Below are 118,336 nucleotides of genomic sequence, written 5' to 3'. Positions count from 1 at the left end.
TTGACTTGCGTGAATGCAGGTGGACCACACAAAGCCCCATGTAAAAGTGTTTGCTTGGAATACACATATTTCCAAGCCTCTTTGAAATATAAAGCTGATCACACACACAAAGGGTGGCATATGCTATTTCAAGGTAAAACAGATGTCCCAGATTCATACAGCACAGTGATTATTTTCAAGTCATGTCATCCATCAGAGTTCCCAGATGAACTGGACCAGCTTGTATTTGTGTAATTCCTGATAAAGCACCAACCCAGTGCCCACAAAGCTTTTCTGCTAAGATATAAACTACCCATGAACTCAAAAGGGATGGAATGAACAAATCACGTCATTGTCATGACTTATTTGTGTGGAGATGAAAGTTATACATGGCTGGGACAAGTTTTTGAAGTCTGTAAAAGTTGTATTACTTTGACCATGTAGGCCTATTATTGTTTAAACATACATGAATATGCTTCTGAATATTCTAACTCTTTCCCTATCTATGAGGAAGAAAAGACACTGCACCATAGTGTTTCCCTTTGCAGTTATAGAGTAAACAATGTAACTATGCAACAAATATGTAATTTATATAGTTGTATGAAGTTGATGTTACAATTTGTAGATGGTGTTGATACTGTAAGAGGCCTGTAGAGGAAATTGCATAGCACCCATTTCTCCATTCATCACCTTGATTGTGAATAAACATTTTTTTTAAATTATTGTTGAAAATGGTGTGTCTTATTAAATCCTTCTAACTCTCACTCAATTGTTGATCTGAAATCCACAGGGATCATGTCATCTTCAATTAACATAACTTTGAAATTGTGTCCATACATGATTGCACACTCTCAACTTGACAGTCCTTGCATTACTTTGACCTCTGGATCTCTACATGACCTTGGATGTTTTATAGTATAGTATGTGTCAGTAGGCTATTTCATAATATGTATACTATTTTGAATTATTTTGAGTGAATGGTTTATTCAAATTCTGGACCAACACCCATAGTTCAGGCTAACTTAATAGCATGATCTACACCTCAGCGCCATCCTAAAGGAGATTGCGAAACATTGTGTCGAGGCATTTGAGTCTGAGACTAAAATAGTCCCGAACTCCTATGCAAGTAATGAGTTGAATGCTGAGCTGAAATTCAATGTAGGCAACAGTAGCATATATGGCAGACAACTCCTAAAGAACAGAACAATTGTGGCTGTCGTGCAACCTGAGGTGCCCATATGAGTTGATTAATCGATACTGGAGGTTTGTATTCCATTATCGGGTCATTTAAATTACTACTTTTATGATATGAAACTTTATGCTTGGCTATATATTTTCTTCATAATTCAAATTCACAAGCATTTCAAGTAGAACACTAAATAAGTGAAGATATGTTAATTATAGGCATTTGAGCATGTTCTCAAACAATTAGTGATGGGTACTGCAGGATGTGCGTGCTTGTTCTGCATGAAACACCAATAATATCTTAACTCAATGAATTATTTTCTCACGAACAAATTGTGGAGAGGTTCCAGTATCCTTAATGCCTCTACCGGTTGTGTCCTTTATGTATTTTAGTAATGAGTGAGTGGGAGGGTCAGTCGTTGCGACTAATAAGGACTGGGATCCAGCAAGGGTGATCCCATTCTCACTTTTATTTCTAAGTGTACTTTGGAGTCGCCGATGATTTAAACATGCGTTTTTAACCGTTAATGGATTGTGCTTTTGAGCTTTAGAGGAAACTTTCTCAGCAAATTGTAAGTAGCCTACCCCTGATTGATTCAATGGCTATTCATATTTTGAAATCACCATAGCATAATAATGATGGCTGCTTGAAATTTCTATCTGCAATATAATTTATTAATACGAATTTAAAAGTGAGGACCTCGTTGTGTCCTTTTGTTGTAGCCTAGTTTGGCACATGAGTGGCTTTTGCGCACCGCGTAAAAGTCATGTTCCCTAAGTTGTCTGTCTTTACGGGACGAATATGTTTTAGGTGCAGCATTCCACATGATTTATGAACATTCAGTTACGAGGGGAAAACATGATCGTGTACTGTAACAGTTGTGCAGCGGATATTTCTCGGGTATATCACCCAACATATATATATGTATATGTGTATATACATATATATATATATATATTGCTGCAGCAAACTGAACTGAAGCATAATGACGCGTAAATTGTTTATTTGTCCGTAGATGGGAGCTGTAGTGAACATGGCTGTGTGAAAATGTCTTCCTCTCTCGCCTGATAGTTTCCACTAATTTGAGTTATAGGATGCAATAGCCCATGTGCTATTCAATGTCAAGCACTATTGGCTCAAATTGGGCGATAGGCACGTTTGTAGAATTTGGGCAGCTCTCCAGTGAAGTTGCATTTTGTTGGCGTTGTCCGCGTGATCTCACTATTTGTTTATTTGTTATTTGTTATTTGTTATTTGTTTTTTAACATGATCTATGTCACACTGATCCGGGACAGTAGGCTACGGATTATTTATCATTTATTTTTTTATTTGAAATACAAAATATATGATATTGTTTAAGATAAATAATTGTCCCATTTGATTATTATTTAGCCTAATAGCCTGCAAAGCAAGCAAGTGTGACTTCGGCTATACTGTAGCTAGTAGTTTAACTTTGGTGGTGAATTAAGTGCCATGTAAGACTTTACAGCAACTCTATTCGTATAGGCTTTATACTGTAGTATTGTTGCACCAGGCTCTTTGCAATTCATGGAGTTATGACTCAGTGGATGTAGCCCCACTGTAATGACTGTGACTGCAAAGCCAATGTTATGTACTTCATGCAGAGTCATGTTATGTGTAGGGCCTGCAACATGTATGCTATTCCTTGGATTCCATGCAGTGAAAGTAACTCTATGCTACATTACAGAAAATAGAAGTGAATGTGATATACATTTTATTTATAGCTCAAGCACTTTATATCAACATGTTTGATTGACTTTGATTCTGTACAGATCCTTATATATTATATATACTGTATATAATACTTGTATCTACTTCTAGGTTTTCAAGAGGTATCTATTTTCTCAAGTGCCAGAGAAGACATGAAATACTTGCTAAGATGGACTGTTTTCCTCTGGATTGTAAATGCCATTCCTTGCACATTTGGAATGGCACTGAGTGAAAGAATAGGTATGTATGCTTGCTCTCACCAAGAACCTGGCTTTCATTTCAAGGGACACTTTCCGTAGTTTACACTGGAAAGACATTTTGGAATTCGTAGATGAATACTAAGCTGGACTACGTTAATGTGTCCAATAAGTAGATACTCTGTCAAAGCAATTTCTGAAATAACCATACATCTTGACAAATACTAGGGTTTACACCTTTCAGCTGCGGACAGCATTTCAGCTTAACAAAAATGTAAGCTTCATATGGGTTTATACATGAGATTGATCGATCAATCAATCAATCAATCAATCAATCAATCAATCAATCACATTGTGCTTAGCAGTGACCGAGCTTACCTAGTGCCAAAGGCACTGTGGCAAGGATAAACTCCCCTAGTTGGAAGAAACCTTGACAGGAAGCTCTGAGGGAGCCAGTCTCTGAGGGTAAGCCCATCCTCCTCTGGGTAGAAGTACATGGTATAGTCTATCAAGGTCAGACAATCATCCAATACAGTAAAATCAGATTTGAGTCAATTAACCCCCCTGAATGGACAGTCAGAGGTCGTACTGGCACGCTAGGGTACAGAACATGACCATTAAGACCAAATTGTTTTTCATATGATGTAGGTTTTGTTTTGGATAACTTGTGCAAAATCATCCCTTTTTGGATGACAAAAATGGTTTGATGTGACAGCAATATGCTGGTAAAGTGATTGCATCATAAGAAGAATACCATGACTATGAAGTTGTCTGGGGACAACAGCAAGTTTGTATTAAGCTCCATAGGAGACAAGTTTTAATTATTATTTGATATTCGTTGTGTACTGGTACAAGTAATGTGGCTAACGTGACCAGTTGTTAATATAGCTGAAACCAGATTTTATGTAAATATGTTTGATTTTATGTGTTATGTTTTTCACACTGTCTCCGTTTCTGGGATGATGGGGAAAGTGAAATAATGAACACTAGTAAATGTTATTACGGTGGGATCAAGTTTGACAGCCAAATATCTGAATTATCATGTCAGTGTTACAGTGTTTGGGTGTCTCCAGTGATGTTTGACTTTTCCAGTGTATACAGTATGGCTGGCCATTTGCTGTAATAGCTACATGGTCTGGGACCAGTTGCTGGTTAAGCCACAATATGCTTCAAAAAGAGGTTAAAGTTGACCCCATTGCTGTGATAGTGTTTTCAAACGCTAACTGCTGTATTTTCATCACTTCTCATTAACAATGTTTCTACATTCTTGTCTGGACTATATTCATGTTAATGAATGGATCGTGATGACATGCTCCCTTAAAGATGCAATGTGTAACCTCTAAACTTTTTAAAAGCTTTCTAATAGTTGTAATGGCTATGTTTAATCAGCAATCAGGGGATGACATCGCTTGAAATAAATATTTAATTTACAAATGCTGTTTTGGTTCCGAAAAGCACTTTCTAAAATGGAGTGCACAATGAAATGCATGCAAACATGTTGTTACTCACCGATTTTATACTTTCTGTCTCTGGTGCTTCCCTCTTTCAATCATGTATGCATGCGGAAAACAACACAGTAAATACCCGACACTGCAAGTCCATTTCAGGGGCTTATATTATTATTAGGAAGGATGTTGTTGTTTGGAACTTCTAACTGAATTTCGCCACGGTGACCAGAGGTGGCAGATTTCACCTTGCTTCTTTAAGGATGAGTGATTTGCTTCCACTCTTGGAAAGCCATTCATTCCCACCTGTAAACAAGATGACTTGACCTGAAAGACACATGCAGTCAGTTTGGTGAAGTAGATTCACCATGCATTTATATGCAACATATAATGCATGAATATAAATGAAATAATGTAACAAGGGGTTAGAAGAACAAACTCACAACTGTTCATTTGCCTGCTTCATGCTCCTTATTTGAAAGTTTCTATATTAGACAATCATAGATGTTTCATGAGATAAACCGTATGAGACACTAGTAGGGTTCCCATGTTCATAGACATTTTTGTCTATCTGATGATAAGGTTTGAGGGTCCTTTGTACTTGTTTGCTTTCTTATCTGTATCGTCACTTTTACTTTACTAAGCCACTGAATATGAGTATTGCCTGTTGATGTTTTACTTTTTTTTCTAGATAACTCATGTCCCCAGTTGAAATTAGAAGTCGGGAGTTTTTCCTACAGTTTCAATGGTCCTCAAGAATTCACTGGTACGTAATTTTAAGGTTTATTCCTATTCGTAGATGCCTATGAAATGTTTGCTGATGTTTGCTGTTATGATCCAGAATTAGAGGGTGATAGGTTCATGACTCAGATATCTGTCACTTCTATTTGACCAATGACATTTGACCAATGTCTTGCCCTTTACAGATGATTCAGCCTTGTATAAAAAGCACTATTATTTTCATTTTCAGAGTATGGTATAATGCCCCATATGCATGTTGTAACAGTAGCCTACTGTAAAGTTGAAAACCCACCATTGACTTATTGTCCTCTTTGTTGCAGGATTTGATCTGACAGAGAAGTTTCTTCTCCGAAAGGGAACAGTCACAGAGGACAGGCCATCATTCCGTTTGGGAAGCAGCCCACTCATTAAGCCAACAGAGTGAGTTTGGGGTAAACTTGGGTGTGACAGGAGATAGTCTGGTCAGGTATATTTGTACCCTTTCATGAGTCGGTGTGTGTTCATGTTGCTTTGTTTTGGAATTGTCTGCAGTGCATGAGGAGGTCATGGAAATTAGTTTGAACATTTTCAATGATGCGGTGACTTCAGGACTTTGCCTTTGCTCCATGGTCACACTAATGATCAAATCATATACCTATTTGAAATAAGATTAAAAATAATAATAATAAAATAAAACAAGTACTGTACGTGTATGTGCTTTTATTACACAAGACCCTGTATACAGTTATAGTGTATTCTAGTATTTGTATGGATCTCAGTGGACTGAACAAGAGACATAGTGAATAGCGTCCAGAGTTGTTTAGAGAGTGCATCCAGTTATTAAATGACCAAACGCGCGCGCATAAAATCGGTCCCCACATGGGCCGTCTGAGATTTGAAAACATGCCAGATAATATTAGGTTTCTGTTTTGCAAACCAATATTTTCTCAGGGTGTAGGTTTGCCTCCAGTTCAACTGATATCCGGAAGAAAAAACAGTAAGCCCATAACTTGGTTTCCTGTCAGGTTGACAAGAGGTGACCCAGATATCACCTGCTCACAGAGATAATTCCATTTGCTTTGGCTAATAAAGCCAAACTGTGAGGTGAGCTGTGAGACTATTATGTAGAATAATTTAATCTGGTCAGCAAGAGGAATCACTGAGGCAGGTGATTTGTGATCTGTTTCCCCTCTGAGTCCCTAAGCCAGTTCCAACTGTATATCCTCTCCCCATCCCCCCACATTGGCTCACCCTGGCCAAGTCCTTGGTGCCAGAACCTGTAGCTTTTCAGCACTGTCGCCTGTTAAGAGATCATAGTGGAGAGAGAGAGAGTGTCCCTCCTCCTCTCCAATTATCTGAGCACTTTGACAGGTGATGTCGCATGTCAGCTGGGGGAAGCAGGGGTAGGCTAGTGCATGCATGGGTTACTGGGCCCCCCTCGCCCCTCCTGCAACCTCCAAACATCTCTCACTTTACTCTCAGGAAATGCAGGGGGGCTCAACTTTCTGGATCTGGCTAATGTTCCGTCAGCTCCGAGGCCCAATTGATACTGTTACACACTCTGTCTCCACTCCCAGAACATGAGTTTGAGATGACAGATTACTTAATGTAAGATCCTCGATTCAAAAATTTAAAACAATAACAACAATGTTCTTCCACAATGTACCAAGCCTAAATTTACAATGCTGTCTGTCTGTGTGCAAACACACTCCTCCCTAATCGGAGCTATTTCCGAGTTACGAGTGGTGGTGTGAGGTGCGGCTGTTTTTGTGTTTGGATGTGTACCATAGCTGCCTTAGTGTGTTAGTCTTGCTGACGTACTGGAAGCAGAATATCTCTCTTATGATACTCCCACTGAGCACATCGGTTCAATGTGTGCTCATTTCGGAACAGGGGTTCTAAGTTTGAAAGTGCTTGCATTCACACTTTCTGTCTTTGATTGTTTGCATGTTCTATGAATATGCATTAAAGGAGCAAAAATATGCTTCCTTGCTTGTATTGTTAGACTTTTTACTTTTTCTTGCACAGAAAGCTGACAATACAATGTTAGGTATTATGACACCCATAATGAATATTCTGTCAGCAACTTTCTTCTCAAATTGTCCAAGAATGGAGTAAAAGGGCAATTGAAAAGAATTTCAGTAAACAGCAATTGGGGGGGGGGGGTTCCCAAAAGCTTTGTACTGTTGCACTTTCCTCCAAGATCTTAGTGCTACAAAGCTTTTTTGGGAAACTCACCTCAGATAATTTTCTCCTCAACAAGATCAGGTTAGAATGAGGACCCTGGTATTAAGCTATTATAGAGAAGACAACCGCACTGCATCTTCTAAAGAAAAGGGTTATTACAATGTAAAATGTTAAATATCAATCTGGTAAGAGCATGTGTTAGTTCACAGATGGCAGTCACAACGAGGTCAAGGACCTCTGACCCTCAAAGATCAAGTGTGCCACTGTAGACGTAAACTCTGTTTTGAAATCAAAGCAGAACCAAGAACTCTTTGAACCTTGTTGTGAACTTACAGGCCCCCAAGAGAGTTCACTTTGGTATGTTGACCATTATGTGCCCTTAGTGTCTGCAAATTACCTCAATTGGCTCATTGTTATAAATTAATAAGATAGACTGTATTTTGAAATGGTCTCAGCCCCTTAAAAAACTAAAGGTTAAAAATGTAACCCAGGTTCTCTGAAGGAGATGAGGGAGACCCCTCACTGTGACACACACTCTTGTGTACCTTTTGCTGAGGACCCCTATTAAATCATGCCTGGCACAGGCCGGTGAAGCTTGCAAGCAATAGCCCCGCCTATCACCCATTACAATTAGAGCCTGACAGATATATTGGAGCACTGATATTATCGGACGATACTGGCCTTTTACAGGAATACCTCTATCTGCACATATTCCTCCAATAATCCACCGACACAACACCAAAGATGTGCATCAGTCTCACATTCCTAATTTACAGAAAATCAGTGTACTTGGGCTTTTCCAGAGCAATATTTATATATATATATATATATATATATATATATATATATATATATATATATATATGGATTTTTATGAATTAATAAACTTGTGTATTGGCATTTGCTGTTACTTGAGTGCCTAATAAAGTGTCTAAATTTAGCTAAGTAATGTTAGCTATTTGGATTGCAGTCAATTAGCACAGTTTCGAACTAAATGGATGTTGACTGAACAAGAGAGGTATTTGGCACAAGGAGTCACACAAAGATATTATTTACCAATCATTTGTTTTACCAGTCAACATGGGTAGCTTGTATTCATGAATTTGAGTTAGACGTTCTAGCTAACTTTTGTCACAAGCATGGTCTGCATGAAGCAGGTTTGCTTACTCTTGTGAAGAGACTGGAATTTACCACTCTGATAAAGTTTGTTTTGGAGAGGGGGACGGCTGAAATAAACCATTCCCGGGAATTACAGTGGTTGACACCCTGAAAGTGCAGCGAGTATACTAACAGTACGTTTTACGAATGCTTTTCACAGTGCATTTTTGTTTGTTGAATTTTTGTTTTGTTTAATGTGTTTTTAAGTTTAACAATAGTAATTCAGTGGATGATCAAACTGTGTCACAACAATTTATATTGGTTGCCTAATCAGCATTAACAGCATCTTTTCGGCCCTTGTTTTCTTATGAAAAGTATGCTAAAAAGGAATTCTTTAAAATATATATATATTTCTGGAGATGCTATCGGTATCGGTCATCTGTGAATTTTCCCCACTCAGTATCAGTATTGGACACAAAAATCTTGTCTTGGTCAGTCCTAGTCCCAATAAAGGGATACAGAAAGCACGCCATTTCATCCAGTGAACCACTCTTCACGAGAGGGGCAATGTGATTAGGGGTCTTCCTTTGACCCCTCACTATGGGACCCTGCAGACACGCCAATTGCTTGGTCCGAACAGGAGACCTTTACGGATACAAGAAGTTACCCCTTCTACATCACACAGTCTTTAAACCAGTGCTAAGAATGTTATGCACCACAGAGGGCAAAGTCACGTCCAGTCTGTAAAACCATTGAAAGCATTGAATGATGAGAAGCCCAGCTGGCAACAGCACACATCAGAGACACCTTAGAACAGGGCCCAGGACACTGCCAACCCAAGGGTGGCCCCCACAATCCAATGGTAGAGGTGCTGTGTAGACAGCCTTAACCCTGGCAAGGTTCACAAAGCAGAACAACTGATCACAAACCCTAAACAACACTGTCCTGTCCATGTAAATGAGCAACGCCTACACTGGACAGATGGTATTCATATGCTCCTGTTCCAGGGAAGAAAATGGCGGGGAATGGAAAGGGAGAAGTACTGCAGTGCTGCTGTGGTATGGCATGGAGATGACCTTGGGAATGAATGCTGCATTAGGCTGTAACGTAATCTTAGTGTTACAGTGCATATACAGTGGGCGACAATCTCTTGGCTTGGGACAATAAGTCCCTGTGCAATGGGAGTTGCCAAGAGGGTGCATAGAGTAGCTGTCTATCTGTGAAGTCCAAGGTTTTCTGGGCCAATGTGTGGCTATCAGGAGAAGGGATGAACCATTCTCCTCTCACTCTGTCGAGTGTAGGAGGGATTCATGCAGGAGCACATGTGGACACTGATGGACAAGAGATTCTGTGTCTAGCAGAACGTGTTTACCTGTGATCACGAAGAATAACAAACATTTGTGGAAATATGCATCTTTGATATCGACAGTCCAATCACCCAGCGAGTAGCTTCCAACAGGGCCCTGTGTGTAAACATGCCAAACCGATGGTCCACAGGTGGCTGTTGAGGTGCCGTATGTTCAGTATGGGGAGTGCACCCCTCCCCTTTCTTTGGAACCACAACATACCAACTGTAGAACCCCAGTTGGGATTCTGCCTCGGGAACCACTCAGATCACGCCCTAGGCCAACAGAGAGGATATTAGGTCACATCCCCGTATGTAACAACCCCTGTGAAGGCAGGGGGCAGTCTGTAGCGATGTGACACAGTGCGAGAACCCAGGTGGTTACTGAGCACGTGCGCCAGATCCTCGAGAGCCACGCGAACAACCCACCCGGGTCGATGGGGCCATTGAGGATATCACACCGTTCACAGCCTGTCATCTTGGACTTGTCCAGCCAGGGCTCTCTGGCCCTCCAAATGGAGCGGCCCATCACCTTCCCCACAGAGTGGGCCATGGCCTAGGTGCTGGTCACATGATGGGCCAGATCCATCAGTATGTCCACATCGATGCCTGCCTCTGTGTCCTTGGACAAGGCGATATTGTGTGCCAACTCCGCAAAGTAGACTGACAGGAGCACATTCGCGTTTACCCTGCCTGCACCTCAGAGCAGTAGATGTGATTGTAGGTGTGAAACCCAAACCGACCCACACCCCTGGGAGCAGTGCAGGAACTCCTTCGGGTTGAGATACTCAGCTAGTGAGGCTTCTATCGGAGGCAGGTTGGGACACCCAGCCTTCTCCTCTTCATGGGCTTCGCTCAGTGCCACTTGGCCGGTGGCAGGGCCCCGGGAAGCTCAATTTTGAGACCGGCGGAGGTTCTGTGGGCTGCATCCATGAAGGACATGTCCGGCTACCCGCTGTAGCAGGTTGGACAGAAGGGAGGGAGTCCAGTTCAGCACCATCATCTTCATCCCTGCTTGAGAACTCCGTTTTGGAGGTGCAGCCAGATAGTTTGGTAGTCTCACTGTTGTTGTCCTCCTCATTCAATTCCATGCGCAATCATCATCAAGCTCGGGCTCAAGGCGGATCCAGCGATGGAGGAAGAGTCGGCCAGCGGCGCCTCGCCCTTGACAAGGCGATCCACAGCAACATTGCCCACCACGTACCTGACCCTCCATTGGAGTACCTCAGTATCCAGCAGAGGGCACCCAAGCACGGTGAGCAGACCGTGGGGAGAAAACAGAGACACAGTGGTTATTAAGGGAATTGGCACATGCACTCTACAGCTGTAGTGGGGCCAACAACCGAAGGAGTAAAATCTCACTAGAGAGAAAAAGCTCGGCCACACACCAGTAGTACAGCAATGAAGCTACACTAAAATGATGGTTAACTAGCATGCCAATTATCTGAGACCAACGGGTAGCATTGCTATTTCGTGCTAGCTCTGTTCGTACAATGCGTAGGAGCTAGCAAATGTCAGATTGGCAGAGTGCTCAAGTCGTAATGACAACGAATGCACTAGCTAGCCAACCGTCCCAGTGGTTAGCCGAAACTCACACTAGGGACCTATGTTTGTTACATAAAGTAACTAGCTAGGAATTATGTTGAACCGGTTAATGCTCAGTAGTCCTGGGACTACAAACACGAGCTAGCCAACCTTCCTGTGAACAGGGCACTAATATTTCTCACACAAGGTGAGAAAAAATGTACTTGTCAAAGCTAACCAAGGGCTCAGCAGCTAAGAGTGACTTAGAGTCACTTTGTTAGCTGACTGTCCATGTGCTATCCGTACAAAGTTCACTCTGCTAGCTCAGAGAGTTAACAGGTGCTCACAAAGTGAAAACCATCAAACTTGGCTTACCAAATTCTTTGATAATCTTCTTTGAATGTCGAGCTCAGAGAGAATCTAATGCCCCAGGAGAATAATAGTCATGATCATCGTTAGAACAGTTAAGTTAAGTTGTAGCAAGCTACAAGAATGCAACTACAGTATGCTTTGGACAGTCACAGAGTGAAGAGTGGAAAGGATGACATTTATTGGGATGTGTAATAGGCTATTGCTTGCAAGCATCACTAGCCTGTACCAGGCGTGATTGTCTTTAGCGAAAGGTACACAAGAGTGCGTTTCCCGTAGTGAGGGGTCGAAATTAGTTGACTGAAAGAAAACCTCAAGGTAGCATTTTTCAGATTTTCCTATTGTACTGTACATATCTATGTGCTGTTTTATGTAGAGTAGTAGGAACCCTAATTAACATTTTTTTAAAGAATGTTTGGAACAAATCTTGTGTTTTGTAAATGACCTTGCCACGCTTCCTATTGAATTCCAATGGAAATTTTCTTTTAGCCCTTAGGCGATTATTCACCCCAGAGTCCGTTGCTTCCCCACAAAAGCATTTGATCTTCCTGTGGCTTTAACTCAATGCATATATCATTTTAATCATGTGCCGTTTCCAGAGGTCTCAGAGAATTCAAGGGACACACAGTGCAGGAGCGTATGGCTCTCAGAGAAAAGGAGATGATCAATGGGGGAGAAAACTCATTTCCGGCCTGTCTGATCTTTCTGCTCTCTCTCTCTCTCTCTCTCTCTCTCTCTCTCTCTCTCTCTCTCTCTCTCTCTCTCTCTCTCTCTCTCTCTCTCTCTCTCTCTCTCTCTCTCTCTCTCTCTCTCTCTCTCTCTCTCTCTCTCTCTCTCTCTCTCTCTCTCTCTCTCTCTCTCTCTCTCTCTCTCTCTCTCTCTCTCTCTCTCTCTCTCTCTCTCTCTCTCTCTCTCTCTCTCTCTCTCTCTCTCTCTCTCTCTCTCTCTCTCTCTCTCTCAGCAGTGTTTGAATGACCTTATCATTGTATCATTGTTATTTTTGCTGATTATGATTTATTGTGTTTTTGGTCCCTCACTTTTAGCTGTTAATGCATTTATGTAATCTCATCTGAATTTGAGTTCCAGCTAATTAAACACATTTTGAAAGGTAAAAAGTGCTTATTCAAAAAGGACAGAAATAGGAGGGGAGGAGTATCATAGAGTAGAGGGGTAATATTAATTTTACAGACTTAACAACTCTGCTATACCATTATGCTAATGACTAAATTAATTGGTTAAAAACCCAAATTAATGCGTTAAAACCCAATATACATTACAAGCTTGTATCCTGCCCTCTGATGCAGTGCATATGTGAAGTAAGATCAGTGATTATTAATTATCTTTTAGTCGACTCGGTTCGACCCCTCACTATGGGACACACACTCTTGTGTACCTTTTGCTGAAGACCCCGATTCAATCACTCCTGGTACAGGCCAGTGATGCTTGCAAGCAATAGCCCTGCTTATCACATGTCCTAATAAAGGGATGCAGCAAACATGCCATTTCATCCTTTCCACTCTTCACTCGCTAACTGTCCGAAGCGTACTGTAATTGGATTCTTGTAGCTAGCTACAACTTAACTTAAGTGTTCTAAAGAGAATCCTGTTAACTCTTTGAGCAAGCTAAAAATAAAAGGTTGACAGCTAGCTTGTGTGCTTGCAATTCTTTGGAATTGTTGAACCCCTGCTAGCTCGACGATAATTCCTCAGGTTGTTGTTATAACTTGCTTGGTCCGGCACGTAGGCTAGCACTTGGATGGTTGGCTAACTCAATGACTCATTGCCTCTGGACAGCTGATCCATTGGATATCTCTTTTGAAAAACATTTGCACCCTGTTTGCAGGACGGTTGGCTAGCTCATGTTTGCAGTCCTATGACTACTGAGCACTTTCTAGTCTGGCATTATACCTAGCTAGTTACCTCGTGTAACGAACCTAGGTCCCAAGTGTAAGCTAGCTAGCATGTTCGTCATCATTATGACTGGAGCATGCGGCTAATCTCACAGTTGCTAGCTCCTACGCTTTGTGCGAACAGAGCTAGCACATAATAGCAATGTTACCAGTTGGTCTCAGACAATTGCTAGCTATCTTCCACCATTATGTAACTTCATTGCTGTACTGCTTTTGTGTGTGTGAGTTTTTTCTCTCTAGGGAGAATTTACTCTTTCGTTTATTGGCCCTGCTACATCTGTAGTGCATGTGGCAACCTCTTTAATAACCACTGTGTCTCTGTTTTCTCCCGCAGGAAACATGGCTTTGGTTTCGACTAGATCCAGGAGACCTTGACCAAGAAGGCGAGCCCTATGGCCTGCCCAATTGAGGCGGTCATGCCTTGTGGAAGCAAGACTCTCACATGGTCTGCCCACTGTGCCTGGATTTAATCCACCCACGTACCACCGTCCTCGACACCTCATTCTCTAAGCTAAATGCTCAGCTGGATACTGAGGTATTCAAATGGGGTGTCAAGTCCGTGGAGGGGGTTGTTGCTGTGGAGCACCTTGACAAGCCCCATTGTCGGCGACGATGCGTATGAAATTGAATGAGGAAGACAACTGCAGCAAGGCAGCCTTCAAATTGAGCTCCCCTGGGACCTTCCACCACCTAAGATGACCAGGCTAGATGGCATAACCCTAAAGGGAGATCTCCCATCCATGTAACAGTGTGTGCCTATCAGTGCCGAATGCCTCAAAGCCGTCAAGCCATTGTGGAAGCAGGCCTTCAGCCAAGGCACCAACCTGCCAACCATGGCCCAACCTGCCTCTAAAGGATTCCTCACTGCTGCTCCCAGTGGTGCGGATCATTTTGTTTTTCACACCAACGACTATATGTACCACTCTGCAGCGCAGGCAGCACACGAGGTGAACGCAATCACACTTCTGTCAGTTTACCTGGTGGAGTTGGCATGAGACATCGCTTGTCCAAGGAAACAGAGGCAGGTGTCGATGTGAAAAAGGTGGGGAAGGTGATGGGCCTCTCTGTGGTCAGCTCTTGAGGACCTGAAGGCGAGAGTCCAGTCAAGACTCGAGGACAAGGAGGTGTACACCATCTTCCTCCCCCTCAAGAACCAATCAAGGTCGGAGAAGAAACCTTTCCCCACCCACGTCATGACCATGAGACCTCCTCTGCACTTTGAAATCCCAATGTCACCCTCAGCAGCCCAGTCGCCCCAGGCTAAGGACCGGTCCGGCCCAGACCAGTGATCTCAGCAGAGATACCCTCCACTGCCTTCCCCCTCCTCCGGCCCCTTTGGACAGGCCCCTCCTGGGACTGGGAAGCGTAGCCGGAAGCACCATACCTAGTGCCAACAGGTGCGGGGACCTGCAGGACTCGCCAAAGGCACGTTAACCTTATCAGACGGCACTGCCCAGGACCCCTTATACCAAATAAGTCCCTGCTGGGACAGGCTTGCAACCAAACCTGCACTTAATTTCCTCAGCTCCACCTCAAGGGGACGCGACCATACTGGCCACATCAGTTACATACATCGGTTTCACATGCTTAGACAGAACTTCCTTCACCACCAGCCAGATACACGGCATTGAACGGGTGTCTGCAGGTGTTCCGCCCAGCTACGTCAGTTTCATACCACACGTGTCTGAGGCTCTTGGGTCTAATGGCTTAGATTGTGGTGATTCAGCTTGCCCTCCTCCACATGCAGGACTTCCAACAGTGGGTGTCCTCACTCCACCTGGATCTGTCTTGCCATCAGCAATGACGAGTGCTCATCTCCACACGGTGTCTGGCAGCACTGGTGTGGTGGTGAGACCAGTCCTCCCAACTCCGGAGCTCACCCATGGGGTGATGGCACTTGGTTAGGGCCCTTTGGTCGATCGTATTCTAGTAGCCCACATAACGTCTACAATGTTTCTAGCCCTCAAACACTTTTTCCCATTCCTGCAGGGACATCCTTATGCTGGTTATCCTGGTCAGAAAGATCAATGGCGTAATGGCGTAAGCCACTTCCCACAAAGGAGGAACATGCTCTCTCCAACTCCTGTCAGTGGGACAGAGCAGCAAACAATTGTTGTCCCTTAGGACCACTCGTGCCAGGAAATCTGGACACAGGAGCGACACACTGTCGCAGGGAGGATCCCTTCCAGCGGAATGGCGACTACACCCACAGGTTGTCCAAGAGGTTTGGAGATGCTATGGCACAGCAACCACAGATCTGTTTGTATCATTAGAAAATGTACCGTTACCGTCATTCTTTGCGATCACAGATCACCACGCTCCGCTAGGAACAGATGCTCTTGCCCAGCAGCGGCTACGCGTGCTCCGGTATGCCCCTGGCGACATTAAGGTTAAGTTATGCCCTAACCCAGCGTCCGTTCCTGCGCCCTTTCCATTTCCCAGCCTTTCCTTCAGGACAGGAGTGTATGAACACCCTCTGTCCAGTGCATGCGCTGCGCGTTACATGGACAGGTTGGCATCGTTCAGGGTTTGTGATCAGTTGTTTGCCAGCACTGCGAACCCTGCCAAGGTAGGGCGCTGTTTACCCAGGGCCTCTCCCATTGGGTTATGGGGGTCATTGTTGAGGCTTACAATTCTAGGTGATTGCATGAAATGGCGTACGTGCAGCATCCCTTTATTGGAACGGGTGAGAGGTGGGATTATCACTTGCAAGCATCACCGGCCAGTATCAGGCATGATTGAATAGGGGTCTTCAGCAAAAGGTACACAAGAGTGCGAGTCTCATAGTCCTTTAGAGAGCCTGGGTTACATTTGTAACCTTTTTTTTACTTAAGCTAGATGAATCATGTTTGGTATTAAATCAAAGCTTTTTATGTGAGCTGCTATTGTACAGCAGGGAGAGCAAGGAAAATTATTTTTGAAGTTATCAAAATTTATTGGACTACTTACCGTTCAGTGATACGGCTTTTAAGACATTCAACGTAGAAATAACACTGAAAGTTGTGAACTGCTTTTATTATCAGGTCCATAGTTTTCAGGTTTTACTGTATGACACTGCAGTTTGCTGATGTCCAGCTTCTTAAGCCACTGAATATTTTTTTTCTTCTTCAGATTGGTATTTCCCAATGGGTTGTCAGGTGAATACTCTCTTGTTGCCACCTTTCGGCTGAGGAAAACTACCAAGAAAGACCGCTGGTATCTTTGGCAGATATTCGACCAATCTGGAGAAACCCAGGTAGGTAGAGAGACCTCAAGATACTGTTGTCTGGAAAGGAGAACACTGTGCTAGATTTCATACTGGTTTGGGTGTTGGATTTCACACTGTGACTAATGCGGCATGTGTGTTGTCAGTGGATGATTCCTGGTCTTGAAAATAATATATACAATATAATGATAATGTGTGACACAGAGCCAGTAAGTGATGAACAGTAATTTACCTCAGTATCCTCTCCATTTGCAGGTGTCCATTGTGGTTGACGGTGCCAAGAGAGTGGTGGAGTTCTCAGCCCAAGGCCTGCTGAAGAACACCCTTCACTACACGTTTAAGAGTCGTGACCTGCATGCCCTGTTTGACCGCCAGTGGCACAAACTGAGTGTTGCTGTTCAGACCAGCATTGTGTCCATCTACATGGACTGTAAGCTGATTGAGAGGAGGCTGACTGATGAGAAGGACGCCATTGACCCCAGTGGGCGCACAGTAATCACCACACGGGTGGAGGACGGTCGGCCAGTAGATGTACGTTTAAGGGTTGCTTTGTATCAGTGAAAATAACAATTTTGTTTTGTAAAACAATATATATTGCCACAGTGGCCCCAGGGAATACTAATGCAGTATGATGCACTGTAGTGCAGTATTTGTTGTTTGAGTCCTAATGGTTTTGACCCTGGGAACACTGTTTGCATTAGCTTCTTTGAAATGTAATCTGCATCTTTGCTGAGTCATGATAATGTATCTAACAAAAGCTTTTCTCTGCAGATCGAACTGCAACAAATTCTAATCTACTGTGACCCTTATTTGGCTGAAATGGAAAGTTGCTGTGAGTTACCAGGCTCTACGGTAAGATAAACTTCTGTTTTACATCATGGGAATACCAACCATGGTGAACAGAATTAGATTATGTTTTTTAATAATGAATAGGTTTTCGGTTGTAAGTAGGGACGGTTTGTTGTTTTTTAAAGACTTTCCTTCTGTATCCCATTTTTTCCATGAGGGCATCCATCTTAAGATATACACAGACTTAGAGAGGGATGCTCTATCGGCTCACATTCCATCTGATCAATGGAGGGGTAGTGTACAGTATATAAGTAGAGAGGTCACCTTTGACCCCTGACAGTTATATGCGTTCATATCCATATCATCTCAGTGTTGATGTACTATGATTGTGTGGAAATTGTAGAAGATGATGTATCGGAATTCACAACCTTGAGTAGGAATTGTCCTCTTCTGTCCCTCTCCTGGGACACTCTCCAAGTTGCATTCTAATTTGGGTCAAACATGAACTGATTATGATTACAATAATGGCACACTTAGGACCGTTATTACATTTCACATTATTCCAGAATTACATTCTGTATCAACTTTTGTCATTCAGTGTATAAGAGAGGAGTGTGTCTAAATTATGAAATGTGTGTATTGATCCAGTGTGAGCCCAAGGAGGGCTCTGATGTGACTCCCCCTCCCCTGGTCACAGGCCAGCTCCCCTGGATGCTCTCCCAGCCAGCCCAGCAGCCCAGTGACAGATGTCAGTGTTCAGCCGAGAAGGTACAATCAGTCCACAGCAATTAGGCTCTAATGGGATGGAGTGCACTGTGCGTTTTAATGAAACCAGTAGTGTTCTACTCTGAATCCATCACCAACCAATGCTGCACAGCAGATAAATAGCAAATTAAAGCACATTTATGCCAATGAGTTTCCTTGGACACCAACCAAAGGCAGGAATAAAAGCTTATTAGCCGTAATTTGGCACACTTAAGTGGGTGCTTGGTTTGAGACATGCACTTCAATAATTTCTATTGAAGCAGGGATGCCTTGCTGAATTTCATCTTTTGGAAAGTTATGTGTGGATTATAACATGAATCAATTTGATCATAAGCTAAATTATATATGTTTTGTTTGTTTTTAAATATTGTTTCTCTATGTAGGGGGATCCAGGTCTACCAGGTTTGGCAGGACTTCCAGGACAAAAGGGGGATACAGGAGACAAGGTACAGACGTTGGGGATTTTCCCATCAAATATCTGACTTTATCGGTAACATATATTGGTGCTCACTGATATTGTGCTTATTTGTGCTGTTACATTGTCTTGGTGCAGAACATACTATAGACAGAATTGGTGTGTTACAGCTGAATATTTCTTGGGTTGCCTCATTGAGGGAGAACAGCCACTGGTTTGGGAATGAGTGGAATTCATTAGGATGAACAGGTGGTGATACGCCCATTAAGACCAGATGGCCTTTGAGGTCAATGGCCTAATTACCATGGTGAGGTCTTGAAATGAAAACATTTCTCAGAGCTACTGTTGGATTTTTGTTTTGTTTTCGGGAAAACCACTCAGGAATTCAGTGAAGCTGAAACAGCTACATAGGCATTAAATCATTATACCTGTAGGACCAACCAATAGGAATGGGAATTGGTTTATTTCTGTAACTGTCCACATACTTAGTATGTTGCTGGTGTATAGGTGGCAGTGAGCTTGTTGTTATAGTCACAAGAGCTAAAGAAAACACCTTAATTTATTAATCCATTCTGAACCATAACACAGCAATCCATTAATCCTATAAAAAGCGCAAAGGGAGAAATTGGCCCTTTGCACTTATGAAACTGAGGCTCGACTTTATCATCATAATCTTCATCATCATAACCATAACCATCATCATCATCATCCCACCTGTATACTGCCTTGTGTTTAGAGTATGAGAATGCTTGTTCAGGGAAATGACAAACCCTTCTAATCATCAGTTTAATCTAGAATAGTTTGGCTAATTTCCCCTGCCAGAGCAGACACAGTGAGGAAGCAGGAAAACAGACTTCCTCAACTTCAATATTCAAGCCAGTGATTGGAGAGTTGAATGTGTCACAAAAAATATTTTTTGAAGACCTGAAATTAGATTAGAGGTTTAAAGTATAAGGTTGGATATGACATGTTGGAGCCATGCAAATTGCATATAATTCCTGCTAAATGCAATGGTGTCCTTTTTAAGGTTGTTACAGTATACAAAAGCATTATGTTCAGTTTAAATCATGATTGTAATTGTATTGGTAAGCAGACAACCTACAGTGTACTGCCATGTAACTACAATATGGTGTAGGCATAGTAACCAATCTATCTATGTACTATATGCACTATGAATATGGTTTATTGAGATTAATTGTAGTTTGCATTGAGGACATTATTCTGTGGCCCACTAGCAATGTTTGTGAACTGACAATAGGAATGTTTGACATCCCCTTTAGAACAAGTCGAGGCTCCCCAGGGGCACTGTCGGGTTTAAGTTCAGGGCTCAGCAGAGAATTAAATCACAATTTGCACAAGGTTTACAGGGCAAAAGGTTGTCATGGTACTTGTAATGTACACCGACCCCCCCCTTAGTGAACTGTAACATTGTCCAGTGCATTCTTACCATCTGACTGCTGTCATGTCAAGAAGGAGTAGCTCATTAATCAACAGTCCCCCACCCCCACTCCCTGTGACAACATGAGAGTTAAGTCCATTAGAGATAATTTTAAAGACCAATTATAACACACTTCACAGCCTAATTAATATAATCTGGCCATCCGCATGCATAATTGTGCACATCTTTTAACAATATTTACCGTCTGAAAGAGTATTGACAGTGGTTACAGAGGTGTTCAAGATCTAGTCATGTAGAAACAACCAAACAGTAGGCTACAGCCTTGTGATTCAGAGGTCATGGTTGCCACTGGGGCAGTTTTGATAACAGAAAGAATCCATGTTACAGTCACTAGGGGATAATAATCTGATAACACAGTACAATGTGTGTTCATTATTTGCACTTCTTTGCATGTCTTTGTTGTCTCTTAACTTTTATAAAAGTTTGATGCTCATTCTTAGCATCTGAAAGAGGATGCTGACCTATATTTCCTAGAAGCAGGAAAAAATGGATAAAGACATTTCTCTTTGCCAATAAAATCACATTAACAATGAGCTGACTACATTTTGCATGCCTTGTGGGATTTGGAGGATGTCCTGCTACGTTTATGTGCTGTCATTACTTCTCGCAAGAAAAGCATTAGAATAACAGGGAATATAAACCAACGGTATATCAAATACATGTCATGCTCTCCTTCAAAGATGTATTTCCTTTTCCCCCCATCTTGATATGATTTTACAAGAATGTGGCACTAAATGATGGCAGCTCCACACTTCAATAAATGCATATTTAATTCACTCTCATGTTTAAATCCCTTTGGGACTTCATTTGGTAAGAATGGCTATTAAACTACAATAGGCTCTATCAGGTGTATCACATTGCTTTAAGGGTATAAATGTGTGGCATGAAAGTGAATACAGAATACAGCACTATTTTCAGTCTGCAGCTATTATGCAAAATACTTAGATGTGTGTTACTTATACTGTATAAATCAGTGGAAAAAGAGAGAAGGCAAAAATGCCCTCACCTTTGATTTATAATAAGGTAATTACAGTATTGACAATTTGGCCTACCTTTATGGAGATTAACATAATTGGTTCTATGCCGATTAGAGCATTTATACTCACCCATAACGAGTACTCTAGGTTAATTGTTATGACCTACATGGGAAGCTTTTGGGGAAAAGTGGGGGATTACTATGGCTGTGTTACTTCTAGAGAAAGTATTATCCAACACTGCAGTCAGAGTTGCACAGAGGATCCTAATTCAGAACGCAGGGATTAAACAGATGTGATTAATCCGGGGGTCCTTCAGGAAATTAAACAGATAAGTAGTGGGTTATAAGAATGCAGCTTACTTGAAAGGAAATCCATTTTCTACAGCCTTGCACATAAACCCCAGTATTAGCTGATTTATAGCTCCTGGATGTAGTGGAATCTAGGAGGTCATAAATAAAAAAATAAACATATTTTCTTTCACAATACCCATAATTAGTTTTGTGCCATGTTACAGATTTTTTTCTGCCCTGCCTACTTCCATTTTCTGTCTCTAATTCAATTTATTCCCAATGTACCTCCAAAGTGGATAATTTCAACAATCTCATTCAGGACAGTTTACTGTTAAAGTGTCACTTTTGATGACACTTGCCAAAATATAGCTCTTTTTACAGATTACTAATTTGAGAATTTAATTGGAGCCAAAAGTGAATAGAAGTCAGTGCTAGAGTTTATACATTTTCTCATAGATTCAGGGAGGGTTTGTCCTACTTCATGAATATCACCAAAAACGGTAGAATCATGGCTGTAGATCAATGGAGTGACACATCAATGGCAGCACATCTTATCTAATGTTCATTCACAACTCTCTGTCATTGAAATGGTAATAATAATAATATAAGGAAATGAGTGTGATCAGGAATAAATAAGCTGTATTAGTTAATCAATATATTATCTTGCAGCAAGTCCTGTAATTAGCTTAACTGCTGTCAGAGGTGTGATATGCTATGTAAGTTTGTTTGTTTTTGTCTGATGTTTTTGTCGAAGGTCTGATGACATTACTTTCCCTGTTGTCGAGGAAGTTTCATTTTAATTCAGTTTGATGCCATTTTGGTCATGTTCTTAAATCAGAAATGGAATCAGAGCATGCCCATACTCACACTCTAAGTAGCAGCAGCAGCAGCAATGTTGTTTCCCCTCGCTGAACAAGGCCCTAATACTGACAAGCTCGTCAAACTAGGTTACTGTGTGTCTTGGACATGTAGCCTTCCAATTATCGGGTAATATTATCCACCACTGCAGCTGTTGGGCCACTGTGTTAAAAAGTAGCCAAGAACAGCTGTAAGAGCAGGATGGGTGGGTGCTCAGTGACCAGGCCATCCCAAAGCCACTGACTAATGTGTCAATAACAGACCATTCACTAACAGACTAATGTGTCAATAATAGACCATTCACTAACAGACTAATGTGTCAATAACAGACCATTTTGCCGTAGATTGAAGACCCATCTCTTCAGGCTACATCTTAATGGTCCCTCCTAAAGACCTCTTCACCCCCACTACCCCCCTGTACTAACCCTAACCCTAGAGACCTCTTCACCCCCACTACCCGCTGTACAAGTATCCCTCCTGTTAATAATAATTAAAAAAATAAAAAAATCTTCTTCTACCATTGTGACTGCCAATGGCCCCTGGTCAGAGCATTGATTACTTTGTCTTATGATGACTGATGGATTGATGATTCACTTACTTAAACAAATGTATTTGTTGTAAGTCACTTTGGATAAAGGCAACTGCTAAATGCCATGAATGTAAATGTAAACCATTCACTAACAGACTAATATGTCAATAACAGACCATTCACTAACAGACTAATGTGTCAATAACAGACCATTCACTTACAGACCAATGTGTCTTTTCAGGGTGAGACTGGTGAGGACGGGAGCCCAGGAAACTCGGGCCAGAAGGTACGATTGCTGTGGAAGTATATTACATTTTATCTCTTCTATCTGTTTGACCATGGCAATCTCATTGAACAAGTGCCCTGTCAGCTAGCACTTTGAAGCATCAGTGCCCCTAAGCCCACTTCGAGGGTCCTCACTCCTTACAGGACTAGAGAAAGTTCAGAACACTGAGTGACAGCAGAATCTTCTCCCTGGAAATAGACTTTCATCACATTAACTGTAGTAGACGCACAGACAAATGAAAGAATTTTAGTTCATTTGAATTCACACCCTGTGCAAAATGTCTAAATTTATGAAGCATGAGTGAATGTGAGTGTATCCTGCTAAAGACAAGAGCAAAATTGGATGATTGCATTGTTGCCAGGTGCAAAAATCGATGAGCTTAGAAGATAGCATCCATTAGGTTAACCTCTGAGGAGAAGAGAAAAGTCCACATGCTAAATCAGACACAATATTTCCACTCCTGTCCAGGGGATTTTCTCAGTAACAGATGAAAGATTGTTTGCAAGTCACACTTCACCAATAAATATATTCATTACTGCATGTGGAGGAAGTGTTAATCCTGGACATATTTCCATAGAGGATGTTAAGCTCGCTGTGCAGGGACATATTAGTCCATGAAACTCGATACAGTTTAATGACATAACACTTAAATGGCGCAGCCCACCCCACATTTGCTCTCCTTGATGAGGTTCAGCATTCGGCTAAAGCTGTACAGCATTCCACAACACTACACATGCAAAGTCTATATTGGTTGCCATAACATTAATATTGAGATTGATGGTGGTGTGCCCATTGTAGTGTTTCCATCTTAACTGAATTACCCCACCGGTGCTGTATTCCTATTTTAGAGGTGTCTTTAGGCCATATTTGTAACTGCAGGGCTGTGTGTGTGTGTGTGTGTGTGTGTGTGTGTGCGTGTGTGCGTGTGTGCGTGTGTGCGTGGATGCGTGTGTGCGTGCATGCATGCCTGCCTGCCTGCCAGTATTCTTTTGAGTGGATTATTCCAGTTATTCTATTTTTCCCCAGGGGGACCAGGGTATCTCAGGCTTCCCTGGACTGGATGGTACTCCTGGACAGAAGGTGACTCCAGGAAGTTCTGTCTAATCTAATATTCTATATAAATTATATTGTGGAGATCATACAAATCTTATAAATTCTGTTTGTTGTATGTATGTTCTGTGCATGCAACTTCAAAAGCTCATTTCCAAATATATTATCCACACTCTTAAGTATATTTGGATTGTCTCACTTGATGAATTGCCTAAGCTAACTTTCATCACATGCACTGTTATGGAGCAACCTGAAAAGTATAACCATAGCTACCACCACACCCCTTAATAATATTTTAAAGACTCGTAAAAAGGCTGTTCCTGCATCCCTAAATAGAACTTGATGCTTGGGCCTTATCAGCCTGTTGAGTTCAGGAGACTGTAGAGGCCATACTACTGTAACACTCTTAACCAACTGGGCCAACAATAAGTTCTAAGATTGCACAGAAGTTTCTGGTGTTTGGATGGATGTGGCTTGTCTGTGAGCTATCAGTGAAACACATGGTGTGGAATGGAGCCACAAAGCTGACGTTATAATTTTTTGATAGGTTTACTCGCGGAGTGATTGGGTTAAACCAGGTGCCATAAAATGGTGCCCTCCAATAGTTTTTGCGGATGAGCCCCATGTGGCCAGTGATAAGTAGGTGGGTGTGGGTGGGGGGATAACTTGGCCCCTAACATGTGTCTGTTGTGTCACTGTGGAAGTGTAGTGCAAGTGTATTGTTCATTGCAAAGCTCAATCCAGATGAGCTCTGTGTGAGCTACAGAGGCAGGAAGTACTGCACCGTAACTCCTGAGCACCAAGATAAGGAGTTCTATATCCTCTCTTCATACAACCTCTCGGCTGTATAATGCATGGCTAGGAAGGAAAGTTTATTGCTAGGAAGGATTAACAAAGGATCCAGTCTCCCATTCTTTTTCAAATGGGGCAAGTGAATATCAAGAACACACCCACATATAGAATTGCTTGAGTTTGTTGATTTCTTAAAGAAGAAAGTCTGGAACGTTTAAGTCTGTGGCAACACTCCACCCCTAATGGTGTATGAAAAATTGTTCAGATTCTGTATTTAAGTGATTTAGAATTAGGTTTGGGGTTACAAACTAAAAGTTCAATCCGTTAGCGGTGTCTGAAAGCTAAGGCACAGTCAGATCTGTGCTGAACAAATTCATTTGGTACAGACCACAGTCCAACTGAGAGGCTATTCTCCTCATGAGAGAGTGAACCTTCATGGCCTTTTCATAGCATTTCAGTTTTCAACCTTGTAATTGCAGGGGGAACCTGGATCAGAAGGCCCGAAGGGGATCGATGCAGAGAGGGTAAGTACTGTACTAGCTAGGATCTGCAGCTATACATACAAACATCTTCTATTCATATTACATCATGGGAATCTGGTATTGCAAGGGAATCAATGGTTAGGGGTTCTTATTTTTTTCAAAGTTCATCATAGGCATATGTGATGCCCTTAGGGTAAATGTGAGTGAGATAGCTGCATCCAGTGGTTGTCATTTCAATCCAGGGGTATTCGAGCATGCAAAATCCCTTTGCAGTGGATCAAATTAATTAATTATGTAGCATATGTCTTGTGTTCCTGAAAGACCTCAATCATTTCATACCCTGAGGGCTGTTCTCTGTCATCTCAAGCCAAACACAATAGCACTATATACGCATTGTGTAGTATGATTATTTGCTGAAAAGGCAATCTTGAAAGTGGATTGATCTCTCTCAGATTGAAACTGAATTAAAATAGTGTTGTGTGAAGGCCTTGTTGTGATTGCATATCATAAAGCCTCTCTCTAGCCTTTGAACCTACAGTACTATAAGGCAACATACTGTCATGGAAGGTTCACTGTAAAACGCTCCGAAGGCTGTATTATGCTGCGTATTTGTTTGTTCATAATGGCGTAGTTCCAAAAACTAGCGCCTGAGCAGATGGACAGTTTAAAATGGCTTAATGAAAGGGCCCCTTTTCATCACCATTTCCTCTCTGGTTAGGCCAATGACTGCCAGGGAAATCTGTCTCTCTGTCACAGCCCATGGAGATGCACTGCTCTCTGATGCTGCTGCTGCTGCTGCTGCTGCTGCTGGATGTCCACAGAAAACAGAGTAGAAACCACTCAATATCCATTGTTGAGGTGGTTGATGACTTTATTGAGATTGCATACATCTGTATATACAGAGTGACTTATGGTACAGCAGAGCTGGTATTGAATATCACGTGAGGGAGAGCACTATGGATGTCAAGTAACTTACTGTATAATGGATCTTAAAAACTACACCACTGACAATAACTTTTCTTTGCTACAGCATGAGAACAGTCAAGAATAATGGATACAGTACTCCCAGGTCTCATCGTTATTGATATGGATTATAGGATAGGATTTGGGGATAGGGGTGTGTCTAGATATGATTACATTGGAACCAGTCATTTGTCATAGTGATGCTCATGACCAATGTCTCCAGTGTAAGACCTTGGCAGGTGACTGTATCACTGATGGCATATACCAGTGACAGACACTTTTATGAGATCATTGGTGGTATCTGGAACATGTCTTGAGGGAATCAGACCACTGTCATTCAATGTCCTCAACCAGAGAAGAAGAGTAACATTTTAGATAACGTTGACTGTCATCTTTTATTGATTGGCCTTGAGTCCGTTGTCGCCCCTGGTTCTGCAAGGCTATTTCTGGGAGAAAATGACTAAATCCACTTTGTGTAGTCTAATGGTGGATCGTGCTCTGTGTGCTGGCAATGTGATTGCAGGGATTTGCATGGTGTCTTGGCATATCATAGTGTCTTGCCAGCATGGGGTTCCCATCACAGTCACAGTCTGTTCCATTTCAACTTTAATCAATTCAGGACATTAGTTCAATTAATGAATTAAATATCATTCTGGATTTTCTTTGATTCACTAACTGAATTTCAAATCATTTTCTGAACTTGATGAGATGCAGGCTGGGATGGATTTGGCAGCAGCTCTGGTTCATATAAGGCAATTGTAGCATTGCAGTAAGGACGTTATTCTACACTGTAGTAAGCAATTTTGTACATTTTCTAGTGTTTTTCCTCAAGACTTTCCTTTGTATTACTCTCATCTCAGGGTGAAAAGGGAGCAACTGGAGAGCCTGGTCCTGAAGGAAAACCTGGAATAAATGTAAGGTGCTACCTTTGATCCTTCACTGTTTATTTAAATGTGTTGTTGATTTCATACACATAACCAGGCTGTGAATTACCTATCAATATGTATGTTAATTTAGGTTGGCCTATTTAGTTTTAAGAACATTCTTCACCTGCCCCCTCCATGTCCTGTCTAATATTAGGCCATCGTTTTTATTTAAAGCAAGTATGTTATATTTAAGGCTGAACTAGACACCTGAGAACACAGAATTCTATGTATGAGCATGTGAGCTAGTATCACTTTTCTGATACAAGACTTATGGGACTGTGGGAGTCTCCAGCCTGTTATCCTGAAGGTAATACAAGTTACACATATGGCGACACGTTGTACAGTCGTAGAGTATGGTGTCATGAAAAAGAGTCTGGGTTCTATGAAAAAACGATGACAGCCCCCCTATACAATGTGATCTTTTTTATGTGTGGGAGTTTTGAAATTAGCCCCTCCATTCAGGTACACTGTATAACTGATAATTACAGTTGCAGACAGTGATCAGGTGTCAATTCAAATGTTTTCCTAGACTTTGTCACTGTGATCATCCTTGCCTCTCACAACATGCATGGCAGTGAATCGCTGAGCAAATGGAAAGTCACAAAAAGCATTTCCTGCTGTAACCTCCCTGGCATTTGTAGGCCGGCACTCAAGATATCTCTGTTACTCCACGGGATCTTGTTCCAAGGAGCTTTGAAGGCCTGCCATTCAGCATATCAACAGTTCCCACCACATAAATACAAACCCTTACTATAACTCTATAGTATGAGTCATAGCAAAATTGGCTTTGCCATATATAAACAATATGTCTTTAACTTCCTCTCTGCGTTCATTTAATTTAGTCAGACAAGGGGCTGTGACCGGCAGCTCCTCCAGTTAGAGAAAGGCATAAGTAAACATAATTAGGCTGCATTTACACGTCCCTACTTCTCTCGCTCTGTTTATTTGCTTGCTGTAGTGTTGTACTGGGGAGACGCCAGATTGTGTTGTGGTCTCGTCGCTGTAGGAGTGAGGAGGCACAGCGGCGTGTGTAATTAGCAGGCAAGAGTACACAGCTCCCCACAGTGTTCTGACCCTGTTCTGCAGGAGAGTCAGCCTCAGAAACCCCCCAACCTCCTCACATTCCTGCTGCAATGCCCAGAGCTCTGAGCAGAGGCTAACGATGTACCAAGATGACCCCCCCTCCTCCCACCCTCTCCATCCATGTCAGTGTGTATGGCTGGGCCTGTGGGCAGGAGCTCGGTCCCTGAGCAAGAGGCAGAGGTGCAGCATCTTAACTTGGCTGCTCTCAGGGAGGTGGGACAGTGAAGAAAAGGTCCACTCACTCCCTAAAGGGGTCATTAGAAGCTGCCAACAGCAGAGAGGGGACCTTTTTCTGAAGATCAACAACATACATCATTTAGAAGAAGTGACCCCCACCGTAACCTCAGCATTGTGTCTCCTTATCACACCATCAGGCTGTAAGCTGGGTCAGGCTCTCTACTGTAGCTGAATTACACAGAGTTTTAAACATCGAAGACACCACTTAATCAGCATTGGAACCTAGAGTTTTAGATTGAATGTTCTGTTTCTGAACCTTTCCTGTTTACTGTAGGATTATGTTAGCTTGAAATCAAATTCACTAGAAATGTCCTGAATCTGGGGAGACATTCTAGATCTCTCGTGGTCAGTTCTGAGATGAGTAAAATCCCTTGATTTACTATGTTGGATGTTTAAATTCTAATTTACTTGTGGTCTGGGTCATTTGAATGACTTATATGGTCAACACATGTTCAAGTGTTCCCATCTTCTCTAGCATAACTATAAGCCTAGTCAGCCATATCAGTTTATCATGAATATGAACTGCATTGTAAATATTGACCCACAGCTAGGGAATGTTCCTCTACCAGGAACATTAACAAATTAAGCAGTCAACCATGAAAAAATGCACTCTTGTGTTTATATCGACCAAACATCCTACTTCTTATTCATGCAAGCAGTCAATGTTCATTGTAAGAATATATATATATATATATCCAGTGTCCTGCTTAAGTAACGGGACAGAGAAGCTTTTTTTTTTTTTTTCAGCACTGCACTCCAAAACATTGGATTGAAATCAAACAATTAATCTTATCATCAGGAAATTAAATGCATGTTAAATTGGATTTAAATCTGAGGACTGACTTGGCCAGAAAAACTCCCTATGCAGTGCTGGCTATGCTATGGCAGTATGTTTTGGGTCATTGCTTTACTATATGATGTAGGGCCATCCAATGCATTTGGCGGCATTTGCTTGCACTTGAACAGATTATGTTTCTGTACAACAGAATATATTCTGCTGCTGCTGTCAGCAGTTACAATCATCAATTAAGACAAGCTAGTTAGCTAGTTACCTTTTTCCAGCTTTTTAGGTACTTTTTAGCAAACTGTAACCTGACCATCCTTTTTTAGGATAACTAGTTGTTTTTTTTACACCTTGCAGTGAAGAGTCTGTAGTTTGGCTAGTGATGTATTCTGCGGATGGTAGTCTCTCACACATTCACGCCTACCTCCTGGAGAGTGTTCCTGATCTGTGGGACAGTTGTTTTGGGGGTTTTCTTAATTATTGTGAGCAATCTTCAGTCATCCACTGTGGAAGTCTTCCTTGGCCTTTTCAGATTTTTCAGACTAATAATGGCTTCCTTGACTTTCATTGACACCTCTTTGGTCCTCATCTTTACAGACACCAATAGCAAACTCCAATGGCAAATCCAAAGCCTAGAATCAATAGTAGACATTGACAGCTCTCTTATGCCTGTACAAATGATGTGACTGAACACACCTGACTTACCCGAAATACCTGTCAAGCCAATTGTCCCATTACTTTTGGATACCCTAAATGTCTAATATCTGCAATAACAAGAGGCATATCTGGGAACTAAAATTGCCTGTGGGAGAATATCATATTGATGATGGCAAAGTAATTTCTATAGCATTTTCTCACATTATAATGCAGTAATAGAAAATCAGAAATTCCACAGCCTTTTTTATTGTACCATTTTGTTATGTATGATTAAACTTGATTAAACTGTCAAGTAGGGTCACACATTTCTGGGATAATCAATAATTGTATTATATCACAAAGCAGCTTGGGTTCTAATGTCTAGGAAAGATGCAATAGTACAGTACCACAGACATGACATTTTCCATATGAATAAAGAATTCAGTCTAACTTAAAGTTTGCATCCTTACCTATGCCAAGTAAGGTAGATTCATGAATCAATGTTCTCCTTTATAACACTGCCACGCGGTATCATTGCACAATGTCCTTATACTACGTCTAGACAATTGTGGTAAAGTTATTTTCATAATGGATATTCATCAAACATTTGGCTATTCAAAGCTCTTTAACTGTGATTGTGCAAATTATTTATTCATTGATTTATTTTTACTTCAATGGCACCTAAGCCATACAGTACAGAGATCTAAAACCAACTTCATTCAAATCAGAAACACAGTAGCAGTAGTAGTAGTAATAGTACTAGTAGTAGTAGTAGTAGTAGTAGTAGAAGAAGTAGTAGTAGTAGTATATTTCAAGAAAATCGGTTCCACAAATTAGATTTTGTATTTTCTTTCAAATTCAATAGCATTTAAACAGCATGATAGAAATATCTTACACCAACTTCATTCAATCCAGAGACACACTGGCAAGGTTACACTGCCTTTATATATAAAAAAGACTTTTATGAATTCATATGAATTTCCCTTTCTTTCAAATTCAATAGCATTCACATGGCATGATAGAATGATAATTACGTCTTATAATGTGATGAATAGGATTCTTCCTTTTGTATTAATAGCTATGACAATTACGTCTTATAAATAATAGGAATAGGAAAAGTGCTTGAATGTCAATATTTGCATGTGCAGGATATGATACAGGGCTGAATGTAACAAACACCTGGTCACAGAGCCATCACTGTAGCTTAGCACCAGTACACAAATTGATGAAATCAAGTCCATTCACTGTGGGTTGGACCAACTTTGTCCTTATCTGACTACAATGGATCTATCTAGAGAAATAGGACTTCCTGATTAGTCACCCTCTATTATGGCCAGTACAGTGTGTTTTAAGAATAGTGATGTTTCAGAGCAAGGCCAGCGGTGGCTATGGGCAAGGGTGCGTCTTGCCCAGCCAATCAAAAGTTAAGAAAAAATTTGTTTTCTCTGAATTGTTGATATTCCAGGGGCGTGTTTGAATGTTTAATCTCATATTTGTATTTACTGTAGGTCCATATACTATGTCTATCTATTTAGCGCTGCCCATAGCCACACGCCCCCCCCCCATCCAATCAATGGTCCTTCCAAGGTGTTGGTTCTGGCACCGGGCCTGTTTCAGAGGAGCTGTTTTTCCATAGGAGTGAATTAGTCACCTCTCTGGGACAGTCCTGATGTGATAAAGAGGAGGTAATCATCTTCAGCCGATATAATTAAGCATTATTATCTTTTCCACTCTCACACTTAACTAAGACAAATGGACATATTTTGAGTAATTTCACCGACTGTGCCACCCACTCTTCTCCTCTATACCCACCCCTACGTTATTTCTAAGAGTTGGTGCTGCTGTCCCAAATGTGTCACACCTAAGAAGGCTTGCTGTAAATTTAGCCTGTCGATATGTGTCAGAGCTCATTCATCAGCCATCAGCAGTGTGGCCATTTATTCACAGGCTTTTATCTCAGCTGTCCCTCCTCTTTCACATTTCACCACCCAGAGGCCTGACTTTGCTCCAAGCTTTCTTCGTCCAATCACATCACTGAACCACCATCCCTCATGCAAAAGGCGATGACAACTAGGATCCAGGTCACCACCATGTGTGTGTGTGGGGGTTGGGGGGTTGGCAGGAGGAGGCAGATTAATCTGCTAATTGTATGTCTGTCACAAAAAGAATATTGTTGCATGATTTAGAGGGCCTATCTAATGACACCATCTCCTGTCCAGGCCAAAATGGCCACCTACAGTGGTAGTGAAAGGTATCTGATGCATGTGATGCTGCTCTAAATGTATCCAAGCCAGATATACAGTGTCAACACCTATATATTTGCACAATTCAGATTTTGCCATGTATAATAATCTGAATTGAAGAGAAACTCTGCTTGATGAAATGTCTGTCTATGTGTTTCAAGGGTTTGAAAGGTGACCCAGGGACCCCAGGCCCAACTGGCTCCAAAGGTGATCAGGTGAGTGGCAATGCATGATCTGTGTGGTCTTAAATGTAAAATTGTACATGGAGAGAGAACATTGGGCTGTATGCTTGATGCTCAGATGTTACAACTCTACTTTTACAACAAATCAGTTTGAGTCACTTCTCTGCTTGTTCCACCAAACAGGGCTAACTAAAGTAGGCCGTAACTGCTATCATAGCTCCCTAGCTATAGACCTTATCTGCTGTCCAGTGGACCTCCCTGTGCTGTCCAATTTATTTTCAATCAAATGCCATTTGTTGACCTGCTATTTGCAGATGATTAATATGTTTATGAAGATAGGTGATATTTGTAAGACACACCCCACAAAAACTTCATGCCGTGCTGGATGCCTGTCCAAATGTTCTCTTATATTAGACCCTGGAATGAGAACGTGTTCCGCATAAACAAGAATGTGTCTTGTGGATTTGATGAAAGGTTTTCCCATATAACACCATGGAAAAGATTCTTACAGTGAGAAAAAAATAAACTAAAAGAGAAACGTCTGCATGGACTCATAGATTAGGTCCTGTGATGTAAAAACATATATTAAGGATTTAGATCTTTAAAGAGTTGAAATAAGCTGTATGTACTAGACTGCTTCAATTAGCCTGGGATTTAAAACATCCAGAAAAACTCTGAAGATTTTGCTGTACTTCAGAGGAGTTTGAAAACTTGTTCCATCAACACCCTTTTTATAGCCTGTTCATAAAAATGAATTTCAATTAGATTCATTCCTGTTGTAATTGAAATACAAGGAAAATGTTTTTTTGAGGGGGATTTCTTTTCCTCTTTCATAGCACAGTGGGATTATGTGCCATGTAAGAGATGAACATGTTTGCCTCTAATTAGTCGCCGTATCAGCTTTCTTTATTGGGCTTTTCTGTTGTTGTCTCTTGGTGGAGCTCTGTGATTGTGCATCATTGTAGGTGTCTCTCAGCCTTGGAGTTATAATGAGGTCTGTGTGTGTCTCTGAACAGAGAATTACAGGCTATTTCATCCCATTTTCAGGGGCAGGGAGTGACTGAAGTGAGCTTTTGTTTGTATTGAAACAGACAGAGGGAGGTAGATTGGTTTTAGGAGACAGAAAGTAATGAGCCCCAGAAGATCCCACAGCAGACATATTTTAGCTGTGACACCCCTACGGACAAAAAGACCATGAATTACATAAATCATCTATTTTAGCTTTCATCCATATTAAATAATTGGGTTATATCAGCAAAAAGTCCTAAGGTTCATAAATCTCTCAAGTCAACATGGTTTACTCTATGATGATGTCTCTCGTCTTCTTGACTTCAGATACTAACATTAAACTAAAAGGAAGGTCAGCTTGAGAAGGCAACACTGTGTAAAGGATTGCATAATGCTTTGTTCTACATTTAAACAGTATAGGTAATTCAGTACCTTTGTGAACCTACAGTACTGTACAGAAACACATTTGATACTGTACATACTGAACTGTTTTTTTTTCTTCAGAATCTGGGTGTTATTGTTGCTATAATTACATCTGCATAATTTACTTAATTTACTGTAAATTAGGTCAGACTTCAGAGACAATGTTACAAAAGTTGCTTTAGCTAACGAATGTATTGCTTTTAATTAGGGAAAATACACAAACTATGCTTATGCTTGCTCTATAAGTATAGACAATAAAAAGAAGAGAAGCTAGAGCATGAGAACCTTTGTTAACATTGACTGTGCAAGCGCTGTAGGACAACTACTCTCTTCCCTATACAGTACCAAGCTTTACCATTAACTAGCATGTCACATTAACCAAACACTGTTATCATGCATGTCCTTTATCATGCATGTTTGACATGTCCTTTGTTCACTGTCTAGCGTATACATTATGTTGTAGGCCTATGCTTATTAAGGCCTGTCAGATGTTATAACATCAGCCCACTTGCCTCTCGTCTGACAAGAGGGAGTCATCAGATAGGCTTCATTTTGTGACACAAATATTGACATTTTACTGGGGCTGAGCTTAACGAGGGGGATGGACAGTAATGCTAGGTGATTTTTATTTTTAGTGACCTTTAAATTTCAGCATGCACAAGCCCCCATTCCTCTTCGCTAGATATCAAGGTTAGAAGCCTGAATATCTGTATACTATTTGCTTTGTATAGCAATAGGTTTGTGGGTTTGTGTGTATGTAAGAGTGTGATCGAAGTCTCTCTATTCTTTATGCTAAACTTTGCATTGTGAAGGTCACCTACCTGTGTCCTGCAAAAATCCATATTTTCAATCAATAAATGGATGAATTAATAATGAATTGAACATTAAAAGTGTTAATTTCTCTTACACAGGGAGATCTCCAAGGTCCTCCAGGTCTCTCTGTAAGTATACAGAATTTCATATCTGTCTGCATGAATGTATAAATACGGACACATTTCATATGCTGTACGTTCCAGCTGAAAATTAACCTTAGATATGTTGATGTGTGTGGGTAAACTAAAATAGGTTAAAGAAGCGCTTTCTTAAATATAACTTAAACCAAATGGCACAGGAGGTAGCTGTACATTTATGGGTGCCTTAGGTTTGGATCCAGCCTCTTAGGCAGTTAAACCATGCCCAGGCTATGTGAAACATCTGTCTCACACAGGAGGGGGCGAGGCGCTCAGATGAACAATCTCAGTGTCACATTACCATCACCTCTGGGCTGTCTGGGAGGCCGAGCAAGGAGAGGCAAGACAGCGGTAGATGTGCAGCCCAACTCCTCTGCTCCTCTTGGAACAGGAGGGATAGTAAAAAGCAGACAGGCAGAGCAGAGTAGCTAGGTCTGTGGGGTTTGGGGGGGGGGGGGGTGATGGGTGACAGGTAGCAGCCGGATGGGCCTACATGTGTGAGACACAGAGCTGCAGGGGTGCTCTCATGAGACGGCCTGGTTTGATTTCCATCCTTCCATCCCTCCCTCGCTCCTGCTCGCCTCTTCCTCTTCTCCTCCTCCAATCTCAGACTGGCAGATCCAGACGACTCTCCCAGAAGACCTTTAGCGTTTACTGAAACCCTGGTGGAACTACTACACCATGCTTAATTCATACTGCTCTTTTAATTGGGCTGGCTACACTAGCCTGTAGTCTGTAGTCCTGTTAACATATGCCCAGGGGAGAAGGAGCATAGCCTAGAAACTCCCATAAATTGCATTTGTACACATGCACACGCACACACACACACACACACACACACACACACGCACACACGCACACACACACACACACACGCACACACGCACACACACGCACACACACATACATACATACATACACACACACACACACATACACATACACATACACATACACATACACACATACACACACATACACACACACACACACACACACACACACACATACACACACACACTCATTGTATCGAGGGAGTTGTTGGGTGGTGGAGATTAAAAGTATACTGCGGGTGGTAAGCTAATTAGCTGCACATCATGAGGGAATTAGCCTGTCAGTTCTCATCAGCACTGGAGCAATGGAGAGATGGATGCTATACTGTGTCACACTGCTACTAGCCTTCCCCTTTTATGTCACCAAAATACTCACTAAACCTGATCAGTTTCACCACTGAAGAGCTATTTACTCCAGCTAATTTTACATTCATATGGACAAACAAAATACCAGACATCCAATTCTGACTGTTGCCAACATGATCTGTGTGTTACCAGGTTTTCATAGAGCTATAGACATTTCAGTGATAGAAGGCATAGAATATTGTTAGGCATTGTTAGTATTGGTTGCACTACTGCAGTAGTGGATAAGGTGAAGGTTAAAGCTTTCCTTTTATAAGCACATGACATACATCACACATTAATTTTGTCACTAAAACACTACTTTGGAGATTGAGACATGTTTTATAGTGGGAGTCACAGGTCATAGCTGTCACTCTTGTTTACAACCACTGCCACAAATACCAATGGGTTGTCAGCCCCCTTGTTAAATATTAGATTTTTGTATAACGTTTTAGGCATGGGGCCTGTGACTCACATTCTGAACGCAAGTTATGAATGGCTATTTCTGCAGCTGTTTCCAAGAAAAGTTTGCAGTATGTCAGTTGAAAGGGGACACCACTGATTTGGTGTGCAACTGAAAGCTGATGTGGCCCTGTGTCCTTTGTGTGGCCCTACGGACAGACAACTCTGTCTGCTGCTCTCCACTGGTGAACTCCAGAAAGTCTGGGAACAGCGTAGGCTGTAGCCTCATACAGGTCTTTCACAGGGCAATGGCAATCCTTTTTAGAATCTGAAGCCCTGTTGCTTCCACTATATCGCAGAGGTGAACCATCTCTGCTGGATGTGGCTAAATACCCCACACTGTACACACATAAAAAACATTTGGATTGAATATAAATGGCAGATACTGTATATCAAATTTAATTTATTTCATTGAATTGATTTCATTATGATTGTCTGCAATTAGATTGAAACTGTAATTGTTTGTGCTCTCTCAAGGGAGATGAGGTATATGTATATTAACTAATTATTAATTAATTAATTATCTTTGTAGTGGTAGCATACTTTACTGGACTGTATATGTTGTTTAAATCTCATATTGTATTCCACCCACCAACACATACTGACCTGACAATGTGTTACATAAGTCATAAATGAATAAAAACAACCTTCTCCTAATCCAAATTAATTTGATTAAGTGTACTTTCGTCATCTGTTACATAAAGAATAACAATATGCTTTACAATGGCCCAGACATTATATTTTGTAAAAGACAACTTAAAAGTATTTATGTTCTGTAATGATTAAAAATTCTAACATTTTCACTTGTTACCCACAGGGTCCGCCTGGCCTCGCTGGGGAGAAGGTATGAGCAATTAAACTCCACTTTAATGAAATCAGATCATTTCTATCCCTGTTCATGCTGCAAGTAAGCCCACTGGTCAGCCACTGATCAAAACATGTGGCATCAACATTTGTTTCCAATTTACAAGCAGAAAGTAGTAAATTCATATGACTTTTCCAATCATCTGCTGTAAGAATCCAGCCCCTCTCTCACTGTGATCCTCCCCACAGGGATCGGCTGGGTTGCCAGGTCAGCCAGGGGCATTAGGCAAAGAGGGCAAAAGGGTGAGTAAACGGGAGCAGGCCTCTCTTTGTGTGGCCCGGGCCTGGGTGTGTGTGTGGTTGTACCCCCTCCCCTCCTGAGAGGGTCACGTCTGGGGGACAGACAGACAACAGCTGAGGGAGGGGGGCGTGGAGGACCGGGGGGCATGGGGGCCTGGGTGGGCCTGGGGGCAGAGCTGGGGGAATGCTAATAGAATGACAATTAATAAATGGGCCTGGTGTCCAAGGGGTCACACTCAGGGAGCGTGACTGGCAGTACACGTGTCGAATCCCACTGGGCAGCAGTTGCAGTCAGTGTTTAGTTTCATGAAAACTAAACTAGATCGGCAAAAAAGCAGTGTCCATGTCAGTATAATCTGGAAATTTACACCTTCATACTGTAGATTACCCTGTCACCAGTTAAAGGTAGTGCAAGTGTCAGGATTTCACCCCAATTGAGCCTTTATTGAAAGTAAACATGCCTGTCACTGTATGTTCCCAATATAGAATTGCCCCAAGACAAGGCCAGATACCAATAAAACCATGACCTTTCCAACCTGTTTTTAGAAACACTGTATCTATTGTACATAATACTAACAATTTTGTAAGATTATGTTATGTTGGTTTATAAACATAAGGGTAATGACTGCAAGGACAGATGATAGGAAATCTGACTGAGAGATGATGTGTTGGAGGAATGTTATTGTTTCTCACTCTTGAGTCATCAAAATGAGCTCATTAAGGACAGGTGGAGAACATGTCCTTTCATCTGCATGTGTGGTATATGTGCCTGGGAGGCCTGCACTTCCCCTGTGTCTGTCATAACTGTACAGCTCTGACGCAAGACATTATTCAAAACAAATGCTTCCCTGATGGCAATAAATCATTAATTACTTTTTAGAGAGGATGTTGCAAATGTATGTGAAGTTGGATGTATTGTGAACTATGTTGTTGTGTATACATAATTCTATAGTTCTAATACTACAGTATGGACAATTCATGACCAATGATAATTCATTAACAGTGAAGTGTTGTTTCTGACTTTCTCAATGGAACAACTCACACATAGCATAAACAAACAGTGAATTCTCATTACAAGTATTCACGGATGGGAATAGTCAACTGGGAAGGTAGAGCATATACTGTAGTCATTCAGTGCAGCTGTCTTCCTACAATATTTCCTTTCCAGAACTATAGTGTTGCCTTCTATCTGACATGTGAGGAAGCAGAGCAGCTTGGTGTTAAAGGTTACAATTATAGTGTGCCCCTTTCTATGGGAACATGAACATTATGTCAAATCCTTCCCTGATCATACCTCCTTAATTGGTTTGGGGGGCCACCCCAAGTCTGTGCTGGGAGTCTAATCAGTGTGTTTGAATGGTTTCCTGGTTTGGCACATACAGTAGTTGTTCATTAAAGCCACTGGGCCCATTTGAGAATAGAGTAACACTTACTGTAATTAAATGGTTCAGAAAAATAGGTAGACTTGATCTAGTGTGTAAGAGGGGTTTAGTGAATGTGTGTGTGGGGTGGTGGCTGTTTTGAATTGGTGTCAAAAATGTTGTTTTGTTGAAGACACAACCCTTCTCTATTAATATGCTGTCTTTGATGGCTGGATGGCTTCCTGGGGACTGTGAATGTGCTAAGGTTTCTGGTATTTTTAGCCCCTGCAGTCACATGGGGCCCTGGAAGTTGTTGACCAACCTGTGTTCCTGCAGTCCCAGGGCCTATTTCAGGAAAGAGGACGTGTATCATTATCAGGAGCTCTCTCACCCAAAGGCCAGCTGATACTGGCATCAGCCTCTCACCCAATTAGCAGCTCTTGCCCAAGATTACACCTTGTGGGTTTCAGTCAAAGCCTAAGCTGCCATCGATGTGACACAGAATATTGTGACTTAACTGTCTTTGACTGTTCTACAACCATTACAGAATAGCCAGAAGTACAGAGCTATCACAAGGCTTCAGATTCCATCCAAACCAACTCTCACACTGTCTGTTTCAATTCACTGTCGAAAGGAAAACAACCTATCCAAGCCTTCAAGGATTTTAGCAGGTAGAGGGCAGAAGAAGTAGATGGGGAGATGATAGTATTAGGCATTAACCCTACTCAAAGACATACAGAACAGTATGTGATATGGCAACTAAGTCTGGTTTATCCTCAACTCATCCTTCCTGTGACACCATGCTTGATAATACCTGTATCTCCATTTTATCACTCTACCTTAATGGATGACCATTACGGTATATCAGGATGGCAGTAAGGCCAGTCCACTGTCATGTCCTGGAATCATGTAGAAAGCTTTAATGTTGGTCCTGTACTAATTAAGGTGAGATGGAGGGGGTGTAGGAGAGGTGGGGGTTTTTAAATAGTAATGTATTGCCTCTACATTACACATTGAAGGGGGCATTAATAGTAATGTGAATTGCTTGCTTTCATCCATTATGGATAGCATTGACATAGAATGGCAGGCAAAGTGTAGGACTTTGGGACTAAGTGACACTGCAAGAGATCAAAAGGGAAGACGAGAGGCGCTAGTAAAAAGGATTTCTCCCCTTGCCGAAGGCAGCGTAGTGAAATATTCATCAGCGCCTGTAATGATGTGCTAAGCTCCATGTTGTCATTGTAGGTTTGCTGTGTCCTACACAGAACATGGAAGAACAGAGCACACATGTGAAGGCAGCAGTGTGAGGATTTAAGATTTTAAGTGTAAAGCCAGTCGGCAGCTCCTATACATCAGGTTTGTAATAAGGCCACATACTCTAGCAGGGGATCTGCTATTTGTAGTTTTAACATCAAGAAAGATATATGCTGCATTTAATCAGAAAAGGCAACTTGGCATAGTAACATAAAGCCTTGCAAATGGGTAGTTTGATTTATTGTGTGTGTGCGTGTGTGTGTGTGTGTGTGTGTGTGTGTGTGTGTGTGTGTGTTTGTGTGCATGGAAGCACACTATCACCGTGTCATTAGGAGTGAAAACCAACACTTGGACGATGCACTCGGCTCGCTTAAAGCCAAAACAGACAGGCGCACCACTGCAAGCATGGTTTATTCATGTTCTGCCAAGTCTTCCCAGCATACACTGCTCTGGTAGCTGGCACAGGGTAGTGAGTGGGTTCAGTTCAGACATGTGTTCCCCGCTGGGCAAGTCAGTAGGTTGCTGTGGATTAATAGATATCAGACTAACAAATACTCATATTTGCTGGGTAGGCCCCCGAGCTCTGAGCCAGACTTAACAGTAGACTTAAAGCCTTATTAGCTGCATGAGTGTACCTTTGTTTAAAATATCCTCTGCATGGCCTGGGGTGGTCCAGTGGTCTAGCACCGCAGCCTACAGTGCACACACATGCCCATGTCACCATGGGCTCAAATCCAGCCCATGCCCTGCTGACATGCCCTTTCCTCCTTACTTCCCTGTCTCTCTCCACTGTCTGTCCAATAAAACATATAATAATATAAGAGTGGGACTTGCCCACTCAAAAAATAACCTTTAACAAAATAATAATATATATATCCTCCCTTGTGTTCCCTTGTGATATGTACAGTATATCATAAATGCCTGAAAGTAGCCCATTTCTAATTTCAATGTTTTGCAGTTCAGGTTTTTGGACCATGACATATTAGCTTAATAAACACATAATGTTTATCACAGGAAGTGAATTGTGTTTCGGCAAAGCGTTTGAAATGCACTCTAATCAACTCAGGGCATATACAGTATATACTGTAGCCTACCGTAGAGACAAGAAAGAGGTCCTTCCTTTGTCTTCCATAGTTTTGGAAAATACATGGCTCAGATGAATTTACTGTGCTATGTTTGTTCTTCTGAGACACAGCCTGGTAGTACAAGAGGATAAGTGATGAAACTCCAGCAAACCCTAGAGGACCCTGTACAGTACAACCGATCTGGCTGCGGATGTGTACTGAGGAAATTAATAATGCAGTACGAGTTCTGGTACAGAGATGTTTTATTTTGGTCATAAGACTGAACTGGTTTCCTGTTGTGAGTTGTGAATATAAGAATGACAATGCAGTGCTTGTTCTATTACTGTAGGTGTCTTTGACTCAGCCAGAGAGGCACAGGAAATTACACTAAGCTTGTGCCATAAAGAATGTGTCATGGGATAAGAGTTGACATTTTGACCCTTGATTTATGTGTACCCACCAGCATCCTCCTCCTCCTCCAAAATGGCCACCTATTTGGCAAACATCTGTCCTCCTTGTGCCCTAGCAGGGGAAGCAGGTGGTTGACACAACCCCACATGAGAAGCATGCAGCTGCGTTTGTGGGTCAAATAGTAGAGGACAGAAAAAAACTATGAAAAACAACAAGAAGGATAGATACTCCTGTCAGTCAGATACTCCTGTCAGTCAGCACTAGTGTGATGGGAGAGAAACAAAACTAAGGAGGGGATCTTAACATGAGAACCATGTTCTACTCCATCTCCTCTACATTACCTCATATACTGTTCTCACACTACTGGAAAGGGATGAATCCATCAAAACTATTGATGGATATTGACAAAGAAGCCATTACAGAGCTATTGACAGAAGGCTGAGGCAAGGGAGGTCTTACATTACTCTGACAAGTCATTGTTCCTGTATTGACTCTGTTTCTATTCTGTCTCCATGTTCATTAGCCCCACGGTGGGTAATTACATACACGTGCAGTACTTCTAATTTTAAACACGTGCAGTACACCTTAATTAATTGGGAGCAGTTATACTATGATACTGTCTCTGTTGTTGATTATAGTAATAACAATTGATTCAATCATTTTATTTAAAAGCTTTTCACAAAAACATATTTTTGTTGGTGTGTCTGCAAATTATCAATTCGCTTTGCAATATTGTGGTTTTGTAAGTGGTGTAATGGTGCTCGCCTCTTGGACAAACCAGTTGAAACTGTGGACGATCATGTGGCCAAGGTACTTGGGGTCACTTTGGGTTAGGACCTCATCTGAAGGATAGCAATACAGTATGTGCAGGGCAGTGTCCCCTATAATGCCCCCTACTGACCCCCTAAAGAAAGTCACTGAAACCAGAGCATAAATTCTATATAAACATGCGCTCCAGTTGTTGGGTCATAAGTAATTTTCTACGGATAGAGAATCTCCCCCAGCTGTTTGGGAGAGATGGTCGGTAGTAATAAAATATGGCCCTGTAACTCAAGAGGCTCCAACAGCCGTTATATAAATTTATATCCAATAGTTATCAGCACTAGCAATACATACAATAGTACACAGTAACAGTTCAAGAGCATTCTTGGAGATCTTAAGGTAGTGGCTGTGGTTTGCACTCCAATTGACTTTTGATCTTTTCACTTGTTTGGGAATGTAGCACAATATGAGGGTTGCTAACAGGGCTACTGCAGTGACCTAGCTGTGATGTAAATCATTCCCTGCAGTAAAAGCAGAAAGGAACATCTCTTAACTGGCCAGTGACTGAATACTGAATTGGTCCAGAGTGCTAAAGAGGAGAGTGGTAACTGTATCTCAGGAAGGTGGTAGTGGTGTTTACGGCTGTCCTGGCGTACGGTGTACAGAATATCCGGACCACTCCCCTGCAGCTGTGTCTTTAAGCCCCTGACCAATGGCACAGCCATGTGTCTCTCCTCCTTCTCCCCTGACACATGTCTCAAAGGTTGTCCCATAGATCCTAAACACTTACACACTCGCTTGGGAGGTGGTAGAGATCACTTGGCTCATATTTCAGCTCTGCCCAGGGAGCAGCTATCAGATTGTTCTCTCAAGGTGACAAAAATGATGATGATAATAATACCCTTTTTTATTTCCCTCCCCCGGCTGGTCATTTCCTCTTGATGTGTGTGTGCGTGTGTGTGTGTGTGTGTGTGTGTGAGTGTGTGAGTGAGTGTGTGTGTGTGTGTGTGAGTGTGTGTGTGTGTGTGTGTCGACAAGGTCAGCATGGAGTGGGGGTCCTCTCACACTGTGCATAAATGTACTCCAATGCCCTCTAAAGTCTGTCGTTGTACATGCAAAGACATGTCAAGCAATCACTATCTTAATGGAAGGAATCATATTCACTACTTTTAGTCAAATCTGTGTACTCTCAGCAAACTGTACTTCTTGCTGTATAACCTTCATTTTGATGGAAAAATCTGGCTTGGTTGGAAAGCCAAATTCATTGTTATTTCTCACTGTTTCTACTGTACAGCACAAGACAATTGTTTATGTTTGGAGATTATGTTCCCCACACAGTATATTTAATGTTTCTATTATGTTTAATAGAGTTGGCTGTGGTTCATTTTGAGCAGGCAGAGAGGTGTGAGCAGAGAGGCTGAGGCAGACAGTGAGTTATGAGATGCTTAGCGTGGAGTGTGATTGTTGGCTGTGGTTGCTGTGCTCCTCAGGTGGAAGCGAACTGGGCCAGAGATACGGCTGCGCACATGCTGTTGACCTCTACTACGGCACCTGTAGGGATAGGTTATTAGCCAACGGGCCTCCAGTGGCTATGCCAGACTTACTGTAAACAGTTATCCTTGGGTGGGGGTCACCTGTGTGTGACATACATTTGTTAGGGTTATCACAGTTGCTCATCGAGGCTGAGCTCAAGCAATGTTTTGTTGTTCAACATACCCCACATCATCAAAGATGATTGGCAATATTACTTTGGGAATGGATTCGTAACATACATACTGTAGCTACAGGTAAACTGTGCACTTCAGTATTGTGTTTTGGCACATGTTGACCAGTTAATAATAGGATCATGAAGAATTCAAGATGTGTTCATTTATCATATTGCCATGGCAAGTGACATTGCAACTGTATATGAAGTATTGAGAGGTGCTCCTTTCAATAACGGTCATGTCCTTAAAAATATTTGTTTAAATATACAGTATATTGCTATATCGGTTATTGAATTAGTTCAACCCTTTTTCAAAAGGTGTACATTTCTATGAAATACTTTCATTATTATTGATTTCTTGATTATAAAACTGCTCCGGCTTCTCTAGCCCAGTCAGTACAGTGCCGGTTCACAGTCATATTGATGGGGGCATACAGTATGACTTTAGTGTATAAATACAGTAGCAGGGTGCAGATATGTATGTACAGTATTGCTAGGACCCAACCAATGGAGCTCAATGAGTAACACTGAGTAACAAAACACAAAGAGAAGAATTTACAGGTCAGCAGGGCTCACAGCTGAGATTTTATGACAAGATTTACGCCTCGCACCGTTTTACAAGCCAGGGAAGATTTGTTATCCCTTTGTATAGCATGATGGCTAACCTTACTCCTATTTCCCTGTCCAGTGCCATGGTGAGAGAGTCAATAGAAGATTATTTTGACACCTGTATTATGCCAGGAAGCAATAAGTTTACTCAGCTTGCCAGGCAATTACTAACCTTTGTCAGCTCTATTGGGATGGTAGCTGAAACAAAAGAGATATGAAAAGATCTCAAATTTGGACTTGGTTTGGGAAGAGGAGGGGAAGCGTTTGGCACGTGAGGACAGATGCACAGAGCTGTGATTTATCTGTCTGTCTCTCTTCACTCCCAGAGAGCTTCAGTGCGGCTGAATCCATGGGCGTCTGGAATAATCACACATTAATCGGACAATTAATTACAGAGCAGTGTACACTAGCTGGATGGATACCTACTGTGTGTGTGTGTGTGTGTGTGTGTGTGTGTGTGTGTGTGTGTGTGTGTGTGTGTGAAATGTATTCTGTGACTCACTCTGTGATGTTGGACGGGGGCTAATGTAGGTCAACACATCCACTGAGCACAAGGTATACTCACTTTAGTTGGCCAGAACATGGTTCTCATTCACACATCCCCAACATCACCACTGACTCTGGGGATATGGCTCCACAAGCCAGAGGGGTCACAGCAAGCAATATGTAAGCCCTTGTAGCCCCAGTGTCAAACCTCATCAGGGCCAGACGGCCTCAGGCCAGGCCTAATGCCCTTCCAACGTTTCTGAAACATTGTATCGATGTCTGCCAGGTCATGGCAACACTAATAGAATGTCATGTGTCAGACGGGGTCAGTGAAACACCTCAGAGAAGGTGACTGGACATGTGGCTGGAGGGCCACTGTTTTAGGTGACGGCAGACCAGACCACGGCTTCAGTCCTCCCAAGAATTTGAATGTGTTTAGTTACACAGAGTCAGAAATAATCCAGCGCCATATTTCAGTCTTTTTTTCTTTTTTTGGGGGGGGGGGGTACATACAGTACTGCATACACATAGACATAGTAATAGTAGTATAAATCTGCAGCAGATACAGTACACCAGCGTCCATGTTCTCATGCTCCACAAACTCCGCCCACACCCTGTTTAGAGACATTCATCTGTGTCGATTGTAATGGCATGCCAGATATTATACAGATGGTAGTGGGATCCAAGTGTAATCTGCTATGCATGATGAGTGATATGAAGCATAAGACTCAGACATGGCTGCCCTGTGACTAAGTGCCCTGTAGGTCTTTGTATGTCCTCTCTGACCTCAAAATATATATATTTTTATAATTTTGGAAAGAACATTCAGTTAATGAAACACTGTGTAGTGGTACAGGTTGTATATAATCTGCACTGAATCAACTGAGAATCCAGTCAGTCCAGAACAGAGCGTGAAATCTGTGAGAGCCATGACCAATTACAGCATCCATTAAGAGATGAGAACATTCTAGAGGCAGAGAGAACTCAGTGGGAGGGACAATACTGTAGTCACCCATATCAGTTTGAAATACTACCCCTCCAGCTGATCAGTGGAAATTGAACTCAGAGTTTAATGTAGATTCATTATCTTCTCCTCATGAAAATGCAAATTCATATAATGTCATCAGCACACTCTCCTCTCCTTAGGAGTTGTTAAAGTCAATGAGCTCTTCAAATCCATCACTGGAGAAGTAGTAGCGTAGTTGCTGTGGTGAAGAGCTGTTCTAAGCATCCCATGGGGGGTTACATCAGCCTCATCTTAGTTTCTAGAGCGTTCTGTGTGGGTTTTCCCTGCAAGTGTTGAAGCTTTAGTGTTTGCAGACTGTTGAGAGGAGTTGCAGATTGTAACTGAGTGATTTTGTATCACGTCAGAAGGCATAACAGTAGAACAGAAGTATGAGGCTATATGAAAGTTGAGAGTTCTCCTCTCACCTGCTCTTTCATTTTCTCTCTCTCTCTCCTTTTTTCCCTTGCACTTACGTACACATACAAATACACACACACACACACACACACACACACACACACACACACACACACACACACACACACACACACACACACACACACACACACACACACACACACACACACACACACACACACACACACACACACACACACACACACACACACACACACACACACACACACACACACACACACACACACACACACACAACCACTTTACTCAAGAATCTCCTTTACAGGATTCAATACATAATTGCAAAACTGCCTAATTAACGATGTTAGCCAACACACACATCATACATTCATGCTTTGAGGATATCCACCCCCCTCTCAGAGAGCTGACAGCTTACAGTTTCCTCAAGTTGGCTACACTACACTGGTCGGCCCCCTGCCAACCACTACGTGATCTTGGGTGAAGCTAGTTTGCCATCTAGTGGTAAATTCGGGAACAATATCCATTTAGTCATAAAAGGCTTTTAGTCACAGAAATAAAATAAAAAACGGAAAGCTCCAGCAAAAGGAGACTATAGCTGCAATCTTGGCCAGCTGAGCTGTCTTAAGTCACCCACGGTGTCAGCCATCTCTTTATACGTGTCTGAATATTTAGATGGCTGGGAGTTAAAGAGCACATTGTGTGCCAGTCAGAACAGTGAAAAATGCTAAGCTGCATTTGAGCCCCTGCCAGGCAGCTGTCGGCTTTGCCGTTCTCTCCCTGCCCCGGCCACTCCTCTTAACCCTCAGTAAACAACTGGAACAAATCCTATTTTATTGAGGCTTTTCTAAGTGCAAGGGATCTCTGCAAGCTCCAGTGCCCTGGCATATTCTGAACCAGTGCAGTTCCTCAAGATGGCATCCAACGAGGGCAGACAGAAGCAAGGAGCCTGCAGTGTCTACTGGGTAGTCTGCCTTTAATTGGTTCCTTAATCAGTTGTAGGATGTGGGTTGTAGATGAGTTCTGAGTTGTGACGACTCAGGAGAGCAGAATAACCTCAAGAGCATATTTTTGATAGCAAGTTTGCCATGGTTGAAGGATTTTGATGTGAGTGGTGGCCACAGAAGATCAGGCTGCATTGTTTACAGTACATACTGTACAGTATGATGTATTCATAAACATTAGTCCTAATCCCATGTTGTTAATGTTAGTTTTAGATTTGATTTGTTGCCTCTTACTTTTTTTTAGAACACCATATTTTTAAAACACATTATTTTGAGAACAGTACACCTCTAAATGAATATGCTCAACTCTTATACATATGTATCCAATTATAAGACATGATTCAACCTAGTTGAGCAAAATATGATCAAAACTTTAATTTGTTTTGTTGATCGAATAAGCACTTTATGATGTTGGGATGTTTTTCCCCAGTTTTCTTGAAACTTTTGGTCTGTAGGGCAAAGTTTTGAGTAAGAAATGAGAAAACATCTGCATGGGGAAAGGACATTTCAGAATTAATCTTAATTAGAGAATTAATTAGCAGTGTTTGCTGGCTGCTGGTAGACAGTTGGGGTAATTGTGGTTGTCTGGAAATAATGAGCACTGCGATAGGAAAGGTTAACTTCTTGTCTCCGGATTTGACCGACAGCTTGGCGGATCAAAGGCATGTGTTTGTGATATCTCACTCCAGCTCGCTTGTCCTTTTTTTTTTTTATGTCTAAAGAACCATAGATGGTTATATTTTAAAGTTTAAGGAACCTTATATTGTTCTATTTTGTAGATATTTTATGTTTAACTAATAGAAGTAGTAGCCTAGCTTCAGGAAGAGTCCAGGCAATTTCACATTGGCAGACCACAACATCTCAAATATGAATGGCCACAATAATTAATAAAGAGATGCTATGGGATCTTGACAACCGTGTCTGTAATTTTTAAACCTCTCTTTTGGGCCTGGATGGTCAATGTATAGTTTGTATAAAATAATCTATGAACTGAATCACTGTTTTACCTCATTCAGCCAGAGAATCTGTAGTTTATCAGTGCCAGTATTTTGATGCAACAATACTTTGAGTTTCACTTAAGCAACAACATATAAGGGGGGGGTGCTATATCATGGATATCAGAACGGGTGTGATGCAGTTATAGGCACGGGGCGCAGCTGATGGTGTCGACCATCACAGCCGTTCCGATATCATAGATATGTTGAGTGTTATTGCTTTTATACCTAACCCTAACACTAACCCTAACCCTAACCGGTTTACAACGGCAGTAACAATTGACAACAACCATGTATTTTTTGTATCATATATTGTATTGGTTTATGCCCTCTGCCTATAAAAGTAGTTCATACAACTTTTACCGTAGTTAGCGACACAGGTTCGTTGATAGTTCTGGAACGCATTAAATATCACCATAGTTAGGGACGCAGGCTGGATGATAGTTGCAAGTGAAAGTGATGAAGTAGTTGTGCTAATATTGTGGATATCAGAATGGCTAGAATGCTTCTCAGCCAATCACAATGCATGATTTGATCAACCCCTTGTATAATTTAACTTTTGGCTCACAACCTCGTGGCTTGGACTCAGTGGAATCCATGAGCACGCCAATGGGTGCCGGACCAGCCACACCAACAAAAGACATGCATGAACATGACCACAGATGTAGTACAGTTAGAATTAAACAAGAACCAACATCACTGGTACATTGGTTAGTGAGATAATGCAACACAAAGAATGACAATTACTCACAATTACCTAGCAACAGGAGCGGGCAATTTAGCAAGTTTTCTAGGGAATTGTGGGTATTGTGAATTTTGGTTATGTACCTGTGATGTTGGTTCTTGGTTGATTCATTGTATTATATCTGTGCTCATGTTTATGTGACATCCCAACTTCAAACAAGGGCATTGTGTGGAATAAGATATGCAAAAAGTTTCCAAATAGCGAGAGTGTACAAAAGAATACCACCCAATTTTTATTTGTTTCTACCTGTGAGCACAGCTGTATCTGTCATAACTTTAAGTACGGCAGATTCAGTTCCAGCTAAATTTGATCAGGCAGCTCTGGAAAAGGCTCAGGTGGCATGAGCACATGTCCCCCTGGGAAGTGAAGCATCAGCTCATGCAGAAAGAGAGAGAGTGTCATGTGAGTGGTCCAGTCAGGAAAAGGTCATCTCTCATTGGAGCTACGTAACGTCCATGCTGACTGACTTAGACTGGTAATGTCACACTTCCCCTTCAGGCCATTATACTTTATCAGGCTCACAAAAAAATTAGCAGAGATACTAGCCAGAGAACTCTAGAGGCAGTCGCTGTCTCCTGTATGATACGTCAGTTTATGTGCGTGCGTGCATTTATCTTTACCTGAGGGGCAGGATCAATGGACTTTGGTACACAAGCTGTTCGTGTGTGTGTGTGTGTGTGTGTATGTATGTGTGCGTGTGCATGTGCGTGTGTGTGTGTGTGTGCGCGTGTACATATGCGTGCATGTGCGTGAATGTGTGCATGTGGGTAAATGTGAGTGTGTGTATTTGGGTGTAGGTGTGTGTAGGGGATCAGATGGATCCTAATGGCATTCTTTTCAGGGAACTTTTCTGTCTTATCATCTGACCCCTCTTGGCAGAGGTGTCTGCGTCTGCTGGATTATGAGGGCTTTTGAAATGATCTATCTGCTCTAATGTCAGTAACACAACCAACACCACCCACTCCACCCCACTTCATACCGTCTTTTCCCGGTGTGGGCAATCGGACACCCAAAGCCTGAGAGAAACTGTTGACATTTAGGATCAGGATTACAGAGACATCTTAAAGGTGTCCCTCTACTGTGTCACACTGTATTTATTTACTTATTTATTTACTGGTCTCAGAGTGGGGTCGGGGCTGCAGGACCGGCCAGGCATGATGTCATCTGCTTTCCCCTCTGTCTATCTTAGTTTACCCTGACCAGGGTGGGAGCCAGAACATGCTGTGATTCTCCATGTGGATTAAGTCTCAGGTTTGAAATAGACACTCCAAGTCTACTGAGTCCACTTCCTTCCCCAACGTCTCATGTTTACCCACATTACCACATAGTTAAATGTGGTGAATGCATTTTCCTTTTCTCATGTGCTTGCAAAGTCTGCAAATTACAGAGACAAATGCAATCACATACATATGTCCTCGTCAGCCCATCTTTCACTCAGTGTAAAAGCCTCCACCAGCAGTGTCCTCCCGTCCCTCCCTCCCTCCATCTCTCCCTCTCTCTAATATGCCGCAATGACCTGAAGGAGGGCTTCACACTGCAGCGCTCAAATAATAATCAAGCGCTCGGATGTTGTCAAATTTATAGTACACCCAGCGTTGCATAGCAACAGAGATTGCCACAGTGATCCAAAAGGCTCAGGGAGGGCTGAGTTCTAGATGCTGCAGCACTGGTGAAGGCTTTCAGTGTCTAGACTCTACTTATATATTTTTACAATACCATTCAAAGAGCTTTCACATCACTTTGACCATTTGCAAGCGTGTTGCGACCTAATGATAGGTTCTTGACATAGGCAGCTGCAGCTAGCAGTTAAATGAAGTTACTGTATAGAGAGTCAGCCTTTTAGAGCTCTTGACATAGTCCAGCAGAACACTGCTCCATTGATGATGATTCAGACTTAATGTATCAGGGAGAATATTACAGGACTAGGTAATGTCTCTCTTTGTCTTTGATTGATGTGTTTGTGTCCATCTTTGTTGGCTAGCGAGCGTACCAGGTCCCCTCTGACAGGTGTCTCAACTCTGTTTGTAAGATGGCATACTCTCGTCCTTCAGAAGATTTGATATTCATGATTTTGTTTTGTTTCGCTGTTTTGTTACATAATAGTGGACTGAATAGATTAATGCAATAAAATCAATAGACCAGGAACAAATAAATAAGGACACAACAATTAGTGTTTTTCGATGGGAAAGAGTAGCATTCCTTAGTTACTATGAATATGGGTTCAACTTTATCAAATCCCTCACATGTTGGACATTCAGCAACTATTTATGTTTACTTTAATAATGATGTATGCAGTTCAGAGTTTGAAGAGTGCTAAGGGCAAATCTGGAGAGATTATGTGAAAAATTGCATAATTCATTACCTGTTTGGAATAATAACAAATGAAATATTCATTCGCTAAATTACATATCTCTCTGTTATCTATTGTATTGTTTCAAGGACATGGGCGCAAGGGCAGGAACAGGGGCTAAGGCTAGAACAAACACTCTCATCCTGGCAGTCAAAGCACTGATTCTGTGTTAGCATGTTATTGTCAAAGAAAGAAACAAATTTGACACACAATGAAACCTGCTCCCTGTGGTTTGTAAGAGGCCTCTGTTTACACTTGAACTACTGGTTTTTAGTCAAATCAAACCAAACTTTATTTACAGTATATAGCACATTTTATACACGGTTTGTCATGATTCATCACTCAATTGTAGGATGTGTTTACTGATTCAACCACGACAAAAGGTAATGCCAGAAAGTCATATTGTTTCTATGGCTCAAAGATACTTTTAGATACCATCCAGAACAGTGACATTCTGTTCTCCACCAAGACTTCCAGCCCTGCTCAGATGCAAGCACAGTCAGAACGTTTAGAAACCTTAGATCTTTATTAACACATACGATCAAAAGAAGCAGACGAAAGCTGTTTGTGGAACATCAATCAGCATGCAACTGAACAGAAAGTCCCTCAGATGGGACATACACAGGTTCTATTGTTCTCATCATTAAGGTTAATGTTTACTGTACCTTGGCTCACCCACAATTGATAATATTGCAATCCCCACTGGGGCCTACACACACACACACACACACACACACACACACACACACACACACACACACACACACACACACACACACACACACACACACACACACACACACACACACACACACACACACACACACACACACACACACACACACACACACACACACACACTATTGGATGATTAAAAGCAGGCTGTTTCTGTTCCAGGCAAATGTACGCTGAATCAAACTTTGGCTAAACCCATGAAGATAGAGTGTCAGAGGGAAGGGGAAGGGTCACATTTTGTGATTCCCTGCTATTCTTTCATCAAGCTCTGATCCAATCCTTTCCAAAGACCCTCCAAACTCCAGGGAGGAAAGAAGCCTCATTGTGTCCCTCATACTGACACACATAAACATAATTATTAGATGGCTCAAAATAGCAATTGGCCCCAATTTATTTCCGCTAAAGAGCACTGCGCAATACTAAAACCATGTGCAAAGACCGTTTTGGTAATTTGGTGTCACCACAAAGTACATCTGCCCTGAACAACACAAACTTTGCACCAATATAAGCGGGGCAGTAAATGGGAGTTATCGGAGGAGGTGCCATGGGGAGTTGGCATATTCAAATACCTATGACGTTCCACATTCAATAATTACCAATAGGTGAAAAACAAAACATTATTTGATTATAACGGCAGCAGTCAAGGATAATCCCTCATACCACCACTACATTCCCTATAAATATGTGCAAGTAGGCACAGGCAGCAGAACACACAGCACTACTGCTGTCGCATCTGCTCAACCTAGGTTTTCTAGCTAAAGCTTGCTCATTCCCAGCCAAATGTTGGCCTTTTAGGTCAGACCATGGGAGTCCACAGGTGTTTTGCCCGGCTGCCTTGGGTTTTCAAACTACACATGCCTGCGACTCTAGGGTTAATGGCATCATCAATTGTGGTTGGGGTTTTTGAAAAAAGCTGGTTGGTTGGATGGATGGATGGATGGAATAGGATAGGGTAGGATGAGCCAGGGGTACTCAAGTGGAATGGGTAGAGAGTTTGTTTTTGGAGTGGTGAGTTGATTGGTTAACCGGATGAGAGTTTTTGGAGTTACAAAAAACGTAATAGTTTAAAAAGTTGAATGGGTATCAGAAAGGTTTTCTGGGTAGTTGAAAGAAAGTGAGATAGGTTGGTTAGGTTGGTTGATTGGATGGATGAATGGATAGATAAAAGGGAGGACAGTTAGATGAGAGAGGGGAGGTATAGAGATATCAAAAACAATTAAGAGGTTAATCAGTATGGGTTATACTGAGTAAAGCAGTAGTGACTAGTGAAAGGAAGAAAGGATGATGCTAGATAGTTGATAGCTTAGATAGATATACGGTTGGTTGGAAAGTTTGAAAAATCTAATTGTAAGTAGCTCAAGTTAGACCTCTCTGCACATTTTAAAGTTTGATTGGTGTGAATAGCTTAAAAGCTGTAGGAGGAGTAGCATACCGAAAAATCTGAAGTATTTGAATAATAAGAAGAAGTATGAGCAATAACAATAGTTGGACTTGCTGAAGCAAGCCCACTAATTAGGAATGTTCATGCAAAACAGGAGTAAGAATTTTGGGTTTCAGTGGGATTGAGACTGGATAGAAAAGTAGCCTATAGTAGGCTATATAGGACAGCAGAAGATGGTTGTGGCATCAGCCGTTCCTCACCTTACGTTCGCTCAACTTCCCCCACTCTGTTAGGTGCTGGTAGGGTGGACCCAAGTGCGGAGGGATAACTCAAGACGAAAGATATAGCAAAAATAAAGTTTCTCTTTAATGAGAGGATTACGCAGGGAACAAAGGCATATACTTGAAAAAAAATGATAAAAAAATATAAGTGGAGAAAATCAGTCTCCATAAACTAAGGTACACACTTCACAATTGGAGTAAACAGCGAACTAAGAAATAATAATAAACAGGCAACGGGGTAAACATCTAGATAATACGGACGACAGACTGGCAGGCAGGATACACTTACGATCGGACAGGGAGAATCTCTGACAAAGACACAGGGGAACAAAAGGGCATATATATACAACACAAGGCAGGATAACACAGGTGATCGGAATGAGTAGTGATGAGGCAGCACTGGCACCGGACCGCCAGAGGAGGGCACCAGAGTCACCAGAACAGCAACCTCAGGCGTCACACCACTCCAGCCCTATATTGTAATTTGCTTCCCATCACAGACCCATTAAACACTCTCTTTGAAAAGAGAGATCATTTTGTCTGTATAAATTATTGACTGCCCCCCTCATCCAGCATTGAGCCCGCTAAATGTTTTTATTTGCTCCATAACAGACAGTATCTTGTTCTTATAAGTAATAAGTTCTTATAACCCGTGAAAAATTATATCTATTTCATTTGTACAATGACAGCGACATTTCAGCTAAACCTGTGGCATAATCACCTGTGCTAAAAGTTATAATCATAATGAGTAGAGTCTGGGAGTTCAATACCGGACTCTGACGGCAATGACTTTGGATTGTTTTCCATGTCACAAGAACTGTCAAATGATTTCAGGGTGGCTGTAGTCTCTTTGACAGTCTTGCCGTATCTCATCATCCTGATATCCTCTCTTATCGCAACAGAGGTCTTCGTCATGGTTCTGTGATCTGTCTAATGAGGCTAGAGATCAGGCTGTGAACTTGCTAATATAGCCTCACTAAGCTATGTTACCTATGTTTCCATGTTACACTAAAGTTGTCATAGAGAACATGAGTTTACCTCTATCTCTATCTAGCTCTATCTATCTCTATCTAGCTCTATCTATCTCTATCTATCTCTATCTATCTCTATCTAGCTCTATCTATCTCTATCTAGCCCTATCTATCTCTATCTATCTCTATCTATCTCTATCTATCTCTATCTATCTCTATCTAGCCCTATCTATCTCTATCTAGCCCTATCTATCTCTATCTATCTCTATCTAGCTCTATCTATCTCTATCTATCTCTATCTATCTCTATCTAGCTCTATCTATCTCTATCTAGCCCTATCTATCTCTATCTATCTCTATCTATCTCTATCTATCTCTATCTAGCCCTATCTAGCCCTATCTAGCCCTATCTATCTCTATCTATCTCTATCTAGCCCTATCTATCTCTATCTAGCCCTATCTATCTCTATCTAGCCCTATCTATCTCTATCTATCTCTATCTAGCTCTATCTATCTCTATCTATCTCTATCTATCTCTATCTATCTCTATCTAGCCCTATCTAGCCCTATCTAGCCCTATCTATCTCTATCTATCTCTATCTATCTCTATCTATCTCTATCTAGCCCTATCTAGCCCTATCTATCTCTATCTATCTCTATCTAGCCCTATCTATCTCTATCTAGCCCTATCTATCTCTATCTATCTCTATCTAGCCCTATCTAGCCCTATCTATCTCTATCTATCTCTAGCTCACTCCTTAATATACAGTTGGCAGAAGTTTAGAGCCGAGCCGCCGGTGTGACAATGTTGCAACGGCACTGGTGACGTTTTTCTTCAGGTCATCCACCTCGTCAAAACAAGCACCAAGAGGCAACGTTGAGCATGATGGATATGAACACCTCACATTTGGAAAAGGACTGTTGATTAGTTATTTGAGTTTTAACTCATAGTGAAATAATAGTGCAATGACAAGAATAAAACAATTTATATTTTCAGTTTTTTACTTTTTTACTTTTTTTATTTTACAAATAAAACTGTTTATACAGTTTTATTTGAACACCTCACATTCCCACAGCGGCTGCAACCCCAGGCAGCGGGTGTGTTATTTACTTATTTATTTTGTAATTAATTAATGTGTGTGACAATAGGTATGAGTATGTGGAAGAATATGTGCATCATCTAGGCTACTGGTTAATATGTGCTGCTGGGTTCTACACCTTTCACTCACACTAACCACTATGTTATTTTCCCATCAAAAGTCACTAGAATAGCTTGTTTAACAGGGTGATAGACAACGTTTTCTCCGGATAGAAAGGGGGGGCAGCAGCCCCTCACGAAATATACTTCCTATGTCCCTGGATAGGCTACATTTTCGCTGGGTACATAAAGGGGGATGACGGGGAGGACGACATCTTCTGTCATTGTTGGAATCGGGACAAATAGCCAAAATGCAAGGTGGTCACCTTACTCTCGCATTACATTGTTCTCTATTACTATACAGTATGTGATATGCATCACCCTCCTCACAACATTTTAGACACCTCCCTCCACTCATAGCAACGTGGTTACAACAAACTCAAATAGTTTCCCATTAACAAACAAAAGCGTGATCATTTATCTAGCCACTGAAGAAATACAATTCGAATGATCCCACTCCTCCCCCAAAACAGTAAAATTCTTCATTTAACGAATTTTGTTAGTTCATAGAAGATTGACATGCACTAGCTGGGCGCATATGAACATTAGACATTAAATGGTGAACTCTATGTGATAACCTGGTCACGATGCTGAACCTTTATATAGCGCACAACATCACATTAATGCACATAGGAAGAATGAGAATAGAGTATCAACAAATTGACCAATTTAACAGTTTCGAAGTAACATATAAAATAAACCAACTGATGGAAGTTTAACCATAAGTCTAACACTATGCGTGTCAAGGACACACAGGACAATGGTGCCCATCACAGGCCTAACCCAAAACTCAAAGAAAATCTGTCTGTCCTTGTCCTTAAATACCATCCCAACAATGGGACATCAAAGACATCGATGGGAGAGGCCTGCTGGGCTATACTATATACATTACAATAGCAAAGGAATTGACAACAGGCATAATATCCTTGTCCACCAGGCATGCTCATTCAACTGTAAATAGGTATTCCGGGCTGAGAGGGGGGGGGCATTGATCACCATTCACAACGGAAGATCAGATGATCACTGTCTTTGTCTCAGCCACATTTAAATACATTTAAATCACATGGCTGGCACCACCAAATCCACCTACAATGGTGCTCTCGCTGGAGCTGGAACTGCAGAAAAATGTGTAGCCTATGGATCATGAATGTCACACATATCAAGAACTGTCCAAAGCTACAGCAATGACTATGATACATGATATACAGGGGTGAAAAATAACGTTAAAAATACAGACAGATAGGCAACTACAAATGACTTGTTAGATACGGGCAGTAGCCTAAAACAGTGAAAATATAATTTGTTTACAGATTAACATTTGTGAGTTTTATTTATTATAGCCTACATGGCAGCTTACTTTCATTGATCACAGTAGACCTATACTAGCCACACAACTACCAGGGATTGTCACCCAGCATCATTATAATGGCAGGCCATACACACAATGGACGTGATACTGTTGATAGCCTACCTCATCCCCCATCTCTGATGATCAGTGGAGTGGACAGATCTCACACCATGTAGCCTATTACTAATATATGCCATTTAGCTGACGCTTTTATCCAAAGCAACTTACATTGCAGTGAGTGCATACATTTTTCAGTATATATGGTCCCAGCAGGGGACCATTTAAGTTATGGTCATATTTTTACAGGCCAAAAAGTTATTACAACCGCAGTCACACACAGTCCATAAAAATTACAGACACTGATAATTCACACTGAATCTCGTCTGAATAGGGCTTAGATTGCTTTCATATAATACTGTCCTTGGGCTGCTTTCAAATTATAAGCTATAGTATTGGAAAATAAGCACTACTAATTGTGTAAGCCTAGACGCAACAGCCTAAACACAGGTTGGACAGTACAGGAGGAAAATACGTTTTTATTTAATCTATTGAATAGGCTTGATTGGCATTTTCCCTGACGAATTAATGAATGAAACAAAATTAATAAATAAAAATGCTGGTCAGATCCAAAAGAGCTTGGTTAAAACTTCCCTTCAACAAGTCTGAAAGTGAGCCTCAAGTCAACTACGACTCGAGCGCCATCTATAAATCTCAAATAATACTGTCCTTGGTCTGCTAATGTATCAAATAAACATGGCAATGTAATTGTAAAAATGGCTAAGCCTAAAGATAGATTGGTATTAAGTCAAAGGAATCAGATCCAACAATTTTTGACTGTCATGGGTAAGTGGCACGCCCATGGGTACAGTAGCTGCTCTCACTGTCCTGTTAATCCCAAACTAACCCCTTAAATACTAAGACTGCTTACAAATAATACTGTACATAAAACAACAAAGAATGAAAGGCTATAGTCACTTTGTAACAACGCTATTTAAAAAACATGAATTACAATAATTAAAATTACATTCAAATATAACATTAATATCAGCTCACAAATGGGGCAAGTGGAGAAATACCTAAAATAAAAAGTGTGAAAAAGTCAACTTGACTCGCTACTGCTGTGGAGGTACCGCCAAGCTACCGTCATTCAACCATCAACCTTTTAAACTCTGACTTACTCTACCTGGCTACCTACCTCCGACGTGTTACATAGGATTCAGTAGAACGTCTGAGCGTGACGTCTTCATCCGGTGGAACTCGTCTTGGCTCTTGAGGCGCTCACTAGTGACCACTTTGAGCCTCTTCAGACTGTTGATGTAAATTTGCTGTTTTATGACACCTCATTGTTACTCTCCCTGGCCACGGCCAAGGGACTTGCGTGCACTCAGTCTGCCCCTAGTGACACAGGTTACGTTACGCCCTAACCTAAGCTGTCTTTACAGCGCGTCTCCCACATGATTGTGGGAGATTGGGGGCTATTGTGAGTCTTGCATTCTGAGAGATTACAGACCCCTGTGGGAATCCAGGCATAATCCACCTGTGGGTTAGTCCTAACCGAACTAACTTGTGGATTAGTAGGTTAGTTAGTTAGTATCGTCCTGGGTCCTGTTCAAAGATCTGTGCTGCTGCGAGCTGGGCTTCACCTCATACATTTAGCTTTTAGAGCCTGGACAGAGCTGTTTTAGAGACTGCGTGAGGTAGAAGGGGTACATTCTTGTATCCATACAGGTTTCCAGTTCAGACCAGGCAATCTTGGTGTAACGAGGTCCTTGAACACAGAGGTGGACTCAGTGGTGGTGATAAGCGAGACCCCGTTTATTTAGACTGTTCCTTCTTCTCATCCGTACTCAGGTCCTGGTCGACTTTCCAGTCTCAGCTTTTCAGCCTCCTCCTCCCCAAAGCAGAGGCACACACATCTTAAATCATTTCGTTAACGAGGCTTCATTCGCAACAGGTGCGCAACGAAGCCTCGCTTCCGTAACCCTTGCCACGGTCCTGTAGCTCCCTCTACAGGCCGAACGCTGCATGTCCCCCCACATACCCCCACCGCCCGACACAGGCCGGGGACAGCCTACTCCCCCCCCCCCTGCACGGGAGAGGAAGTCTGCCATGACCATCTGCGCCCCCGGTCTGTGCACGACCGAAAAGTTGAAGGGCTGCAACGCGAGATACCACCGGGTGATCCTCGCGTTCACATCCTTCATGCAGTGGAGCCACTGGAGGGGAGCATGGTCGGAATAGAGGGTGAAAGCGCGACCCAGCAGGTAGTAGCGGAGGGCGCCGACTGCCCACTTGATGGCGAGGCACTCCTTCTCCACCGTGCTGTACCGGCACTCCCTCTCCGACAGTTTGCGGCTCAGGTACAGCACCAGCCCCTCCACCCACTGGGTCAGCACTGCTCCCAGGCCTCTATCCGACGCGTCCGTCTGTAGGGAGAAAGGGAGGTTAAAATCAGGCGCATACAGGACCGCTTCTCCACAAAGAGCGCCCTTAAGGGCCTCGAACGACCCCTGGCACTGGCCCGACCATTGGACCGGATCTGGGGCACCCTTCTGGGTGAGGTCCGTCAAGGGACTGGCCAGCTCTGAGAAGCCCGGCACGAACTGCCGGTAATAGCCAGCCAGCCCCAGGAACGCCCTCACCTCCTTCTTAGTCTTGGGCCATGGAGAGGCGGCGATGGCCGCAGTCTTTTCAACCTGCGGCCGCACCTCCTCTCGACTCAAGTGGTACCCCAGATACCGGATCTCCCTCCGCCCGATCACGCACTTTTTCGGATTGGCCGTCAGCCCCGCCTGCCTCAGGGACCGCAGAACAGCAGCCACACGCTGCATATGCTGCACCCAGGTGTCACTGTAAATGACAATGTCATCCAGATAGGCAGCAGCATAGGCAGAGTGCAGCCGCAGAATGCGGTCCATGAGGCGCTGGAAAGTGGCTGGGGCCCCGAACAACCCGAAAGGGAGCACCGTGAACTGATACAACTGGAGAATGCAGTCTTCTCCCGGGATACCGGCGAGAGGGGAATCTGCCAGTATTCCTTCGTGCAATCCAATGTCGTAAAAAACCTGGCCGTGCCAAGCCGGTCCAAGAGCTCGTCAACCCGGGGCATCGGGTAGGCATCGAATTTGGAGACCGCATTAACCCTTCTATAATCCACACAGAACCATATAGACCCATCCGACTTGTTGACAAGCACAATGGGGCTACATCAGTCACTGCGGGACTCCTCGACCACACCCAGCTCAAGCATGGCTTCCAATTCCTTGCACACAATGTCTAGTTTTTTGTACCGGCAGCCTATAGGGACGCGTGCACACCGTTAAACCCGGCTGCGTTTCTATATGGTGGTCGATAAGCGTAGTCCGACCAGGCAGGGGAGAGAACACGTCAGCGAACCTAGCTTGCAAATCTGCAACGTCCGTGGCCTGGCTAGCAGAGAGGTGGTTATCAATACCGACCGCAGTGCTAATTTTTGATTTTGGGACTTCCGGTCCGAACTCATCTTTCTCTGGAATTATTGTAGCCAGAGCAACAGTGACTATGTCGTTCCATTTTTTAAGGAGATTTACGTGATACACCTGCAAACTACCTCATAATCCATGCCCCCCATGCAACGTGTGACCACAAACGGCCCTTGCCACTTCGCGAGTAATTTCGTGCTGGAGGTGGGTAACAGTACAAGCACCTTGTCTCCCGGTGAAAATTCTCGCAGGTTAGTTCCCCTGTCGTAGAGGCACTTTTGACGCTCTTGGGCTTGCTGCAAATGCTCGTGTGAGATTTGTGCGCAAGTCCAGGATGTACTGAATCTCATTTTTACTGTCGCTAGACCCTTCCTCCCAATTTTCTTTAAGAACGTCTAGGACACCCCGGGGCTTACGCACGTAGAGGAATTCAAATGGGGAAAACCCGGTGGAAGCTAGGGGAACTTCCCGTACCGCAAACAGCAGGGGATCTAGCCATTTATGCCAATTCTGACTATCCTCGTGCACAAACTTCCGGATCATCGATTTCAAGGTCTGATTGAACCGCTCACAAAGGCCATCCGTGGCCAGGTGGTAAACACTGGTTTGAATCGCCTTGATGTTCAACAACCCGTACAGTTCCTTGAGGGTGCGTGACATAAAATTGGTGCCCTGGTCGGTGAGAATCTCTTTCGGGATTCCCACCTGGGAGATCACTTGAAACAATGCCTGCGCTACACTCCTGGCAGAAATATTGCGCAGCGGTATTGCCTCGGGGCCGGTTGTACTGGACCCAGGCGGCGGTCCGGGCCGGGAGCCCCGTGAGGAACTGCTCCAACACTACCCGGTCCCCGACCTCCTCCACGAGCTGTTCCCTGGGTCCAGCCACCGCCATGCGCTGTCCCGCAGCCGCTGGGCGTAGGCAAAGGGCCGGCTCCCCTGCTCCATCATCAGAGCCCGGAACCGGCTCCTCCGGGGTGAGGCCCAGGCGGTCTCGAATCGCCCGGGCTAGGGAGGGATAATCCCGCTGGGCAGCCATTGGCAGGCTGTGGGCAGCGAGCTGCGCCTCACCTGACAGGAGGGGCAGCAGATGGTACGCCAACTCGCCGTCCAGCCACCCCGAGATCCTCGCCGTCCCCTCGAACACCGCCAGGAACGCCTCCGGGTCGTCCAGGTCCCCCATCTTCTGGAGGTGGACCTTGGGGGGACCTTGTGCCAACCCGGGCGCCGGTCCCACTTTGATGGCCCCGACGAACTCCCGGAGGAGGGCACGGTCCTCAGCCCTCGCTGTCGCCATCTCTCCCATCGCGGACTGCTGCTCCTGCTGTAGGTGGGCCTGCTGCTCCAGGATGAGGGCCATCCTTGCGATGGCTGCGCTTAACGCCTCCATTTTTATTTTTTATTTTTTTACCCACCTTCACTCTGCCCCTCGTTGGGCACCACTGTAATGAGGTCCTTGAACACAGAGGCGGACTCAGTGGTGGTGATAAGGGAGACCCCGTTTATTTAGACTGTTCCTTCTTCTCATCCGTACTCAGGTCCTGGTTGACTTTCCAGTCTCAGCTTTTCAGCCTCCTCCCCAACAACCAAAGTACTTTGCTAGTTTCAAGGTCATGTAAATTCAGTCAAATTAATTGAAAATAATTGACAGATGTATTGTTTCAGTTACGAGTAGTCTACACATTGTAACCAAGGTAACGATATGACAGCACATTTTAGCTGGGGTACTTTTGATCAATCCCCATGACCGTGACGTGAGACAATGAAGCAGCAGGTTGAATTTGGCGCGCCATTGTAGTCTTGTTGAGTGCTTAGATTATGATATCATAGACATTTCAGCTAGTGGTTACATTTGTTGTAAAAAAGTATTATCCATTCCAACATTTGCAGTGAAATCCTGATTGGTGAGGACAATCTTCATATCATATTCAATTATCCCCATTCATTCATTGCCAGAGCTGCCCACCACCTCCATGCTAACTGAAACTTTGCTGAAGGAAATTAATTTAGCAACCATGCCCACTAAAATGTAGTGTTGTGTAGCGCTCTTTAGCAGAAGCTAATTGGGCCCCATTTTGTTGGAAATCTACACTAGAAAAGAGCTATTCTTGCGTTGTTCTCTGTTGCTCTCTTGTTGTTGTTTTTTTACTTTGTGTTGTGCAGTAAGTTGGTATTGGCCTGGCTATTGACTTCTCCTAATTGAGCTAATCTTTCATCTGATTTGTCATATTGTGAATATGAAGGAATCCTAACTCTAGCCACTTAGTGGTGACTGATGTTATGCCACCCTATCTGAACATGTCCACTGAGCTTTATCCCATTTACTTAATACTACACATATCCTTGTAGTATTAAGTACTGTAGCATTTAATATCTCATTAGGATGTCAGTCTTTCAGAGCACAGTCTCAGACATTTCAGTTATTCTAGATTGTTCACAAATCACAATATTGATCCCAATGATTGGTCCATTTTGACCTCACCCTGACACATACGAATCCATGCTTTGGCCTGGTTTGTTTGTGGTTGTTCTTTGCTCCCGTTCTGATTGATGTGGCTGGGGACACACACACAGCTGGGTAGGAGGCCATAAACTGGAGGGGGTAACAAAGAGTAGCACACCACACGGTGCAGCAATTAAGCTGTTTTCTTGCTGTTAATTAAAAGCAAATTAGCCACTGCGACAGGGCTGTCTAACCGTAATTGTTGGCAGCGTGTATGCCCAGCCATGCACTTGTGTGAAGCTGTTGCTCCTCTCCATGTCATTCACTTCTTCTCACTCTTTCTTTCTTTCTCTCCCCCTCCCCGCTCTCTCTTTCTCTGTGTCTCAGGGTCGCAGAGGAAAAGCAGGAGAGCCTGGACCCAGAGGCCAACCTGTAAGTATCATGCTGTACCTCAGTGGTTTCCAGTGGTTCATATTTTCATTTGCCATTATCACTGACTATTGGGTAATGTTTGAATACACAATCTTCTCTTTCTCTCTCTCTCTCTCTCTCTCACAAACACACACACACACAAACACACACACACACACACACACACACACAAACACACACACACACACACACACACACACACACAAACACACACACACACACACACACACACACACACACACACATTTCCATCCTTGTCCTTTCGTCTATGGACTCTTTTTACCTGCATTTAAAACTTATTCATTACACAGAGAGATCCACAACAGTCCTCATTGAGACTTATCTCAAAACTTGGATAATCAATACTACTGACGTTGCACTGTCTCCAGCCCAAAATTATTACTGAATGGTGTGCAAATGGGACTCAACAATCAGCAACGAAACAAAGCAGAGACAGAACTCATATAACTGCATACAGTTACCAGTTACCAGTTACCACAGTTACCACAGTTACCAGTTACCACACATGTATGCAAACGATGACCAATAAGGTCATAGTTGTATCATATCGATTTTTGAGAAACATCCATCACACACTGGCGCTACAAGGTTAAATCATTATGGCAAAAACACCACAGGGGGTATATTAAGAGTGCATTCATGCATAGATAGTATTGATAAGGAAGTCTGCTTATAAGGCCTGGTTGACTGTTTTGAGTTGTAGTCTCCTCTGCAGGCCTTGTAAATCAATCCCAGAGACTGTGTGTAGTCAACCACACACACAGCAGTAATTATCAGAAGTTACCAGTAACAAGACAATGGCAAGTTGGACCGTTGTTTCCATGTAATCATTTTGTTCTAGACTGGTTGCTCAGTCAGTGGTAATGCGTAGTATGGGTATGCATGCATTCACTGAAAGTAACACAGTAATAAGCTACCCAATGGGTTTGATACATAATTTTTCATGGATGATTTCCATGCAGTTAATGTAAAAGTACTCTGCCATTCATTAGAAGGTCGCTTTCTGTCAGGGGCTCATGTGCAATTGTTTCTTTAATAGAAGAAAAGCCAACTCACTGAACAACCGTGATATAAAACAGTTTTACAGTATGCTATTACTATTATGCTATGTTAATGAATTAATATTTGTAACATCTTCAAATGGTTGTGAATGAAATATTGTGGTGAATATCACTGGAAATATTATTCAGTAATAGATGACCAAACTCCATCAAACTCCAACAACAAGTGTGATATGAGGGTTTTGAAGACGTTGCCTCCATTCATTCTCCATCCACAAATGATTACATTACAGAGCAACATTACAGCTTATTATTACTAATGTCGAAGTCTCAGTGTGTCTCAATGTGTTAATAAGGGAAGATTACATTTACATTAACTGTAGGTCTATGCATTAGACCCATTGGGTAGCTTGTATAACTGTGTTAATGCAGTGGATGCATTCATACTATGACTGTATTACCAATGACTGAGGGTCTAACCATGGTAAACATGGTCTTACTTGTCAGGTTAAGATAGGATATTAGGGTAGAACAAAATGGAAACAGGTAATGTAGCATTTTCCCACTCTGATACCACTTAATTTCATATTAACTACCTTTTCTGTTTCTGTAACAAACCATGATCTTAATTGTGAGGAATACAAGGCAAGAACAAAATAGAAATATGTAATTGTCTTTCTTCTTACTGGTAACTATCCGTAATTACTGGTAATTACCATAGTTATTACCATGTTATTACCCACTTATTCCGAGCTGTAATGTACAGTTAGGTTATATGAATCATCAAACTAGGCAGGATCCTGCTAAGCTCCTGTCATCGCTATGCTCAATAGGTTCAATTATCTTTAGCACACTTCATCTACTAATCGTTAAGCTTCTCCCACATGACTCAATGTACTCTCTGCCACCTTAATAACTCATAAAGTTGTGGGACACAAAGTCGTAGGAGAAAAGGAGGAGGAGCAGGAGGTGTGACATTTTTGTGGCGGTGTCCTGATAATACCCATAGCATGTGCCAGCTTCAACTCTGTCCCCAGAATTGGCATTTATGAGTCACCTGTTTTGCAGAGGTAGATCTCAGGGGCTCAAACACCCACTGACACACACACATGCGCACACACGCACGCACACACGCACACACACACACACACACACACACACACACACACACACACACACACACACACACACACACACACACACACACACACACACACACTGGGCCCCACTTTTTTCTTCCCATGAGGCCACAGGGCAGTATTTACAGTTGAGGCACTGGAGCAGTAATAACCTTTCTCAAGGACAAGAGCAGCATGCTACCAAGGTCTTAGATGTATTCAGAGTCCATCTAAGAGGCGCACAACAAACAGAAACCCAAGGGGACTCACATGATATGTGTGAAGCTTGTATTTTGGGCACCCACTCTGACTGACATCAGTATTCACTCATACTGTGTTCCTCGTCCATGTAATCACAGCTCACATGTCATCTCACCCTTAAATCATAGTATCAATCAAAATTGTTTCCTTCTATGTCATGTTTTTAAAAATCTCATGCTGTCTGTCTTTCATATCTTCTAATTGCAGCGTCCCTCAGGATTGCTTGAAGGGACAAGCATGAAAGTAACAGACATGGTTTTATCACAGTCACAAGACATTTAAAGCAGATTGCTCTGGCCTGTGTTCTATGTTTCATCACAGAGCCCACTATGACTTCCCTCAGGGTTGGTTGAGTGGTCAATATGGTTGAACATTGTAGTGACCCTGAAAATAGGGTAGGACTTTTATCGTCCTATATTACAACATTGTGTATATGAAACTACAGCATGCATAACTAGTAGTCCCAAGTGGTCTGAACCACTCCTGAATATCAGTCAGCTGAAACTAGCAAGACACCCCCAGGATCAGCTCCCCAACCTGCACTGCCCTTGAGAGATGGTACACACCCTCTTCTGGAGGGCTGGCACCTCTCAGTCAATGGGGGTCTATCTGCTGTACATATTAAGCAGCCTCCCCCCCCCCGCCTGCCTCCCTCCTGCACCTCCTGCGGCCTGGCACAGTATGACTCACCGTGCACACTCATAACAGACAGATGGTCATTACGTACAGTGCTTTTGCAAAAGGTCTGCAATCATTTTCATGAAGCCCTTGGGTGTTGTAGCTCACCAAAGGCATGTGATGAAAAAAAGGAGAGAGAGACGGGTCACAACAAAGCCCCCCCACCCCCCACTCTGCCATCCCCCAGTGGTCTACTGGTGATCATGATGATCACATCCTTATTTGATGTATCAACCTGTGAGTCTGTGTTGATGGCAGCCCTGGCCAGAGTATTTCTCTCATTCTCACTGAGGGGGCTTCTTACCATCCTTGAAAACTGGCAGACCTGTGTAGATACACTGACCATACCTGAAAACTAAGGAGGTGGCAGCGCATGTGGAAACTTCACAATGATAGGAAAGAGAGAGAGTGTGTAAGAGGGAGAGTGAGAGCTTACCTTAGCTGACTTTTTAACTTAGCAGTCTGGAAGTGGGGGAGATTGTTGAAGTTGTGCTTCTATAATTGTCTAATTAAGTGAAATCGTTGTTACCCATTTTCTCCCTAAATGACAGTAATTGTATTCTAAATATACTGTCTAAGGGGGAGAGGAATTGCAGCTGTAATTGACTTGAGTGCTGACAAATGCACCTGACATTTGAATAGCAAAGTCAAGGTTTTTATTGCAGCTTGGGAACAAAAGATCCCAATTGAGATGTAATTAAAAGAGTGAGACCCTAATGGTTTAATAACTGTGTGTTGAGTTCCCTGGTATTTTGTGCCCTTGTTAATTTATGAGTATCTTTATTGAAGACTGGATGAAAAAGTTTTGACAGATGCTGGCATGAAAGAGGGTGGGGTGGGGTGGGGTGGGGGGAGGATTTAAGAGACATTGTTTTCTTGCTTTAATGCTCTTGTTAAATGGAGTGCATGATCAAGTGCCAGACTTGGCCCCTATCATAAATCAAACATGCCACTGCATTAAGGATAGATCTCCGCCTGATCATAATAAATTCAAGTCTATCCTCTGTGACAGGGACAAATACTCACACATATCCAAGGTATCACTTTCCTTTTTAATCTGCTGAAATTAATATAATAACCACACATTTGAAGGCATTTATAGAACCCCACATGGTGGCTGACTGTTGTAAGAGAAATTCAATCACACCATTAATGACGAGTAACATCACTAATATCCATTAATAAGTTCCATTGTGAACCCTCCACACCACTCACTCCTGCATACATGAGTTCAGACAAAAATACTTGAGCTCCAGCGCTCTAAATTGCAGCTTGTAACATCTTGTGAGTGTGAGCTGAGTCCCCTCTCACTCAGTCAGTGGAGTGTGAATGTCTTAAAGTAAAAAATGGTCTGTAGCGTGCACAGTGTGAGGGAAAGACTGGGAGCCCATGAATCACATCTACATAACTGCATCTCCCACTGACAGCTCCAAACGGGCTCTGGCAGAGCACTGCAGATGTTGGGGGGAGAGAGAGATGTTGAAGGAGGAGATGGAGGGGGGAGAGAGAGATGTTGAAGGAGGAGATGGAGGGGGGAGAGAGAGATGCTTAATTGCAGTTTGATGATTAGAGGTGTCTCAGAGTAAACATCTCACCCCCAGACACCGAGAAGGGGATGGATCCCCTGCCTCCTACATTGCTGGCTACCAGAGGACAGATAGCAAACACAAGTATTCTGGGACAAAATACTAGGCCTAATATACTGCTGTGGTTTTACAATGTCAGCCTCCAATAATATTCTGCTACGTGGTGAGGTAATGCTATTTGACTTCCGCTACCTTTCACTCTTGCGACACTTTTTTGCATTTATACTGTAGCATCTGATCTCCTTGGAATTCAATTAATGTTCACAATCAATTTTGCCACAGTAGCTCAAATGTTATTAGGACAATCCATCTGTTCATGCATGGCCCTAGTCTGCTTGCTTATTATGAACAGCTCATAATCTTCTCATGGATACAGAGACTACATCTCATTAAAGACCATGGCATCATAATGGCTTTTGTTAAAATCTTCATTGGGGTGAGAGAAGCTCCGATTTCTCAGACAGACCATTAGACACACAATAATGTCTCATCGCATGGTATCCAGCGGCTTGTCTGCCCACCTTTTCTCACGACGTCACACTGGGAACAACAGGCTACGGCTGAAGGTTAAAATGTGCCCTGATTCTCCTAGAACAGTGTATGCTGAGGGAAGAAGAAAAAAAACAAGTGAATTCTATTGAAAGTGAAAAGCGTCTGGGAATCTGAGACGATGCATTTGCCCCAGTCCAAATGTATTCATTTTATGTGTCTGTTTGGGCAGACAATTATTTTTTTGTGCCAGTGCTGCAGTTATCTCTCTCACCAATGTGTTCTGTTTTGCCTACACCAGGGTGCCTCTAAGGTTATGCCATTTGAAGAATGTTCCTATTCAAACATGTTTTGTAGCCAATAACACTTGACTTGAAAATATACACAATAGTATGAGGATAATTAGGACAGCAAGGACAGCCATAGAATTTGGACCTGAATTACAGTAGCTTTCAATACATTACTGGTAAACGATTATTTCTGTCTATGTCTGACAATGACAATAAGACATTCAATGGACATCACATGGTGATGAGGTTGGTCAAGGGTACAACCTTGCTTGATAAAGAAACATCATTTATTCCTCCTGACAGTCTTGCCTTATAATGAGCCTGAGCACAATCATTGCACACTGTATTGTCCTACATACAATTAAGAGAAAGATCATCTTATAAAGGAGGAGAACTAGGAAAGCTCTGGAGGTCATCTGCAGTCATAAAGTGCCATCTATTGGCAGAGAGTAGAATGATTCAATCATGACCTGCTTCAGTGTGGAAAACTGCTGCACTGCAACAGGACTTTCAGTCTCTCGTGATCCCCGTAGTCTCAGTAACTCGATAATACTCGATGCACTCCCCTTCCTTTGCTCAGAGTGGTGGCAGAGATGGTGTTGAAAGGAACATTGTGGTTCATCTCTCATCCCCTCAGATAGACACCTGGCCCTCTGAAGCCTGGCCATAATATAGACTTATTAGAGACACACAGATGAGATCCACACATATGAACCATTCTGCTTTACTTCCACTGTACTGTAATTAGAATATGAGAGCGATGGTGAAGTTTGTGCAGAGGGGATATCGTACGAGTCATGGATACTACTTTATGTATGATACTGTAACATGTGTACCTACAGTATGTGGGACCAATAATATGTTTCTGTTTTTTTCCCTCTCTCTGCTGTCAATCATGTTGTACATACTATACAGGGGGAGAAGGGCGATTCTGGAGTCAAAGGAGAAAATGGAGAAACAGGAGATCCTGTATGTACAGTACGCTATTTCCCAAAGCCCTAGTTCTTGATGTGACATTTACAGTGCCTGTCATTAACCATGACCTGCTCCTACAGGGTCATCCAGGTGAGGACGGGGCCAGCGGGATGAAAGGAGCTAAGGTGAGTCATACATGCCAAATATCACCCAAGCATGCCTGTGTGTGTGTGTGTGTGTGTGTGTGTGTGTGTGTGTGTGTGTGTGTGTGTGTGTGTGTGTGTGTGTGTGTGTGTGCGTGAGCACGTGTGTGTGTGTGTGTGTGTGTGTGTGTGTGTGTGTGTGTGTGTGTGTGTGTGTGTGTGTGTGTGTGTGTGTGTGTGTGTGTGTGTGAGAGAGAGAGAGAGAGAGAGAGAAGAGAGAAAGAGTTAGGCAGTGGTATATGCTATACAACCAAAGCTATGTAATAAATTCTAATTCACAGAGGGTGAGGTTGTTTTACCAGTCTCATTCCTAATCTCATTCATGATCTACTTATCTGTCAAGCGTTCACTTAAGTCATCTGGCACTAATTGAAAGATCCACTTAAGACACAGTATTTCATCATTGCAAACTGTCTCTATCTCTGGTTTAACCCACTAAAGTATATCAGTGCATCTACCCCCCTAATGTAATCAGCTGAAACAAGTTGTCATTAAGAAAATACTGTAAATAGATTCTGAATGCTACTGTTTGGTGTGAATCATTGATGGCAGACATTACAAAAGCAGATGAAATTTGCTATCAAGCATTCTGCATTGTGTGTGTGTGTGTGTGTGTGTGTGTGTGTGTGTGTGTGTGTGTGTGTGTGTGTGTGTGTGTGTGTGTTGTGTTGTGTGTTGATACATTTCATTGGCTTTACAGGAAAAGATAGGAACATGTGCTTTTGTGGGAATGTTTTGGTTTGTTTTAAAACACCAAACAAAGTAATTTAGATTTTAATATGGCTGCCCTTTTACTTGAAAGGGGAAAGTTGGTTGTTTCATGTTTATTTTGGTGTATTCTCTATCCAGGGTGAAGAAGGCCCCAGAGGACCCCCCGGTCCTGTGAGTAGAGTGCTGTTTGTTCATGACATTAAATAACATGATATTATATTTAAGGATTTTAAAGTTGTATGCCTCCTCTTTGACCATAGAATATGGCCACCCAAAAACAATTGATAAATAGGGCAGGACTTTTGCTCCAATCTCTCTTACCTATACGTTATACTTCCCACTAACAGATCATTTTGGCAATAAAGTATTTAATTCTCTTACACTGCAGAAGCTAGGGTTCAGACCATTACCCTCCTTCCATTTCTGTTTATTAGTGCAGGGGAGGAGCAGTGGGCGTATGGGCATGCATGGCTGACAACCCACCTATCGCCCTTGACCATAGACAGAAGAGTACAACCACAAGCAGAAAGCTATACGAAACATGATCAAGAAACAAAGCTTTACATAGTTTTACAATGATAGGGCAGATCTTTATAAAAGTCACTGGTTATAGATACATTTTCATTGTATTTTTGTCATAGACACCAAGGCAGAGCAGTCACACTTCCTTCCTGTGCTCTGATTGCGGTTGCTTTTTACATGCTATCGCCTGCTAATAATGTCATTAGTGCTGGATTAGTATTTGTATCTCTGGTGGAGAGGAGTCCCAGACACAGCAAGCAGCCCAGCAGAGAGCTCTGATCTCTTTACACACAGTTATGTCATTGCATCAAGGCATATTTAAAACATGAAGGTTGTGTCATGTGACAGGGAGGAGCTTGGGGAGGGTGAGAGGGCATAATGTGTCTAGTTGGAAGAGGGCTGGGATGGGAACAGGTGCACTGTGATTGGCCAACCAGATTACTACTCAGTGGACTGTAAAATATACCTGGGCACAGTGGGGCTCTCTTGCAGTAGAGAGTTAACAATCAGCCGTGGCCATGCCAGTGATCTGCAGTGAGGCAATCACACTCAACAGGGATGTTGTGGACCTGACAATGATGATTAGCCAAATCAGGGCCTTGCTCTCTGGTGGATGGCGGTAACAAGCACTCATCTCTGGTTGTAGTGATTTCAGACTTAATGCTGCTCAGATAGTTGATGTTTCAACTCCCTTGCAATAAAGCATCCCCACCTTTGACTGTTGATTAAACACACTCATTTTGCCAAGAGGCAATATAACTTCAGAGCCAGCTGCTTCCCGGGCATACATTAGATTCAATCAGTTCTGTAAGGTTGTTTCATACTTAAAGAGCCAGAATCAATAAGATATCTTATTCTGTCTTCCTCTTTTTGCTCCAGGTGATGACAGCTCATGGACTGAGACACCTCTCTGGCACTGTAAGCATAAACCTCTGTGTTTAATGTCTTAAGCTTTATTCACTCTTAATAGGAGTGGTCACTTTGTTTTCTGATGTAAGTTATGACAGTTATTCTTATCAAGATTCCGCAATTGAAAATTATCTTGTGTTTTCCTCACTGTATGAGGGTGAAGCAGGAGAGAAGGGCCAGAAGGGTGAGATGGGAGATCAGGTAAAGTAACAGTGCTCATGGGGTTTTACTGTACATTTCAAAACAACCAGATAAGACAAAGACTAACATATTGAAATTCACTGCACAAAGAAACAAAAATGTATGTTGTTTCACAGCTGTGAGCCTAACAAGTTTGGTGTTCTTTGGCATATGACACCTGTCACTTTACTGAGAATATTTTTAGTGAATTGAGAACAATGAGACAGTGCCTGCTGTTTGAATCTGAGTGTGATTTGGTTTCTGTGTGTTCTGTGGACACGGTGTGCACAGTGGACTGATACCAGTCTCAGCAGGCGCTGTCTAAACAGATGCATCTTTAACAGGCAGTCGCTGAATGAATGCAACCAGTAACATTATTGACCAAAACAAATAAGAAAGGACTGTTTTTTCGAACAGACGAAATTTAAAAGCATTATGAATCCAAAGAAGGGTAAAAAGTACTGTGCTACACGGAACAGTGGGCAACAACAACAGCGAATGAATGCCATTTAGAGGAAATGCAATAGCTTTCACAGATAGACAGTAAAGTTATGAACAAATTGTTTTGTTATGCATTCCTCTTTTTCATAACCTTTGTAGTACAGAGAATACATGATCAAAAAGGATGACAAACTTGCATCTGTTATACTTTTTCCAGGGTGAAAGGGGAATTCATGGACTGCATGGATTCAAGGTAACCAAATATAGTAGATAAGTCTTCAAACAGAAATGGGAGTATGTCCTTCCAGAGTAGCTTGAATATACAGTACATGGCAAGTGAATACAATCCCAATCAAACATGTGAGATAAATAATATTTGCTATAATAAAATGTGAGAAAGGTAAGAATACACTACTGTACATGAAGCATCAATTACACATCCAGAAGCAATGAACATGATGTAACAGATACATAAAGCGTCATACAAATTAGATATTTGACATAACATCCACTATTGCATGTGTAGCAGATGCCAGTTACAGTTCATTATCACTAGAATAGCATTGCACAGTGACATTGCCAACCTGAGAACTAATTCAACAGCCGTTGTTATTTCATTGGTGGGTTTGTGATTTATTTTTATGTACATGTTTATATCGGATTTTAGTCTGATGTGTCATAAAGCTTTGATAATACTCAATGTAGCTGTTTTACACATTTTGTGTTATGAATATGCTGTACAGTAATTGCTTTATATAGGGAGTTAGATGGAAATTACTCTGTGCCGTATTTTTCCTTACCTCCCTTAAAGTTAAATAGTAAATTGATTTTTCTCGGGTCCCACTCAATAGTTAACGTGCCGGTGTAATTGTGGAGAAAAACACATCTCAGGTTTAATAATCTCTCTCTCTCTCTCTCTCTCTCTCTCTCTCTCTCTCTCTCTCTCTCTCTCTCTCTCTCTCTCTCTCTCTCTCTTTCTCTCTTTCTCTCCCTCTCCCACTCATTCCTTTCATTACTGGGTTGAAGGGAGGCATAGGACTTCCAGGTCCAAAGGGAGTGCCAGGCCCAGAGGTAAGTACTCTCAAAGCTATTCCAAAATCGAAATATGCCACATTATTTCTGTATGGCTAATGGAGTGAAAGACACCCGTTGAACATTTAGTTTAAGTCGCTCTAGTTTCAGATGTTGTCCATGACACTGATAACACTGTGTACAACTGTCATGATGTCTTTGGCATACTTTTAAATTCCAATCCCTTTGTGACTAAAAGGGCCTTAACAGTAGGTCTTAACTGAGCTGTGCAGATGGTAGCTCTGTGAGGGACTCTCAGAATCAAAGGGTGATTGCTCTGGCTGCAGTTAGCCAGGCCACCATTTGACTGTACTGATCAAAAGGTACACTGCAATATGTTTTGATTTCAGCAATTTTTACAGTAGGCTAAAACTAAACTTTCTCCAAAGAGAAACCTTTTTTCGCTAAAAGGAAAAATTGCCCGGGGTAGTTGTGTTAAATAGCAGCTACAGTGTACAATTGTCATGATGATTTTGGCATGCCTTCAAACTCCAACCGCTTGGTGACTGAAAGGGCCTTAACAGCAGGCCTTAACTGACCTGTGCAGATGGTAGCTCTGTGAGGGACTCTCAGAATCAAAGGGTAATTGCTCTGGCTGCAGTTAGCCAGGTCACCATTTGACTCTACTGATCACAAAGTACTGAAAGCAAACACTATATGCCCCTTGTCTTCTCCCAGGGTAAAGATGGCCCACCTGGCTCCATCGGTCTCACAGGGATCCCAGGAGAGTCAGTAAGTACAATCTCTCCACCTTCCAGCTGCAAGTCTCCCCCTTGCCTCCTCTCATCTCCCTATCTGTCACCTTGCTGTCTCTTCTGTTTCCCCGACTTCACTCGCCAAAATGAAAGAAGGAAATAAACAGATAAACCTGTAAAGAGAGAGAGGGAGGTAGAGGAAAGCAAAGTCCTGAATTGTTACACAGACGATCAGTAATCAGTAAATTTCAGAATTAATTAGTGGATAGAGGCAGATCTGAGCGCTTTATGTGTGAGGATCGGAGGCAGAGGCCCAATCTGTTCTCAGCACCTGCTTCTCGTAATGAGCATCTGTCTTTATTCAAAAGCAGGGAGGGAAAAGAGGCATTTCATAAATTCTGGCTAAGGGAAATGATGTTGGAACACGTTGGCCTGCTGAAGCGGTGAGGAGGAGGAGATAAATGAAGGCCTGGTGATAGATGTCTCTCTCTTTTCTCTACTATTTACAGGGCTCGCCAGGAGAACCTGGGGTACCTGGGAGAGACGGCCTGAAAGGAGAGAAGGTAGACTTCAAATCAACTTTTCACCTTTTAAAGAACAATGTTCAGCAATGATGTCTCTTCACAGGTTGAGGACGTTGAAAACTCAAGGAGATACCTTTCACATTCTTACTGTGCATGCATCTTCACTCATAACTGCTGTCATGTCAGGTTCTATAGTAACTTTGGTTTTAATGTTTGACTTTTATCACTGTAAGTTACAGGAGAATATGCTTTGTAGTAGGACAGGCACAGAGCACTTTGCAGAGAGGTGATAAAAGTACTGTAAGATAAAGTAATGTACTGTTTGATGAAGTTCACAGCAGCCCCTCTTAGTGAAGTTACTCAGCTACATGGCAGGGGAAGATACACCTGCCATGACTGTCCTTCAACTTCCTGCAGCTTTTTACATCCTCCCTCCGTTCTTCAACCACTCCTGCATCCTCTGTGCAATCACGTTGCAAGGATGGTGCTATTCAATCCATATGGTGTTCCACACAGTACAGTATATGTGAGTCAATTATGTTTTAGCCCTATTGACTCTGTAACACTCCTACAGTATGTCTGCTGGTGTACAGTTTGGGCCGTGTACAGTCTGCATGGTGAGCCCTGCTCTCAGCCATAACTCATAGCCCCCTCTGATAAGGCTGAAACAGATACAGAGACCAGACAGATGGTAAAACACTTGCTGCTCCCATAGACCCAGCCTTTAACCCTGTTGTTGTGTGAAATGATTCCGGGTGAGTGGCAGCTGCCCCGGTTTTTACCCTTCTGACACCCCCTGCCTCCCCCCTGCGTGTCTGTGTCACTCAGAGCCCTCCACCCCGTAGAGATGACAGGGCCGATCTGTCACTGGTGGGGGCCCTGGGCAGCGGGACCTCTGAGTCACAGCTGTCTCTCTGTTTTCTAGGGTGATTCTGGTGGAGTGATGGGTCCACAGGGCCTGCCCGGACCCAAGGGAGAGCCCGCAGTGCCTGGACCTGGAAATCCGGTGCGTACTAGATAGAGAGGGCACCCTTGTATCCCTTTATCTGGCTTTGGCCTTGGAGCTATGGCATCAGTGTTTACTGTGTCTTGATTCTACACCACAATCAGACAGCCGTTATCCCCATATATGTTGACTGTATCATAACTATTGACTTGTACATAACTGCTTTGTTCAAATTTAGCACAAACCACACAGTATGGTGTATTTTTCAGGTTGTTGAATATACAGAATGTTTCACACAGTCAGTCTACACACACACACACACACACACACACACACACACACACACACACACACACTACAAGTTGTAAACAGCTGGGACAGCAACAAGCATGTTGACAGAAACAGTGTCCCTTAGCTGCCCTGACATCATGGAGAGGCAATGCTATTAAGTAATCCACCATTCAATAACACCAGCCTGGATAATGGCCTATCCACCCACATTTTGGGGCTTAAAGCTGTCGAGGCACTCTGTTTTATGGGCCAGGCTTTGCATATAGAAGTGTTCATTACAGCCTCACCTACCACCACCAGAGATCAGCAACACAGGGTGCAGTCTTGGTTGATGGTGCTTTGCACCATGCAAGCTGTGATGACAGATCATCAGCAATTGCTCTCTGGCTAGAGCAATCATGTTTGTTTGTACATGGAAGTGCTAAACTGCACATTAAGCATGACAGCGGAACTACTCATCAAGCCGGAGCTAATGTGTTCAGTTGAGCAGAGTAAAAAGGAAAAGGTTGAATGCAAATAGGCTCAGGCAGAAGTATTTAAAACCTCTTTCAACTGTGCTAGCTCTGTGAAGGAAAGTGTGGAAATGGGTGCAGTGGGCAGGAGGAGGCCAGGATGCCAGGTGTACAGCTGGGCCGTGGGCGTCCTGCTCTCCTGTTCACTCTCTCAGATATATCTGCTCCATGGCCACCACAACAGGGCACAGGATTCTCATCCCCTGAGCTCTGACTGGAGGGAGGCGTTCAGAGAGAGGGAAAGAGAAACCATTAAAATTGCTCCCAGAAAGAATGGCTTTCTGAAAAATGGATGTCTGAAAAATGGCTCTCTGAAGTAGTACTCTTTCCAAAATGGAAGGAAATTTGGACAGTATCACCCATATCATGGCAACAGCCAGTCAGATTTGAAACATACCCTGTTGCACTTCGACTGATGAACATCAACGCTTGATTGCTGTTACATTGAGTGTGTATAATGATTTTAGAGGATAATGTCACTTCTCTGGCCTCACTACATGGGCTTTAGCATCCCAAATCATCACTTGTATTGTCTGCCTGGCCTGCACACTAACTCTAGGTGGTCAAACAATCACTGTAGAAATTGTTTTCATTACTTTTTCTGCACTCAATTGCAATTTCCCCAAATAATTTAATTTGTTTGTGAGTGTGAGTGGAGACTGAGAGCTTGTAGAATGTAGCATAACTGAACATACACCTATGGATGTCAATCCATTACAGGTAATTAGTCTGTGTTTCCTCCTCTCATTGTTACCTCACATATTGCAAATGTATTTGCTCTTCAAACATTTTCATGGAAGGAAGGGTACTGTAACTTTCTCTCTAAAACTGCTGCATTAGCTGGAGGCAAACTTTTGGACAAGCTAATTTACATTGTGCAGTGCAGGAATTACTTGTAGCACTAATACATGCTGACCACAGAAATCAATTTCCCATCAGAGGTGTACAGTAAATAATGCTTACAGTATCCCCAATCCCAATCAAGGCTTTTCTGTGTGGCATGGCATTATTGGTCTCACTTCACATAGAAAATATTACACATTTTGTAAAGAGTATAGAACAGCTTGTGATGCAATGCCTGCATTCAGACTGTTTGAACTGTGGGTTGTGGTTCAGAGAGATTCAATATTCTCATTTAAGAGCTGTGTTTTTGACTGAACCTCGTTCTCAAAGTGAATTGCTGATGTACTGTATGTAGTCTGGGTTGTGAGTAGGGTTGCAAAATCTGGGTAATTTATGGGAAATGGGAGGTTTTTTGCACACTGAATGTATTTGTCTCTTTCTGTATTTTAACTTCACTTAACTTTACTTTTTGAGCTGTAATTGACTAAGATTGTAACAATAAGAAAGAAGTAACATTGACCTTGTACATTGTTACAAATGATCCATTCAATAACAGAATTTATACAACGGGTTGATGAAAAGAAGCTTTGTGATTGGCCAAGAGGCATTCGAAGCCGCAGTAGATTTGTGTATAATGTTCCCATGACAACGTTTCTAGTTTTGGGAACTATATTTCTCAGTGCAGGGCAGAAACCAGCACAATGTATCACAGAATCAGTAAATCAGAAATAAATAATTGTTTTCTTCTCGCAATTTTCGGATTTGTTGTGTAACCGTTAATATATATATATATATATATTGGGTAAATCAGGAAGGAATATTTGGAACTATTTGAAGTCTCCAGTAATTTCATTGGCGTCACTCTTCTAATATACCACTCTGGGGTGGACTTGGTCTAAAGGAGATCCTGTATAATACTATACTTTAATAATTGTTAAAACAAGAAAAATAACTTTTATTAAGTTGGTTTATTAATAACTTTTATTTATTAAGAAAATGTATCTGATGTATCTAAGTCAAATATCATCACCCCCCCCCTCCCCCCCCAAAAAGGAAAGGTCAAAGGGTCACCGTTGCTGTTCTATATTTATAAATTAACTAGAAATATACACTCACCGGTCACTTTATTAGGTACACCTGTTCAACTGCTCGTTAACGCAAATATCTTATCAGCCAATCACATGGCAGCAACTCAATGCATTTAGGCATGTAGACATGCTCAAGACAACCTGCTGAAGTTCAAACCGAGCATCAGAATGGGGAAGAAAGGTGATTTAAGTGACTTTGAACGTGGCATGGTTGTTGGTACCAGACGGGCTGGTCTGAGTATTTCAGAAACTGCTGATCTACTGGGATTTTCACGCACAACCATCTCTAGGGTTTACAGAGAATGGTCCGAAAAAGAGAAAATATCCAGTAAGCGGCAGTTCTCTGGGCGAAAATGCCTTGTTGATGCCAGAGGTCAGAGGAGAATGGCCAGACTGGTTCGACATGATAGAAAGGCAACTGTAACTCAAATAACCATTCGTTATAACCAAGGTATGCAGAAGACCTTCTCTGAACACACAACACGTCGAACCTTGAAGCAAATGGGCTACAGCAGCAGAAGACCACACTGGGTGCCACTCCTGTCAGCTAAGAACAGGAAACTGAGGCTACAATTTGCACAGGCTCACCAAAATTGGACAATAGAAAATTGGAAAAACGTTGCCTGATCTGATGAGTCAAGGACAACAGTGGGTGGCAAGGACAATGGACAAGGACAATGGTGGGTGGCACACAGCAATATGTTAGCACTTTATCCATACCACATGGAGCGACATCAGGCGACAGCTTTAAGAGAACAGCAACATCATCCAATTAAGGAACAGTGTCTCCCTACTGGAGGTGGAGCTCACCGAGCTGAAGGAGCAGCTTCCTACCCTCCTCACCCCAAACACAGACACAGAGCTCCTCAGGGACCAGCTCAGCCAAACACCAGCTGAAATCTTCAGTCCAGCTGAGACAAGAGGCAGGGAGCCTGCAGTAGGACAAGTACACCCTGACTAGAGAGCTGAAGGAGGTCAAGCATGCTATGATGAGGCAGTTCACCAAGGTGAGGGAGGAGCTCTCTGGGAGGAGCTCTCTGCTGTCAAGAGGAAGCTGCTTCACAGAGACCAGGCCATGGAGAGTCTGAGGCAACAGATACAGCCCCACAGCTCCTCAGACACCCCCCCACACTGACCCCCGTAAAACCCAGAATGACACAGAAGTGGCTATCCCGATTGATTCAAATGATAAATTCATCAGGGAAGACAAACTTTTTTCAAACTTTGCCATAAGGTCTAAAAAATCTGGTGCCCAAAAACCCAGTCCTCTCTCAACCTGACTTTGGCACACCAGGCCATATCATCATTCATACAGCTACCAACGACCTGCGAATGGACCAGGAAATGGTGGACAGGGTTGCAGAGAAGGCCTCAAAGACCTTCCCAAACTCCAAAATCACAATCTCCACTCTGCTACTATGCACTGATTTCCACCCTCTTACCATCCAGACAGTCCATTCAGAAATCTTCAGAGGGTGTGCCCTCCTGCCAAATGTACACCTGGCACATCACCCCAACATTGCACCTTTATGACCACGTGCATCTGAGTAGACAGACAAGCCCTAGGAAGCCCTAGGAACCCCCGCCGGACATCACCCCAGCACGATGACTCACCGCTCCCCTGCAACACATACAACATACATACAACACAAGAGAATCGCATCTACCAGACAGGATCACACTTGGTTCACTACCGCAGGGCAGACCATCACAGGGCAGACTTCCACCCCAACTATGGTGGTCAGAGGAGAATGGCCAGAGGTCAGAGGAGAATGGCCAGACTGGTTTGAGATGATAGAAAGGCAACAGTAACTCAAATAACCACTCGTTACAACAAAGTATGCAGAAGGTATGCAGAAGACCATCTCTGAATGCACAACACGTTGAACCTTGAAGCAGATGGGCTACAGCAGCAGAAGACCACACCGGGTGCCACTCCTGTCAGCTAAGAACAGGAAACTGAGGCTACAATTCGCACGGGCTCACCAAAATTGGACAATAGAAGATTGGAAAAACATTGCCTGGTCTGATGAGTCTCGATTTCTGCTGCGACATTCAGATGGTAGGGTCAGAATTTGGCGTAAACAACATGAAAGCATGGATCCATCCTGCCTTGTATCAACGGTTCAGGCTGGTGGTGGTGTAATGGTGTGGGGGATAGTTTCTTGGCACACTTTGGGCCCCTTAGTACCAAGTGAGCATCGTTTAAACGCCACAGCCTACCTGAGTATTGTTGCTGACCATGTCCATCCCTTTATGACCACAGTGTACCCATCTTCTGATGGCTACATCCAGCAGGATAACACGCCATGTCACAAAGCTCACATCATCTCAAGCTGGTTTCTTGAACATGACAATGAGTTCACTGTACTCCAATGGCCTCCACAGTCACCAGATCTCAATCCAATAGAGCACCTTTGGGATGTGGTGGAACGGGAGATTTGCATCATGGATGTGCAGCCGACAAATCTGCAGCAACTGCATGATGCTATCATGTCAATATGGACCAAAATCTCTGAGGAATGTTTCCAGCACATTGTTGAATCTATGCCACAAATAATTAAGGCAGTTCTGAAGGTAAAAGAGGGTCCAACCCGGTACTAGCAAGCTATACCTAATAAAGTGGCCGGTGAGTGTATATTTTTAATCTATTATCTCTGGTGCTATCCCCAATTCACCATTTAGTAAGTAAATTTTTTTTAAAACATAGTGCCCCTATGTCAGGGCTCCAAACATATTGGAAACAATTATATAATGTCCAAATAAAGTACTCATGTTTAGTATTTGATTGACAATTCTTTTCCTGCAATAACTGCCTGAAGTGTGTGACCCATTGACCCCACCAGACACTGGATATATTCTCTGGTGACGCTCTGCCAAGCTGTAGTGCATCTTCATCTTCAGTTTGTCAGTTTGTTTTGAGGTGAAGAACTTTCTGCTTTTTGGCCCTGAAAAACGTCCTAGTTGCTTTGGCAGTATGTTTGGGGTCATTGTCTTACTGTACGATGAAGCGCCATCCAATGAATTTAGAGGCATTTGCTTGTACTCGAGCAGACAAGATGTTTCTGTACACTGCTGTCAGCAGTAACACCATCAATTAAGACATGTTTCACAGATGAGGTGGTATGCTGTAAATGTTGGGCAGATCTCCAAACTTTTCCTCTTGCTATCACACAAAACCGTTTTCCAGACCTCTGCACGCATTCACACCTACCTCCTGGAGAGTGTTCTAGAATCAATACTAGACATTGACAGCTCTCTTATGCTTGCACAAATGATGTGACGGAGCACACCTGACTAATCAGAAACACCTGTCAAGCCACTTTTCCAATACTTTTGGTGGTGTTCCAATACTATGTATAAAAAGGGTTAAAAAAGTAATTTCTAAATCCAAACTGTTGGAGAATAGAGCTAAAAGAACACAACTTCCTCTTTCCCATATTTATTCAGGGCACTGTATTGCTATTCCCGCCATAATTGGCCAGAGGTCCAGTCTACTTTTATTGTCCTACAGAAAGCATTTCTTGAACTGAAACAGGTACTTAACGCTGAAAAAAACCAAGTATATACTATTTTCCAAATCACAGAAAAAGTATTTATGCATACTGTATGTGCCGCCATTGAGCATGTCCCCGCTTATAAATACCTGGGCATTCAGTTTGACAAAGAGTCGACGTTTAGAAAACATACAGAGGAGCTTGTTAAAAAGCTAACATTTAAGGTGGGCTTGTGAAATTGTATTTATATTGTGGACAGCGTGCACCTGCAAAAGAGGCATTGGTTTCAGTGTGTTTCCCCTGTATAAATAAATATATATATTAGTAATTAGCCTGTGGACACTACTGGTGCAGGATGAAGGCCAAATGGCCAATAACATAATTCCTTTTGCAGTAGTTTTAATTTTCTTTGTCGCCTTGTTTTTATTTCTCTCACTCGCTCGCAGTAGTCCCACGTGTGCTTTTATTTTTGATTCACAGCTTCAATCCACTTAACACTTTGGTTAAATCATTACCTAGTATAGACACTCTTTAACTTTATTCAACATGATAGGCCAGGTATGGACAGCTGAAAGTGATTTCTCTCCCTCACTTGCCTGTGGTTTGAATGCAAACTTTCGGCAAGGATCTGTAATTCTCTAAATAGCCTATGTCATGTCATTTCCACCAAGTCAAAACACAACATGATGTGCCCCTATGTGCTTTTTTTTTTTTTTTAATTCCCAGGCCCATGTTTCCAGAAATTTTCTGGAAATTTACTGGAAACGTTCCACCCCTTTGCAACCCTAGTTTTGAGAATCATTTTGATCACAGTTTTCCTTCTGTTCTGCAGGGTGAGGGTGCGACAGGACCCAGAGGATCACGAGGGCCAAAGGTAGGAGAACAGGGCTGAAGCAGCAAACCACCATCTGCAGTATTCTCCACATAGATTAGTGATATTCCCTGTAGCAATTATCTACTTTTGAAACATCTCATGAACTGCTCTACCCATACACTGAATTAACCCCTTTCACTGATATGATGTCAGTGTTCTGTCAGACTGGTAATGTTAGGCACCTGCTCCTATAGTTTAACCTCTCATTCTACCCTTGTTGTTTTGTCAGGGTGAGAGGGGTGTTCCTGGGGTACCAGGAGACCCTGGGGAGAAAGGCGAACTGGGTGTTGAAGGACCCATGGTGAGTACAGTGGCATATTTATTGTGGTCCATATTAGTCTAGAATGAGAGATACAAATGCCTATTGCTGTGGCGGCATTGACACACTTCAGGCCAGGGAGAGACCGAATGAGTAAAGTATTCGTAAGGCACTCCGACAAACCTTGATGTGGTAATCTGTGTCTTTGGTCGACCGTTGTGATAGGGCGCCACAAGTTTGGCTGAGAAAGGCTGCTTCCAAGTAGACTGAATAGTCTCAAGGCATTCACTGAGGATATGTAAACACTGATCCACGGATGGGGTCCAGGTGGCACGGTGGGCAGACTTTGTGTAAGTCATGTTTTCTGTGAGAGAAAACAGGAGACAGAGTGGTAATGAGGGAAGTTGACACACACTCTACGCCTTAGCGAGGGCAACAATTCCAGTAGAGGCAACCTAACGCTCCAGGAGAATCCTAGGATTCTCAGTAAACAGTTACGTTACAACTGAGAACAACTAAGAATACGATATTAAATTGAATACTAAGAACTACAATACACTTCGGACAGTCATAGAGTGAAGAGTGGTGATAGGCGGGGCTATCTCTTGCAAGCATCACCGGCTTTGTTGAATAGGGGTCTTCAGCGAAAGGTACACAAGAGTGCGTGTCCCATAGTGAGGGGTCTAACCAAGTCGACTGAAAGAGAACTGTGTGGTTGAGTTTGCTTTGGTTTGCGAAATTCATGGTTGTTGAATAGCATGCAATCAATTGATTGAAGGATGCCTAAGACTACACAATTTCATTATTGGATTATATGTGCTGGAGACGTGTTGGTGTTAACAACATATGTGATGTGTTATTAGGGCCCCAAGGGACCCAGAGGGGAGCCAGGGATTGAGGTATGTGGAAAGATAGCACTCTCAAGATTTACACAAAAACCTGCATTCATTGTCCATTTATTTGATTCCAGTGATATTGTAGTATACTGTATATTCGATCATTGAATAAACGGTACATTCTCGTATTTCAGAGTTCTGTTTGAAGGTTAATTTGAATGTATTTAGAGTTGGGGTATAAAGTAATTTGGTTGTGTTTCGGTATGTATTCCAGGGCTTTCGTGGACCTCCAGGTTTTTCAGGCCCTGCCGGAGTCCCAGGGAGAGAGGTGAGTGGGATCAATCCTTCCTTCTTCTTCTTCTTCTTCTTCTCTTCTCTGCTTTACTTCCCTGCCTGGCTCACTCCTCCGCTCTCTCGCAGCAGCAGACACAGAGACATCAGCAGATAAAAGAGAAAGCATATTCTGAAGGAATGTTGTCTTCCCCCCCTGCATGAGGAAGTGCAGTGTGTCACAGTTCCTGGACATGTCCCCACAAACGGGATGAGTGTCAAAGCACAGGCTAAGGGGTGCAGCGCCGCATGTCTCCTCAGTGTCATGGCTGGGTGATAGCTGGGGGTATCATTAGCTCTTCTCTTCTGTCTCTCTTTATAGGGCTCCCCTGGTCGAGAAGGCCCCCCAGGCCCTCCCGGACCCCCAGGTGAACCAGTAAGTAAGCAGCTCATCTCTGTTATATTGCTGGAGGATCACACAGTGCAGTTGGTGGTGTTAGAACCATTAGGCCATATAAGGCTAATGCCTGTCTTGCAACTACAGACAACCACTATTTTGAAGTTTACTGAAAGCACAGGAGATTATTTAATGTGTTGAGAGAGTAGAATAGAATCATATGGTTCTAACAATGACCTGAAAGCAGAATATAACTTAAACATCAATTAAATTTAATGTCATGTATGGTTATCACATTTACAATGTTTCTCTTCAACAGACTGCCCTGCCTATTGTTGGAGAAATGGGTGCTTTACTCAAGGTATTTTTTCCTCTGAGAGTATCACATGTAATAAAACACAATTTAGTGAGGTTTGATAGCTGTGCTGAAAGGCAGCAACACATACTACATACACCATGCATAATGCACTCATTGACATTCCCATTATAGGGATTTGGGGTATTTGATTATCGTTATAATAATAAAGAGTAATTTAACCATTCAGAGTCCAGGATCTGGCATTTGCAGAAAATGTTATTTTCGAAGGAATAAGAAGAAAAGGTCTAGTTTGATACACACACCATTGGATAATATATTAGATGATTATGTATAGCTATTACTGTCATTATTGGACATCATAGCAACAGTGACTACAAGAGAGGAAACGGCATATAAAGTCATGCTTGGTACTGTACACAATTATCCACCTTGGATTTACTTTTGCACTTTACTTTTGAACCGACTGAATATATCAGTTACTAGATATTACTAGCAAAAGCTCTAGAGTGCCTCCATCAGGATACTGGGGAGAACTGTGTTTAGAAAAGGTAAAAGAAATGTACTTGATATTAATTCCTCAAATCGCTCAAGAATGCCAATGTAAAGCATTTCCCGATTTACCCATCTTATTTTTCCTGATGCTTGTTCACTTTTCAACCTTGTAGCAAGGTCTAGGGAGACATTGCATTTTATCCATCTCCACTCTGGCATAATGAAATAAATAAGAGTTCAAAAGAAGGTTTTGTTGGCGGAGATGACAACATCCAGCCATTTGTACGCAGACTGACTATTAATAGAGAATATCCTATCTACTGTACCTTCAACACTCTGCTGCAACGATTCACCAGAGAAATGTAAGGGGAAAGATGGGCACATATGTATTTAGAAGAAATACCAGTATTTGGTTTTATTGCTTGGAGACGCCTTGATTCACTGAGCTTGGTGATGAAAGGAGAAGTAGAGAGAAGAGAGGAGTCAGAGGGGGTCACATCCTCTGTGGGTGCAGACACAATTGCTTGATGGGAATCTGCTTAAATGGAGGACTTGAAGCATGACAGTCTCAGAAAGGGCATTTTTATTCCACCAGACAAAAAGGAAGCTCACTTAAATGACAAATGTTTCCAGCCTCTTAGCTGTTCAAAGGCTCTATGGCTTTTTACAATAAGGCTTTACATGAGCCAACTTGATGACTAAGATTACTTCCCAAGATGAGCAATTAACATTTTTTGTTAAAAGGAAAAATCCTTCCTATCTCGAAGATACATAAAATAATCTCCCATTACTTATCTTTATAGAAGGCCTATTTGCCACCCGCCCTAGTAGTCATGTATAATTTGCTAAATGTCTGTAGAACAGAGGAAGACTGAGGATCTTCTTTATGTATTTCTTTAGTACATCACTGTTCAGTGAGTTCAGTTACACTCTACACTCTACATCCCTCCTCAGATTCAGCTAATGTGCTTGCACATTGATACTTCTACTAGCACACCTACAGTAGGTGACCTAGAGAGAATTTGCACGAAATGTGAAATAGCACACAGCTACCCCAATAATACCCCAGGATTTGAAACCTTTCATTATGCTGCTTTAATGTTCTCAAACCTCAAAAGAGAGAGCAGATGAGGTTCTGCTTAATAATTACAATGGACATGTTCCACACTCATAATTTGCATACATACCTTATAGCTCTGCTTATGCTGTAAATGGCTCATAGTGAGTGCATTGTAGGTACTACTAATCTCTAATTGGATGGGAGATGATGATATTTGAGGTTCTCCTCAGTCCGCACTAAATATCAGAGTCATTGAGTTTGACAGAGTTCACTTATTCACCTAGATGAGACCCGCACTCAGTGGGATCACATTACTTCAGCCTTGCTTACAGAACCATTTGGAGGACATTTTGTGTCAGCCACTGTCTTGTCCTCCACCCAGGGGATGTGAAATAACAAAGGTAGCAAATGCGCTGCCCTGACTCATTTATGAAATCTTATCCATGTCACCACTTATGCCTCTTGCCCCTCTGTGCGTTGCCAGAACGCCTGCAGTGTCTGCCAGACAAGAGTGCCAGGGCTGCCCGGGCAGAAGGGCGAGAAGGGATCCCCCGGAGCGCATGGGATGGAAGGCATGGAGGGAGAGAAGGTACTGTAGGAGTCTCACACAATGTTCTCACTTCAATTTGGGCCAGACATTGATGTTACCATTTATCTTGCTATTATATATTTGTTTTGTAAAACATTGTTTTTCAACAGTGTTTATGTGTGTTTGTGTGTGTATGTGTGTGTGCGCGTGTGTGTGTGTGTGTGTGTGTGTGTGTGTGTGTGTGTGTGTGTTTATCGATTCTAAACAGGGGGATCAAGGTGTGCGAGGTCCTTTTGGTAATCCAGGAAAAGAGGGTCCAAAGGTAAACAAATACATGATAGTACTGATGATCCTACTCTACACATACTATTTACTATAGATCTAACATTACTTTTTAAGAAGTGAATTTCATTCTTTTCAACATTGTCAAAGTGAATTAGAGAAGATAATAGCCAGAATGTTAGTAGCCTGTTTTATGGCTGAGGATAATATTTATTGTCAAGGTTATTAGTAAGACTCATTTTCTCAATTGAATTTCGGTGGAATATTTATTTTCATCACACTAATAGCTGTGGTTGTCTATGGAATCGTAACCCAGTCAAAATCTATTTCTGTGTGTATCAGAGATGCCGGCTGCAAAAGCAGTTGCCATGGATGCAGTGTTATGTGTGCTTATTAAAGAGCGCCTTCAGAAAGTATTCAGACCCCTTCACTTTTTAAAATGGATTAAATTAAAATAATTTGCCATCAATCCACACACAATACCCCAGAATGACAAAGCAAAAACACGTTTTAAATTTATTCAAATTGAAATACAGAAATACCTCATGTTCATAAGTATTCAGACCCTTTGCTATGACACTCTTAAAATAAGCTAAAATGCAAAAGAATGTCATCAACAAATCACTCAATAAGTTGAATTGAGTCCATCTTTATGCAAGGATAATAGTTAATGTCATTTTGGAATAAATATCTTTGTTTTTATTGGGTCTCTGATTTGCATAGGAATCAATTACACACTGTGTGGATCAGGTTGTCATTACAAACTGAGCAAATGCAGAGGAACGAAACTGCTCAGGAATGCGACCCTGAGGCCCGGGGAGACGTACAAAAATCTACAAAGTTGAATGGTTGAGAGGAAAAAGCACAGTCGATGGGACATCATCTCAGTCACTCTACAAAATGTGTCTAAAACCAAGTGGCCAAAAAGAATCCCTTAATGGAAAATAATCTCATATCCATAATTGTGTTTGCAACAATGAATTCAAGTGATACAGCAAAGAAAGTGGCTAGAAATGTGTTTATTTGGTTTTACTACAAAACATTAAGTTTGGTGCAAATCCAGCACATTGCAGTTTCCATACCATCTCTCATGTGAAGAATAGTGGTAGCTGCATTAAGTTATGGGTATGTTTGTCACCGGCAGGGACTGGGGAGTTTGTCAGGATCAAGAGAAAATTATGAAATTTGCTGAGTTGGTAGTGACATCCTAATCTACACAGTGTATAATTGATTCCTATACAAATCAGAGACCCTATAAAAACAAAGATATTAATTCCAAAATTACATGAACTATTATCCTTGCATTAAGGTGGACTCAATTCAACTTATTGAGTGATTTGTTGATGACATTTTTGCATTTTAGCTTATTTTAAGAGTATAATAGCAAAGGGTCTGAATAGTTATGAACATGAGGTATTTCTGTATTTCAATTTGAATAAATTTAGAGAAATTTCAGAAAACGTGTTTTCGTTTGTCAGTCTGGGGGATTGTGTGTGGATTGATGGCAAATTCTTTTAATTTAATCCATTTTAAATTGAGTCTATAACACAACAAAATGTGGAAAAAGTGAAGGGGTCAGAATACTTTCCGAAGGCACTGTATGTGTGTGTGTAGTAAAATGTACCATAAGAAACAATCTGCTGTTGATTCAAAGCCATTAAATGTTCATTTGGAAAACTTACTGTATCAAGGTTACACTGAGTTCACAAGCAAAGGCATGAAACTTTGATGCAGAATGAAGCTCACTTTGACTGTTTTATGACTGCTCTAGGGAGTGAAAGGAGAGAGAGGATTCCCTGGCCCCATAGGAGACAAAGGCGATGAGGTGGGGAACGTTCCTCTGAACCCAAACATTACTGATACTGTATGATGCCTACAGTACTCCCTGCAGTCCCTGTACATGTATACTCCATGTTATTGTTTAATGTCCTAATGTATATCGATACATTGTTTAAGTTGATACATCATAGTAAATTATGTATTTTTTATGTATTCTAATTCTTATGATCTCTCCAAGGGTTCTCCTGGAGTCCCAGGATTCCCAGGTGCAACAGGTCGTACTGGTGCCCCTGTAAGGAAATCCACCTGACTTCTAATCATTCCTAGTTGCATTGCATGTGTGGTGCCATGCTACTAATACTTTTCATGATGAAATGCTGACATTTCACTCACACTGGTTTCCTTGTGTTAAATCTCTCCCTCAATCATTTTCTGTTGTGTTTTCCATGAAGGTCAAAGTTAATTGTTGGACTTGGTTTTATTCACAGGGTGTCATGGGGAGACCTGGACCAATGGGACATGGAGCAAAAGGAGAGAGAGTAAGCTATGTTCTTATTAAATGTGTCGCGTTGACACACGTGTGTATGTACTATACTGTATGCATGCATACAGTTAGGTCCTGAAATATTTGGACGGTGACACAATTTTCATAATTGTGGCTCTGTACGCCACCACAATGGATTTGAAATGAAACAATCGAGATGCAATTGAAGTGCAGACTTTCAGCTTTAATTCAAGGGGTTGAACAAAAATATTGTATGAAACATTTAGGAATTGCAACCATTTTTATACACAGTCCCCTATTTTCAGGGGCTCAAATGTAATTGGACAAATTAACATAATCATGAATAAAATGTTCATTTTTAATACTTTGTCGAGAATCCTTTGCAGGCAATAACTGCCTGAAGTCTGGAACCCATGGACATCACCAAATGCTGAGTTTCCTCCTTTGTGATGCTTTGCCAGGCCTTTACTGCAGCTGTCTTCAGTTGTTGTTTGTTCGTGGGTCTTTCTGCCTTTAGTTTTGTCTTCAGCAAGTGAAATACATGCTCGATCGGGTTGAGATCAGGTGATTGACTAGGCTATTGCAGAATATATACACTTTTTTGCCTTAAAAAACTCCTGGGTTGCTTTCGCAGTATATTTTGGGTCATTGTCCATCTGTACTGTGAAGCGCTGTCCAATCAACTTTGCTGAATTTGGCTGAATCTGAACAGACAGTATATCCCTAAACAATTCATCCGGCTGCTTCTGTCCTCTGTCACATCATCAATAAACACTAGTGACCCAGTGCTATTGGAAGCCATGCATGCCCATGCCATCACACTGCCTCCACTGTGTTTTATAGATGATGTGGTATGATTTGGATCATGAGCCATTCCAAGCCTTCTCCATACTTTTTTCTTCCCATCATTCTGGCACAGGTTGATCTTAGTTTCATCTGTCCAAAGAATGCTGTTCCAGAACTGGGCTGGCTTTTTTAGATGTTTTTTGGCAAAGTCTAATCTGGCCTTTCTATTCTTGAGGCTTATGAATGGTTTGCACCTTGTGGTGAACCCTCTGCATTTGCTCTTGTGAAGTCTTCTCTTTATGGTAAACTTGGATAATGACATGCCTACCCTCTAGAGAGTGTTCTTCACTTGGCTGGATGTTGTGAAGGGGGTTTTCTTTACCATGTGAAGGATCCTGCGATCATCCATCACTGTTGTCTTCCGTGGACGTCCTGGCCTTTTTGTGTTGCCGAGCTCACCAGTGCGTTATTTTTTTTTCTGAATGTACCAAACTGTTGATTTGACCACTCCTAATATTGCTGATGGATGGAATCTGATGGATTTTTGGGGTTTTTGCAGCCTAAAGATGGCCTGTTTCACTTGCATTGAGAGCTCCTTTGACCACATGTTGTGAGTTCACAGCAAACGCTTCCAAATGCAAATGCCACACTTGGAATCAACTCAGACCTTTTACCTGCTTATTTGATAAAGAAATAACAAAGGAATAGCCTACACCTGTCCATGAAACAGCTTTTGAGTCAATTGTCCAATTACTTTTGGTCCCTTGAAAAAGAGGGGGCTACATATAAAAGAGCTGTAATTCCTAAACCCTTCCTTCAATTTTGAGGAATTCAAATTAAAGCTGAGAGTCTGCACTTTCAGCCCATGTTCATATATAACTGTAACTTGAATATGTTTTTAGTAAACAGCTAAAATAACAAAAAATTGTGTCAGTCCAAATATATATGGACCTAACTGTATATTCTATATCTTTTTGTGTTCTATACATAGTTATTCAGTATGTAGGCCTACTATATGCATATGTCTTGTTGTGGTCTATACATAGACTGATGTGCGTACAGGACCATGATTCATTCATAAAGCCATGAACATGAACCCTAATATGCTCAAAGCTCTACTGACACAGTATTTTCATGAAAACAAAAATACTGGCTTATTACTAATGACTTATTTATTGATCACAGGGAACATAAATAATGTGGTACTTTATGTGAAAGGCATGCATGTTTTGTGAAAAGCAAAGATGGATTTACGTTTTGCTGTGGAGAGAAATAAGTACTGTAGCATGTTGAATGCCAATTCAACAGTGCCAGAATTTCATTCCTCTGAAATACTTCTATTATAACATTACATTATCAATCATGTAAGGTAAGGCCATTTTCACCATTATGTCCAACATGGAGTGATCTTACTTGTATGAAAATATGCTTCCCCCATATAGCATGGTCTTTTCCCTGTGTGTTTCCCACAGGGGAGTGAAGGCGCTGCAGGCAGACCAGGGCTACCAGGCCCCCCTGTAAGTTCTCCTCAGGGTGACTCACCACCAAGTGTTAGATGGCACATATCATCTATGACTCATAAAATACACACTGAGAACTCATTTAAAGTTAACTCATCAAAGTCATTTGCAAGTGTTCTGAAATGACACATTTCTTATACAGACCACTGTAGTCTACATGTTTTTCTGTTTTAGGAAATGTTACAAACTCGGTCTTATGACTCATTCTGTTTGAGCAAATGGAAAACTTCACAACATTAAAACTCTCAGCTCTGCTCAATCTCTATGGCTTTTATCTCCATCAGACAAGGGTTTTTGTTTATTTTGAATCATAATATATCTTAATGATTTTTATTGTAACTTCAAAGCACAGATCAAGCAAAGCTTAGGGCCACAGCCTTCATTCAAAACCTCATATGTGTATATGAAAATCAATACGCTTAGTTTTGCTCAGTCTTGCAGTATTTAGAATTGCTGGACATCAAACACATGCTGGAGATCTGATGAAATGAGTACAGACACAGTAAGATTGTGGAACCCCAGGCTAGCCGTCAATCCCATTCCCCTCCCTTTAAAGGGCTAGTGAGTTAGCACTTTCAAAGGCAAATCTATAATTCATCCGGCATCCTCTTGAACCTGCCGTGCACCCTCCCCTCCCCCATGCCCTGGTCTCATAAACTGCAGTCAGGGAGGGCAGGGGATGGCTCACTGGCCAGAAAAGGGCACAGCCCTCCGCTTGCCTCTAAATGAGAACCTTGACTCTTTTCCTCCATTTACAACTACCGCTCACCTCAGATCCATTATTGACCTAAAAAAACAACAACTTCTGCTCGTCTACACTCCCAAAGCAATCTAGATGTTCTAGTTCTCCAACAGAAGCTCTCCATTCTCTCTAAATCAATGTGTTCTTGTATTTCTCTGAGATACAGTACTCTTTGAATCCTGAAAGAGGCTTCGGTGGGGGTGGGGGGGGTGGGGGGTTAAACAAGCATGACGGCTCTCTCTTTTTATGATCACCAGGCAGCCCGGCTATTGATCTCCCCCATGTAGCATTTAAGGGCTTAGAAGAGTAACATTGGTCCAGACCTATAGTATTCTGTAAGACTATAAGCACAGAGAAGACACGCACAGACACTGAGGCAGGGATCTGTGAGGAGATGCATGGCTTACTGTGATGATTGTACTTTCAGGGTGTCCCTTTCGAGGGCAATGGGATGAGCAGTCTGTACAAGCTCCAGGTAAGGACTGTTCACATGTCATTGCCCTGAGCCATTCATGAGTTAGCCCATCTAGGGATGGGCACATTAAATTAGCGTCTTATAACGTGCATAACGTGTTATGTTGCACTGCATCTGACTGTTCTTTATTTAAATGTGTTAATGTAATTGCCTCTGTCCTTACTGAACTAAATAAATAAATACACATCATACAGGGGAAAATGTTTTGGTGGTTAAGTACATAGACTTTGACCTAGGATTGATATATGGTATATGGTCCTTTTGTCATGGATATAATTTAAACATGTTCAGTTATGATGATGATAAAAGTATATTTACAGAGTGGTGGTGCTGTTCTGGGACATCCTGGGCCACCTGGTGCTCTGGTAAGTGTGATTATCCCTCTGGTACAGCTTCTGTTACACAACCAATGTACAGTACAAGTACTGTAACACAAACACACAGATACATTCAGATATGTTTTACACTGGCTGAGAGCAGAAGAACAAACATTACAAGAGGTGTTACAGTATCCTCTTACTTTCCAGCCCCCTTGCTACAGTCAATCATGTTCATTGAGAGTTCACTGGAGGGGAGTCTGAGGAGCAGGCTGACTCTCAAACAGGTGCCCCTGGATAGCCCCAGGAAAGCACAGCATCATTGAAATGCAGAGCGGGCCAAAAACTTGCCTGTGCTGCTCTGCGCTGTGCCACAGTATACTGACACGATTTGCTTATCAGCTCCCCAAGCTCGCTACCTTATCAGATGGTGTGTAATCTAGCCAGCCCTGAGACATTCCCTCATAAACCCTGTAGGGGTCCACAAGAACTGACAAACACTTATCAGCTGTTGACAAAAAAGTGAGACACTCCAATCTCCCCTTTGCACAATACACAAGGACCACAGCAGAATCTCTCAGGGTGCACTACCCTGTACTACCCACCATGCATATCAATACTGGGGACATTAACTGGTTAGGCATCCAATTAATTATTAACAACAGAATGTGCTGTATTACAAGACTGACAGAGAACAATACAGACATTTCAACCAAAAGGTATCGATTTTGTGGAAAGTATACAGTTTGTCATTATGTCAATGCGTTGATTTTAGTCTTGTTCCCATTACAGTTTTGTAAGATTGGTGTCTCATTTTTGCCAACTGAATCATCAAATGATGAAATTAGTAACATCATTACTAAAATGTTGTGCATAAATGTTGGTGCATGACACTGAGCAACAGTCAAATTATTTTTATTTTTTTAAAGTGTTACTATTAAAACACAAAATCTCTGTAAATCCAGTTAAATGTGGGTTCAAATGTTCAAATGTAAACAAAATACTGTAACTTTGTTGTAGCAATGATACTGTAGCTTCCCACAGGACTAATCCATCTTTTCTTCTCTTCAGGGGCCCAAAGGAGATGAGGGAAGAACAGTGAGTTGGATCTGTTGATTCTGAGAATATATTTGCATTAAGTGTTCTTGACTGTTTTCTGCTGTCCAACAAAACAGACCGGCAAGCCTAGTTGGTCGCTTTCCAACATTGTCTCTACGGTTCACTTCAACATAAGTTGATACACCCTCGAGCTTCAGCATTTAGACACAGATGACAGAACTCCAACACACAACAAAAGAATGATCACGCCTCATGCCAGAATCAAATTGCTGTGCCATATTGTCTTGCCGGTGGGAGCCCATGAACCTTCTCTGCTCTCTCTACATCTACTGTAATTCCCCCCACCCCCCCTCCCAGCCCACAACCCCCAAAACAATCCCCACTGGCTGAGGAATGGAAACAATACAACTCCACTGGTATCAACTTGAATTCTCCATCCTCGTGGGGCCAATTGCATTTTTTATTGTTCTGTTGCAGAGCAATTTTTCACTGGGATGTTAATTTGACATTTGAATAAATTGCGTGAGCGGCCCCAGAGCTGTGGCGGAATTGCCCCAATCCGTCTCACAGCTGATCCCCTGGCTGCCCTGCTCTCCCCTTAGCCACACTCGGTTATTCATGACAATCTACATGTGTGACAATTACCTGCACGATCTGTCTATGTCAGCATAAGTTGCCCCTCTGTAGTGTGTAATAGCATTTCTCCATGGCATATTGAGCAAGATGACACCGATAGAAGGGATCTCTATTTTTAGAGTGGGAGAAAGTCCAATTGTAATTTTCCAAGTGAGATGCCCATGCCTCTTGGCTACCTGATTCTGACAATCAGTTAATCAATTCATGTTGTCAGGAGAGCAACAGTAGTGGAAATACTAAACAGAATGTTGAAGACCACAAAATAGACTGATGTGATTGAAATGCTCTATCTCTCAATGAATGTATGATGAAATGCATAAATAGCAACACTTTATATCTGTCCAAAAAAGAAGAGAGTTGGGATTTATGCAAGTAGAATGTTTGTCTTATGGTTATCATTTAGGACCTTCATTGACTAAGCTGGCTTATTGAATCTGCAATTGTAAACCCTAAAGAATTGTACAGCTGTTGTATTCACAGTGCAAAATTCTAAAGTCAAACTGAAAGCCTACTGTTGCTACTGTACCTTACAGTTCTATCTAGGTGCATTGATTTAAGCACAAACTGGGAATACAGTACGACAGAGAGTTATCCACTTATAGAGCAGAATAGAAGTGGAATAGAAAATGTGTACTATGTGTGTGTACTGTATATTTACACACAGTTTTAGTCATTATTTACAGCCCTTTACAAAAACAACTGTCTGATGAGGCAGAAAAAACACTTCTAGTTCATATACACACTTTATTTCTCCTCTGCTCTTACTCTCCCTCTACTGTGTGTATCTTGTGTGCCAGGGAGATCCAGGGCCTATGGGATTGCCTGGGCTTGAAGGCCTGCCCGGTGCCAAGGTAAGCCATCTAACAGAGCCGCCCCCAAGGACGCTCTCATCCTGCATGACCTAACCAGATTACAGAGAGGAGGCAGTGTGCCTACTCCTTGTAGCTCTCTCACCACATTGACAGCATGACTACCATCTACACTAGTATAGAGCCCCAAATAGAAGACCCCAGTACAGTTGTTATTGTTTCATTTGCCTTGAAGGGCTGGCAAAGAGACTGTGTGTTCCTCTGCATCTGAGTGTAGATGGGGCGGCTGATACAGGATGGCCTTGTATGACTCTGAATGTGTGTTAGTTCTCGTGACATCAAACACGAGTGCTCCTTCAGGGAGCTTTTGTCAAAAAGTTATGGCAATATTGTTCAAACAAACAGCTAAAAGCACAACATAGTTTATTTTATTTGACACTAAAAGGTTAAGGAGAGTTTATTTATGATAAATCCACAGTAACACTTTAGGGGAGTCTGTGTCTGGATAAATAAAGTATGGACTGCAATAGTGTCAGAATAGGAGTCCTCCTGAAATAACAGTTCATAAATGTGTCTAGGATGCCTTTGTATTGACATGCTTTCTCTATACTCTTGCTTCAAACCCCATTTTTTTTTATTTAATCTTTATTTATACTGGGGAGACACACTGAGACTAAGGCCTCTTTTGCAGGTGCACCCTGTCCACAATATTTACACAATAACAAAACAACACATACAAAATACAACACAGTTAAATACAGTATTCAATACATCATATAAAAAAAACACAATATATAGGAGAAACAATCACATCCTTCACCAAGAAGGTCCTCAATTAATACCCTAAATTGCCCGAGCAGCACCAAAACATCCAACTGAAATGTTTCTATAGATTGTTCCAGCACTGAGGTGCACCATAACTAAAAGCAGATTTACCCCATTTGGTGGAGACCTGAGGAACCTCAAGAGTTATCAAACTCTGAGAACGAGTTAGGTAATTTATGTTCTTGAATGTCAATAATGATGTTAGGTAAGCCAGGAGTTTATGCAGTAGGGCTTTATACACAAAAGGGGAGTAATGAAGAGATCTATGGGACTTTAATGAGATCCAGCCAACCTTTTGATAAAGTATGCATTGATGAGTATTAAAACCTAATCACCTGTTATAAAGCGAAGGGCGCTATGGTAGATGGCATCCAAAGGTTTAAGAGTAGTGGCTGCATTTTGGTAGATGATATCACCACATTCAAGCACTGGCATGAAGGTTGACTGCTTTCTGCTGTTCAGGGAAAAGCAAGATCTATTCTTATGTAAGAAGCTCACTTTAAATCTTAGCATTTAACAAGCTCCTCTGAACGTCAAGTCTTTGTCAAACCAAGTGCCCAGGTATTCATAAACAGGGACATGCTCAATGGGGGCACCACCCAAAGTACCTATGCATAAATCAGATACATTTTTCTGTGATTTGGTAAATAACATATATTTGTTTTTTCCAGCATTAAGCATCAACCACAGCCCAAAAAATGCTCTCTGCAATACAGCGAATGCAGACTGTAGCTCAGAAAGCCTGGTCAATCGTGGGGGCAATAGCATATACAACAGTCATCAGCATATAGATGCAAGTTACAATTATTTACAGATAATCCAATATTGTTAATGTAAATAGTAAAAAGAACCAGACTAAGAATCAATACTTGTGGGACACCCTTTGCTATGTCCAGAAAACCTGATTTAACACCATCAGTTAAGACGCACTGCGTTCTGTCTGTTAAATAATTTTCAAACCAGCTACATGAGGCCTGATGCAGGCCTATTTCAGGCAACCTCTGAATGAGTAGGTAATGGTCAACCGTATCGAATGCCTTGGAGAGAGATATAAATAAGGCAGCACAATGTTTTTTCTGATCTAGGCAATTTAACACATCATCTAAGACAATCATAGCAGCTGAGACTGTGCTATGACAAGGTCTAAAGCCAGATTGGTGCACATTTAGAATAGACTGGGAAGATAAAAAGGTTCTTAGCTAGGAGTTGACCAGGGACTCTAATACTTTGGAAAGGCAAGATAGCTTGGATATTGGGTGGTAGTTATCTCGGTCGGAGGGGTCACCTTTATGGAAAAGGAGCACATGGGCTGCCTTCCAAACCTTAGGGATAGCATCTGAGATAAGAGTCAGATTAAACATATGTGTCAATGAATCAGGGGGGCCAAAAGCTGCAATAGATCTGGATCAAGCAGATTAGCCCCCCTCTAGTACATCACAAGTAGAAAATTGTTGAAATGAAAATAAAGATTTGCTAGTAGTTGAGTGATCTCCCATCGATCCAACTGGGGGCTGGGAGATGTGCAGTCGACCGGGGTCAACCAAACAACCATTTCTCTCAAATTAAAAGCCTGCTGAGAGAAAATGCTGATTAAAGGCATTACTTATCTATCAGAGTGTGACAAAACTTCTTTAGGTAGGGAGGAAGAGGAATTTCCATGCTTCAGTTAATTGTTAATTGTTTACCAAAGTGTTATAGGATCACCAGCAGAATCCGAGATAGCACTTGATTTAGCTTTCTTAATTGACAAGGTGCATCTATTTCTCAGTTGTCTGAAAACCTGCCCATCAGCTACTGAGTCAGTTTTTCTGGCTTTGGCCCAGGCCTGGTTCTAGAGCCAAATCAGAGTTATGCAGCTGATAAGGGAAAGATTCAACCAATAAAGAATATGTTAAAATATTTAAAATGTCTTTTTGTTGGAGCAGATTTGTTTTTATCCTTTCATCTCTAAAACAGGCTATCGGAGAGTGATCGCTGATGTCATTAGCAAAAACACCACTGGCCGAACACCACTGGCCTACCTATAAGGTCTATTTGTTAGGATATCTAGCAGGGTGGATTTGTCTGGATACTTTAAGTTATGCTTTTGTTGGTTTTGAAATTAACTGTGATGGTTCTAAACCATTGCATATGTGTTTGTTTTTTACTACTTCAGAATGTACATAGGAGGATAGAAGTGCACCTAAGTTATCAAAGGCACTATGATGAGCAGATGGTGGGCGATACACTCCTATCACAGACAGCTAAGAGATATTTCCAAAGCACAGGACTAAACATTCATATTGATTTGGGACAGTGGAAGACAGCAGAGCAGACGCAGTAAAACAAAAAAAAACACGTCTCCTCCTCTCCCTTCTCTGTCTGTCCTAAATATGGTATTGCCATTTAAGGACACATCATTGCCAGGCACTGACAAATTTAGCCATGTTTCAGAGACCATAAAAATCTTTGGGTTTGCCTGCTGAGCCCACGTGTTGATGAAGTCCATTTTATTTATTATGCTTCTGGCATTTAAATGTAGTAGTCCAAGCCCATTTCTCATTTTAAAATCGGGGGGGGGGGGGGGGGGGGTCGTAAGGGTGGGCAGGGAGAGTAGTGCTGGCGAGACTGGCATGGCCGGCTGCTCACTGGAGGCCTCTGAGCAGATGTGAGTGACTTAGGGGGTGGGGCAGGGGTTAATGGAACAACTGTCAGCTGGATGAGTTGAGAGGTAGCCACTTCTGGATGGACAGTCCAGCTGGGGGACTGGGGTGAATCATCACACTTCTGGGGAGGCTTGGTGGCACCAAGGCTAGGAGTTGGGGCCAGGAACACTGTTGTCCAGGTGGGAGAGGAATCCGAGGGGGCGTGACAGGCTGATGGACTCGGAACATCATGGTCAAGAAGGTCGAAGCAGTTTGACAGCTCCACCAGGTCGTCCCCAATGGGGGAAAACTTGGGGAGCCAAGATGGCAATATTTGATGGTTGAGTCTACATGGTTCTCACCACGTAAAGTCAAACAGATAGAATCCACGAGGAACATTCTTGTCAGTCTGTAGTAAGCAATCACAGCTCTCCGTAAACCACTCGGTAGGCAAAAGGGCAATACTATTAGGCAAAAAATCGTACAAATGGTCAATCCTAATAATGATCACCCAGTAGCAAAAAATAACAAAAGTTTAGAGACGAGCAGTCAAAAAGTTTGATTGCGTACTCTCACAACATGTATGGTGATATGTTATACGTTTCAGGTATATAATAAGGCTGTATCTTTTCCTTTAGGGTGATCTAGGTATACCTGGGTCCCCAGGAATACCAGGGCCTTCAGTAAGTAACACTTTTGTTTTCCACGCAGAGCACATTGATTATGTGAAACTTCCATTTGCTCAAGCACCTTTGCTGCAGTTGCTACAGTACTTGAGCTTTTACAATGTTGCATAAAACATGAATGACATGACTGTCCTGGGAAATGTAAGGTACTGTATGGACTAAGTCCAATATAATTTCTAGTAAGAAATTAAACAGTCCACTGTAGCTATCATATATACAGTAGTCCCAGTTAGCAGCATAGAATTGTAATTGTGTTTCTGTGATGAGCAGCGCTCCTGGCCCTCAGATGTACACCTGTAAGCCTGTAAAAGGGCTGTAGATATGACACTATTGAGGACCTGTCTAACATGGGAATGTTCTCATCCTGTGTGTGATTGACAGGGAAAACCTGGAACGCGTGGTGAGTCTGGGATCCCAGGAGAGCCGGTGAGCCTTAGCCTTTTACTGTCTTTCAGCTGTCAATCTCACAGTCATCCCTCTGTCACTGCAGACTGACACATGGCTGTTTCTGTTCTCCGACAGGGCGAGAGAGGGCCGCTTGGAGAAACAGGATTTCCAGGCCCTGAGGGACCCCAAGGTGATCCCGTAAGGATTTTTCCTGTGTTCTCTTTCCCACACCCTGATACCCACAACAAAGGACATGGTCCAAGCACCACAGAACCAAGTGCACCCGTGTTACTGTATGCCATGGGCAGCTGTTACACCGCAATATTGCTCATATAGTCTTAGTCTATAGTGTTATCAGATATAAATATGTAAGATAAAACAACAATAGTGTGATAATAACATATCAATAACAATAACATTATCCCACATTTCTTCTGCAGACGATTACATTATTGTATGTAATTATCATCAGAATTGGTTTCTTTAATTGCCCCTGTAAACACAGAGTATAACAGTGTTCACCAAGCACTCAGGATCATTATTCCACGGTTGAGATATGTCATTAACAGTGGAGATTACTAGGAGTGCAACAGTGCCGATCCAATCAAACGTGGGAGTTGATACAAATGTCTTTGTTTTCGTTGTGTTCCTTGAGCAGGGGAGACCTGGAAAAGATGGAATTCCTGGATACGAGGTGAGATGGCACTCTGAATCCACATTTCAGAATATTCCCCTTAACAACCTGGCTGCAGAGATAGCACAGCACTTTTATTTGTATCTAGGCCTGAGCTACTGCATCATAAGAGTGAATTAAAACACAGAATTTGCACATTAGAACATTTAATGATACAAACTAAAAGGTATCCTGCAGATTACAGGCTTTGTTGACTTTAAGTCTTTTTATCCTAATTATACAGTTAATGCTTTCAGGCAGTGATAAAATGTTTGTAATAGAGGGCAGCGGGTGAATTATGCATTTGCCAGCCAGATAAGTGTTCTAATGAAACAGGGTACAAATTAAATAACTGGCGCTGCAAACTATTCCTAAAGATGACAACATCCCTATTGTTGTACTTGTTGTTGTTGCTTGAAGATAGTATCCCTTTTTCACATGGTGGTGGAAACATCAGATCAGTATAGCCATCACAAACACATGATGCAATTTCAAGTACCCTAATTGGATTATTTTTGAACAACTCAATTTAGGTTGTGTTATTCATCGGTACGTCTGTCAATCTTTATCACAGAGACCTGAACAATGGGGCCAACTAGTTATTGTCTTACTCACTTCCATCAACATCTTGCCGTGGTACAGATGCACTCCACATTATTTTTCTTGCCTTGCTGCTTCATACATCTATCTCACACAATCGTTTGGTGGGACAACAGTGCCATCTAGCAGGTGGCTTCACTACTTCCCTGCTGTAGTTTCCTTGCACACTGGCTTTGAGGTTTAATGTGAGGCCCAGGGAAGCACAATTCAGTGGGCACGATGATAGATTTAAGCCTCCCATCAGGCGTTGGGGAATACGGAGAGCTGCAGATGAAAGCAGGCGGAGGAGAACAGTTCCACAAAGAGCTGCCCGCTTTAAAACCACATCATGCCAGATTGTATTTTGCATGGCTGCTGTAATCCTGCAAGAAATTGATACAAAGATGCTCCCAAAGGTAATGCAGTGAGCACGGTGATGCTGGGAGATGGGGGGCAGGAGTGAGAGGGAGAGGGGGGGTTGGAGAAGTTCTGAGGGCTGTGCACATAGAGAGAGCCAGACAGGTGTTTCTCTCATACATATAGACAGGCAGGCAAGCAGGAAGGTGAAATACAATCCTGGGAGAGAATGATTATACAATAAATCCAAATAGGTTGTGCCAGAAACAGTCATTTCTGGAACATTAGAAAAGTGTGGAGTTTCCACAGAGAAATACTTTTTGGATTGTACGAGCCAAGTGAACAAAAAACATTTGCCTAAGTGCATGCGGAGGTTAGGAACATGGGCATGATTGCAGCGCGTTCTGTTGGCTTCTCTGTGTGTGTCTGTAAACATAAGCAGTTGGTTTGGAGTAGTAGAAGAGTGGTGAAGAGTTTAGCCTCAGGTTCAGCTTCATTCCAGATATCCAATTATTTACTAGTGCTCTCTGCTCTGAGCGGGCTTCTCAGAAATTGACCTAAAATTTCAGAAAACTCTCAACTCCTGTGTAATTTCAATATTTTCTCTTATTTTCTTTTAGGGAGCCACAGGAAGAACAGGAGACAGAGGGTCCAAGGGAGAACGTGTAAGACTTGTGTTTTACCCTTTCTGTTTTTCTTACAACAAGTTGTGTTTGTAATAGAAAACATTCTCTAACAAAAATACTGTCATAAATAGAAATTTGAGTAATCCCTGCAGCACATAAGCATTAGATAAAGGCATTTGAAGCTCAATGCCGTTTCTATGCCATTGTATTTGTGAAATACATGGTAAGTAAGCTCTGTCACACTCCTACAGTAATCTATTCCAAATGCCAGTAATGGAGGATAGGAAGTGAGCTTCATGGCTTTAAAATTGGCCACAGTCCCTTAGGAGCTGTGACTGAGTGGACCCAATAAGAGTAATGGTTGAGTGTGCACTGCATGTTTAATATTGTGCCATTGGTATGAACCCAAGCCAGAAAGGAGTAAAGACAATACTGCATCTTACAGTAGGCCTCCTTTTAGGAGTAGAGTAGATTCCTCCTTTCCCTAGCTCCTAACCCCTTCAATGTTTGTAGATCTGAAATGGTCCTGGATAGCTGTAGTTACTTTAAGCTATATGTATATATACCAGAAGCTCTATCCTCCCATATTGTAGGGGGACCCAGGAATTTCCGGAGGGAGAGGAGTTCAAGGGGAGAGAGGACGAACAGGAGACCCAGGGCCTGTTGGACCAATTGGACATAAGGGGAACAGAGGAGACCCAGGTCCTCCCGGTCCTCTAGGGTCACCGGGCCTCTTGGTATGTTGGTAATATCTCCCCACAACACTTAAAGTCTGTTACATTCAACACTATTATTTGTCTCTCAATACTCATCAATAAACACAAACTATCCTCAGGAGTAAAGAGTAGTTATTAAAGAGTAATAGCCTACTTTCGAGGCTTTTTTGGGCACGTTTTTCTTTCTCTGCATTGAATGCACTGGAGCATTGTGCATGCAACATATGAAACAGCAAGGAGGCACAGTGAGCCTGGTGTGCTGTTTCTGCTCATCACCTCCCACTCCTGATCATCTAAGCCCACGGGGTCGGGAGGGAGGGAGGGATGGAGGGAGGGAGAGGGGAGGAGAGGGAGAGAGAACGTGGGAGTGCCGAAAGCACTGCAGAGGATAGAAAAACACCTCCTGTGTCACAGCCATTTTACACACATACTGTACATGTACGAAGGTTACATAACATTTCAAGAGAGATGAAAGACAGACTTTTGAATTCTAAAAGAATACATCACTGTCTTTCATGGAGTTGCCGAGTTGTTTTGCAATTGTTGATTGGTATCCAGGGATGACCTGAGTACTGTCTTGCATCAAGAGTACTGTTGCGTAAACCTTGTTGAAGCAAACCAGCTTGAATAGAGCATACTGTAACATCCTTTGAATGACAAACATTTAAAACATGTGAGAAAATGGCCATAGTCCTCTCTGTTGTTACCTTTATAAACATACCAGTCTTGTTGCTGCAACCCTTTCTTGCTCTAAAATAATCCCAATCCATTATAACTCTTAAGAGAGGTATGGAGTTATAGCAGGGTATAGCAAATTCAGAAACACATGATTTCTCCCTGCTTTTACGCTGCTTCTCATACCATCTCTGTGTTTAGTGGTGCCTCACACTCATGAATCCCTTTGCTTTTATCTCTTCACTTTTCAGGTCCACAGCAGAAATATTACAGCATAATGCAACTGGGGAGATTTCATTGACCAGTCAGAAAATAACTCTTAAAGACAATTCTCACCATGATTTCCATTCCATGCCAATGTTCTCTATAATGCAAGCCTCCCAAAAATTCAGAGAAGCAATCTTTGAGCTGAGTTGGACGGCAGGCAGCAAGTTGATTATTATGCCATGATGCATTCCATCTCTTTATCTCCTAAGACACTGCCATTTCACTATGAATAAAACATGAATTACTGCTGTCTCCTAATTGCATTTTCTTAATCTGTTAAATACGTTTTGGTGAAGTTTGTGTTCTTCTGTTTTTTTTCCTCACAGAATGATGCCAATTCCATGGAGGAAATTAAAATGTTTATCCGAAATGAAGTATTGAGGGTGTTTGAAGGTACAGCTGTTGCTTCCAAAATTGTTGCCCCCAATTTATCCCTATGTAGCTTGTTTGTCTCACTCCCATGACGATTTTCCATTTAAATCTAAGTAAGAGAATTGTTTATGATGGGTTAAACTATGACTATGCCGCTGTGTTGCGATATTGAATGTCAGTGTGGTATTTATTGGCAAATCCCTTTTTATGAGATACTGTATTATCACCTATTTTGCACTTCATAGTATTCTGAAACAGAATATAAATTTTGCCTTGCAGAGAGATTATCAAACTACGCTCTGCAACAAAAGACACCAGCAGCAATTTTAGCGGCACAAGTTCGACAGGGGCCTCCTGGGCCCGCTGGCAACGATGGCCCACCGGGCCCCCCAGGAGAACCAGGCCCCCCCGGCTCTCAAGGTAAGAGCCACACGCTACCAAGTTAAACCCTTGGAGACCTACGCTCTGCCTCACAACCATAACCACAGCTGCTATCCTAAAACCTCAAATGGAATAATACACTCAACCTTTAACAAAGGAACTTATGAGAGGGTTTTGAACTTACCTACTGTATGATTTAATGCTGACAAAATCAGAGTGAAATTGTTGTGTGCGTGCGTGCGTGCGTGCGTGCGTGCGTGCGTGCGTGCGTGCGTGTACACTTCACTTGGGTTTAACTTTTATCCTATCAGGGGCAAGTGCATTGAAAATGGATCTTCAAATCTTCATTGAATGAGGAAGGAAGCTTACAATGCACAACTGGCTTTATATGGTAAATGATCAAGTCAGAAGAGATGAAAACATAGGATGAGAAAGTAGTACTCAAGAGAAAGATATTTTGCAGGGAGAATGTGAGAAGAATGGAAAAGAGGGCACTTTCAGAGGTTGTTTGTGGAGGAGTCGGGGGGCATTAATGAAAGTGAGTTGACACTTTGTTGTAAGGATTCATGGTATTTCTCTCTTGCTAGCCACATATATCAATGCAGTCTGAGGGGCTGGAAGCAGAGGAAAGGCCAGGAGTATGGTGCACAACGGCTCTCTGGGAAATATGAAGACAAATGAAGAATTGGCTGAGAATAAGAGAAAGTCATATCAGTGTGGACAGAAAAGAGCCCCCACAATTGATATCTCACTCCATGAAACAAAAGCTTTGTGAAAAACAAAAGGGGCATAGCCAGGGAAGAGGGTGGACATCCTTTATCACACCTGGGCAACTACCTGACTGCCTACACAACCCCTACATCAATAATGGTTTGCTGGTCAGATTTGTTACCTTTTATAGGAGTTGTATAGAACACAACCTCTTTCAGGTGCTTCTGGAAACAATTGCACTTGACATTCTAACTGGAGATGCAGTAATATGTTTTATGGTGGTGCAATTCAAATAGACGTTTTAGCCTCTGTCTTAGAGCATGGGCATCTACCTCACTTCATTCTTGCTCAAGATCGTTTACAATGTTACTTACTGCACAGTAAGATAAGATGCTGCTCTCAATTATTACAGTGTGCTAAGTTAGCATGTATTGTACTGTGTCAATGCCACTAGCATTAAGACATAATCATGATTCATGTCTTTGATTGCTTCTGTTTTCCTGTTTTATTTGATGTGCTTCAATGTCATGTTTTTTAAGCGGTTCTAAATGCAGCTTTACAAATAAATATTTATCGAAAATCAAGAAGAAAAGTTTTGTCCCTTGGTAAATCCGAATTTCAACAACTTTTTAATTCTTGTATTGTTGACTCGTGCCGCCCTCCACTCAGCTGGGGAGAGAGTTTGGGGTAATATTTCCTCATTATTTCTCGTCATCCTCCACTGGAGACAGTCCTCCTCTGGAATATCCAATTTGACTTCCTCTCAAATATGCCAAAATGAATAGTTTATGGAGAAAAATAACCCCTCTGTTGCATTCACACAGATTTTTGAAATAGTTTTATTTCAATTGGGTTATGATCTCAAGCTGCTAGAGTAAATCCATAGAGACAGAAGCATGGGCACTGTATCTGGAGTACTGTATATAAATGTTTTTTTTTTTTTTTTTTTTTTGGGGGGGGGTTTTGGAGGGGAGGCTTGTTGGTTCTGTTTGAATATCATGTTTGTTGTTTCATGGTATTTGGTCATCTTAAAATGTATTTCGCTTTGTTTTTACCCTTTCATATTAATTGATGAAAGCTATTCTATTGACTTTGGTAACTGTGTTTATATTTACTCTTCCTACAGTAGCTGTTCGCATATTTCAGTTTTGTTTTTGATTTGTTTTCACCTTCTTCCTTTTTTGGTGGTGTGGGGATGGATGGCAGTTGAGGGGACATCGGTTTTCTTTCATATTCCAATTAAACATTACATTTTACTATGCTAAGAAAGAAAATATCAGATATGGTCTTTATTGTTTGGTTTTGTTTTGTGTTATGTAATGGGATATGGTATTAGGTCTAATTAGTTTAATGTCAGATTTACCAACTGTTGCACCTGTTATTTCATAGAGAGAAGAAAACTAAAGGTGCCTTGAGATTGCATATCAATAAAGGCAGTTTCATGAATTCAGGTTTGATGGGTAAATGACATTTGCAAACGTTCCAGCTGGGAGAAGCACTAGGTACGGGTATACAGCTTTACAGCTTTTTCAAGCCCGTTTCTGAATTACTGTAATTTCTACAACAATGCCCCTGCCCATTTGTCTATTATTTAGGGACACACAATGCTGTTTGTCAATGCATCTGTTAGATGTCCCTCCATGCTTTTTGCCCTGTGCACTGAGCAGTGATTTGGTGCTCAAGGTACAGTGCTATTCGTCCAATGGAATGCCACCACCCCGAGTGAATGCTCCAGGCACCGTGAGTGTTTAAACAAGTCTCATTCTTGCAGCACTGTGTGGGTAGTCTTTCTCTCTTCCTGAGAGAACATTTTGGGGCTTTCAGAAGCCTTTTTTCTGAAATTTTCTCTGCCTTGTAAGCAGTGGAGCGTTTCCCCTTTGGGCCTGGCAGTGCAATGCCTGATACTTCTGTCAGTGTTTCTGATGTCTCCATCCAACCATCTCTGGCTCTGAGACTCTCAATTACTTTAAATGCCTTTTGGGGAAACATTTCCATAGCCCCACATTCTGACTTGTTATGCTGTTGTTCAGAACAGAGCTCTCCGGCACATCTCATATTACAGTATTAATCCTGTCTGCATGAAAAGATGAGAGTGCCATTTTTGTGTGTGAATTTGAATGAGAAAAGAGTACTTAACTGTTGACAGACCACGACACATACAGCTATGACTTTTCTTGCTTGGCCTTGGAATAATATGCATGTGCTTGCTTTTATTTTGTATGTTTGTAATTCAAAATATCTATATATATTTAGTATGCAATAGTTATTCTCCATCCTTTGAAAATAGTTTAAGTTATTGAACAGAATTAAATCTGTCATATGCCTTTGGTCCTTTCATCAGTTGAATTGCTTTTGCTTTTTGCTAAAGGGTTTGCAATTCTTCTTTAATATTTCACATTTTGCGTCATTTGAAATGATTGTGTTATATCTGAAATGACAGCCCTTTTGAATCTTTGCAGTGGAAGCAGCTAGAACTTGTTGTAAATGGATATAATTGTTTTATATGCAAATTATTTTCTGCTTCTATTATTTTATGATTTCATAGGATGTCCTTTTTGTAGGTTGTTTTTCTTCAGAATCTCTTTGGCTGACTCTTGAGTCTGATCTCTGATTAAAGAAGTGTCTTTGCTGGGGTTTTTTTTTTTTTTTAAAAAGCCATTTGCTTGCTTCTCTCTTGTTGACAAGGCCATGGAACCCCATGACGCCCAACACTTCCAAGACAAAGCCACAGACGGCTGGTTTGATGATTTTTGTTTTGACAACATGTCAGAAGGCAGCATATATTATTTAAAGATCTTAGTTTGGAGCAGGGATTTATGAGCAGCAAATTTCAACAAACTCCACCAAAGCTGCAACCACAGCACATGCAAGTGCTGTCTTGAGACTCTACTTTGCAGTTGCTGTTTTTACAATTATAACATTGAGAGCAGCAACTCCGCCACTGTAAAGTAAAATATTGAGTTTGCATCGAGTTGACATTAGGGAGTTCCACTTCACTTTCTTATTAATTCTAACCTACTATCACATCATAGTACTACTCAGCACTACATTACACTAATACTACTCATCACCAACTCCTTACAAATAATATCATGTGGTTCTTATGTCTTTGGTCCTGTTTCCTCCAGTGTGTGTCTTTGACTGGGAGTCCACTAAGAATTATGTGTTTCTCCTCAGGCTACCGAGGTCAGAAAGGAGAAAGGGGCCAGCTGGGTCTGGGGATACCAGGGGCTCCAGGCCCGACAGGCCCAAAAGGTAAGAGCTGCACACTTCACACAGAGAGGCTACACTGAAACATCTTCATGTCTGTACTTTACTGTGCTTGTACTGTGTACGACTTTTATGTATGTGGTGAAATACACATACAGTAGTAGGACAACCTGACAGTGCATTCGGAAAGTATTCAGACCCCTGAGTTTTTTCCACATTTTGTTATGTTACAGCCTTATTCTAAAATTGATTCAATTCATTTTTCCTCATCAATCTACACACAATACCCCATAATGACAAACCAAAAACAGGTTTTTAGAAATGTTTGCTAATTTATAAAAAATAAAAAAAACTGAAATATCACATTTACATACGTATTCAGACCCTTTGCTATGACACTCGAAATTGAGCTCAGGTGCATCCTATTTCCATTGATCATTCTTTAGATGTTTCTACGACTTCATTGGAGTCCACCTGTGGTAAATTCAATTGATTGGACATGATTTGGAATGGCACACACCTGTCAGTATAAGGTCCCATAGTTGACAGTGCATATCAGAGAAAAAAACCAGGCCATGAGGTTGAAGGAATTGTCCGTAGACCTCTGAGACAGGATTGTGTCGGCACAGATCTGGGGAAGGGTACAAAAAAATTCTGCAGTATTGAAGGTCACCAAGAACACAGTAGCCTCCATCATTCCATCCATCATCACTCCATCATTAAATGGAAGAAGTTTGGAATCACCAGATTCCAAACTTCCTAGAGCTGTCCGCCCGGCCAAACTGAGCAATAGGAAGAGAAGGGCCATCATCAGGGAGGTGACCATAACCCAGTGGTTACTCTGACAGAGCTCCAGAGTTCCTCTGTGGAGATGGGAGAACCTTCCAGAAGGACAACCATCTCTGCAGCACTCCACCAATCAGGCCTTTATGGTAGAGTGGCCAGACGGAAGCCACTCCTCAGTAAAAAGCACATGACAGCCTGCTTGGAGTTTGCCAAAAGGCATCTAAAGGACTCTCAGACCATGAGAAACAAGATTCTCTGGTCTGATGAAAACAAGATTGAACTCTTTGGCCTGAATGCCAAGCGTCACGTCTGGAGGAAACCAGGCACCGCTCATCACATGGCCAATACCATCCCTACGGTGAAGCATGGTGGTGGCAGCATCATGCTGTGGGGATGTTTTTCAGCGGCAGGGACTGAGAGACTAGTCAGGATCGAGGGAAAGATGAACGGAACAAAGTACAGAGAGATCCTTGATGAAAACCTGCTCCAGAGCACTCAGGACCTCAGACTGGGGCGAAGGTTCACCTTTCAACAGGACAGCGATCCTAAGCACACAGCCAATACAACGCAGGAGTGGCTTCGGGACAAGTCTCTGAATGTCCTTGAGTGGCCCAGCCAGAGTCTGGACTTGAACCCGATCGAACATCTCTGGAGAGACCTGCAAATAGCTGTACACCGACACTCCCCATCCAACCTGATAGAGCTTGAGAGGATCTGCAGAGAAGAATGGGAATGGGAAATACAGGTGTGCCAAGCTTGTAGCGTCATACCCAAGAAGCCTTGAGGCTGTAATCGCTGCCAAAGGTGCTTCAACAAAGTACTGAGTAAAGGGTCTGAATACTTATGTAAATGTGATATTTCAGTTTTTTATTTTTAATAAATTAGCAAACATTTCTAAATACCTGTTTTGGCTTTGTGGGGGGTATTGTGTGTAGACTGATGAGGGGAAAAAAATAATTTAATCCATTTTAGAATAAGGCTGTAACATAATAAAATGTGGAAAAAGTGAAGGGGTCTGAATACTTTCCGAATGCACTGTATAGAACTGGAAATTCTGAAGGCTATGAATAGAAGCATACTAGAACGACCTCTGGTCTTGGATCAATATCTTTGAAATTCTACAGTGAATATGTGTCATATTCATGTTGGCAATAGATGATGGTGTATATTTTGATGTAGTGAGGGTTTGAGGAGAGTGTATGTCATCATTTCCTGTAGAATCTGCTACGTACTGAGCCCTATAGCCATTGAAGCTCAAGAAACAATAAGCCTTTAGAAATTGCTGTCAAAAATATAAGCCACCTCAATACAGCTGTGTGGCAGCTGTGTGTTGTTGTTTAAGCAATAACACACGAGTGGGTGTGCTATATCGTGGATATCGGATGTGATGCGGTCATAGGCAAGAGTGCTGCCACCATTACAGCCGCACCGATATCCTAGATATTAACAGCCCGATATCCACACACTTCCAGTGGTTGCAACAGTGCACAAAACCACAGGTCGAGTTTTAACCAATCAGATCACATATTTCTCAGAACCTGTTTTATAAAGATTATTTCCACATGAAAAGTGGAAAAGGAAAGTGGAAAATTGCATTCCATTCTATTATTATCCTGTAGTTGTAACTTCTAGAATGTTAATGTCAGTGCGTTTTTAAACCTAACCCTAACCCTAACATTTTGGGTTAGGGTTAGTGGAACTACAGTCATACGAAACACATCACCTGTCATGAACGCAGTTGGATATAGCCTACATCAAGACATAGCCTATTAGCAGAATATATTTTAAGATTAAGAAATATGTTGAAATCTTTCTCGTGGGGGCAATCATGCAGCTTCTATTTCCAACATGTTAGCTTTCTGTTTAGCTATGACCACTTGCTATTTGTAAAGTAAAGATGCGGCAGTCATCAATCCGCCTCGGGCACCAGTGTCTTTCTCTGGCTGCAGCACTTTTTTGAACCACTAGGAACAGTGGGGCCAGTGGAGTTCGGCCCCTTTAGCTTGCCTTTGACTCAACAGAGAGGCCTACTTTGAGCATGCACACAACCATTTTCCCCACTCATAGCGTTTCATTGACAGAGAGGGGCCGAACAGGACTGGTGTGTGTGTGTGTGTGTGTGTGTGTGTGTGTGTGTGTGTGTGTGTGTGTGTGTGTGTGTGTGTGTGTGTGTGTGTGTGTGTGTGTGTGCGCGCGCGTGCGTGTGCGTGTGCGCGTGCGTGTGCGCGTGCGTGTGTGTATTTCTGTGTGTGAGCTAGCCATTAATTGTACAGAAGGTAGCCACATGAATGCATCTCTGCTAGGTGAATCTCACTCATAATCCCTATCGGTCATACGCTTGTTTGCAATATCAGTAGCCCTCTAGACATCAAATGTTTTATTTTTTCCCTCTGAAGGTGCATCAGGAACTGGCGCTCAGGGGCCTACAGGCCCTTCAGGGCCACAAGGGCCTCATGGCAGATGTGACCCCAGTGACTGTCTCCATCCATCCTCACACTCTTGGCGGAACGGCTAGGCCATCCACCCCCCATCTTTCTATTGCAGCCAACCATAGGCATAGGTGCAGTGTGGCGCAAGACCAGACAGCCCATGTCAGACAGCATCCTCAGTTCTGCTTCATGGGAGAGTCACTGCCTTCTGGGTTTCCTATTACTGTAGTAGTTAAATGCAATTTGAACTTTACTTACATGGTTATTTTATTAATTTCAGATGGCATTCATTGTTATTATCATCATTATCTACAATGCTATGATGTAGCTACTTTTTAATTTATATCTTGTTTTCACACATCCTACTGTGACCTAATGCATTCCATATGATTTCACATTAAGTCTTTCAAGACCATAACATTAATTTGTTTCTTTAAGTAATTCTGTTTGAAAACATTTTCTAAATGATGTGATGCCTCTTTAATGGGGACAGCTATGCACACTTTTGGTCTCATTCAGATATTGTGTTGCGCTGGCAAGAATTCAATCTGAACTGTGTGTGCGTGTGTGCGTGTGTGTGTGTGTGTGTGTGTGTGTGTGTATAAATTAATATTCTGTGTAACTGTTTATGAATACCAACCAAAGTGAGGGAGGTTTGTCTAACATGAAAAAAAAAAATACTAAAGGAGCTTTATGTGTAATATATTAGGATGTAGCAATTTGACCCAGTTACATAGCATGAGTATAACGTGTAGTGTAGTTACTAGAGCTCCGTTTACAAATTTTGCAAGTTTGAAGATTACTAACAATTCTGTTTTTTAAAACTGCCGGTCAGATATGTTGCATTATGCATGATAAAGAGGCTTAACTGTACAGGGAATTAATTATGTGAAGGAATTGTCTTGCCTTTATGAGTATGCTTGGGACAGAGCAGTCCAGTCACACTTGATATGAACAGTTACTCAGTGAGGTCTCCATACCAAACACCTCAACATGTATGATGTTAGTAACTTAAACCAAAAAAACACTGACTGTTGCTATGCCTCCAAACAACCAGCATAAAATGATCAAGGGCAAAAGATTTTATGTGAACTGAATGTAGTTTGTAAAAGCTTGGTTCAAGTTTTTATCTCTTCTATGTACAGTTGTTGTGACCTCACTTCAAGGCGGTATGACCTCACTTTCACATGATCTCCCTTTAATCTTTTCTCCAGTCTGCTAAGTTGGAGAATGGGATCTGATAGAACAGTAACTAAAGCATGTTGTTTATGTTACGAAACAGAATGATCTTACTTTGTGTTATGAGTCATATTTAATGATAAATCTGTTGAATTTTATTACCCTCATCATAGGATGGTATGTTGATGGGGTACATGGTCAGCTTTTATTGTTTACATAGGGGTATATAGTTGATTCGTACCTCTGAACTGTGTATATAGCAGTCTACATGGTTACTACAGTATGTGTATATTTTGATTTTTTTGCTGAAAGAGGAAATCATGACTATCAACAATGCAATATTTTACTTATGGATTTATATATCTTTGGTGGGTCTATTCACCCAATATGTACTTGAATTGATCATTTCCTTTGAGTTTTAACAACATAGCTACTGCTCCACATATTGCTCAGACAATTGGTTTTGCCTCTGATCATCGACCATGTAGCACTGTGTGTCACTATATATTTGTGTGTCCTAAGACTGGATTTTTGATTATTTATTTGTTTTGTCTGATTGAAGAGTAAGTTAAAAATGAAATGGCTCCATTGTCTTTCTCATCAAAGCCACAGACTGTAGATAGGACAGGTTTGATTGAATGCAACTAACTAAAAGAATGAAGAGTAGAAGCAATTACCTTCATGCAACCCTAATAGAAGGATTGCACTGCTACAGGCTTTCAGCTTTCAATAAGCAGAGAGTGTTCCGAGCTTAAGACTAAAGGCTTTAAAAGAGAAATAGCTTTACTTTCCTCTGTTCTGCTGTGATTAAAGTTTGAAAAGTTGTGTGGGTGTATCTGACAGTCTGTGATGTAAAATCCCTGTATTCTGTCCTTTACAGTAAGACGGGTAGAGTGCACTTTCATAGCCTCCCTTGTTCTTCTCATATCTCACATCAATGAGAGACATCATGCCTCTCTCATCAAGGCAAAACATTGAAAAACTTTCTTTCATTAGTTTTGAACTAATTATTGTGTTTGTTCTTTTTTTCTTTCTTAGTATCTCAGAATGTAATTTTATATGTGGATGAATCAATGTTACCACTGCAAGTAAGCCACAGAGGGACAGAATTTCTTCAGAGAATTATCCAATTTATGTGCCCCTTACATTATTTGTGAGTTGAAATGGCCCCATTGTGGTCATTTGCTAATTTCTTGATGTTAAAGATTAATATTGTCTTCCTGAAATCTCTCAATCACTCCCCTCTGTGATTTAAATATGCTCTGGTGTTATGATTATTCCTCCATTCCTAAAGTTACAGACAGTTGTTTATTTCAAATGGTGAGAGTCCAAAAATGAAATGTCAGGTCATATGGTTAGCTGGCATGTGGTTCTATACAAAATCAACTTAATCAGTCTCATAATATCTGCAATCATACAGGCTCTCAACCTCAGATCATCCATCAAGTACAGCAAGATCTTCTGAATTTTCACATATTTTTTATCTATCAAATTGATTATGGTAAACAGAGAGGTGCCTTAAAAGGGGAAGTTTGTTGTGCTTAATAAGGCCCTGTCTCCCTGAGCTGATATTTACCGATTGAATGAGAGGGGACAAAGCCTTATCATGAACGCAGTTTTATTTTTGTGTTATGTGAGAAAAGATTATATAATCTAAAGTGTTCCATCTGTGGTTAGCTATTTATCCTCGAAGAGAGAACACAACAGGTTCAAAGCCACCATTGGTTTACCATGGGTCACCAGCTGCAGCGATGTTGTTTGTTTATGAAGTGGATGTGCCCTTGTACAGTATGTATCACGCCATGTCTGTATCATAGACCAAGGGGCCTTTGTTACAGTGACAGTTCAAGTGTACCGCTAATGGGGTGTAAAAAGAACAGCTTTACTAAGATTCTACCTAGTGCTGTTGCCTGAAGAAAAAGATGATTTTACTTCTTTATCTATGATTAATTTAAACTCTTACTGAGAAATATGATCATCATGTCAGTTTATATTTGATAGTTTTTTTCAGCTAAACACAGTTGAATGCTCTTTAGTTTGAATCCATACCAGTATGCAATTAGATTGTGTGATTCAATAGAACTATTGCAATAGAACTGCACAGCTGTTGTAGATTTTCATTTTAGCTTATGTTGTACTGTATGCTAATCAGTGACACAAGGGTGGGTTTTTGTTTGTGAGCAATGGCTCTGCATACTGCTCTGAACTAGGCTTGCAAAAAGTTATTGCAATAATCCATTCATCTGCATTGTTCATCTTGCTCTGTTAAAAATTGCTCTACCATTGTCAATAGTAAAACACTTGCATAATGTGCATGTATAGAGTCCTCTTTTCAATATTGTGTTTTATCTCATCATCTTGATAATTTATGTGCTTATTGTGTTTTACAGTGCTGATTGCTATGTTAATGATCTACCTCATTTGAGGCTTAGGTTACTGAATTATTCAACAATAGCTATACATATATTGGTTTAGTAACCATGATCTTACACTGTAGCCTTACAACAACTACTACACCACTACTATGAGTTAAAACTTACCTCAAGTCTGAAATACAAAATATAATCGAAAGAAGACTGTGTTTGGATCAATGGGCCTATTGAATTATTGACATTCTGTAAAGTACAGTAGTTGGAGAGGAGTCTATACTTACAGAGGTTTTGAACTATTCTTGACTCTTACATGAAAGGTGTTGCAAACAATTTCTTGACCTCACAAAAGCAGAGGTTGTAGCAAGGGTTTACTAGGTTTTGAGGGTTATATTCTCCAACATATTTTACTTAACAATATGCTGTTTTTACACATGCACTCATGATTGATGGTACTTGACTTAGAAACCTATACAACAATATGTTCTTACAGTGCATTAATTATATTATATTTACTGATGGCTTTAGTATGGACATGTGTATTCAATCAATTCACTGCTGATATTATTTAAATATGATAACATTGCACCTTTTGCATTATTTATGGGGAAATGGACTGCAGTAAATAGCTAATTTAGTGAAATTGTCATTGCATATATCCAGAAACTTTGTTTAATACTTCTATGCATGGTCAAATGCTTAAACTGTCACATATTTGCATTATATAAACTTTGTTTTGAATACCAGATTGTATATTATGTATATCAATAAACTATGTTTAAGGAGCTTTCTTATATGTTTTGTGTGTGCTATATTCATTTCATTAAGGTTTCGTTTTCTGAGAAGACCTTGCTCAAAGTCACACAAAAACAATATTAAAGTTGAGATAATTCATGCTGCAGTTCATCCCAGAATAAATGAATGCACAAATGAAATGGATTGCTTATATAAAACTTCCCAAAGTTGGCAATGACTTTTGGAACCAACTACAATATTGCTTTATTTGGAGAAAACAATTAATAGAAAAACAGTTGAGAATTTATTGACATTTCTTGTTCCTCATATTGTACAAACTGTGATGTGACCATCATATAATAAATAGAAACAACTGAATGACAAAAATAATTAATGATGTCATGTCTGGATTTGTGAGTGATAAGTTACACTGTTCCACTCCTCAGAACTTGTGAAGGATACTCAACACTGCACTCTGCTCTAAGAATCCTCATACAGAGCAATGAGAAACTTTTTCACATTTATTGGCAAGGTGTTTTGTAGGAAATGCAATTAACCACATTTCAAACAATATGCCAAGATTTACAGCATACATTGTAGTCTTGATGTCGGTGACATCCTCTCTCCATTTTATTTTGGAAAGCAGGGCCGGAGATGCAGTAATTTAATAAGTCAGTAATTTCTGTACAAACTGATAACACTGATTTTCAGCAGGTTTATCTTTGGTACCCAGTACAGTACATGCAGTACATTAGACATTAATAGGCACTTTAGCTGAAGGCAATCCTGGTATTGCTTTACTTTGGGGATTGTGATTTTATATGAGGAAGCAGAGGGCTGCTACTGGGGTA

At 41.9% G+C, this 118,336-nt stretch overlaps 1 protein-coding gene across 1 annotated transcript; it reads left to right on the top strand.

Moving 5' to 3' along the window:
• Positions 1–3,045: 3,045 nt before the first annotated feature.
• On the top strand, positions 3,046–113,288 carry LOC310822225 (uncharacterized protein; the record flags this gene model as incomplete). The annotated part of the gene is made up of 51 exons (XM_083694574.1): positions 3,046–3,136; positions 5,230–5,304; positions 5,600–5,699; positions 16,802–16,925; positions 17,151–17,426; positions 17,667–17,747; positions 18,333–18,452; positions 18,833–18,895; positions 23,219–23,263; positions 24,290–24,343; positions 25,585–25,629; positions 27,411–27,464; positions 32,621–32,674; positions 34,984–35,013; positions 37,477–37,503; positions 37,713–37,766; positions 64,116–64,232; positions 70,660–70,704; positions 71,572–71,604; positions 72,835–72,873; positions 73,021–73,065; positions 74,512–74,556; positions 75,235–75,288; positions 75,761–75,814; positions 76,701–76,781; positions 83,785–83,826; positions 84,056–84,127; positions 84,949–84,984; positions 85,196–85,249; positions 85,574–85,627; positions 85,908–85,949; positions 87,944–88,048; positions 88,257–88,310; positions 90,042–90,095; positions 90,288–90,341; positions 90,538–90,588; positions 92,813–92,857; positions 94,030–94,077; positions 94,398–94,442; positions 95,466–95,492; positions 96,887–96,940; positions 100,986–101,030; positions 101,415–101,459; positions 101,556–101,618; positions 102,079–102,114; positions 103,650–103,694; positions 104,249–104,392; positions 105,640–105,706; positions 105,965–106,105; positions 109,955–110,032; positions 113,170–113,288. The coding sequence occupies exons 1-51, from the start codon at positions 3,049–3,051 to the stop codon at positions 113,286–113,288; spliced, it is 3,423 nt and encodes a 1,140-aa protein (XP_083550700.1). The 5' UTR covers positions 3,046–3,048.
• Between the last annotated feature and the right edge of the window lie 5,048 nt (positions 113,289–118,336).

This window comes from Argentina silus (assembly GCF_951799395.1).
Source record: "Argentina silus genome assembly, chromosome: X".
NCBI classification, from domain to species: domain Eukaryota; kingdom Metazoa; phylum Chordata; class Actinopteri; order Argentiniformes; family Argentinidae; genus Argentina; species Argentina silus.
The sequence above is the reverse complement of the archived record's forward strand: the minus strand, read 5'-3'. Positions and strand labels throughout refer to the sequence as shown.